General features: G+C 42.5%; 1 protein-coding gene across 6 annotated transcripts; it reads right to left on the reverse strand.

The window, feature by feature from the left end:
• Nucleotides 1-1,469: 1,469 nt before the first annotated feature.
• arhgef9a (Cdc42 guanine nucleotide exchange factor (GEF) 9a) lies at nucleotides 1,470-117,918 on the reverse strand. 6 transcript variants are annotated; one of them, XM_066714689.1, is made up of 15 exons: nucleotides 117,577-117,918; nucleotides 102,408-103,998; nucleotides 98,787-99,131; nucleotides 95,241-95,382; nucleotides 94,746-94,834; nucleotides 41,575-41,754; nucleotides 40,991-41,080; nucleotides 33,412-33,612; nucleotides 29,123-29,302; nucleotides 26,183-26,415; nucleotides 23,115-23,244; nucleotides 17,153-17,284; nucleotides 11,938-12,181; nucleotides 11,061-11,129; nucleotides 1,470-8,942 (listed from the first exon to the last, which is right to left on the reverse strand). In XM_066714689.1, the coding sequence occupies exons 2-15, from the start codon at nucleotides 103,926-103,928 to the stop codon at nucleotides 8,761-8,763; spliced, it is 3,738 nt and encodes a 1,245-aa protein (XP_066570786.1). In that variant the 5' UTR covers nucleotides 103,929-103,998; nucleotides 117,577-117,918; the 3' UTR covers nucleotides 1,470-8,760. The 6 variants fall into 6 exon arrangements, with proteins under 6 accessions (XP_066570786.1, XP_066570785.1, XP_066570784.1 ...); XM_066714688.1 differs by lacking the exon at nucleotides 117,577-117,918 and adding an exon at nucleotides 116,277-116,760; XM_066714687.1 differs by lacking the exon at nucleotides 117,577-117,918 and adding an exon at nucleotides 116,193-116,760.
• Nucleotides 117,919-144,179: the final 26,261 nt, after the last annotated feature.

Below are 144,179 nucleotides of genomic sequence, written 5' to 3' on the forward strand. Positions count from 1 at the left end.
ATTACACGTGTATAAAATAATTTTACAGATATAACCCCCTCCTCCTCATCTTACGGTTTTGTATTTTATTTATTTGGCAGTTTATTGAGAATCCTAAAAGGAGGTGAATACCTTTATATCTCAGACTTTGGATTTTATTCCGATCATTTAACAGTCTTGTTTAAGAAAAAGAAAATGCTAAAAACAATTACGCTCGTATCTTACAAATAATTTGGCACCTATTTTCTGTCAGTCACAAACTAAGCGAATGGGGGCAAAATAGTAAGATGGCCACACAAAGAGACCATCATTTCAGAAAGTAATGACCAAGAAACATAATATGATTTAAAACCATAGAAACCACTGATATCTTCCGAGTGTTACACTAGAATTGCACTGTGTGTGTGAACATTGTTATAGAACATCACATCACCAAAGGCAACTTATTTTAAAATCAAAATTACACAAAGTAACATCTGTATAGGTTGACACAATAAACCATTTTCTTCTGTAATCCTTTGCGTCTTTTAATGTCATTCTGTAACATCTCACAAGGTGTAATGTTTATATTACTTCAGTGCAATCACATTTACATGTTCATTTCCGTGTGACTCGTCTTCACAGAAAATGCTATGAACGAATAAACTTTTTAAAACTATTAAACTATTTTCAATGGAATATAAAAGTAAAACTAAACTATATGCATCAGATACAACTCAGGATGTGGTTATTAAACCAACAGAAGACTTTGCAATGACAGTCAGTCAACATGGAGAATTAATTTTCAGTGTGGACTCAGTTCAAAGATTAAGGTAGAATCAGATAAATGCTGTGAGTCTCTTAATAATACTTAATCAGCTTCATAATTGTGTACTGAGCTGAGATGTTAAGCAGTAGATTGCGTGGGGGCAAAAAGTAAAGTCTACACTATTGGATATGAAAGGACGGGCCACAAGATCGCACGGCCCATCAAACTTCTTTGGAGGTTTTTAAACTAAGTTCCAAAAGACAATCCCATGAATTGAGCATTTAAGAAAATAAAAAGTGGCTTCAAAGATTCATCACTCTCGACTTCCACAGCAAAAAGACATTACCTGACAGCTGGACATATCTGTTCTCGAGTTATATCTGCAGGGGGTGTAGCGAGGGTTTAAGTTTACTATTGAGCTGAGAAACATCCTTGACATTACCCACATATACCTTTGATGTTTTTAGTTTTTTACTTTCAATTAGCATACACACTTTCAAACGGGTTCGTTAGTTTTAAGTGCTGACACTACAGTAAATACATAGACATGCTGATAACGTTATCTATAAAAACAGCCCAATTATAAAAACCTGAAGAACAGACGCATCCCATTAGCATCATTAAAGGCTCAGATTGTTTCCTTATCTTTTCTTTTTACAAATGCTGCTTCAAAATGCACGTCTGTCTTGACCGTGTGTAGTTACTCAATACGACAAAAAAAAAAAGAACCTGGATAACCAAATCAATTATGCATAATTTATTTAGTCAGCTCGGTGTTTGGCTTAAATATTGAGACTTTTTTTGTATACAACACTGATAACAGTTCACCAAGTTACAAAATATCTATATCTAAAATTCAAAAACGAAAAATAGAGAACATTTTTTTTTCTGTAACATTACAGCACCAAGCAGACATATAGTTTCTTATGTGACTATGTACAATGTACGAAACACATTAGTTTTTATTTTTTCAGTATTAGTTTGAGGCATATTAATGTCCCTTGAAAATATCGACATGGTTTCTGCAACTGCAGTGCAACTGTGAGAAGTCAAACGCTGTTGTTGGGTTTCACAGAGAAATCATCTTTAATAAGCGGAAATGCTCTTGAAAGTATTTGGCACAGACACAACAAAAAACTTAAACAAGGTACATCCATGAATACGCTTTCATTGTGGGAAAATTCTCAGTGACATCTCTCTGACTTACACTTCCAACTGGTGGGGTTCAGGTTTCTAATGACGATTAAGATCAGCAGATTGCTTCACTGTGTCTGACTCTGGATAGACAGCACGGACTCGATGGAGGTACCTACTCCCTCCATCGGCCTGGGAGAGGAGACGTCGAGTGGAAAGCAAGAATTGTTACAAATGCGGAAAAGAAAGAATCAAATGTGATTAAATGTGACGGGAATGGCAGTGACCATAACAGAAGATCGTTCTTCTTTGCTCATGCAGACTTTGGTTCATATGGCATGCCAACGTGTGTCCTTGTGTGGATCTATACACACTGGCCAAACAATGTGAAACCCCTTCGCCCACTGGGTCTGGATGTTGTTTTATCGTATTACTTGTTCCTCAAAAAGGAATATGTTCACCTGGCAATCCACACAGATCAACAGCAGTTTCCGTGATGTGGGTGAGAGTATTTGTGTTAAACTTCCAGAAAGTCCTCATTTTTGGGACCACATCCACAATGATTTAGCCAGCGATGGTCGTCAAGACAATCTGCGGTGTAGCAGCCATGGGGGGTGAACAGGAAAAACCACATCCAAGAGTTGTTGCTCCATGTTGCACAGCAAGGATTGTGACCGGAAAACAGATGTGTCGAGTTGACCGGTGCCCTCAGTGACGGATAGAGGAGGACTTTCCATCCAAACGTTGTGCAGGGAGCTAATCAATTACACGGCTTAACAATCAAGAGACCTCCTTGAAAACCACTTGTCTGTTCCAGGAATAGCCTCCTATGCCTACGACCCCAAGATTGGGTGGTGGAGCGGTGAAAAGACACCAGATGTGTCAACGCACTCCAGTTTAAACCATTTTGGCACTGAAGACAAGATGAAAGATCCCTGGGTTGATGTGGATGGTATCATGTGGTACGCATCGAAATCCATGACATCCAAGTGCACCCGACAATGCTTCATTCAGACCCCAGCAGGAAGGGTTAATCCCTGGACTTACACCGCTAACGATCTCACATAATAGATGTTATAACAGATGTCTCTGGTCTGAAGAACATGACACAGGTTAGACTAAGTGTCTTCGGTGACTGCCACAGCACTGAAATCTGTGTGGTCAGGGAATCCCAACCATCCCATGCTGGACTTCAGGTGCAGTGCGATAAAACACTCGTCTGCCCTCTAAACATGTTGTCGATATCCAGGAGGGGTTGTTTCTAGTTTGGCCAGTGAGTGTAGCAAATACAATGCAACAAAACCAAAGAACACAAAGAACAGGGACAGGGGGTGGTGGTGAGATCTCAGTTTCATTTCACCCTACAGGGTCTAATCATTTCTGATACTTGCAGTTTGTTTCTGTTTTTAATACATGTTGTCATGCTACACAGTCGCTTTTGTTTGAACGCGTTATGGAATGACCCACACCACAATCGCAGCAGCTCTCCGTCTCGGTTGTTTTTGTACAACCGCCACATGATTGTGCTTTTTTGGTAGAGTGTGTTCACAGACAAAGAGGCTGAATTGTGTTGACTTGTGTTGTTGGACGCATGATATGTCTAGACAGCGATAGCCAATGCAACGATGTCAATGCAAACGATATGGTGTGATTTTAAAGTAGTTCACTAAGATTATTAGAAGACAGCTTGCTTTGTAATTATATCACAGAAAACATCATTAAGTCAAGATAAACAATTACATATTTCCCAATTGCCTACCTCTTAGTCAGTGTTTTTTTTTCCAAGATTTGTTTGACACACATCATATGGGGAGCAAATTAACAAAAATAAGACCAAAAAACGAACTTACTCATGATAACTTTTTGGAGGCTAAACTAATATATATATATGTGTGTGTGTGTAGTTGTGTATGTGTGTGTGTGTGTGTATAAACAAAAACACATTAGAAACAACTGCAGGTAAACTGTTGAAAACGTCCGGTGAAGTTGCATACCCAGCAGCATATGGTCATTAGAAGTGAAGATGAACCGCATCACATCTGTGTTGTATAATCACATTACAATTGCCGTTAAAATTCACACCAAGATTGTAACATACAGTTTTAGTGCATAAGCAGTAACAGTGCTGTTAAAGTTGGTCTATAACAATCCAACATATACTCTCTGTAGCAAACGTCTGATGCACCTTCGGCCCAAACCCTCTCTCCTCTCCTCTCCACCAAACCCATCTGCAACGGAGATCAAGATACATTTCTGCGCAAGTCTGCTTGATCAGTGGAACAATTCTACTGTGGCTTTAAACATCAGAGTCAAACCTACAGGTGTCAAATCAAGACATTTCACATTTGAGCACAATAAACCCGGCTCTTAACAGAGTAATCATTTAAAAGTGCATTTTATATAATTTCCTAAAGGGGTGAAGAGTCTTTAGACTGCTTGAGAGTTGTTTCAGCTCTCTCCTCTTGTAAAACATCTTCGTAACTCTCCATAAACGACCATAAAGGAAATAAATGTGTGAAAATCACTAGCTGACCATTAATATGTAGGGAAAACAGGGGCAATGGGATGCCTTGCCTACCACACACATCCAGTGATATGGATTCCCTTCATTTGAAACAATGTAATGCATTTGGTCTCATATTGTTCATAAAACTATACTTATGCATCAATTATAGCTTATTGATGGGAATCTAAAGTTCAATTAACTGAAATCAGCACACTTTTAAAATATACAATTGATATACAAGCATGACTTTGTTTGCAAAACATACATTTCTTATAATAAATCACTCATGGATGGTTTCAAATGCAGGGTGTGAAAACCTTCGACTACAACGATGAACGCTAGTATTGAGTACTTCCTGAGCCAACAGACATCTATACCATGAGATCAGAAGTGTTTGTGCAACTTTAGAAGACACAGAATGGAGAGGCAGCAGTTTGATCCATCGTTAGAACACCTGGTTATTCTTTCCACACAACAAAGTGCTGCTGAAATGTTTGATCAGTATTTAACCATCATATTTCTACAATACAGTGCAAAATATAGGGATACTTTCAATGAGCCTGCAACCTCGGTAAACGTGTTCAGTGTGGCTTCTTACACTCCTGGTACCCAGAGAAGAGTGAACGCTCGATGTGAAAGAACACTCGGCTGTAACTACGTTGCTAATTCTCAGAAAGACAGCACACACTACACGGTACTGATAAAGACAGGGATGAAAATAAGACACCCAGCAGTCCGATCCATCCCAGCTTGTATAAGTTTCAGACTCCCCCCAGCAGCTATTGGATAATTATTTCGTTCTGACTGACATGTATAATATAGTTTCTCCAGTAACATTTTACCCAGGGGCTTATAGCTGCATCAAACTGCTACAGACGATGTCTCCTTTCCATCCGTGACAAAGCATCTGCATCTCAAAGTGAATCCAGTTTCGTTAAGAGATCTTCCCGTCGGGTCTTTTGGCTTACAATACGTTTCTCCCCTCGTCATGTTTCGCTTTATGATTGCAACTTCACACTAAACCCTTCCTCCACAAATAATAAACACTCTGTTGTCACTGCCTGGCTAAGGTCATGAACATGGCAAGAAGAAACGGAACAGAAACCAGGGCGGAGTTTGCGTGTGTCATGCAGCATCGGCAATGCCATTAACATGCGTCCACTGGAGAACTAAACATAGCATATAACTTAAGGTATATATGTTTCATACATAAAATACAAATATTTAAATATACGATCTGTCCTATTTACAGTATGTACATGGTTTAGCTGCTTGTTGTAAGGTAATTAGTAATGTTTCTGGTTAACGGGCCTATTCGATTGTGTGATTAGTTAACGAGGAGAGGAGCGAGGGGGTCAGTGTGTGTGATTTGGGCTGACTATAACCTTTACACTACAGATAGACGCAGTCGGCACAGAGGTCTCCTTCTGATCAGAAATCATGCCTCGTTTCCACTTGTCTGGCCTGGCCCACCTTTCTGAACTATCGCAAAGGATTGTGGGATAGTATTTTGTTTCGCTCTCTAAAGCACAGACAGAACTGAAGTGATATAAGTGAGCTGTTCTTTCTTTGTGATCTGTATTAAATTATTGTTCCTATAATGCAAAGTTAAGAACTAGACATGAATGGGCAATATTTTATTTGTTAAAGTTCTAGTGACAAGAAAGACAAGATATTTCTTCTCTTATCTCTATTATTATAATTATGTGCCAGAAACTCTGCGGACCACCAGTGGAAATGTGACAAGAATCTCAGAGTTTTTTTTTAGTGGTTCTACATTTCTAACCAAAAGTTTATGTTGAACATTAAAACAAAGACAAATCATACAGTGACTTAAAATGTCCAAAATGGGTTTGGTTTCTTCACAGGTGTGGAAAAACCTCAGGTGAGGAAATTTAGGTCAAACTCAAGAAAAAACTGCTGTAGAAGAGTATCTTACAGTGCATCAATGTATGAAAATATGAAATAAAAGTAAAAAATAAAAAAAGTGACCATAATAACTTCTTAAAATCATGTCAGTAAACCAACCACTTATACTTAAATATCGTCTTGTCAAGAACGCAGGTCTTGGTTTTCGGTGCATAGTGATGCTGTGCAATAAAGGTATAAAGATATGCAGAACGAACTTGGTTGATTGTGCTATCAGTCTACACACAACCACGCGATCACTGATTTGACTCAGCTGTTTACGGAGACTCGGGAGAAGGGATATTTGATCTAATAATGTGTTTGTTTTGTCTGGATGATTCAATTACCAGTGCAAAGGCTAGAAAGCACTGTTACACAGCAGCGACGCCATTTTGTAACTTTTGAATCTGCAGTGCTGAACACAGACCTGAGGTCCTCGTGAAATATCAGCGAAATTAATGAGACCCAACGTGCCTTTTCTCTGCTGCCTTTTTGGTCGTTGTTAAGAGCGACATAAAAGAGCGAAATGAAATGAAAACATTTTTCTTGGGCTTTGTCAAACAATAACTCAAGGTACCTAGTGATGACCACGTGAACGCTACTTTTCCGCAGATAAGCGATTCAGATCGTGTTGTATGCGGAGTCCTTTGCACCTCAACGACTTTTTAAAATTCCTAATTCTTTGACGGATACCGTGAAAGGGTGATGGACTGGGCTCTCGGAGAAGTAAACACACTGGAGAAAAAGATGCATCGAAAACAAGACTGAAGATGTGTGTGCAAAAGCATAGCTTATTTTCTCTCTCGCTAAACTAGATCAGGACTGCTGTCACTTCATGGATCTATCTGACCATATACTCTACCCTATATCAGAAACTATAAAACACTACCCTACACTTAATCATTTAAAAATAATCCCTCTAAAAATGCTTGGTCCTGAAGTGGTTATTTAGTATTTGCACCACGTCTTATTCCTCCCAGATGGACTGGCATATATATTGTATTTATCATAGACAGACAGGCGGAGGGCAACTGGGAACAAGGCGTAACACTTCTCAACTTGGTTTTCCGTTTCCATTCACTCGAAATGACATGCTCTGGTTTCGTGTCCCGATCCTTCAGTCTTGACAGGTGGAGACGATACAAGGAGACATGATTGTGGCGCTTTAATAAAGAACAGACACAGCCGACTGCGTGTGTGATGGACAACCCCTACCTACGCTGAGCCACTGGGTGTTTCTCCCCTACTTTCTCTTCCCAGTTTAATTCAATCTCCATTTCCAACCAATCCCCCCACAAAACAAGAAACAAAAATACTACAAAACATTTTTTTTTCCTTCTCGTTCCATATCTGGATGCCCTTGTGCACACTCACTAATTCAATCATTTGTGGATCATTTTGACGTCGGGCGTCCACAGAAATCAATAGTAAGTATCCCACAACGAGGCGAAACAGTTGGTAAGCACCATAAAAGTAACCTCAGGCCACCTTATAATGATTGTTTTATGACCGTAGATTCCCAGAGGGTCAGAGGATGAGATAAAATAGGAAAGCATTTTGGCCAACAGTAGTAGCTGTACACAATGCCTTTCAAACCCTGTAATTTAGAAGCCAGATGGGCTTTGTAGGATGGAAGTGGCTAAAATATAGGAGAAATAAAAGAGTATATCGGTTTCTTTTCCATGATAAACAAAACAACACAAATCTGGTCCACCATAAATAAATACCCTGTCGACAACATTAGATCAATCTGCATTAAATCATAATCACTGGTGTTCTTGACCCGTAAGAAAATAATTGCACATGTAATACCTGCGAGTGACCTCTTCATGCAGCAGTCAGGTACAAGTGAATGTTCTTGTAAAAAATATGCAATAAAACCAGACTAAACCTTGCTTTTACTCAGCCATGAACAGCCTGCTTTCACACGGTAATACTGACACCCCCAAAACAGCGAGAAAAAAACGAGGAAAGCAAACAGAAATGCCCATCGACACCACAGTGCACTACAGAGCACACCGAGAATGGCACAAATACCGAAATGATTAGTGTCTTTGTTGTTGAAGTCATCGTTCCATTTAAGATCCTAAATTTCGACCCAGTCCTGCTAAAGAAGGAGAAGAACAACAAGAAGGAAAATGCTGATGTCGCATTTGTGTTTCCTGAAGGGCGGACCCCCCGAGAAAGGAAAAGGGTTTCCAAAGAGCACGACGATGCAGGTGTTTATCGGCAAAGTTTTTTTTTTTTTGCAGGAACCAAGGATCTGTTGTAGTAGTAGTCATAGTAGTAGTAGTAATAGTAGTAGTAGTTGTACAAGTAGAAGTAGTAGTAGCAGTACAGTAGTCAGTCAGTCCGATGTTTACAAATCAGTAGCTTTCCGAAGCGCGTCGGTCCGTTTCTCTTCCCCGATAGTCTCTATGAAGTTATTTGCAGTATAGTGCTTCTCAAAAAATAAGGAGGTCCTTCTAAAAATGTCTAGTTTCTTCTATTTTTTAAATGGCGTTAACCTGCTGAAATTTTGCCAGAAGGGAGACTGGCTCCGTTTGGGTTCGTTAAACTCGAATACCTGGGAATGGGCCATGCCATCAGCTACCATGTACTGTCCTTGATTCATGGGGTCCTGGGGCGGGGGGTAGGTGGGAGGCATGGACCGGTTTTGGCTCACACCTGGATGAGAGAGAGAGGGAGAGAAGAGAGAGGGGGAGAGAGGGAGAGAAGAGAAGGGAGGGTATATACAAACAAACGGACAATTAAATTAGCTGAAACAAACACACAAACCAGCAAATATACAACATTGACTAAAAAGCTTTCTGGTACTGAAACTATAACCATCTGTCAAATCAGTGAAGTGAATATATACACAAACAGACACACACCGAGAGAGATGCTGATGTTTGTAGGCAGAGGATGAAAAGGCTAAAAATACACGTCTAAAATAAGCATGCGTCATGAGGAAGCGTAAAACAAACACTCTGGTGTGAGAAATGATTTTCGGGGCTGCGCGGCACTTTTTCAAGTTACATTTAGGATTTAAAAGGCCCCCACTATCTTTCACGCGCTATTGGCCGATAGGTGACGACACCTTCTCACTTCTCAGACAGGCAGGGCTTTGTCAAAGGATAAAGCATTTTACCAAACAATGAATGTAAATGCATTGTTGCTCATTTCTTTTGTTCTAAGAAAGGTATAGTTGCATGATTTAGATCACACGGCTGGTTGTCCTTGGTATACGATTGCAAATAAATCTCCCCGCATAGAGGAAATTGTTTAGCCAATCTGTCAAAATGGCAAACAAAGTGATAACTGATTGGTAAAGTTGTCGGGGGTAAACAGACACGCATGTCAAGAATTTCCTATTCTTATAAGCGTCTGGGAATATATATACAGAGACTGAAATAAAAGATCCAAGGAAAGACAATTATGAAATGAATGAGAAGAAATACTTCTATGTGGACAGATATGGGGATAAAATATGGGGACAGATATTTAGGAAATCAAATGGATTTTCACATGTCCAAAAGGTTAGTAAGTAAGAAATGAGAAGTGGTCTTGTCATGGATACAGTAACATGCCCCCCCCCAGGTACTCTTGAAATGCACTTCTTGTGGGGATGTTAACATGTTATTAACATGGAAACTAAAATCTCCTTGTGGTTCACAGATATTATTTGTATTAAACAAAGCAGGATTCAATACTGGCAAGACATCAGTTATGTGATGTGCAGCGCCAAATCTGTTTCCTGTCAGAAGCTCTGCCAAAAAATATGAATTAATATAACCAGGAAACGCAGTGAAAAATACATGTTATTATGAAAATAAATTAAAGTATGTAACTAGATTACACTCACAGTCTATCAATCAGGATCTTCACATTCCTAGAACTAGTTAAATAGTGAAATAATATGAAGGAAGCACTGTGTGTGGGTGGGGGTAGTAATAAAGTACACAGTGTCATTTAGCTTTGTGAAAGTTTGAGTTAAAACAATAATTAATTTTATAAACATGATCGAATGTTATTTCATATGAACCAGGGTACGTGCATTAGATAACTCCTTGTTTTAAATAGGGATCTTTATTTAACGGCACATATTTACAGTATTACTACAACTGAACCAGTCAGGCAGAAAACATATGGGGAACTTGCAGGTTTTCCAGTTCTGCCTTCTTTTCATATATAGATTAATAAAATGAATAAATGATTAATGATGGCAAACAAAAGGCGAATCAATGTTCAGATGTACCGTAAACATATCCAGGTTCCTGTTTCTATATTGTCAAGTCTTATCAAAGCATGCTGCCAGTAAGGTATGTCTCTTCTTATTCACATTCAAACAAACATTTGTAGACCTCTTCCAGCAAAGTCTCTTCATTACTGTTGCATAAGTGACACAAATATCGTTCCACCTTAAACGTAATAAAGCAGCCGCAAGGAATTGGAGTTACTTTGTCAAATCGGCATCACTCGCCAATCACTGGTTTGATTTGGGAAGGACTCGGCTGCAGGAAATTCAATTGTGTGAAGATTTAGAAAGGATTAAAGGCTGCAGGTGTTCGGGAAAAAGCTAAAAGCGTCTCATAGGCTAAACTGGTGGAGTTTCAGATCTCAGACTTCAGATCTTTGTTTCTCTGTTTTTGATGAACGGAGGAGAACAGGGCACAGCAATCATCAAGAGGACCGCAATCCTGAAGACAGCAATGAAGAGGCTGCCGGAATCGTCTCTACACACGTTTAAAGATAGAATAAGAAAATGTCAGAGGATCACCTGGTGTCTCTTTGTTGCCTCACCTTTCTGTTTAGTCACTTTTCGCACAGTCATGGCAGCTTGTCGCTTCTGGTACTCGGAGATTTCGAACCCTGGGGACGCAAGCGGAAACAAGAGCATCGCGCTGTTATTCAGACACACATCCCCACCTCCGCGAGCCACGCCAGAGCGGGACTATTAATAGCGCCGCAGATGACAGGACAATTCCTCGGCGTTACGAGATCTGGGCCTGGTCCGATAGCTCGTCTCAGATGATTTTAATTTCTTATAGCAAGTGACACTTTCTGAAGTCATTAAAGTTTTGAAAGCATTCACCGCCCCCACAATGCGTTTCTGGAACCTAAAAACTGATCATATTTTATTTATTGTACTAATCAGGTGACTTGTATAACCAGGAACAAATATGAGACGTTTGCTTTTAACATTTCAAAGGCTGTGTAGACTAGGATTTATCCAGAACACATTATTTCCTCCTGCTTCACAGCAAATGCATCATATTTTTATGCAAAACATCAAAGCTCACCTTATTTGTAAAAGATGCATTCAACAGTTTATGATAAATATCACTGTATATTCAGCAGCGTCTCTACAGCAGCTGAAAACCTTTCCCCTTCATCTAAAAGCAGGTTTAAATCCTCTGCAATGGGATACTTTGAAACGAAGGGATTTTCTCCAGAATAAAAAGGTTTGATTTATATTCCGAACCATAAAGCCTTGATAAATAACAGGCAGGTGAACACCAGTCAAAGGTTTTTAAGTAGCAGTTTAAAACTTCGGCATACTTGGTGAGGCCAGTTTGTGCGCACAGGAGGGACAGGCCATGCCATTGGTCCCCTAAGTTCACCCTCAGACAACACCCTTGTATTTTCTCAACACCGCCACACATCACAGACTGCTCACCTATCTTCTCGTCCTCCTGGACCATCTTCCTCTCCTCGTGGAAGGCTCTGAGCCACCGCAGCTTCTCCTCCAGCTTCTTGGCGAGGAACAGGTGGATCTCCTCTGTGTCCTTGTTGTGCAGCTTGAAGGCGTTCTTGACGCTGACGTTGAAGTCGTCGTCCCGCCCGTCGTCCGTGTCGATCACCTCGTACCGGTCCATGTCGATGCGGCCCTTGTAGTACAGGATGTCACGGCGTATCAAGTCCTGCAGGAGAAAAAGCTCGGGTTCGTTACACGGCCGAGGCGACAGTGCGGGCGGAGAGCTGTCAGGGCACAGCGGCTGAGGTGCTCCTGTGGGACTGAACTGCTCCGTTTCTTAATACAGCAGTGGACTCTGAAGCGGCCTTTCTGGGAAACTTTAAAAAAGAGGAATCAACAGTTTACATAAATATGCCACCATGGAATAACGAAGAACAAGCCCTTAGACTACATATGCAAGATCCGGGCCCCTCTCCAGATTTGGGCATTTAAAACTATTGAGGCTGTTATAGTTTTAACACTGAGTCCATGCTATTCAGAATGGAAACTAAACAGGTATTATTTGAAGGGCTCACTGTTGCCTCTCTGTCCCGATGGGCAAGTCAGTACTGATTAAATGGTGAGACCAAGTGTCCTCTAGTGTTTAATGTTATATTGTCATGTTACTAAATTGCAATAGTGGAAAAGAATCAGGGGTTCAATCCAAGTTCATATTTATTTCAGTCGACAGCAGATGCCCTTACAGGGTGACTTACCATCATCATGAAACATTTCACAAAAGGACAAAATGCACATTATATAAGTCCTAAGCGAAGTCACTGCAGCTGAGCTCAGGTATTAAAACTAATGAGGTGAGCTCGTTTTGCCTTTATTATTGGTATTTTTTCCTGAATGAAAAAGCGTTGCTCCTATAACATTCTTGAAGAAACTGATATAGTTCAAATCGGCATGGTAAAGGATATTATTGTTAATAAGGTATAGAGGCACAATAGACTGCATTGTGGTTTATTTTCAGGAGAATTGGGTCTCCACCAGAATACAGAATTAGGTTCCCCAGGCGGTTTTCGACTACCTTCTCCTCCGACAAAATAGCATTAGACTCTCTTTTCACTCGCAGTCATTGAAATGGTGCATTCACTGCTCCTAATATTAACTGCATTACCACCATCGATGGGAACCTCTTTCTACACGTTCCCTGATCTAATCTGCCTTTGTTCTCCTGCGAGGACCCGGCTGAATCAAATGCACATCTGCATACCTGCGATTACCCAGTTCTGGTAGAGGGCAAATTGGGCTACCGTGTTTCGAAAGAACTGAACATCTGCTGACCAGGTTAAGACATTCGACTAAATATAGGAGCCATAACTGGAATTGTGACCATGAAAAATACACACTGGGAATTCACAGAGGGGCGTGCTGGGGTGCCAAGTCTACTGGAGGGTATGCAGTGTGAATGTGGAACTAAAATAGGAGGATGTTAAATCTCAAAAGTGGAAGTTTGTGAATTTGGTTTGATAATCGATGAGAACCACCAAATCTAAAACTGACAAGTAAAATCCCCTGGAAGTGACGGAGAATGGCCACCTTGAGAATTTCCTGTTGTAAGTGGGAGAGGGGGACAGTAATCTACGGGCAAATACGGGAGACTGTCAGTGTCTGAAATTGTGTCTGCGCACACACAGACACATAGACGAAACCTCTCTTTCTTTTCTGGTCTGACAAACTTTGTTGTTCAGTTCCTTAAATGTGTAACTGCAGACGTGATGCTGTATGAAAAACAGAAAGCAAACCCCAAACGCTGACATGATAAAAATAAAGAGAATTGTGTTTCAATCTGCAAAGAAGTGTAAAGCAGTCGACCACAAAGGCCAAGGTTTCAGTCACCAACTGCATCAGCGCCATAAATAAAATACATTTCGGAGATCACAGCGCAGCGGGTGCCTTCTGAAATAAGTGCATAATGTTATCAAGTTTAATTTCCTTGTACTTTGTGTTCTCTGTGAATTGCCAGGCCTGAGTTATTGTTTGCAGTCTCGTTTAAGTTCTTTGACAGTTTGGTTTTAATGATAAATAATTCAGAATTTATTTGCTTCTGTTCTGTAGTGGGAAATAGAAAAATAGCTATTACTGTCTTTGAAGTCTCTTAAATATGTTGTTTTCGCAATTTAATTTTACTTTTGATAAACTAATACTTCAGTTATCTTTTATGATGGGTTAGAATTATAATTACCAAATTAAAAATAAATACATAAATAAATATATTTGTTTTCATCCCATGCTGTTTTCCATGCAGGACGCTGCTTTTGTGTTTTTTGCTTCATATCTAGCGAGGCATTATGCAATTGATTACAATCACTCCAGTTGCTCCCGTTGGCAATTTTCCAATGAAAGCAATAAAGAGCCACAAACGGAGCCACTGCTGAAATTTCCAGCTTAGTTCACGATGCCTGAATGCCCCCAAAGTCAACACATTAGTACTATATTTTAATATACTTCCCAAGATAATACAGTCTTCACGATAATGGTCAATAAAGAATATTCCTCTGTACTTGGAGGGGTACATTAAAGAATCAATTATCTACCTTCTCATCCCATCTGTTCTTGGAGTGCACCATATTAAAATAAAACAAGAGGCGTGGATGCAACAATGTGGGGAAGCAATAAAAAAGGCAAACAGGAAGTTAGGGTATATTGTCAAAAGTGTAGAATTGAGAACAAGGGCAGTGATGTTCAGACTGTACAATGCACTAGTTAGAGCTCATCTGGATACTGTGGACAGTTCTGGGCTCCACACTTCAAGAAAGATATCGCTGCTCTAGAGGCAGTTCAGAGCAGAGCAACCAGACTTATTCCAGGTCTGAAGGGACTGTCCTACTGAGAGACTGAGGACCTGAACCTTTTCACCCTGGAACAGAGGAGACTACGTGGGGACTTGATCCAAGTCTTCAAAATCATGAAAGGCATCGACCACATCAAACCAGAGGAGCTTTTCCAGATCGGCAGGGACACACGCACCCGGGACACAAATGGAAATTGGGCTTCAAGGCATTCAAGACGGAAAACAGGAGACACTTCTTCACACAGAGAGGCGTCACAATCTGAACAAACTCCCCAGCGATGTGGCTGAAGAGACAATTTGGGAACATTCAAAAACAGACCGGATAGGATCCTTGATCACTTAGTTATTAATGGACACCAAACGAGCACGATGGGGCGAATGGCCTCCTCTCGACTGGACACTTTATGTTCTTGGTTATTTGAGAAAGAAAGTACTACTCAAAGGGGGGTGGGGCATCGTGTGTTACGATGGAAACTCATGAACGCATCCTGTAACAAAGCTGACAATTTCGGAGGATTCTCTATCTGCCAGAGGAAATACATGGATACCGATATTGTGTTCGGTAATCGACCAAAACGGAAGGAAAAGCCGTTACACTCCAGTTCGAGCCGTAGCCTACTTGAACGAGCAGCACGCACTTCAGGAACAAACGTATGACTTTAAATGACTTGGATGTAAAGTTGTCACGAGTCCCAGAATGTCATTGCTAAGCCCTGTGTGTAACAGAGCGCCGGTGTCAATCTGTCTCATGTCAGATACTTGGCTAAGACAGCTGCACCAGTTTCGGTTTTATTTTCGCCTGTCTCTTGCCAGGATTCACTATTTATTTTACTGTTGTTGTTTTCTTGTAATTTTGTTTCCCCTCAAGCATTTTTTTCCGCTGCATAAGCTGGCAGTTCTACAACTTTTATGTCTTTTGTGCATTTAAATAAGACGCAGGAAAAAACAAGGGAGGAAAAAATAGAGAAAGGAAAGTAATGAGGTATATCCATAAACACCATAAAGAAAGAGAAAGAAGGAAGTGTTTTAAACAATTCAGAGTTCGATTTCAAAGCTAGTTGAACACTGCTGATACATTGAACAGAAACCAATATGCCTCCCATTGCAAGAAAGACAAATTAGGTTTGTAAAAGCAAAGAAAAGTTCATAAGAGCCAGAGATTCTTAACTGACAGTTGAGAGATTAATAGTCCCTGTCTCTGATGCATTAGCAAAAGGTGCCACAAGAAATTGTGTAGAAAGAATAATCTAGAAGCTACAATATTTATCACCTAAAACTGGCTTCAGCAAGTGCCATTGTGTGTGTTGAGGGATATACAAAGGCTATAATGAAGGCTTCCAGCTGATGGAGAAAATCTGGTCATTAAAAGAGTCGCTAAAAACGTGAAAGGCTTGGTTCTGGTATAAGACAGCCGAGATGAAAGAAACCTATATCATCTGTAACGCGTTTCTTCAGACAGTGGTTCCTCACGGACTCCCACTGCAGCGCACATCCTCTCAGCCTACTGACAGGGAGCGGCTCACACAGACGGAGGAGGGGATCAGCTCGCCCGATATTTAGGATTTCACTGGAAGTATCGTGCGTATTACCGAGGGACATCAAGCCAACGCATCTGTCAGCCCTCGTGCTTCCACAGGGAAAGGCGTTCACAGACACAGCCCTTTCCTCGAGGTCGTGTGACATGCATGCGTGTGTTCACAACAAGGCCTTATTTCACAACACCCCGGAATTTGCTTTCTACCCATGAATACCCGTCACATTGAACAAGTTGAACCCAACTTTGGATTTATCGATGGGTTTGCCCAACTGAGAACTAATAATATTGTTGCCAATGAATTTTAGGCCACTTTCAATTAAAATAAAGAATCAAAACATTATTATTATTATTATTATTATTATTATTATTTTTATTTCTTGGCAGACGCCCTTATCCAGGGCGACTTACAACATTCTACCTACCATAGACTACCTCTATCACTCTGTTTAAATAAAGCAGACCGTGCTGTTCAGGAGGGCAGAAGACACCCTGTAGATGTAATCTGTTAACAAAATTAGATTTCGAGTCGACACAATGATGTCTGCTGATTACTGGAGTGTAATATGTACTCTGTGACAGAAAACGACACGCTGACAGCACACATATGGCGGCTACAGCAAACACAGGTCACCTTCATTGCAGCTGTTATGGTTTTTAGTGGTTGTTGTTTCCTGCTGTCATCTTAATATTGTGGACATCAAGTTGGCTTCATGAATACTCACTACACATTGGTACAACAACAAAAATACTAAACACGGTCTTGAGAGCGGCCTAAATCCATCTCCACTAAAGAACAACAACAGTACTAGAGGACATACTACCTTTTTGCAGAGGACCATTTGGTGATCGAAGAGGAAGAAAACCCTTTGCTGATTCCTCCCATAGGGCTGGTAAATCCACGACATCTCCCCGGTGTAGATCAGCTCTGAGCTTCGGTCCAAGATGTCATCGCCCTGCACACAAACAAACGAGACGAAAGTCCACACACTTCATTTCCGTCCTCGGTTCACCTGGGATATTAAAATACAGTCAACACCACTGAAACTCAAGAGCAGGGTCGGCACAATTTTAGACACATTTTGGGAATGTTTGTGCCCACTTCATGAACGCATTCACAGCACTGTTCCCGAGCAGCTGAAGGACATTATTACACAGTGACATTAAAAGCAGACGCGTTATGAGGAACCCGTTCATGTTGTGAACCGCTTGTGCCAGTGGGAGTTTCAGATCGGCTGTTGATCCCGTGTGGTGATGCTTGATTCTCCGACAGACCGAGCACATTACACACACGGTCCTGATATGCTGGACATGGACAGATCTCTACAAATAAAGATACACAAAAACAAACGCTGTCATCACGAAAGAGACGAATTCATCAACTAGACTGTGATGGAGGATTCTCTCTTCTGGGAAGCTAATGAAATCAGCCCTGATAGGTGTGACAAGCTCTTTAGACAAACAGTCACATTGTTAGTTCCAGCCAAATGGGATGAGAGGTGGATTTGTTTGCAGCGCAGTTCTACCGATGCACTTTCTTGCCTGCTATAAATGGTTCGGCTAAAAATGGCTTATTATGCGTTTGAATCCCAGCGAGGGTTTCAACTCTGCATTAACCAGACGTATCGATGTGCTTCTTGTTTCCTACGTCATAACAATCACTCTACTTTCTGAGTAACTATGTGGCATTTCTGGATCAACAGCACCAATTAAGATGATTTAAAGGCTCAATAACATTCTGGGCAAAAATATTGTCAGGAAATATCTTTTATCAAACTTATAAAAATCTACAGAAGCCTTTAACAGACTGAATAATAATGACTTGATTATTTTTACCTGCATGTAAGCTGTACTGTATACCGAGCCCTTTCAACTACTACACACAGACACAGGCTTTCAAACGCTATTGAAGTACACCTTGCAGGTAGTTTATTAGACATCCACATTTTATTTCAGCAGGGAAATGAAAAAATATGATCCAATTCCCTGTCCGGGCCCGTGGCTACGATTTTGCTGACAGGTGTTGTTTTTTCCCTGCTGTCTGCAAAACAAAATCCTTTAACCACCTTTCTGCACATAATATAAAGCATCTAATTAGACCTCAATGGTGAGAAATCTTGTTTTTAATGGTTACAAAAAACCCGTTCAATCTAACTGTGCCTCAGGGAGGAAGAAATGTGCTTAGATTGAAGCCCCACAGGTAACCAGAGCACTCTGAATTGTTTCATTACGCTGGACTGCAGAGGTCGTTTCCATGCGTTATTTACACGTGAAGCAGCGCTCGTACCTGTGTCGGGGGAGTGGAGCACAAGAGAGTTGTATTTATACCAGTCTCGGGAAACGAAGGCCAAACCACCTCTCTTCCCAGTTCAAACAGCCAGGGACCCAACACAGAGAAGACTATTCATCCATGTCCCTTTTCAACCCTGCTTAATCCTGGGCTGGACAGTTTCATTATATACTCCCAAACCAGTCATTTGTATTTATTACTAGACAATTGTAAATCAGAAGAACTATTATTAACTGCTGACGACTGCGGTTCATAACCTGTTTCTACTGCTGTTTCCATTAAACATGTCACCTCAGCAGCACGATTTCTGCGGCAAGACTTTCTAAACACGGAAACCACATTGATTGTTTTATTCTGCAAAACTTCTGCTGGTTGTTTTATCTTCTAATAAGCAGTGCTGTGGATCTCATCTAAGGTATACTCTTGCATTTAGCTTGAAAAGCGTCATCTGGTTTATTGAAAGCCTTCTACCACATTAATGTTGGACACAGAGGATTAGAGAGATGACTGCAGGACGTGCGTCTGACGAGCTGACAAACTTGCATACCACGGTAGGAGCTGATTGAATAACGATTGCGGTTTCTGCTGAAAGGTTTAGGAGTTCTGTCCTCCTGTCAAAATAACCACTTCCTAGGGACCCTGGAGATTAACTGGATTTGAGCCGATTTGTATTGCCAGGATTAGCTTTTTCTTCATTTGTTTACCGGCATTCGAACCCCTTTGTTCCGTCATCGGGGGATGCTGGAGATTTATCCATGAAATAGGAGGTCTAAGGTAATTGTATTATTTGTGCTTCATTGTAATTCTCTTTGTTCTTATTCATCTAAGTGTCATATGGACTGATTTTGAGGAAGGGACAGTCAAATTGTTGCTGCTGTGACGTGCTGTAGGGACCCCTTTCACTGCAACTTTTAAACCAGATGTTTCTCGTTTTTATAAATGCTGGAACGAGGCAGTCGAATCAACACGAGTGTAAATGTTTGTCACCCCCAAATCAGACATCAGAACTAAACAGAACATCATCTTCAAACAGAATCAAACCCTAAAGAGATCTGCACTTATTTAGAGCAGGACAATTCCCTAAAACAACCCTACATAAACTAAATGTCAATCAAAACATGAGACTCCTCTCACCCTTTCAAAACTCTGCTGTGACTTGAATATGTTTAATCATGAGATTTCTCTTCTTTTTCCTGCCTGGTAATTTAGATATCCATTCATCCTTTCTTGGGACGAGATTCCTCATTAGCAACAGAGAGACGTTCCGCGCCGCTCGGGGTGAGAGACATTGATCAGACGATCAGTCGCGAGCGTGGCGTCAAGAGACACTCGGGCCTCCCCGCTCATCTGGAAGGTCACCTTCAGCGTCACGGCTCGCAGCTGCCTGCACGGTGACGTTACATCGATTCACTTGTAATCCCTTCATCTGGGCGCCTGCAACCCCGGCATGTCTCGGAGCAGCGAGTCATGCCACGAACGGATTTATCAGCGGCTAATGAAACACCTTGTACCCATAATTGACCCGGGCCATGGTGCATCAAACGAAGGGTGCAGGTGCGGAGCCGACGCGTGCTTTAGCACAGTGGGGCCCTGCAGAGCAATCTCCCTTCGGGCCTGGATGTCTCACTGTCCCACCCATGAGCGCCACAACCGCCAATCTGTGCACGCCCACTGCAGGGACTTATTACAGTGCGTTCAGTAGCCAATTTGGATTCTGTTGGTGCCTCCGCATTTTTGTGCCCGTCTGTATCCCATGAGGGCTGCACCACACGCAAACCGCTCGGCATCTCTCCGCACCCACATCCCAGGGTGCTGTGTGTTGAAGCCAAATAAGCATCAGTCGCAGCTCATTATGTGCGTATGACAGTTTCCATCACAATCAAAGGGTCCCAAAATGTTGCACAATGAGCCACAGGCTAATCCCGATTCTTTCAAGAAGTGCATATTGTTAATCCACCACTGTGACCTGTATATTTTAGACAGCTATCATCAAATGTAAAAAAACCAACATGGCCTGAAATAGCTTTGAGATTCTTTCTAAAGGGCAAACATGAAGTTGCAAAACTAATGTTACTATCACTATAATATACTATAAAATGATGGTATACTAATAGTATTGAATGTACCATTCTTCAAAGATGTATTTTTGTATAATATATATACATTTAAGTGACAGACAGTGCCTTCGCTAAGGGTGTAATTACCTGGCATGTTGGTTTCGTACGGTATGATTTATAGCTCACGAATACGACTGAATAGCCTGTGCAGCATGTAACTACTTCTGACATTGATTCATACTTCTGTTGATTTGTACCACTGTGTTACAGATCATACAGAGTTTATGTGAAAACAAAAGCTTTGGTGCTTCTCAAAATTCCTTTCTCCAGACCTCACAGAATGGTCAAGACGCGGTGGTCTTAACGCTCCACTGAATGTGTGTCACTGAATGGGGAGAGCACATCAAAACCCAAGAGCAGATTCTGTGCATCTTTCAGTCCATATCAGACATATTTGCCTTCTCAAGCCCTGGCCTGTCATTTCCCCCGAGAGCTGAGGAGCGCAGAGCTCTATCTGAGGGTCCTGGCTTAATTACGCATGTGTCTGCTGATGTCGTGTGTTATGCAACACGGATGACGCATTAACAACTGCGAGATGAACATGCGGGTCGGGGCGGGTGACCTCTGGCGTCAGCAGCATCTGTTATACAGCAATTCCACTACCATCTCTTTGTAGTTTGCAGAAGAAAAAAAAAGCTAGTACTTTAAATTAATAAGCAGCCCGAGGCAACAGAATAATGATGCATCATGTTTAATCTCGGCAGCGTATGCAGGTGCTTTTCTGATTTTCTGAGAAAATACAAAAGCACAAAATTCTTCCCCATGTCAGACTCTGAATGAACACGTCCAATTATACCAATAAAAGCATACTACACTGATTACCTTATTATTTCACTGCAACCAAAAGCATCTCAGAGCCTACATTTCATGTTCTACTGCTTTTAAAACTCTTATAGTCCACTCTGTCTATTCCCACTCAAGGGTTTTGTTTGTTCAAGAATCTGTAGTAAAAGTTACACAAAGTTACTTTACTGTGATGATCAAGATCATAAAACTATAAATAAAGATACTGGAGGAGTAGGCATCATTTCAAAGGTCATTTATAACTTAACAGTAACACTTTATAGCACAGTGTCTTTAATAAATGATTGGAAAATAGTTTATAGAACAGTTAGACGCCATTAATAATTCCACTTATAAATGATTTATCATTTATAATAGATTTGAAATAAAATAGTTTTGGTAGCTCCCAAAATGATATAAATGATAGATCATATATTATATAGGTTTACTGATAAATTATAAATGGAATCAATGGCTCCTAATGGTTTTATAAACTAATTTACCAATTACTCATTAATGACACTGTGATATAAAGTGTTTAACAGCCCACAAGTCTGGGATACAGATATTAGCAAGTGAACTGGCAAAGGCATTATTTGCGAATTCTCCCCCAAATGTTGATAACTGAGAATGCAATACAGTAGGATCTCTGACAGTTACATAAGAGAAGGCAGCCGTCACTTGAAGAAATTCATTTTCATATTAGGCAGTTTATTTGTATTGGACTTAAAATACAAATTTCCTACAATGCATCGACAAAAAAATATTCGTATGTCGCAACTTCATTTTAGCGCCCGATCACTCCCTTTCTCTCTCTCCATTTGTAATATTCCTCCTTTGATCTCTGCATAAAGACTTCTGAGCCACAACAGAACAATTCCAGAGCCCTTTATATTTATGCAGACGGGTGGTTTCCACACGAAATCGGATGCTATTTTTAGCAAAAGGTCAATTACAAGTGCGAGCCAAAAACTGCTACAGCATAAGACTCTAAATATTACGGTTACAACAAACAAATACACATGCTCTCGTTCGTGCAAGTTTAAAAATGGTGCATGCCAGTTTAGAGCAACAACAACAATGGATACACAAAGAACGTGAAATGTGTCCCTCTTTACTTTTACACTGCAGTGACACGTTACGTCTGAGCCGAAATCAGTCATTCAGTCCAGTGTGTTAGAGAGATGCCAGCGAGGAACAGCGGACCTGCATCGATGACTAATAAACAATGAAAGCTGCTGCCGGCTAAATTAGTAATCAAAACGCCACTACTGAACAGCGGCTCTCAAACACCAAGCATTTCTACTGGGCTGCTCTCACTGGTCTTCTGCCCACCACTGACCTGTAACGCATGCCTGTACAGATGCATTGACTTACACCTGGTTTCTATTTTTATATCGGTTATTCAGGTTTGAGGGGTTGGACGAATATATTCTATAAAGTGCAGATTTATCAATTCAAATCAAATCATATTAAAAAAAAGACAGCCTCTTTGGAGGGCATCACTGTTGTTTAGGGGTTAACAACTGCTGGGGAAACAAAAAAACGACAAGCATTGAACTCAGTGGGGAAATGTGTGAGGGGAGAGATCCATACCTCCCAGTCCAGGACGGACGCTTGCCACTGTGCGATCTTGTCGATATTCTCCAGTCTTCTCTTGCGCTCGTTTATTTGCTGAGTGACATTTCTCATGACGGCCAAAGCTGCAGCCACATACCTATAATCACTGAACAACAGAAGAGAGAGAGAGAGAGAGAGGGACTCAGAAAACAAGTGCATTCCATATTAAGAAAATATCTAAACAAGCACAGTTAAATAATGTTAAGAAGATTAACCTAAATAATCACCTATATCATTCTGGTGACAACAATAAAAGGCCATAAATTCAATAAATAAATTATTTCATATAAACAGAAATAATTTAAATGTAATATCTGGGCCTCTAATGTTATAGCCTGAAATTCAAAACCCTTAATCAATCTACTTTCGATTCCTTGTTCAGCAAATATGAATTTTATATATTCATGCTTGTGGAATTAAAAAGCAGAAGCTTGGGTCATACAATCATTAAGAGCATAAATATTTAAAAAATTACATTTAAACCCATGTTTTTCTGCAGGGTGACCACAGCAGCTTCTTTTGGGCGAAGTAATTACTCGTCTAGTGACCATGACAGCCACCTACTACATCACTACAAACACAAAGGCGGCTAGCTTCTCTGGCATGGGCGAATCTCAAATGTGATGATTAGGATGTTCGAAGACGGTTACTCTGATTATTTGTGAGATAAATCCCAGTATTTATGCCAAGCCACATATAAACAGAAGGAGTGTGAGGAAAAGATTGAGTCACTGTGATCCCAGTAATGCAAGAAACCCAACTTCTGAGCAGGTGACAGTGAAGCTTATTTCAGTTGCCGGAATATGATTTTATTCCAGATTTGTTCCCCAACATTTTTACCATTAAACAAGCCACAAAAGCGCTTGGCACTTAATCAGATGTGACATGCGGAAATCGATTCTGACAGCGTTTAATTGCGTGGCATTCTTTCTGCCGCGCACACTGGAGGTCGCAGTTTGCGTTTCATGGAGGTGAGGTGAAAACAGACTAAAGCTTTTGACGTGTCAGTAATGAAATCAAAAGGACTGTAATTCAGGGTACCTCATGTGGCAGCTACATTAGGAAGAACACAAAACATACATCCACTACTGAGCTCAGTCTGTCCTTTGGTGCTCTAGCATTCGTACATCAAGGAGAATAATAGCAAACAAGTATGAAATTATGAAATACAAAATTAAATAACCAAAGAAGATGTCTACCTTTTTAAAAATTGATTTATATGAAGCCAGTCTCTCCTACTTTAGTCTCTTAGGCACCCATAGAGCAGTTCTTCATAGAAAATCTAAATTGCAGCGTTATCTGAATTTCAATGAAGCACTCGGCTCTAGAAAGTCTTAAAGCAGGGGTCTCAAACTCAATTCCTGGAGGGCCGTGTGTATGCTGGTGTTTGTGCGAACTGAGTCCTCAATTACTTAATTTGTCTAATTAATTATTCAATTTGATATATTTAAACAATATATTGCAAGGTATTTTACAGTTGATGGTCTAAAAGTGCATCTGATTCAAGGTACAGTATGTTATAAAATATCCTGGGCCTGGATAGGCGTTTAAATGTATCTACCCAATTAAACATTTAGATCAATTAAGTCATTGAGGACTCGGTTGGCATGAAAACCTGCATACACTTGGCCCTCCAGGAACTGAGTTTGAGACGCCTGTCTTAAAGAAACAGTGAATCAATTTCCTGTCAGCGTTTAAAAACAAAATTTATATATATATAACAAGAACACCAACAACACAATAACACTTGTTGTGAGAGTGTAAAAGAATGCACGGCTGGCCAACTGTGCAGGGCTACATTGCCTGCCAATCTCCAACCAGCATGAATCATCCTTACAACCCGGCACTAAAGCTTTCACATTTTTTAAGGTACTACCTAAACATTACACAAGGTGTTTATACACATCCCTGAGAGAATACCTTCATTATAGCAACCCTCAGCCCTGGTGCTGAGCTGTAAACGCACAGCAGAGAACATGATTTTGCCGTCACGTAAAATTGTAAGTATATCTCTCCATCCTCCTGTGTAAATGTACAAATCAGAAGCACATTCATTTCCAGCCTAAACTCAGTTCTAATCGTACAGCATCTCTGGGTATCTTCTTCAGCCCATCTCATCAGTGGATTAGAAGGGAGGGCTGCACAACCTCACAAAGAAGGGAACCATATCATCACACTGCCATTAAGTCTAAAGTTCATGTGTTAATCTCTTAAAATCCCAGGCTTCTATTCTTCGGGTGTTGATTGGCACGTCTTTAGATCACACTTTATCTGTTCAATCGAAAGATGTTAAAACAAACAAAGGCATATAATCAGGGCTCTTGCAAACGGCAGCTCAATCCTCCCGGGGTTTCAGAGCGAGGCCACGGATAATCTGCACCTTTCCACATACACACAGCCACGCTCCTCCACCTAATATGTGAGCTAGATGGGCCACTTAATTAACATTCTTATCTAATTGCTTTTCGGTTATTCCGCTTCTGCCCTGGTCAAGACACGAATCAAAGTCACGAGCTCCATAATTTTCATGTACAATTTTCAAATCACATTCAACATCAACATGGCAACAGTCTGACAGAAGCACAACACACAGCTGAGGATAATATCAATCTACGAACATAACTCGAGGATTGATTCTGAGGAAAAGCAATTGTGTGTCGTCTCAGGCGAGGGCGGACCAAATCATTTATACCTGTCCAAACTTCGTCCTCCCAGACGCGCACAATATCAGTGTGTAAGATGTGTGTTGCAACTTATAAATAGACACACCCTTACTAAAGGTCACAGTAAAGACCATAAGAGCACAGAAAAGTGTAGTCCAGCAGAGTGAAACCACAATAAAGAGAAACACGGCAAAGGACAAAGTACACGCCTGATACAGTAATACGAAAACAAGGGCCAAAAGAGCTAAAGCCACTTCTATCATTTGCTTTACCAAAATAAAACATGTCCGTTTTATGTGTATACAATGTCTCTCATTTGCATTTCATTTCGACACGTGACAGCCCGTCCTCCTGCTCCCCCCACGCCCGCCTCCAGCTCACCTGTGGTCCTGCGCCGTGTACTTGAGCAGCTCGGCTAGCTGCAGCGGGTACTTGCAGATCTTCTGCACCGGCGTGAGGAGGAAGCCGTCGATGGCAATGTCGATCATCTGCTGCAGGAGACGGCACGCCTCGAAGAAGTGCTGGTAGCGGCCGTCCTTCATCAGCTTGGACAGCTCCATGCAGGCGTCCAGGTGGTTGTTGCAGTACTCCGAGTAGATCCAGAAGCCGTCTTGCTGTGGGTGGCAAAGACAGACGCGTGTCACCAGGGCGAGCGGAGAGAAGCCACCGCCACACACATTACAGCTCTGTGTATTTTACACAAACAGGGACAATATTCAGATTACAAAAGATTTTTTTTTTAATCACCTTTAATGGCTGATACACAACACCATTCCATTCAATGGAGATCTTGAACCTGATTAGGTTTGCTGGGATCCTGGCTCCACAGAAGACACAATCAAACAAGACCGCTGTGACTGTTCTGGAGGTTTGACTTGCTAATCAATTCTGACATAAAGGCCTAAATAAAGAGCCTCTAAAAGACCATAACATTGCTTTCTTTTCTTTTCTTTCTTTGGGGGCAGGCTCACAGGCTCACATCTTTTCAATGCATAAATTAAAGCTGAGGATTGTGAATCAAAACCTAAGCTTTCTAGGCCGTGTGTGTGTGTGTGTGTGTGTGTGTGTGTGTTTTTTTCAACTAATTACAAGCCACGTTTGGGTATACACGGAGCAGCCACGTGAAACGAGCAGTGCATATATTAATTGAAAATCGCTTCATTTTTAAATTGAATAAATATGGTATGTCGTTTGCTTCAACTGAAATGACATCGATTTCTATTCTGTGCCGTTCACCGGAGCATCACTGCAGTGAAGCAATAAGCAGGGTATCATCTTTATTGCTCGCAGATCTGCTTCATTTCCCCCAACAAGGAGCATCATTAATATCGCTGCAGGAGCGTGCTGACGAGGCTGCATCCCTCTGTGTCAAGTTGACAATCTTTCCTCTTCAGATCCGAACCCGGAAAAGATTCAGTCTTGCATATATCGGGTGGCAGATAACACAATCGGGGACATTAGAAGGAATTATGCACCGCCGTCCCTCGTAAGCATGCGCTCACTCACGGGGCTCATTTTAGATTTACAAGTCTAATGATTTTTCTCGAGACCTTTATAATTTCTCATCGGGATCAAGCCTCCGTTTGCTCAATCAATATTTACACCTTCGATTCTGGTGACTGAACGGTCCAAACATTGGCCAAAGGGTATTCGTCTCCACACCCCGGGAGGAAGCGCGTCTTCCGGAAACAACGCTGAATACAGGCCGGACAATTTCACAACGCTTTTAAAATGGTTCTGGTCTACATTGTGTATTCATTGTGTATTCATGCTGGTGACATCATCCTCAGCTTCAGGAACTGTCCATCATGGAAGAGCGTTCCAACATGACAACAGGATTTGAGAGTTTTTTATCCCAACTATACACAATTACACATTAACTACAACATCAGTCCTCTAAAGGGCTACAATCCCATTTTAATAGATAAACCTCAAGCAGGGCATACATGAAACCAGTGAAAAATAAGAAAATAAGAAATAGAAGAGAGGGGATGCCAACGTCACAGTTTAGAGTCTCTGCTCTAAACGCTCAACTAGAGTGCTTTGCCTTATTGCTGCGCTTTAGCACAGAGCTGGTTCTCTCTATTTTAAACTGCTTCGGAGCTGCGACAGACGTCTCCCTCCCCTATGTAACACAGCAACGGCTATTATTAGCAAATGGAGCTGACGTTTTAACAGAACAGTTTAAATAAGATGATCGGTCTTGTTCTGCTCGCGGCAGCTGTTTGTTAAACTGTCAAAATGGCGACGGGATTCCCTTCTGTGAAGCCGATAAAAATAAACGAAAGGTTCGAACAGAGGCAGCTAGTGGAGGGTTTAATTAGAATCAGGCAATTGTGACAACTGCCTTTGTTAATACCTGAATTGAATGCCCTTTATGGAGAATAATGGTCACTAACAAGAAAAATTATTCAGGCTAGGGAGAACATTTTACAGGTCTCTCTTACCGTTTAACTGGTTAAAGATCCATTAAAAGCAGGAAGGTCACCAAATAAAAAAACAAAACAAAATGTAGTCCTTAAGTTTGTACCAGTATTTGTGTTTCAAGCTTGAAAGCAAAGTCTAAATGTAGAGAACACAAAACTGTGCTCAGTTCAGTGCATAATCCAATTATTCAGGGCAGCCACTAAAACGTTTTAATTTTCAAAATGTACAACATGAACAATTGAACCACAGACACCTCCAGCTGCTGAGGCCATTTATTTCTGGAACGACTCCTGACAGATAATATTGTAGTGTTTTTGGCTCTTTGCTACCTGGTTTCACACTCTCTCTCTCACTACACTAGTCTGAAACAAATCTGAATCTGTCCATGGGGGCCGATCACCCTTATTTATCCCCTGGCCCCATGATCCCCTCTGCTCAATCACCGCTCCCCTGTGTGGGTTAACCTTTGACCCTGGAACACACCATTTCCCACTCAATAGCCCCACCCCCCCAACACACCCAGATTGCTACAATCGGATTTTATTCTTGGCGATTTATATTTGTACCCGAGGAACCACAACATGGGATTGATAATATGTCAGCTTTTGAAACAGGACAACTTTATCGATATTACAAGCTGGTATTTTGCAAAACAGTGGTTTTCATTGATGTGGGATTGTGTTCAGCGGAAATATTTCTCCCATATAGTGTGGATTGTTGAAATAGTGACAATTGTATTGTATTGTATTGTACACACCTTGCTGATGGAGTTAAAGGACTTTGATTTTCACTTGAGAATTAACATAATGAAGACTAGCCCTTGACAGGCATACGACCCACAGTTATCAGCCTGACAAACGTGAGGCCCTGAGCCGGGTTCGGGTCTGTACTTACATGTTCCAGGAAGCAGGGTCCGATCTCGCTGAGATGGGGCTCCTCGGTGTTGTACTGCTTCTCCAGGTCTCGTACGAATCCCATCTGAAACCTGTAAATGTCCTCGATGTTCCCGAAGATCACTTTAAGCTGATCGTCGCTGAACATGTCTCTCCTCTTCCGGCACTGCCTCAAGTAGCCCTGTGGGGGGGGGAGGTAGATAGTTTGAGGAAGAAAAAGAAACAAGCATAATTATACTGTACATACTGCTGGGGAGGATTTCCACAAAATGTCAGACACGTCATTGCATTCACAGAAGCCACGGAGAAGGAAAAACAATCTGAATGTATTTTTACGTGATTGCTCACTTGGGAAAATGTCATATTACCAAACAAATAGACCAAAACCATTTTAGCTTAAAAAACAGGGGAAAAAACGCAATCTCCTTATGAGGGCGTTTAAGTGGTGTTGAGAAGATGAGTCGCGAGTCTGCACTGCCCTCATTACAGCCTCCAATGAGGGTCAGACCACCGGTGCAGACGAGCGCTCGCCTCTCCCAGCTCCACTCGGCGTCTGTCATCCCGGAGGATTAATGAATATTTGATCGCTATCTACGGGAGGGGGCTATGTGAGGCACTTGGTCTCAGTTGATGAAGGAAGCTGTTCTTAAAAGGGACGGTCTGCCCATTCTGAGCAACAAAGACATTCAAGTTCCCCGTCCGTTCCCGTGTGATGCTCTCGTGAGACCTGGCGCTGAGCTGCTGGATACGAGAAACCAGTAGACACTGTTGCACCGGTCACAAATCAGCGATCAAGACAAATGTGTTTGTCACATGATGACTCCTCAACCAGCCTGCACTACTTGCCTTAACGTATGGATATAACCAACCGGAACTGTAAATTCACAAACGATAAAGGTTTGGTTTAAAAAGCAACCGGGTTCACGCGCCAGCGGAAACAAATACGAGGAAAATAACAGGCTGTCTGAGAGCATGTAAAGTGCTTTTCCGTGTACTCCACCAGGAACACGGCACGACACACTGGCAGTCCCTGTTACTACACTAATAAAGTGCCGTGTCCTGCTGAGGGCCTCTGGGACAGAATCAAGGCACCACCCTTGAGCATGAGGTCGACCCTCTGAGTCATCATCTCTCCTACAGCTAATTCCTCTGCGTGTAACAACTAGACAAAGTCACCTTGTCTGTCTGGTTAAATCTAAACCAGCGGTCTGAGATGCAGGAGCTCAGAAGACACGTCTGTCACCACCGGCCTGTTAAACTGAGCTCCATCTTCCAAAACCACACACAACGACACCAGGTACTCCTTAATTCAGGCACCTTATTCAACTAAGCTGCTGCATACATTTAATCACGTTATTTCAATAATGTTGTTATTCATGACATTGTTGCACATTGTATTTGCGATGCTCTGTATTGCTTTCCGGTTTCCTTTCTCGCTTCGTGGTTTATTCTGGTTTACAGACTGAAGAACACTTCTGATCCGGAGTGAATAAACAGTAAAAAGACTTTCAGCCATCGGACCTGGGGACACAAATGGAAATTGGGCTTCAAGGCATTCAAGACAGAAAACAGGAGACACTTCTTCACACAGAGAGGTGTCACAATGTGAACAAACTCCCCAGCGATGTGGCTGAAGAGACAATTTGGGATCATTCAAAAACAGACTGGATAGGATCCTTGATCACTTAGTTATTAATGGACACCAAACGAGCACGATGGGACGAATGGCCTCCTCTCGACTGGACACTTGTGTTCTTATGTTCTAAGGCTCCTTCTGTCTTCTGCAGCAGAACAAACACTTCCTGAAACACACAGCAGGTGGCAGCACTAAGAACAAGTCCAATAAGAATTGGAAAACCAAAAAACCAAACGCACACCTACAACAATAACCATTAAACATGGACAACACACATCCCCCCCACACAAACCTATGTACAATTGGCCGGCACACCCATGGAAAGCATTACGTACAAAGGTTATCGCAATAAAGGTTGTATATTTGGCAAGGAGGCTGTTTTCAGGGGTCTCCTAGTTTTTGAACACCAGTATCAAAAGGTAAATATCCATACGCTCAAATTGATGGCTAGCTTACGAATTAATTAATATGATTATTGAAAAACTTGAATCTTTCACTTGCACAACAATACGATACTGTAACATTTCATGGAATTGAGAATAGATTTACTCCCACATTCTTTTCTTTCATGAACAGGCTGGCAGAACGTTTTTGCATCCAGACTTCAATGTCAGCGATCGCTGTTGTTTGTAGGGATGGTCATTATAGCCTGAGAACAGTTTTGAATGATTCTTCTAATCTTTGACAATGAAAATTTGGACTGTCAACGTTTGAATATCATTGAAATGTAAAGTGCTTTAATATCCACTATTCATCTTCGTTTTCCTTTATGATGACTAAATACCATTTCTGGCTGAGCTGCTGTTTAAGCACACTGTCCGTTAAGAGCTGCACATTTTTGGACGCAGGCCATCCTTTTCCCTTAGAATAAGTGTTAAACAAAGCTCCGACGCAGATATCTGGCAACTGATGACTGCTTGTATGCGGTAAAGGCAGAAAACAAATGAGATGTCATGATCGCACACGAACAGCGGAGCGGAGTGATAATGCTCGTCACCCCTTATTATCTGTCGAGTTTTAAATACAGAAGCAGTGGGTGTTTATTCTCGCTTGTTTCATAGCTGCCAAAACTTTGCGGAGATTTAAATTCGCACCATTGAATCCAAATGACACAAAATAATGAGTAACCTCCAACGTGTCAGCTGAGCACTGCAGCACTAATGTACTCTCGGTCTCAATGTGCCCCAGCGCTGTCAGCTTGATGATTTCTGACGATCTGATCCTGGATTAATGGATTCTGACTTATTTATTCTTCATATGGGCTGAGAGGCAATTTCACGTCTTAGCAATGTTTACAATGGATTTACACCGCAACTCGCATGACTTTCAATAAGCATTCGATTCTGACAAAATCCACTGTGGTCCCTCTCGGAGAAACCGGTACCCTATGTCTAAGGAATGTGAAAGCTCTTACTAACTTGAACACATTTACAAACATGTCTTGCACTCTGTTAGACGAGTAACGCTCTACTCTAGACCACAATGGCTCCTTGGTAGAGCAGTTATTTGAGTCTATTGCACATTGTAACACGAGGTGAACAATCCCATTTTTGCTGCATAGTACACATAAAAAGTCTCCTATTCTGTAGTCGCAGGTTGTTACTCCAAAGTAACGCGCCTAAAATTAATGTTAAGATCTTCAAAACCATAAAAGCACAAACGTTTATTTCAGTGGCACGAATGGGGACAAACGTAGCACAAACAAATTATATATCTCTATCTATTCCCAGATCTATAGCAGTTAATGATTGGTGTTGCATAAAAATAAAACTGCAAGACTGTCTCCAGTTCTGGCACTAGTGCCTTATGGGTAAATGGACTAATAAAAACACACGGCAGTCTTATGCATTACGGTATCGTAATGACACTCATATGGGGAACCCTGAGAGGAGCTGGAAAGATCTGGGCACCATATTCCTTCCCAGTGAAGATGCCTTGAAAAGCCTCTCTCACTCATCGTCAGCTCTCATGACAGCGTCTCCGCCAGGATACCCCTCGTTTGTTGCATTACATCAGTGAGGCATGGGGGTGGATGTGGCTCAATCCGCTTCCTCTCGCCTGCCAAAGCCACAATACTCTGGAGTACCAGCGTGATGAATTACCATGACAAACGATCATCTCCGTCCAAGAAATCTCACAGCAGAGTTGATAATTAGATACATTCATACACAAAGACCTGCGGTGATTAAAAAAAAATACAACGCCATGCTTTATAGCCAGAACCACACCGTGGGTTCTTTGGCACCGGCTCTCACCAATGGCTGCGGAGACCCAGGTATGGGCAACACTTGGTTCTGACCCAACTGGCGTTCAGCGTAGTTAAACTTTGAATCCGTCACAATCGAGCAACAAAGCCGAGAGTCGAGCAGAAAGTGAGAGATACTGGAAAGATCCTCAGATAAAAAAAAGATTGCCTCAGTTCAACGTAGCACTACAGTAAACACAACAAACAAGGACAACAAGAACAAAAACACAAACCATAGAAAACCATGACACGGCACAGTCGTCACCGGGAAAAACTGTGGTAAACTTTCATGGGCAGGTCCTGGAAATCCAAAGGCCTACAGGGTTTGTAGGCAACTTCACATCTGAAAAGCCCAAAGTGTTCATTCAGACCCATTTCTACAACAGCCGGTTGGTGGAGTACAGCTTACCTCGCAGATGTCCTTCAGGTGCTTGATGTAGTGTCTCTCTGTGCTCATGATCTCATTGATCACGTTGGCCCTCATCTGATCCCTGTTCTGGAGAGGCCTGCCCAGACACAGGCAGTCGCTGCTGGGGTCCAGGTGGCCATTTTGTACCTCGTTGCTTCCCTCGGCCGCTTCCACGCCTCCGTCTTCTTGGTTGACCCATAGCTGAAGACATTGAGACGTGAGACAGGTGAACAGGGGGATCCGGTCACACGGACGAACAGCATTCACAGCATTACTCACCCTTCCAAACACAAAGAGATTAAAACCACATAAGACACAGTGGCGTCCGCTGAGGAAGCGCTGTGTGTGCGGATCTCGAAGGACCTTTCACTCCTGGGGCAGTTTGTGACGTAGTTCGTTGGGTGAAACCAATTAAAAAGAGACACTGAATTAATCTCCTAATGCACCCGTTTAATTCCCATGACGATGTTCTGATAACAAAATGCCCTTTGCTTTCAGGTAAATGGGTAGAACAATGAGAAAAATGAAACTCACCATAATTGAAGTCTGAAAGGAGTTGAACATGAATAGAGACTATAAAACAACCGTGCTATAAGTCAAGTACATCTGCGAGCATTTGAAATACTGCTGACATAATAGTGTCTTTAAATCTCTGAGCTGTATAAAGCTCAATAATTGTCCACATTGTCCATTTCTCTCCAGAATATGGAACATTTTTCTTTGAATTCTGAAATCGTTCTGAACACAGAGATAAGGAAACAAAAGCCAAAACAAATGAACAAAAATAACAGACCCACAGAATGATGATGGAATTGTTTTTAAGCTGTTTCATAAAAAACTTTTAAGGACAAAAGAGGTGACAGAAAACGTATTTTTATGCGTCTCATATTTAACCAAATCCTCTGTTTATGATGGGGATCACACTACTGAAGCAGCCGGGGTCAGAGGTCATTGGTTTGAAAACCTTTGCTCCATATCAGAAGAAACACACAGGTGCTATTGATTGGGCAGCTGTGGAGTTGTTTCAGGGCACATCTATTGCTCCAGTAATGCACAGTACAGCAACGAAGGCGTCCAACACAAACCATCCCAAACACCTCGGATGGAGTCTGCTGGATGCCATTACATCACTGTTGTCACGTTTACTTACAGGGTTAAGTACGGAGTACATCTTATCTTCAACCAGATAAAATCCATCCATCCATCCCAAGAACTGTCTCTGTCTTTCTGACCTTGTTCAGTATTTTAGACCATTCTCTCAGTGAACTACAAGTGGGGTTCACATAATCGTGGCTTTATACATCAACCACATGGATTTTCAACTTTTTAAGTAACATTTCTTTACATCACTCCATTCCTGTTGAGTTTTAAAGTGATGGCTAATGCAATTACTTTCTAGATCTCAACTTGTCTCTCGGACGTCACTTTGCTAAAGAACAGGTTGTTCAGAATGTGGCCATTTCATTTGCTATTTCATTTAGATTTAGTCAACACCACACAACAACGTAACATATGTGCATTTCTGATGAATGCAGACTTCAACACATTAACAATCTTTCTGCTGCGCTAACAGATTTCAAATTCACCACCAGCTCTCTGGGATGTGAAAAATGTTCAAAGTACAAATAAAACTGCATAAATGGCCAATATTGCAAAAGCTGATGAGACAAGTTAGGTTCGTTATGCATCCACTGGTGTGGAAATTAACATATCTGATCACAGCCTTCAGAAGCAGAGTGCGCCATGAAACAAACTTCATTAGACATTCCTGGCAAACATCAAGATCAAACAGCATTGATTCATCGAGCCGTACCAATGGATCTCGAGTATATCCTACAGATTAAGGACTAGCCTTGTGACTTAGCCCCGAGCCCAGAGTAGCCTTCTCAGTAAAACGATCATGACACTCCGAACACTTTCTCCTTGAAGAAAGCGGCACAGATTTAATTTGATTGTTGACTAGTTTTTGTATTATACCATCTGGAAAGACCAATTAAGACATGTGACGACACTAAAGACGGAAGAGATTGCAAAACATTCACATAGTCTAAGCAGCACCTCCTTCTGGTACTTCTCTGCACAATCCTAGGTGTCCACAAATTTAATTTTACTAACGTGGGTTCGAGTTTTGTAGTATGAAAGCTAAGTCGCATTATGTGGAATTACAGCACTTGTATATATGAAGCAGCTGTTTTGTAATTTCCACAGTTTTACTATGCATCACGACAGAAGTCACTTACAGAGATCGAGAGAGAGAGGGAGGATTAAGCAGACAGCTTGATCTGAAAATGGCAAATAAAAAGCGTTAGAAAAGTAAACGGATGATGCAGGAAGAGAAATCTAAACTGAGCCCAATCTAAAATGAGACTCCCAAACTGAGAGATCAGGTCTTTCCAGGTAAAACAAACAACCTTTTAGGATATCTCTGTTTTGATTCCAGAGCCTAATACCTTCCCCAAGTTGAGAGTAATGCGAGAGACTGAGATATATTTGTGCAATGAACTGTAAATGCAACACGGAAAATAAAGCTGTCACTTTGTGTATTCTTCAAACGCAATATCATTTTGGTGTTTATTGCTAGGGGACTTTGTCCTCGCTCACAAGAGGAGAAGATAGCCGCCTTGAATGCTATAAATAAAATGAAGATAAGCATGCCACTTTGAACAAATTGTACTGTGGCTATTGAAGAAAATTTGAATTTCACTTTAATACTCCGCCGCGTTATGCAATATTAAGGCTCTTATTTACTCTAAGAGGTACACAATCAGCCTCCACAAATGGCCCGCTGACTGGCAACGACCAAACACTGCGACTGGCCCAATCCTTGAATGCTTATTTTATTATGATTTATAAAAATCCACAGGTAACAAAAGCAAACCAATAGGGCAGATGGGGCCAGGCCTTATAAACAAGGACCTGGGTTACTTCAAAATCCCCCATTTAAAATCCCCAGTTTTCCATTGCTTGGAAGGAAAGGCTTCTGTCCATTCACGGGACGAGGTGGGTAACGGAGCAATCCTGTGAGAGCATTCGTTCCATCTTGGCTGCTCTACGTGAACATTTCCAGCAGAGCGAACCGTCAAAACAGAGTTTCAAGAATGGAGACGAACACTAAAACAATTAACACCCCAGACGCCTCAGTTCTGGGCCTTGAGATGGTGTGATCACAAACTTTGCCAAATCCACGGGGGGCTTGGGAATAAATGGCATCAGATGGACTGTGTCATCCAGCATTGCCATCCTCTTCGCAAATAGTTTGTCCGCAGCACTGATACTAGTAAACCGGAAACATTATTTCACCAGTACTGAGAGGCATAAATTTGTCAGCACAGGCCAACTGACAATCCATGTCAAGGGCAGCCGTAGCTTCTTTAAGACATAGGAATCGTGTTCAATTCAAATAGTCAGGCCCTAGGTTTGACCTCTGGTCCTGGGGGAGCTAGTTTCCATTGACATGTAACTTGTGACAAAGGTCACCAAAGCTGGGGGTTGACTGACCGCAGAAGGTACCCGTGTGAGGGAAGTAGATTATTTTATTGCATTTTGAAAAGCAATGCAGTCTTTAAAATGTCACTCAGCATGTCTCACTGAAGCGAGCCGAAGGATAACCTGCCCATGAATTCAGAAAGATGCGTTTGAAGATGTCCTGGTTTGAGCAGGAGTGGGATGAGCTTTTTGACGTATTTTGGGTTTTCCACAGGCATCAAGCCTCTCCCACCCTCGCCATTATCTATCGCACACTTTCCGACCCAAAGCTCAGAGACGCACAGGGAAGAGTTGGAGAAACACAAATCCAAAAGCACTTAGAGCTGCAGCATGTATGTTACTTAAAATAACTTTCCTGCTGCTTGCAAACTCCAATACATAAAAGCGCCATTAAATGCCTTTTCTTTCTCCAAACTCGTCCTAATGCATTATGTGAAAACTCCCCGTCTGATTTGTTATGTTCATCTTTCCGTCACCTTCTCACTCTGCATCACTCAATCATTATGCAGCAGTCCTACCAACAGGAGCGGCTTCATAATTGAAACAGGGAAGTCAGAACCTGCTTTCCAGTCACAAGAAAAAGAGCAGGATTCTCTCTCGCTGACCCTGAAAGATAGCCTTCTACGTAAGTCAGTGCCTTCATTCCACTCAGCACTGCCACAAAGGAGGCACTCAGTCTAACAAAGGCTGAGGAATTCAAACAGACTGATGTGTGGTCTAAAACAGCCCAGCCTACACTGGAAACCCTGCCAGAAATCGTACTGGGTCCACAACGCTGCCTGCAGTAAGCATGCGACCGACGTTGGGATGAGTTATTCAGTGCTGTCAGACGATTCACATTCAATTTCAGATCGAGATTGAGATGACCTTTACAATGGCAGAGCTGCAGACACTGGATTGTGGCAGAGATTTTCTCCAGTAAGAATTGGGCCGTAAAAACATGATACAGTGAAGCTTACAGGACATGGATGTGTCTTACAGACAGTGTCTAAACACTAGAGACCAAAGCCCACAATACACAACGTGCATTGGATGCCACCTGAGCACCCATTCTTTGCCAGCTATGAATCCTTCAGGTCATACACAAATGGTTCTTAAATGTAACAGAGTTTCATCACAATTAACTCCAAACACTTCACAAAGCCAATGTTGTGATGGGCTCTTTTTATTGCATCTCTGACTATAACACAATTGAATATGAACTGAATACATTTTTCTATATAATGTTTTTTGTTTTGAGTGCATTGCATGTTAATCTGGTTATTTAACAATTTTACTCAGCAAAGCCAGCACAGCCGAGCCATTTGCTAATAATGTCACAGTACCACTGGTGCTCAACGCAGAACACTGCACCTGGCATAAGACAATTTTCTGCATCTAATATTCTTGGAAGGACTTATTTACATAATTACATAACGCAGCACCAACTGCACAACGCAGCAGCGGCAGTAAATTTCCACCAGAGAACGTGTGGATCTCTACAGTGAGCGTTCAGATCTCTCTGAGCCACTGTATGTTGCTGTGCTGGCTTTAGTGCTTCTCCACCAGAGTCATGTAATTGTTAACGGCCCCTCACAGAAACCTCTTCAGTTGGGGGGAATTTAATTAACATTTGAATCACCATTCTTTAAGGTGTTATCACCACCAAATAAAGTAAATGTTCTACTTGGTTGATGAATGTGAATTGCCTTCGAAAAAGGTAATTCACATTCAACAACAAATTAAAAACAATCAGCAGAGGTTATAGCACACAATATAGAATTCAGAGTTAAGGAAATACAAAAACGCAAGTTATTGCACAATTTCAAATGCACAGCCACAATGTGCTTGAATCACAGGCATGCAGATCTACAAACTGAGCACAGCAGTCTCTAGTGTGGAAATATCACTCATGAATTATGACATTCCTTGTTTTCATATCCTGTGTTGCTTGTGCACCATTTCATGTTCAGCAGCTTGTTTTGAAATTTTACAGCTCATACAAATATTTCTCAGCAGGTGCTTTTTTGTGGCACAAAGTTCTGGCAATTCATCTCTTCTAAATCAGCCCTCTGACCACGCAGCTCCTGATTGGTACTTGTGGCAACAGACTCGTCCACCTACGGATCAATCAAAAACTAAGACACAAGATGTGAAGACGTACACAATCAACACAGGAGATGAAGTCCAATGGTCACACTTATTTTGGTAGCTGTAAAGCATTCATGCCTGGTTTCCAGTCCTCACTTGTGTAGGACGACTCCACCTAAAACATTGGGTCGTCCCATGACTAGTGCTCAATTGTGTCAGTGGAACCAGACCTTAGAGATACACATGATCTATTTGCAATTGTTTTTCACAAACACACACTGCACTTCGTGCAGACCCATTTAAACTTCAATAGTATATTCTTTAGAAGGAAGGACATTTAAATTGTAGTTCACATATTTTAATAGTCACTCTTAAGGAGAATGTCTATTAATTCATTTAAACTGGAAGCTTATCAAAACTTTGTTTTCAGATATATTTGAATTCACATTTTCAAAGGCTTCGATACGGCCCATCTTGTCTGATCTCCTGAGCTGAGCAGGGCCGGGCGTATGTATTTATGAATCAGTCATTAGAAGAAAACAGTTTTGAAGAAATCAATTAGATAATTGCTTCTTAAATGGAGCTCTTTTGATTTCCATGCCTTTAACAGACTGATCCGTAGAATACGGGTGGTGCACCGTTCCTAATAAACAATATAATAATTGATGGAAGAATTATGTATTATAAACTTCTGCTCTTCTAGGCCATGACATCAAGCATCACCTCTTCCACCTCAGTATCTCTGCATCTTTCATCAATGCACATTACTGGAGACATTACTGCAAATTAGACAGCAAACAAAGGGGACGCTATGCAATGTCAAAGGTTGTAAACTGTATTATATTTGTGAGAGCACAATCACATCGGCCTAGGCCACACATTTATTACACGAGGCAATTACAGCAGAGCAATACACTGCTTTCTGGGCCAACCAACCAAGCCCTATTTGCTGGCTGAGTGAAGCTTAATATTTATGATGGTTCAGAAAAACAATTTCAATTACAAGTCGATGGCTCTAGCTGATGATACTGTATGTGCATCCTATTATCACTATACTATATTAGATTGGATTTGGGAAATATAATAAATATATCCTGTTTAATCGATTCTTTAAGAACATAATTCCCTTTGAAGTCAAGACTACAGAAACGGACTGAGGAGTCAAAGCTCTGTGGGTCTGACCCGGGAACAAACCCAAACACAGCGTCCACATTTCCAACATTGTCACTGTTTTGGGAGGCTGTATTCCAGGTATGTTGCCATTTGTGAAGACAGCAGCTCAGATTGAAAGCAAAGCATTCCAACATTAAACAGGTTTAAAGTTCAGATCACTCTACTACACAAAATAGGCACACACACAGAGCCACAGGGAATATCTGCACGTTAAATGGGGTTCACTTCGAAACAGGAAGTGTGTGAAGGATGGGATGGTATGAGAAATAAAGCTAAAGTTCCTGTTACAGATAACATTTTGTCTTGCCTTTGCTCTAAGCAGGAGATCTCTCTCTGCCACTGGACTGATTTTAGACCATATTTCTGTCAATACCTGACACATTTGTCTTTCAAGTGATCTCAGAAGTAACTGAAGGAGGGAGATGCACAGCACGCATTAGGATCCTGCGTCAGGAAACGGACAAGAAGGCTTCTCCGCTTTTTGCTCGGCTATTCTTGTCAGAAGTGCAGCAAAGGGCTGAGGATCAGAACATACTGTTCATTAGTGTTCAATTCGCTGGCCAGGTCTCTCAAAACACTGATCTTGAGCTGAGTGGCTCAAACAACAAAGCTGGTCTTCTTGAAGAGACATGACCCAGCTTTTAATGAGATATAATGGAGTATAAGCTAATTAAAAATGTCTAACGCTACACTCTGGGTATTGATTTTCCTCAGAAATATATTTCTGTGTTTGTTGATCTGTGCACAGGATGACGCTTATGGGAAAATAGGATGTGCTGGGATGCGTGTGAGGACAGTCGTTTGGACGGACTTAGGAGGGACTTAATGACTTAATGGCTCAATAACGCACCTTGGAAGTTGTGTTTTGGAACCGCGGAGCTGCTATAGGGTTGATATAGAAAACCTGTTTTGTTTGGGGATGTGGAGGGTGGGGTTCAACCTTGAAAAGAACAACAAAAACACACTTTGGTTCAACGCTCGGCCGTGAACGATGGGTTGTGTTTCTCAATGGAGATGGAGTGGTGATCAGCCTTACACGGCATTGGAGAAAAACAAACCAATAACGAGAACAAGTCATGTTAATACGGCCAAGATTAATTCCCATAATAGATTTTCCTTCTTTATTTTTTAAAACCGTAAGTAATGGCACCTGAAATCCACTGGGTTCACAGCCCTCCCCCATAGCATACCCAAACGAGCATAACAGGAAATAAAGGTGAAAACCCTCCCCTTGTCTTTAAAAACCTGACACACACACCCTTCCCACCCCAACAAGCACACAACCTAAAAAACAACTGAAAGCAGTCAAAGGCATTCCCATGCTATGGCGATGCAGTGTGGAGGTGATCGATGGCATTGGGAACCAGTGGGCGCAGTCTGAATAAGCGGAGGAAGGGATGGGTGAGGATGGAGAGGTGGCTGGGCCACACTTACCCTCACAAAGCTTGCGGGGAACCAGCCTTCCTCGTCGTCAATCTGTCCCCACCACCAATCCTTATTGGAAGCATCCAGGACTTTGATGACATCACCAGCCTTAAATGCCAGCTCCCGGTCGGCCATGGTGACGTGATCCCATACTGCCTCAGCACTGACGATTGAACCACCGCTGATCAACTGCACAGGGGAGGAGAGGAGAGAAGGGACCCGTGAGATTCCCCAAAGACAACCCGGCCGCATCCTCTCTGGCCCGTCCTTCGGTCTCTCCCAGACACTCCGCCGTGACGCAAGGTTAAAACGGAAATGCGGGAAGTACAGTGGCAGGGACACAGCTCCGGGGTTTCACACACCTGGACAGACACCGGCGTCACAATACCATACGGGAGACAGAAGGCTATTGCTTAAAGAAAAAAGGACAGACGACGGGACCGCACCCAGTGCTTGACCTGCGCGACTAAGTGATGGGTTTTTTTATGAACAGGTCAAGGCGGCTGCGATAGAGGAGGAGGAGGAGGAGAGGAAATCACGCGTGTCCACAGTGCGGTTTGTATGTGCATCACACAACACACGTGCTCAACTCCACAGACACTGCTGGTCATTTCTGGGATATTTTGAACTGGATGTCAAATTTCCATTATTTTACTTCAGTTTTATTGATTTATATATTAGCAGGATGTGTTGGAAAAAAAACTCAGGAATTAAGACAATCGTGCACCTTTTATTGTTTCTATAATTTTGCTGTTTTGGAATCCAGATTGGTCAAGAATTGATTCCCAAAATAGAACCTTCCAGAACACCATCCAAAAAAAACAACACAAAGAAAAGTGTGTATATATACTTTTTTTTGATGGTATTCTATTAACACACAAAAAAGGTTAACAAATCCTCAGTGCAATAGAAAATGCTTCATATTATAATGGAGGATGACCTTTATGGCAACATACAGTGCAAACATACATCTACAAGGTGAACATCCACATCTTCTTGTGTAATTCATAGACGACAACAGTAAATGCATTCAAATTCAGTTACTTCAGTGTTAAGGTACAAAGTTTAAGGCATGATTTAGAATTAAAATGTTATATTGTATATTTTTGACATTTCCACAGTCCTCAAGGCAAACAATTAAACAATGATCAATTTGCACATAACTAAAGAGAGAGGGGATGCTGAAATCCCCTGCTAAATATAAATCAAAAGAACTCAAGATAAGGGTAAAAAGAAATGGACAATTTGCAAGCGAACATATTCCACCAATGTTGGTAAATCAATTACAGAGCGGTAAAATTTACTGAGCAATATCATCAGCTGAGGGATACTAGTCATATTATATTTGCTAATCGAAGGTAACAAATAATTAAGGCACAATATTTAAGACCCCAACAAATCTGCTTTCCAGAATAATCCTCTCTGTTCCAGAATGGACTACAAAAATGGATCCCTCAAAACAAGCAAAGGGGAATATGCTTTAAGTAATACAATTCTTTCTTCACAATAAGTTGCTTCAGTGCACAAACCTAAGGGTCCCCACTCTTTACAGCATGTACACAGGGGTAATTAAAGCAAAATAAAATCTTTTAAACCTCAATTCAATATTTTTAGTGTCTTTATTTGCAAATAAGTGGAATCGCTGAAGCGCTGCTACGATGCCTGTTGCACAACAGAAGGTGAATTTTATATCTACCCCAGAGAGGATGGCCTAAAGTAGACATCCTTCTTGTATATTGTTTTTTCAGTATAAAGTTGAGACCGCCCGCCGAGCAGAGGTTTCTTTTGTCTCGAACTCGAAGAAACAACCGGGTCATTGCAATGGCAACTGATGTTTGCTTTTTATTTTCCTCCCCTTCATATGTTCTTGAAATTAGCCCAGCTCCTCGAATCGTCCACCTCCTTCACCCTCAACGCACAATTCTCTGCAGATTTCACTTCATGACTTGCATCCATCACGAGAGAGAGAGAGAGAGAGAGAGAGAGAGAGAGAGAGAGAGAGAGAGAGAATGGATGGTTGACAGCGGATTACAGCCGCTGTCCAATTCCCGGATTAGCTCGGGGATCCCGGTCAGTGGATTATGGTCAAGTATTGAGCTCAGGAAGACGCAGATCAGATGGGGTCGATCTCGGTGGGACCAGGAGGCGTCTCAGTAAACGGGGGCAGCTTGTCTGTTAAGGCATTCATTGTGTTAGTTTCTGTTAAAGGGCTTATAACAACACAAATTGCAAAAAATGAACACAAATGGACCCACAAGGAACCGGTCATGCAGCCGTGATCCGAGACCTTCCATTCATTAAAGCCATCATGGCCGCCAACCGTCAATCCCCACAGTCCACTTTGTACCAGTGTTATGGGGTTTTTGTGAGTTATTTCAATTTGCCAATCAGGTACCATATCTGGTTTGTTTCTGAAAACAAAAAACCCATTTAAAACTGCATTATCCCACGAGCGCACAACTATTCCATGCAAGAAACCTGTCTCTCCCGCCACGTGACTCGGGCTGCTCCACGCGGTGAGAGAAAGCCACACTCCTTGCTGTCAAACTAGAACGGTTAATCATTCGCGCTCCTGCAGCCTCCCGCGATAATTGCACTGCAGATAAAGTTCATAGCCGTACTTATTTTAATTGGCAAGGATGAGTGAATGATAATTATTTTAGCTCGCAGATGTAAATCTCAATATGTTAAACATTCGGGATATCAAACCAATGTTCTGTTAAATGCAATGAGTTTCTCTTTTTGTTGCCTGCTTAGAAATGCATGAGAGAACGGATCTCTGGCAGCGTGGCGAAATTAAGACTGCCTCGGAGAGAGAAGTGATTTACAACCCAATCATCCCCGAGCTGCATTCAAACGCAACAAAGACAACACCCCCCGCTGACTTGTTGATTACTGTAAACTATATCCATGCAAGGTTAGTCAGTCGCATTCTGTACGGGGTCACCTAAAATCAAAGCACCAAAATAGGAAGGGAATTGCTGTCGTACAATAATGCCGTCTACATTTCGGCTCGTATTCCTCAGCAATGCTGGAAGTAAATGGGTTCAAAGTGCAAAGAGGATCCCGGTCTATCATCACTGCGTGCATGAAACAGTCCCATAATTCCCTCTCCGTGATTGTTAACGATACGCGAACACCGCAGCGTTGGTGTTTATCGAGTGAAGAGGTGAACGGACTCACAGTGGGAAAAAGATTGCAGTCTGTGTCATCATGTGTGGCTACAGCTCGTTGTACCAGGCCTCTCACGTGTGTTTTCATTTTTCACCGCCTGAGAAGCAAATTGGTACGTTAAGGTTTCTCTCCCACCCTACACCCTTAAGGTGTTCCTCTGTATTCAGTGCCAAAGAACGTCTTTAAGTCTACTGTCTGTCATTACAAGAAGCAGCCAAAACCTGCGTCTCCAGCCCAAGGCTTTATAGGACACCCTTAAACCATCAATTCACAAAGACAGAGAAATGTACCTCTGATCAATTAGTCAGGTATATGAGTGGATTCAGTCATTTAGAGATTTTGTAGAGCAAAGATCTGATAATCCTTCTGAGTGGCCTCCCTAAAATCTGAATGGTAAATCCAAGCTGGTCCAAACACCAACACCATGGGGAGCAGGGGACTGGGTCCTGTTTGTCCAGGTCTTCATCCTCTGCATCTCCAATCCAATACGATCTGTCTGACTCATCAGGCTGTCCGTTCAGATGGAATTATTTTGAGATCATGGCTGAGACAAATCTCCCTCATATCGACACGCATCTGTTTAACTTTGTAGCCAGCACACATTTGAAGCTAATCAGATAATTGTATAAGCTAATTTACCGAAAAACTCAGTAGGCTGTGCGTAGCTTTTTCTTTTCTGTAGTACTGAAATGCAATTCTGAATCAGTTAACATGCTAAGCCCCCTGGTATTCTGAATAAAAAGCAGATGCGTAGGTAGGTAGTTTTCCTCTCTCTCTCTCTTTCAGCCTCTCTCTCTCTCTCACAACCCCCCCCCTCTCTCTCTCTCTCTCTCTCTAATCAGCTCCCTCTACTGATAATTTTCATCAAGACCCTGTAATACTTCTAGAAACACCCACACAGAATGACGCCATTTCTATTTAAGGTGTTTTTCTTGTTTAGTTGAATCTCAGATGTTCGGTCAGTTTTCCTTTGCTGACAGCAGATAAAAATAGACAGTCCTGCATATTATCAATATCACTGGTTAAAAACAAATAAAACTGGACACACTTCACTTACAAATGTTGGCACCATTTACACATTCAAATCCGGTGGCAGTATTGATATACAAGATTGCAGATAAACCGGTTATGTGGCTCATTAGGAGTTAATGAGTTGACAGACGCTGGAATAAATTCAGTTCATGCTGCGCACTAATTCCCCAAAGGAAAGAGGCTAATTTAAAAATTAAAAAACTGTTTTACCTTGCAAAGCTTTAATTGCAAGCATGGAAATGCAATCAGTCATTTTCCTGTTCCTGTAAGCAAATGATCTCCAGCAACAGCCGTACACTGTAATTGATAGATTGGGAGATAGGACAGGTAGATGGATGGCTAGTTAGCAACCCTTTGTCTCGATAGTCCAGTTATCATGCTTAGTGGAGCAAGCTGAACTAAATACAGGGTTTAAAGGTAAAATCTTTTTCTAAACAAGGAGACAGCAGACCTCAGACCTGTCCGTTGCCATTGACCTAGAAGGGTGTGTGCACCGAGGAACTAATCCATATTTTTACTTTCTCCTTCTGTGTAATTCTTCCGTTACAGAAATTAAAATTGAAGGCAACAACAACGTTAAATGCTTTCTGGGTAGTGACTGAAATATAGAAGTATTTTGTAGAGTACAATTAAAAATGCCAATCACTTGAGGAGGAAACAGATGCTCCTTTACATGGAATCAAATTGGATTTTATAGAAATCACTTGAAAAGATATGGCTGAGAAGCTTCCTGATGATATTCGCCCCTTATAGCTTTAACCAAAGCCAGAAACATCTTAAAATCCAAATATAAAATTACATTTATAGCTGGACTTTCATATTTAATTGGTATCTGAATCAAACTAAACAAAACTCAGCTATAAATCATTCAGGATCAATATTAAGTTAATCCAGAGATTAAACCTCCATTGTGACCCAGGCTCCAACTAATACATACAAGATATAACACACGTGTGTTTAAAAACAAACACTGCTTGTGGATTACAGTTACTTCAAAAGTAAGGTTGTATTTTTAGTTTCTGTTTTTATTGTAGCGGTTGCCATAACACTCTGCAGTCACCGTTGTATGATCTTTATCTTGTTTCTTGACAAGGCAGTTTTTGGCACCGTGCCGTGGGATGCACAACGGCAAGGAAAGGAAGGCGAGTTGCCACTGGAGTTGGCAGAAGCAGCCCAGAATAACATAAAGAAGTTCCCAAAAGGACACCCCGCTCCAGAAATAGAAACCCACGGGGCACCTGCTTTTCACAGGGTATCTTTATTCATAAGCAACACAAATTAAACCCGTTTCGCAGGCGTCTCCACATGTGCAGCTCCACAAACATGACTGGGGCGAGGCTTCGTATCGTCTGGGAACGGGGTTACTGCGCCATTTAATAATAGTAATTAAACAAAAAACATTTTAATAAAAAAAATACTGCATGGTCATCGTACATTTAATTAAATGTGCCCCCAATTTGTTGGTGCAAGATTATTCATCGTCTTGTTCTGCAGAATAGAATTCAAACTCAACCTTATCAAAACTCCCTTATCTGTGGTAAATCATAAAAGGAAATTGGAAAATAAAAGGGTACCAGTCACAGCACTAATATTCTGGCCACAGCCCTGCTTTCTGAATTCCTACATCACGTACTAATACTTCAGATTTGGGCTTATCAATCATTCATATCATACTTTTAATAGCTCAATTGAAGGATTAACATTGGGTAGTTAAATATAAATTAGGATAAACCTAAAGCAACATTCATTGCTGTTTTTCCCCCTTGACATGTGCCCTGCATACATCAAAAGGGTAAAGAAGGCTGAGATTTTGGACGACTGCCACACAGATGCATCATAACGAGGGGGGCACCATGTGACACCAGTATTAATTAGGACTTCCTCCGAGACTACAGTCTTCAGAACTGCGCCTGCCCCATTTCTGCTTTCCAAACCAAAGACACACAGAATTAGTGAGTGAAATCTTTAATAGTGGCCCAGATATGTCCGAGGTCTGCTGCTGCATTACGCCGGGCCTCATGTGGATTCGTGCGCCTGCTGAATATATAAAGTAACCTACAAATACATAAAAGTGTTCCTGCAGAGGCAATGGGGAAAGTCTACCGTTCTGATTTGAGGCGTAAAACTGAGAGGACAACTGGCTGCTACAGTTTGGTCAAAATAAAAATACAATAACTGGACGAGTATAAAAGACACTCAGTTGGGCTTCGGATGAGCTGGTAGTCTGGAAACTACAAAAATTGAAAAGGAAGGAGAGCCACACACACGGACAGTGGAAATCTACTTCTCCAGCTGGCACAAACATCAGCATCGGAGAGTCACGAGACGGCACAGTGCAGCACGCCGGCCTCTGCACAGAAATAGCCGGGATCTGAAGTGGTTTGATTAACGTGGCTGCGGACGGCTCGCCCCAGGGGCTGGCATCCCGATCGTCAGGGACTCTGTGCGGCTGCACGCCACCGCTGCACCGCAGAGCGAATCCACGACTCCAGCCACAGCACGCAGTGTGTGCAGCCCGACGCACTCCTCACAGACACAGCACTGACATGTCCCATCTCGTCACTAAACACAACAAACACCCCTCACTTCATGCACGGGTACCTAAGGTATGCTCAGCTGTGCTGTGAGTGGAACAATACCTTCCCCCTTCCCTTCATAATGACTCTTGCGTGCATCTCCCCAAAGTCGCGCACACATCTCATCAAAACATTCTCCAGTTCTGCTCTTGTGTAATGCACATTTTATTTTGTACACCTTTCTAGTGTTTTGGCACAAAAAGACACATCGCCTGACCCTTGCATTGTCAGAACCAAGACCTACGTGTAAGATGCATGTCTACGCATGTCTAATCCTTCAATACTGCAACTCAGAGAGTGGTGGGTTTGCTGCAGAATGGTAAGATTGTTCCAGAATGGCTAGTGACGCTATATTACCAACAGTGCGGCGACAAGCCCTCCACTCAGCCGCACTCAGAGGCAATGAGATGTGCAGAGCTCCGTTTCTATCAAGGGTACCTACATTACAATGCAACATTAACTGCAACAGCCAGTAAGGAATAGAAACATTATTCCTCCAGCTACCTATGAAAAGGACCATGGTGTGCTTCAGGCCCACAGCCTATTAAATACACCGCACTGCCCCCACACTTTGGGGAAATATTGTGTACATGTGCATTTCAAATCAATTAATTCTTGTTTTTCTAATAAGGAACAACTAAATATTGTTCCATGGGCTTTTTCTCCTGGACTATTTGCTCTACCCAGGGGCGATTGCCCAGCCGAGGTTGTGTAATTACATGGTTACATGGTCGCGTCCTGTAATTTAAAGTGCAAATTGTACCTGAGAACTGGACCCAAGCAGTTGTTCGAGACTCTAATTTCACAATTAGTTAACGGTTTTGTCCTTTTTCACCCTTTAGAGGCTGTTACAGGATTTTCTATACAGAGGGAGGGACGGATACATTGATCTCGCACGGCTGAGGGTTGGCAATGCCACTACAGGTAACATTTCAATACTGTACGGAATTGAAAAAGAATCAAGCTAATAAAATAGATCCTCACTCGATATATATATAGGTTTGATATGACAGGTGTCATTTACAGTACAATGACAGCTTACATTAAATGTTACTGTAGATTATGTAAAACCGCAGGGAAGAGCTTGATATTTACAGCAGTTATATAACCATGAAAGCACGCTGTAAAGTTATGGCTTACTTGGACCATCTCTATCTGTTGCTCCTGCAGAATAAATATGAATCATTTGGTATTCAAGTAATAATTTGAGAAAATGGACCAGAGTTCTGTGTCTGTGCGGACATGAGAGATTCAGGCCTCTTTAGGGAATAAACACACAATAAAAACAGAATGTGTGTACCGACACAGCAATATTCTGATTCACAGATGTCAACAAAGTGAATACACAAGAGGGGAAATGAACAAGTGTGCACATATTAAACGATCGACGTTCTATTGCAACAGTATGCCTTTAATATGCTTATATGTGAATAACACTGTTTTTGCATTTCTCCACAGCTAGAACATCTTTGCACAGTCACAGATATTTTCAACAGACAAGTATTTCTCTTGTCTTGAGTAAGAAGTATATCCACATTATAAATCTCCTTATAGTTGCCAATTAACATTTGATTTGAATTGAACTATTACTGACCTTTATTACTTAATGATAACCCATGCGAAGTCATCAACGCTGTGGTCTCTGTGCTCTCAGTAAATGAAAGGAGACTGGAAAGCCTTTGTAAATGACTTCCTATACATTCTCGATCAAACTAATATGAAGCGGTGTTGACGTTGGTTTCAACACTCAACATTTCATCTAATCAGCTCCGTATGAATGTGGATTGAGGTGTTTTGTGCTAAAGGTACTTCAGTGGGAAATATAAGAGACTTGCTGTTGCACCATTTCCCAAAATGTGTCCTTTGCATTTGCTGCTTTAGGTAACACAAACACTCATGGTACAGACGTTGTAAAATACTGGGAAAACCTCCTTTAATGCAACATTTGTAGCCAATTGTTCCCTCTTACTAAAAGGGGTATTCTGCTCTATTACACAACCCAACACTGGAGAACGACAATCACAAGAAAGGTTTGTATTTAACATCAGTCTTAAAAAATAATGTAATGGATTTAATAACCAACTGATGCCAACACCATGCACTCTGTTCTCCTTATAACAAATCAAAACACAATTTACAGTCTGTCAGCCTAGCCTTGGACCAAATGTCGGTTGACCTTCGTAATTCAATCTGTACTCAGTTCCTATACATCACACCCCTGGATCTAAAGTGTATACATAGCGTTGTAGTTTTCACACCCTTGCTCTGAAACTGTTATTCTTGGGATTCATTTGGCTCAGTGGTGTGCAACCTGTGCCGCTTATCCACCCAGGAAACGTTGCATCATTTGTTTCCCAGAATCGGAGTCTAATGAGCAAAGACAACAGTGACTTCAATCACGCCACCAAGGAAGACAGCATCGAGACAGGGATGTGTGCGTTTTGTTGACTGCACCTTCTTATCCATCATTGGGGTTGGCAGGCCACATTTCCACGCCTGCTGCCTTTAAGTTCAATAAATCGGGATCTTTACAGATCTCTTCTGCAGAACAGACTCTGAACATAGATCACCAATGAATAAGTACAGTTTAATAACCATAATTAACTAAATCAATCAATGAATAACGGTTTCAAGCGATGGGTGTGAATACTTTCGACTGCGATGGTATGCTACAGTCAGCAAAACTGTGGAAGGAGTGAACTGAACTGTGTGATTGTTAAAATACTAATTAGTGTCCACACTGACTGAAGCACACTAACACTGTGGGAAAACTGAGAACAAAACCCAAGCATGATATCAACAGTAGAATACATACGTAGTTATATAATAAGTGTCACTTCTGTTGTAAAACTAGACCTGGAAAATCAAATGATATTGATATTTACTGATTTGGGACTCAACTGGAATGTGCAGGTCAGTGTGTGCATTCAGCAGACGCTCTGTTCTCTCAGTTTTATTTTATTTTTTACTTGGAAATCTATCCCTGAGATCAAGGCTGCTGCACTGCTCGTAGCATGGCTCTCTAATGAGCGTGACATTTCCGTAATATTCTGCTGCGCGCACGGCCACCATGCCTCCTAATCCACATTCTCACATCATTCACATTTCTTTCTCGCAAGTCGCTTCACAGCTCAGTCAGTGAATAGGTCAAAGAGATTAAGGAAAGTTGCATAATCGCGGTCGTTTTGACACTGTATGTGCGCCTTTCTGTGAGAATTACTGTACCATACAGTTCTGTCCCAGGAAATGCCAGTATATAAGCCGCATAAGCACGGTTCTCTTGTTCTTTTCAAAACTCCTTACCGAAAAACAATATAATTGTAAAAGAGTGTCATATATTTATTCTTCAATACAATAGTTTTAAAATGTAAATCCAATCATTACAACCACACAACGACCAATTTAAACTAGTCTTGGTTTACTTTAAAAATGGATTAACCATTCCAGAATAAAAAATGTTCTGTGTGAGAACTTAGAAATGTGATAAAAAAGCTCAGTTAAATGTCAAATCTGCATTTTTTTTTTTTTGTGCAGCATAATCTAATTTGAGGTTCAGTGATTCATCTGCAAATTTACCAATATAAAAGTAAGCATAACTTTGCACTCTGTAAATTGCAATCAAATAAAAACACATATTGTAGGAATGTTCAAGGATTAAATATCTTTTGAAAACAAGTAGCTATTGAATTTACGCCTGCACGTGAGGGGAATTATGTTGTACGCATATATAGCACACGCCTACTCTGGAATAAATATGCAGCATACTAAATGCCGCAAGCACATTGCTTTGAAAACAGAGAAATTAATTCAGATCTAAACTGAGAGAAGTAACACCAAAATTCATGAAACTACACAAGTTTATATTTTGCTAAATTATTCAACATTTGTTATAAGAAAAGGCTCTCGTACACTTTGGGATGCTGCGCCACAAGAATCTCTCATTTTTGGAAGCCTAAAAAAATCTCCATCCTAACAGCTTTATTCCCAACAAGATGTGCAACAACTCACAGCCAAACAAAGGATTTGTGTACATAAAAATGAAACGCCAGCAAGAACCGTAAATGAGACACTTGCGTATCAGGTCATTTCAAACACACATCTTAAAGAGTGTCTTTTGATTCACACTAAACAGTGGATATGTTCGTATGATTCACCTGCATGAAAGACAACTCCTGGGAAAAAAAAGCCTTTAAAATAAAATGGAAGATCTGCAGGATATTTTACAGTTCGTAAGTACAATACAAAAAAAAAAAAAAAAAAAGAAACTACTTTGTAGTTAGTAAACCCCAAAGCACCTTTCCAGCACTATGTAGTTTGCAAATGCATGAGTACAAATAAGAAAAATAAGATTAAATAATAATAAAGGAAATTTATATATTTACATTTTGGTCATACAAGATACTTGTTGCAGATATATTTTACTGGATCAATACTAATCACCAAATATGATCTGACACTAACAATCAGAAATCCAATCTGTCCCTGAATCCAAACAGTGGATTATATTATACAGGCAATGTCTCGTTTATGAATTAGCTAAATTATTCTGGAGGGAAAAAAATAGGCAATTTTTCAGCATTGCGGTGTTGCCTTTGTCTGGCAAAGGATATTATGTAATATGCTTATGTCCTGAGTCTGAAGGCCAATCAAAGTTGCTCAGCTTCAAAACAGGAGCCGATGCATGTGCCCTTTCACATTTTCTGAACCTCGGCTCTCTACAGACCTCTCTGACACAAGGAACTGATCAAATTATTATTTTGGTTCATTTTCTTTTAATTGTTCAAAATGTGGCAAACATGTAAAGGGAGTATATCCCCCAGACTGGGATTTACTTCCTCTAGCAAATGTACAGAAAATACTCTTATTAAAATCATAAATGCTTCTCCCCATCTTCAATTCATGATTTTACTCAACCCTGTTGTAGATGTTAATAGTCCAGGCACTGCATGACACTGTTGCATCAAACAGCAAAAACAGCAATACATGTGGAAGCATGTGACACGTGTTCAGTTATAGCTTTGATCACTACATTCAGAACACAGCTCGGCACGTTAAGATGCTACAGCTCACTCAGACTAGAACAAGATACAAGAACACACTAAAACCGAGAAAACAACATGGACAATCCCCCCCACACACACGCATGCAGACCAACACACGAGCACTCACACACTCCTTCACACGTATGATGCTAAAAATGAATCCACCTTTGCCTCCTGTTCCAGAAAAGATCATATTTTTAGCTCCACATGCTGCTGCATGTGACAGCACTGCTTCTGGTCATTAAATATTCATGCCTGTGTTTCACTGAGCCAACCTGCGTCTCGCTCTTCCACAGAGACTCGAGCCACGACCAGCCTTGGACCCAGGAGGGCTGGGAATCACTAATAAAAAGCTTGTTTTGTTTCTTAAACACAAACACAGCAGCTGCTGTGGGGGAGATGTCAAGCGCCGGAGGTCGGGGCCGGAGCCCTGTGAGGCTCCTCTTGGGTTTCTGGGAGTGTCAGTGCCGTCCCTCCTACAGAAGCTCTCAGCCTCATTCCAGGAGTGATGGTCCCTCGTTCACGCAAGCCACAGGGATTGGAATGGGGTTATGTAATCTCCCAGGCTTCTCAACACACAGAAGTAAGAAGTGGCGCAACCCATGACCCCAGGGTTCGACTCAAGCCAAGGGGGAAATGCAGAGTGACACGAAGAGCAGCACCTTTGACAGCGGACTTCAGCCAGCACAAGCGAGTGGGGGACACCTGGGATCGAATATGTCCTATACGCATGACGGAGCGTCCACACCTGACTCATCTGCTCACTAGTCACCTCTACCAGAAACGCTGTCTGTACGGATTTCAGGATAAGGTTCTAAAAGTAAAGTGATAAATTGTTACAGAGTCAACCTACAATCATGCCAGATCAATGTACAGTTTATATACATGACTATTTTTGTTTAAAAGAACACTGAAGAGTATTTCCATTATGCATTTCAATGTTTCTCAATATCATCCAGCCTTAGCTTCAACAAATAATTGTGTAACTTATGATCAAGTCCAAGTCCACTGGATCACAGTGAAAGCACATTCTCCTGAAGTTCTCCTCTTTAAACCTGACCGCTGACTGATGAAGTGAAGATTTAGCCCGGCTCTGCTGAGAGGCTGAAGTGTGACGACTGTAGGCAAAAACCACTGAAGTTACATCATTAGCAGTTTAAAACAAAAAGTTTTACAAAATGTGAGGACACCCATATATTTAAATGACGTCCATTTTAAATGAAGAAATTGGGACTATTTTCAGAGGCACTTGCTAAGGAATGTGAACTTGTTACTTTGTATCAGATGATGAAAGATTTAAAAACCAAAGCATTAAAATATTTTTGGAATGTGTAATAGATATATTTATGTAACAAACGTCAAGATCTCCTCCTAGATCTTAAAAATGACACAGACCATGCAATCCTCCCTTTTTAACCAGCTAATGAGGCGATATTACATCACTCTTTCAAGTGCATCTCGTAGCTACTTGATAATTACGTAAAGAAAACCAGCAGACATGTTTAGCACAAAGCCAGCTCATGAGTTTGCCATTACACACTGAACACGCATTTTGCCAACCAGTGGAGCCGCTCAAACCCAACCGCGTCTGGAAGCACAACCCCTCCTCCCGACAGATGACCGACAACAGCAGCTGGACCATCCCGCCGCGGCCTCCGCGCAGTTAAATGGCTCGAACCCGGGCCTGCGCTCCGGGCTGGGCATCAGCGTGCGGCTCGGTGGCGCATCATTACGCGCCCGCATTTCAATCAAAGCCCGGGCTGAGCCTGCACTGTGCGTCTCTCCTCTCACCCCCGCAGTCCCGTGTCCATCTTCCCATCCCTGCACATCCACGCATCCTCAGCCACCATCATGCCGTGCAACGCAAGAAATACCTGCTTCCCACAGACAGCGCGCTGCCTCCTCCATTGCGCACTAGTGTCTGTCCACACAACATGGGGTGAGGAGGAGGAGGAGGAAGAGGAGGAGGAGACAACAACAAGGTATGTGTGTGTGTGCGCTTAAAAGAAAGGACCACAATCTCAGAGAGAGAGAGAGAGAGAGAGAGAGAGAGAGAGAGAGAGAGCGAGCTACACAACAACGACCACCAGCACCTACGCGTTACAGACAAGCGCCAAGAGACAAGACAGCCACAGAGGAGGCGGGGAGGCGGGGAGGGAGGCGATGCTGTACCGGCGTCATTCACAGCCCCTGTGCGGCCACGTCGCGCCGGTGTCCCCCCTCGCACCGGAGCCATTAACGCGAGCCCAGGAAGAGCATGAGCATGACGTTGACCAGCACCAGCACCACGACCACGGCCAGCACCAGCACCGTTTGCACGTCCAAGGTCATGGTGCAGTGCAGGAGGCTGTAATACTCGAGCGGCGGCGCGGGCACCGGGAGGCTGCTGCGGCGGGCGGGTGTCAAGCTAGGCTCGGCGCCACTGTCCATATGATACATCCACCATTATAAGCATCAACCCCCGAAAAGGAAAAAAACAACCATAAGCACAACAGCCTTGCTTTCTGTCTTTTTTTCTTTTTTTTTACAAGCTTTTCTTCTTACTCTTTCTTAGTGAAGCTCATGATTAAAGCTCGCCAACAGAAGCATCATCATCCTCACCATCATCATCCTCATCATCATCAGATTCAGTACCGTTAATGTCTCTTCTAGTCTAAAACCCCGCCGTCCGCCGGTGCTGGAGACGGTGTGGCGTGTGTCGCCGGGGCAGAGACGCACGGAACGGGAACTGATCGCCGGAGCCTCGGTGCGCTACTGACGGCAGCGCGACTGGCTGCGGCTGCCTCTCTCTCTCTCTCTCTCTCTCGGCTAGGGGCGGCCCTTCCTGTATGCTAATGAGATGCCGAGCTGTCAATCAGAGCTGAGGGGGGGTTCTGCTGCCAGTATTGAGTCATCCGGACCAAATTGCAAACCTATTAAGCCATCCAGTGCGCATCTCTAAAGCAGCCTCGGAGCCCAGTGCTTCAGTGATGCATTGGAACTACCTCTCCCTCTCCCTCACACAGACACAGTGATACACACACGCATGCACACACATGGATACACGCTCTCTCACACACCCTGATACACACTCTCCCTATCACAGACACACACAGAGACACATTGATACACACACTCTTACACACACACACACTGATACACACACAGACACACTGATACACACACGCATGCACACACATGGATACACGCTCTCTCACACACCCTGATACACACACACACTGATACACACTCTCCCTATCACAGACACACACAGAGACACATTGATACACAGTCTTACACACACACACACACACTGATACACACACAGACACACTGATACACACACACAGAGACACACTGATACACACACGCATATACACACATGGAGACACGCTCTCTCACACACCCTGATACACACACACACTGATACACACTCTCCCTATCACAGACACACACAGAGACACATTGATACACAGTCTTACACACACACACACACACGCACTAACAGAGGCACACACACATTGATACACACTCTCACACAGAGACACACGTACGCACACACTTACACGCAGAGTAAATAGATAAATGATAAAGAATGATTAAAAACACACGTCCTTGACTCAATATAAAACAATGACTCTTCCTAATACCGTTCCCGCTGGGCAGAGCTATTGAAGCTGTTTTTTCTGTAATAATAATGATAATATTATTATTATTATTATTATTATTATTATTATTATTATTATTATTATTATTATTATTAAGAGCAGTATTAATAGTATACATTTCAGGCCTCATCATCACCAGACAGGCCATGGCAGCAGCCGATGCTTCTGATTTAATTCGCCGGATGTTTCCCACGAGAGGCGTTTGCCGTCTCCCAATGTTTTCATTTCTAATTACACCGTTTTTGCTTTCTATTTATATGATTATTGTTAGTGTGTCGATTAATAATATAATTATTACTATCATTGGTGTCTCTGCTGCCAAGAGAAAATAATCAACAAAATCTATTCTTCCCTTAAAAACATCTTTGCTCAAATTGAAATGAACAATATCCTGACTTTGAACTTCCTCTTGTCTTGCATGGTGCAAATAATGCAGATATTACTTCTCAGTTTGCTTGAACTCATATTTATATACATGCTTGCTATTTATGCATATTGTATTGAAATGATATACCTCTTTAATGTAGTGGATCTTTTGCTTACCATATTATTATTATTATTATTATTACAATGACTCATAATAGGACAGGCACGGCTGTGAGAAATAAATTAAGTGATAAAAAAAAAAAAATTGGTCCTCCTCCGCACTACATAAATCAAACATTCAGTTTACCAAATGTATCATACTTCCCTCACTTAATCCTTCCATCTTTCTCAGTTCCTATAAACTAAACAGGGCCCTATATGTGCCAGTGAAGATACAATATTACAAAGTGAGCCCCATTATCTGGGCTGTGAGACCCTGAAGTGGAAAAGCACAGGAGGAATAAACAGAAGGTGAAACGAATAATGGCTGCTCATCCTTGTATCAGGACGGTGCATGTTCTCCCAGTTATCTTTGTGTTACTTTAACCTTTTTGGGGGATTCATAACTTATCTTCCTCACGCTCCTGTCCAAACTGCATTTTTTTGCAGCTGAGGTTTACAGTGTTGTGTAACATGGCAGGCTTTGCAACAGGGATGTCAACACGGGGATACAGACTGCGGTCCTCAAGATAAGATCTGTCTATTTAACCGAGACCCTCCGGACAGGGCTGGGACAGTGTGTGTTGGTGGACGATCACGGACAACATAAAGCGGTGTTGTTTCAGGCGTGTATACAGAAATGAACTAAAACTGAACCTCCTTTGTGTTTCAGTGTCGCAGTTCGTTTGCGTCGTCTCGGATGTTTTTTCCAACCTGTCCGCATCAACCTATTTTTAGCCTCCGACGCCTGGTGTTCACGAAGCCATCCCTGCTCTCAGAGCCCGGCGCACCGCAGCCCACATGACTGTCACTCCGGCTCCACGGCCGACGTGCCTCCCTGAGCCCTGAGTCCTCCTGACACCGGCGCCGCGCTCTCAGCAGAACAGCCCCGGGTCAGGCCGAGCGAGAGGCTGAGAAACACAGAGAGCGGATCACCTTGTTTGCACACAGACCGATGCGCGTGTAAACTTGTATATCTGCGTATACATTGCGTGTGATGCACACATACTGCAGTGCAGGTATCAAGATCTGTGGGATACTTTTACACAAAATACTATTAACACACCACTACAATCTGGCCTCTTTTTTTAACAACGACTCTTTCAGTTTAATCATATTATTATTATTGCATACCTTCAGAAAAAATATGAAATATTATTTGTGTCTGACAGCACACTCCACTAGCACCGTGTTTTTTCCTTTTTGTGCGTTTGGGATGTGAGCCCGCTGCTGCAGAGACACTCAGCCCTGCTCTCCAGTGTGAGTTGAATTCTGATTGGAAAGTTTCAGTTGAAAGGAGAACCAGCGTTTCCTACTCTACAAAGACGAGCTGCTAAACTGTCCATTTTAAAGAAGAACTGACAGAAGACACAGGGTTCAGAGAGAATGCAGTTTGAGAGAAAGTCACAGTTTGAAATCGAGAGATATACAGCTGTAGTTGAGGACAAGATGTGTAAAATATGCACTACCCCTTCCATGTCTGTGTACACAGTAGTTCAGTAGTTTATTAAACTAAACAACTGGCCAAAAAACATGGTTTCAAATAAAGGGGGAACCCGAACAGAAACAGCTGGAAATGTAAAATGAATGTACGGTTAAAGACTAGGCTGGGAGTGTGGCAATGCAAATAGTCTCTCAGTGTACAGAGATACAGTGAAGAAGGTGTCCATCTTTATTGTGCTGATAAGTCATCAGAGGAAATAATGGACAGATGCTCTTTGTTAGAAGTACAAACATGGTTTTCAAATGCAAAAAATGCTAAAAGCTAAACCTGACGGACGTAGTAAAGCTGGGCAATCTGTGTCCACCTTGTTGCAAACCATCAACACTGGCAGATGCGTCTCCAGGAGCATTTTGCGATGGGAAAAATAACTCGGTTTAATACAGAAAGGAGCCATAAAAAAGAAATTAAAATGTAATTCCCAAAGAGCAAATGACTTGGTGGTAAGTGACGGATTCAAAATAACTTTAGGTTTAACGTGTTCTGGATGTGTCCCAAAACCTCATACAGAAGCTCCTCGTTCAGCAGATCCATCACCCCCTGACAGTAAGAACAGACCGTGTGATGTGCAGGTCCACCGGTGACCTTTCCACCGGGTTCTGCGTGTGGTCGTGCCGCTGGCGATGGCCGCAGTAACGGAGGCACGAGCAGCGAGGCGGCCTGCCACATGCATCCCCAGTAAAACAGGACTGCTGCCAGACTCTCTGGACTCATAACCGATTCAGTATCTGTTCATATGCAGTCGTTCCTACTCTGATAACTGTTTTTTAAGGTGACGTGTTTATTTGTGTGTGATATTGAGATGCTTTATTGAGCCTCTACCCGACGCTCCATTTGATTTCAAATTGGAGTAAAATTAATGAACACGAACTCGGCGTCTCGTCTGAAGATCTGTTTGTAGCTAAATAGACAACCTGATCTCACACTGTGGGTCTCCAGCGAACAGAGAGTAATGGTTAACACATAAGCGTCTTACCGGAGACGTACTGGGAGCCGTGCTAAAATTATGGCATAAATGAAGGGGAGGTTTATTTAATTAGAAAAAAAGGATTCAATTAAATGTCAATTACTATATTTACAAATTCAATAACTCTCATTCAATGATTAAGGGAAACCCCGAGTTGTCTTCCCATGAGCGAAATCAGGGAAACAAAACCGACTTTTTATTTTTCTTGTCTTTAATGAGCATTGTGATTAAACTGTTGTTTATCAATTTTCAGAAGACAAGGGGGGTGGTTATGCTGCCTATTTACATCTGGGGGTGTAATTAGTATTATTATTATTTGGAGAATTCAAGTATTAACAATTGTTCCTAGAGCCTTCTTTCTCCAGACTGTTGTGTTGAATGAAAGGGGGAGTAGTAAGGTGAAAAGACATGAAACATCCAAGAATAAGAAGATGAACCCAGAAAAATGAAGTGGGACATCATGGGACATATTCTCCTGGAGTAACTGGGATGTGCTTTCAAGAACATGAAGAGTGGACGGCACTTTTAAATCATAAAAGCAGGACATGATGAAATCTTGCAGGTATTTAAAGGATGTAGTAAAAAAACAACAACAGATTGTGGAAATGCTGTAATACCTTTGTACATATAAAAATATATAGAATGCATTAAGAATTACAGACACATTCAGTTATCTACTTTTTCCACCAGGTTCTCTCAAACAGATGACAAGTGCGAATGGATCCCATGCTGTCAAATGGACAAGCTGGACTCAGGAGTGAATTCAACACCCTGGACCAGCAGCCATAATTTGCTAGATGTCATTACATGAAGGTTTAATCAATGAGAATAAAGTTTCAGGCCTATGTATGTGTTTGGGACGCCTTCAAGTATCACGACTTTGAACACACCTACAGTACACCAACCTCATCAGCATCAAACAACCACGTCAATAAGACTACAGCATGGAATTAAAGATTAAGAAAGGTGTTCACCCACAGGAAACAACACGCCCAAGTCTACCGTCACATAAGAGGAGGTTTTCAAGACACTAGACTAGGGAGGGGGAGAAGTTCCTGAAGATTAATAGAACCTACTTAAATCACACTCAGTTCACCGACAGCATCATTATAGTGCAATACATCTGATTTCCACCGAACCCAGAAGAATTAAGAGTTCGAGAGCAACGTGAATGATCGAAGCAGGTCGGAAAAGGATCTTAAAAGGAAAGGTTACATGTAATTAATACGGAATATGTAAATTGAATCAAAGCTGGAAGAGGTCAAGTGCTTTTGGAAGGTAAAGCGTGATTCTAACGGGGAAACTGCTTTCACGCCCCTTAAAGCAAAGTCTTTGACAAATGTGTGCTGTCTGAAGAACCTGGCCTCCGAACGCACAAATCACCCTGAATCTACACACAACGCACAGGAGATATGCGCTCCGATTAATCCGAGGAGACAGAGGAAAAAATTAGTGGAGTGCAGAGCCGAGAACGAGACGCCACAATGAAGAAGCTAAGATGGCAGCAGGAACGATGGATCACGGTTGGATATGAGGAACAACGAAACTGTATCCGAAGAGCCAAACGCCGTGACGGAGACGAAGGAGACACGAAATCAGTTGGCAGGGAGAGGTCTGAAGCTGCGCTGTAGTCTACCAGGCTGCCACTGCAAACACCTCCCCCCGGTGCTAAACTCAATTCAATTAGCGCACCTGCTTCACTTTCAGCATCGTTTTCCATCCCATAATCATGCCCTCGAATGTGGTTCACCGCCGAGCTGCAGTTAAAGAACAGGGCCGTCCCTCCAGACCGCGCGATGTAATTAATTAGGGTGTTAAACTCACAGTACCATCTGCCCCTTTCCCAAACTCAATTAAAATGTATACATATATATTATTACAGATAAGCCGTTAATTACCTCGATTTTAATAAATCATCTCACATCGGGGTGTTTTTCCAGCTTTGTCGTGATTTCTACCAGCACCTGTCTGTGTTCGGTGTTTGTCTGCAGATTAAAATGCTTAAACACCTTAAACACATGCCTTGCTGCTCACAGGATAATGTGGGTTTTCCACTGCGTTGCCTCAAAGTCAAGGTCTTTAAAATATGCGTCCGCCAGGGGGGGGTTGGATTTTATTCAAGTAATTGGAAAAAGTGATCTGAAGCACATGTGTTTATATGGAACCGTCAAGTCATCCCTAGGATCAATACTACACGCTTAGTGGTGGCCAATAATATTGATTTTATTGACATGTGATCTGATAATCGTCCTTGTTGTTTTACAAATGCGATGACTGTTTCAGCGCCATTAAATCGTTCGGTTTAAGGCAGGGGAATAAAGCAACGCTGAGAAAAACAGTAGTGTAACCAGAGACCCGGATAAGCAAGACTACTGGGACATGCCAAGAAATACTTAAAAAGAGCGATGCATCCGTCTCTGCCAGTTCTTTGTTTTCCCCGAGTCGTGCCTGTTCTGTGGAGCTCAGGGCACGATCTGCAATGACTGTAACTGTAACAGCGGTAATTAACACCAAAACTTCTCTACCCACATAGAAAACGGTGTGCCCTCTACCTTCAAACTCCCATTGCATACATGATTATTTCCAATTAACTGAACTTTAAAAGAGTTGTCTGATGTAATCAGGGCTGGTAATATAATACTGGATCTCTTCTAGGCTCATAAAAAAAATAAAGGACATCTTTACGAATATACAACACAACCTAGCCTTGCTTTTCACAAAATAAAAGTATTACTCCTCTGAGAAATGCTTGGCTTCTCCACCACAAAATAACCACTATGAAAACGACCAGTATTTTCCGAGAACATCCAGGAAGAATAAAAAGTGACATAATTGAAAGAGTGAAAATGTTAAAATGGAGAGAGAGAGAGAGAGAGAGAAACTATTCCTAAGAGTGAGAGTATCACATGCTATTATCTCTCTGATCTGTTCTTCGTCCTCTGCGCACGGTGAATGGACGGTGGCGCTTTATTTGATTTCATTTTATGTTCTCTCCCTTTGATATTAGACGCGGTCTTCCAGGAATAAGGTGGGCGATTACTTCAAAAAGCATCAAGTGTCAAAGCGCTCCGACCCCTCGGAAGCCCTGGCACGAGAACAGAAGAGCTCTCGAATGTGCTGACGAAGCATCGACCCGATCCTTTCTGCCAGGCAGGGTGTAGGGCTGGTTTCTGGAGGAGCGTCTCCGCCACAATGTTCATCGCAAACTGGAAACTGTTCAGGTCGAATAGTTAGTGTGAGCGATATTTGGATCCCAGCCAGGGAAACAAGCTTCAGGTCTGCCTTGAGGCCCGATACCGACCGACGAGAAGCAGTGGTTGTGTTTGTTTGATTGATGGTGGCCTGGCGCACAACTGTCACCATTCCCAGGACTTTATTAGAAAACAGAGACCTCAAAAGCCTGGAAGCATGTGAACACGCAAGACTGGATTTTGGATAACAATCTACCATTCTCCCCTGCAGCAAAAACAAAAAAACACAACCAAAAACAGTTCCTATTCTCTGATGACCTTGGCATGTTATGAATTATTATTTATACACCATTCGGAATATGAGACGCACACCTACATCGCCGAATCCTGACCTCAGCAGTCACTGTCACACAGTCAGTAGACGGAAGAGCTTCTGCCAGTTCTGTTGTTAAGGTGTGTGCTTGCTAGTGAGGCAGACCCTTCGATACGCTGTGATACGCATTTGCCAGACGCTTCCCTCCGAGGCCGTCACGGCTGTCTTACTATTTAAGTTTTTGCTGTTCAATTAGAGCTGTAACATACAGTGACGGCGGACCAGTCCAGCTCTCTGGACATAACCGCCCTACCTACACTCGAGGTGCTGCAGAAAGAGCCGGCACACAACCGGCACATCCAAGCAAAGCCCAATATCCAAAAGGTTAATCTAGCATGAAAAATGTACTACAAAACTTGTGGAGGAGGGACTGGAAATACAGAACACAACAACCCACGGCTCATTAGGTTCCTGATAGAATGATCCAGAAGTGCACTAGCTAAACGGAATCACTGTGGCAGGCCCTGGCAGAGCACGCGGCGTGCCGTGTTTATAATCAGACGGCATGTCGACGGCTGTCCGAAGTGACAGCACACAACAGTGCAGCAGCAGCGATGTCTGACGCAGAAATCCTCCGCTGCTACTCCCGGGCAGCCGAGTGGAGGAGCGGTGAGGAAGTGCCAAGCGTTCCTCCATTGCACGTGGTTCAGTCTGATGGCGACGGGAACGTGCCAGGCTGTGATCCGCGCTCAGCTCTCTCAGGGATGCAGTTGTGGCTCGCAGCTGCCATGTGGAAGAGCGGGCTGCCCCCTCACCGGGCAGCAGGGGAATCTCGCGGCTCGAGGCGCACGGATCAATGCGGTAGAACCCTATTGGGGGGGGGTTCCCAGAGCAGGGAGCCGAAACGGCTGCTACGCGTCCTCACCGCAGCCGGTGCAGGTGCCGGCATTCAGAGTGGAACACACAACAGACCCACGCACACAAAGGAGAGGCGGTCGAGCGTGTGATTGAATCGTTTCGCTTTTAGGCTACTGTTTGATGACGAATGAACAGCATTGAAATCAAAATAAATCAGTATAAAAATAATGTGAAATCTGACACTAAATCAAATGAAATGATTGTAATGCTGTCGTGAAATAAATCAAAGCACTGAGGATGTAAAGGACTGGGTATCTGAGAACGACAGGGCTGTCAGTGTAGTAGTTATTTTTAGACCCTGAAAAATGCTCCTGGATATCCAGGTTTTTTTTTCCTCTCCACATAAACAGGCATTTCAATTCAAGTTTAGCTGCATCGATTTATCATTTTTTTAAAGAGATTCCTAGTTTGATTTCAGTAATGATGAGGCATTTCAAAGCAGATCTATAATAATCCGTTTGAAAGAAAAATAGAGAATCTCACGCCACGATTTAAACCCCCTTTGATCATATTCCGGCTGTTGACATCACGGTGTTTCGAGCCCAAGAGAGGGGGGGTTCCCATTCAAGAGACGCCATCTGCCTTGTTAGTGGAGGTTTGTGAGACAAGCCATCAAGAAGATGCTTCACAATCGAAAATGCTCCTCAGCAAACATCCCCCAAACCCTCAGATACTGATTCAAGGTATTCAATTTAATTTTAATAGAGTTTGCAAGACCATAAGACCAGCCAGTAAACTACAGTTGCAGATGAATGTGTATCTGATGTACAGAAAGTACAGCCGCTGTCTCACTTTGCTACCAGACACAATTGGTCATTTTATTTTTGTCTTGAACCAGAAATTATATAAGGCTTAACTGGTGCACAACATGCCTTTTCTCCCTTGCACTTCTGCTGCATCTCTTGTGTGACATTTATACACCAAAGGTCACATCTACAAGTCTAAATTAAGAAGCAGAAGAAGAAAAAAAAACACCACCACCAATGCATTCATGAATATAAACAACTGGGGTGAAAAATGGAATTGTAAAAATGGTGTCACATCTTTTAGAATTCATTTTATCATCTATTACGAGTAATTGGAGGCTGTGAGAAGCCAGGCGTTTGCTGTGACATGTTAGCTGGTGATGCTAAACAATGAGTGTAGTTTATAATGTCCCTTCATTGTGTTTTGGTCTTGCCTCCCAGAAGTCAGTTTTTTAGATACTAAATCAAAGCGCATATGAACACAAACATAATAAGACGATATACAATGATTAATTACAAAAATATGACTGGACTTGCCAGCAGTTATACTGTATTGCTGAAAGTGCTGTGAAAAACTGCTGGTTACAGATATTCATGAGCACCAGTACGTGTTTGGGGGTTTCAGACTTCAGCCCCCGGCCAACAATGAGGGCATTGATGCCAACAAGGCAACGTCACGAAGCTGGGATATCAAGATGCATCAAGATGGGTCCGCAGACACCACAGTCTTCCTCCTGTGCCAGAGACCAATCAATAAGATTGGCACAGTTCTCCTGCAGCCATTTCCAACAACTGACTTTAATATTTGATATCCAAATTGTTTTGCCATTTGCTATCTGCTGGAGAAAGGACTCCAGATATCCAGGATCCCAGCATGGGAGGCCTTCCTCCAACCCAAACCAGGTCCTGGAGAGGCCCGATTCAGTCAGGTGCATAGCTCAGTGTAATCCACGTGTTTCTAGAGACCTCAGTTAGTTATTGATGAAGTTACTGGATCATTTAAGGAAACGCTGGTCCTGAAAGGCTTAAGGGTACTCAGTTTGTTTTCTAAATGAACAAAACGCCTGCCTGTCTGACTGATCATATCAATGCTTACACTGTTTATAACCGGAATTTTTAAAGCAGACACATCAAACATACTGGAAAGGTGAGCTCTGGAACCAGGGGCTGGGGATCAGGCAGACGGCAAAAAACCCACCCCTGTGTGAAGGAAGGCAAGTGTACAGGCTGTGAGGACCATGTTGTTTTATGAGTTTTAAAAACAGAAAGTGAAAATGTGCAGCTGTGACAGTCAGAGAGCTGCCGAGACCCAGCGCTGTATTATCAAAGACTCAGACTCTCTGTATAGACTGCTCTCTAATGATCGGAGCCCGTGTTCAGGCCTCTGCTTTCCCTAAAACGCTGGATTGATGCGCACAGTACGGCTTTGTGCTCTGGATCCGGCCCCTGACACACACCTGTCAGTTTGCATCAGACGCAGCATTTCTCATCAGGGAATGAATTTAATCAAACCCACCGCTTGGGATTCTACCTGCAGCAGGTTACAAGCGCTATTGTGTTGATGCAGGGCGTGATAGATTTGAAATAATTAGGCACATTCAAGGGAAATGGAAGAAAATTCGGTGGTAAGACACCTCTGCAAGAAAAAGTTTTTGCTGAAAGGAAAAACTAAATCTGAAACACGCTGGTGAGATTTCTTTCCATGTTGTAGTTACTTTAAAAAAAAGTTTAGCAGACATGATATACCTGACAACGGCAACACAATTTTTATTTGATGCAGCTGAAATTAGATTGTTTGAGCAGCTGGAAAATGTTAACAATTGTGTATGAGCTGCAGGCATTTATAGATCAGATAATTACAGTAGTGTGTGTGTATATGAGTCTTCAGCAGCTTCAATATGTTCAGACTCCGTTAGCACAATGCGGGTTGATTTGCTTATTTTACATGGTTCTGAAATGTAGTGACACATTCATTCTTAACATTAATTTCCTTCAGAGTGATAGGAAATGTCTTCCTCTTACTATCACAGATTCGCTGGCTGTCCTGAGCGGAGATGAAAAGGTCACAAAGATCACGCTGATTAGCAAATCCTCTCTCGACAGGGGAATGAGACCGAAGCAGCACTTTCTTTTCCAAATGACATCAATCTTCGCAAAGAACACAGAGCAGGGGAAAAGATACGAAAATGCACATAATTCAACATTATGTATTAGAATTCATACTGGAGCTTCTAAAAGATAAAATTAGCAACAACAACACAACAAAAACAAAACCTCACTCAATCCAGAGGCAGCTTTACTCTCACCTGTACACACTAATTACGCACAATATCCTCCCACAGTGACTTCACTCCTCCAGACTTTGAAGACTGTTCAACCCCCTTCCCCCCCAGGGCCACCCTTATGAAAACTGATCACAATACAAGTTGGCAGACCCTCCCACAGATTTACCACGGTTTTCCACAGCTCCTTTCAGGGTTTACTCTACTTCTCCACACTTCACCGTATATACTTTTCAACAACATGGACAGAGATGAGCTCTTGGCTCCACTCGGACTCTGACCTTTTGCGGTAACAGAGATTTTTGTATTTTTTGTGTGTTCGATCCAGTTCATATCTATTCTGCCAAAGTTTCACCTCCCCTCTCTCCCATTTGCTCTACTGTGACAACATCTCTAACCAGTATTTGAATGCTGGAAGGTACGGCGATGTTTAACATGCCCTGGTTCAACATGACTCTTCACAACCTGCCTTGGGATGGTCAGCACCAGGATATCTCCAACAGTGTTGAGCAACAAATCACGGAGGAGAGACGGTTATAATTACTGCACTTGGCCTCAGATCCTGCTCCGGCTGATCGATATTATAGATATCTGGTGTTGAAATCCAGAAAAGCTACGCCATGAATGGGAGCCTGCACCCAGTCAGCAGAAACACACAGCGAGATCTTGAAAGATGGATGAAACAAAGGCCAGATCTGAGAGGTCAAGCAGGGAAGTGCTAACGATACTTCACATGGTGACTAATGCACAATGTCGGGTTTGCAAAGAGAGCAGAAGCCCCTGGAAATACAAAATTCTCCTGGGCTGTTTCATAATTCAATGTGTTTTTCATCTCTCCTTGATGGTGTTAGCCAGTGTTAGAAATCACGCACAAACACAAAAACAAATACACACACGCATACCTAAACCACTCCACTCTCCCTACAGCTTGATTTGAGATATTTAGGGGGGGATGCCAAAAATATAGTATAGTATCGGTACAACACTGAAGTCTGTACAAGAAAACAAAACACACACATACACAAAAACAACCCTGTGGTGCTTGGGTAGAATTGCCAAAAATAAAAAGTGACAATTTCTAAAAATACCTCCGACGTCTTGCTTTCCCCAAACGCTTTATACAAAACAAACAAATAAATAAATAAATCTGCTAGCATTCCCAAAGGCAGGAGGTATCTAATTGCTAATCAGTAATCTCACCGTGTGTTTGGTGTGTCGCAACTATTTTTAAAGTGCTTCACTCACCGCGGAGCCTCAGAAAAGATACATTTAAAAAGAGACTTAACCTTTCTCAAGCACGGCACCGACTCCAAGCAGGCATTTGCATAGACTTAATCTAAGCCATCAAGCAGCTCGGTGGTGCCTTAAACAGTGTGTTCAATATTTATTGATTGTAATCTTTTGAAGAAATAATGAAGAAGCCCAACATGCATGAAGTCATTTCACAAATGTGCAAAGTAGAAAAACTACACTTTTTTCCTCTGGGAGTTTTTGTTGTAAGCACGTGCTGTGTGAAACTTTCTTTCCACAGAATATATATCACTTTTCACCCCCTATCCAATTAGACTAATTTGTATAGATGTACTGTATGTATATTATATAACAGTTTGGCTATGTATTGTATCGGACGTATGTCAAATATATTGCATTTCATTTCTCATACTGTAATATGTCTATGAAAAGTATTTCTTGTGACAACTGTAAGTCACTCTGTGTAAGAGCATCTACTAAGAAATAAACAGTAAATAAACATTTAAGCAGGAAAGTATGCATTTTGGATTCACCTCTCCATTCTCCCTTTAACAAGTTAATACAGAGTCATGTGCATTATGTTTAAGTCTACCATCATAACATGTGTGTGCTTTGCAAGGAAGCTAAAGCATATTGTTCTCTTTGATAAGCACCCTAAATTAGAAATTGTACAAGAAATATAAACAGAAAACTCATGATAAATGTTAAAACTAGTCACACAATTTTATTAATTTGAACCTCCATTACTGTCAGCTGAATTTGTGTAACACAGAATGTAACATAATGAGTGTAAATAATGCCCGAAGGGTGAAAAAGCCCATGCCTCTCTCCAATTTCTCATTTTCTAACTGCTTTATGTTCAAGGGCTCATTTGTTTCAGATTTGCCAGATTATACCACCTTTGCCAGAAGAAATGTACAGACATATGGTAGACTCAGTTGAAGTATTTTATATGTATTATTATTATTATCCAGGAAAGTCCATATATGTGTATAACATTAATATATACAATGATCCACAGTCTATTAATAGGAATCCTTCTCATTAAACTAAACCCTTCCGTGCATATTAACGCATTACATTAATTAATTTAAACTCCAGCAGTTTGAAAATGACTGCAGCACAGCGGAGTCTGATGGACCTCACAGTTGATCTCGCCAGATCCCTCAGCTTCACATCTTCTCAGTTTCCGTTCGCAGATTCTCTACAAGGCGTGATGTCTAATAAGCACTCGGGCGTCTCGTGAGACGTGGAGCTTCTCAATTAAACATCTTCTCACAAACGGAGCTGATGAGGGATTACCATCGCACACTGATTGCTGAATTGGTTCTCAGGCTCTGGGTGTTTTTTTTATTTTACTTATTTGTCTGTTTCTCCTCCTTCTCCTTCTTTAAATGAATAAATAAAAAATGAAAAGGTCGTCACAACTTCACGTTTGGAAGCTCTGCCCCTAAAGCCTCTCAGCAGAATATGAGAGTCTCACAGAGATCCACGGCCATCTCCCTGAGATACTGTAAATGGTACAGAGTCTGAACCATGTAAGTGTCACAATTTTATTAAAGAAAAGTCCATAGCATGAGATTTTGCGATTGACACTGGTTTTCTGCACTGATGCCGTCTTGTGAAAACGTGCCCATGCGATGAAACGCTTTTTCAGCAGCTGCAGAACTGGTAACAACTGACAAATACCTTCAGCCTTTTGTGCCCAATTGGGAAATCATTTCTCAGCTTTAATCCTAAATTAATTCAAAGACTTTCCACTTTTATTTCCTAATTGAAATGACTGTGTCAGTTAAAAAGGTTAACAGAGTTTCGCATTAAACGTAATACTATTCTATTTTATGAAATCATAATATTAAACAAGTCAGTAACCAATGCAGGGTCTTAGGTTCACATTTTCGGTTATTACATTCACTGTTTGTAAGATGTAAAAATGCATATAAAACACCTAATAAATAATAGTTTTGTCTGATTTCCTATACAGCATGTTACCAGTATCAATAATACAGTAGTGCTTAAAACTCTGATTTAAAAAATGAAATCATGCAAAACGCAGGGCCTGTCCTATAGCATGCTCTGTACCTAACAAACAACAATTAAGAAATGTTCCTTTTTCTAAGTTTTTCCCAAAAGTGTCAGTTTGCTTTTTTATATATTTAACAATATATAAATGCTACTTTTAAAACAATCATGGGCACTTGCCATTTCCTATGCAGCCTTTATAGAATGATCTAATGATCTGTCATAGTTAGTTTAATTGATTAATTGCTGGATGTCGCCAAAGAGTACATAGTGACGATACAATAGGCTGAAGTTCCCTTCATTTACATTCAAAAGGGGAAAAAAGAGAAAATCTTTATAAATAATTGCATTTGAACTCGCGACTCCCACGATGCTACGTGTTCCAGCCTGACTCACAAAGGGCCTCTTCTCTGTGATGGAGCTCGTTACTGACAGCTCGAAAAGCCTGCTCAGAAACCCGCATGGCAAACAACTGCAACAGATATAATTAACAAAGCGCGTTAATAGAATTAACCTGTGCATGCTGGAGGAAACAGGAAGTAGTGGGAAAAACATCAAGGAAAAAAAATGAACTCCGTTGAGCTTAAAGGATTTGTTGGCATTCAAGTGTAACTCATTGAAACGCTGAAATAAGCACACAGGTTATAATAAACAGCTATTGTTTTAATGTATGGGTTTCTTGGCTATAATCACAGTAAAAAGGATAATGATTACATATGGAACATTCAAATAAATGTTTGTGCCTGAGGACATGCTACACAACTATTGTTATTGATAGTTTTGAAGTGTAACCATCCTTTTAAGAACAAATACACGCATGTGGGTGAACAACTCTTTTTATTCTGCTTTGAATATGTCTTGCACGTCCTTACCTTGGTTTCTCATCTATTACTCAGGCATGAGTGTTGTACCAGGATTTACGTGGGCATATATGTATATATTATACCGTTAGCCTGCCTTATTGATGAGTGGAAGCGCTGCACATGTGTCTGCCCTGCTTCACCTCAGCAGGTCTGGGTGATTTCCAGACACTGAATCTCTCTGTATTGATAAAGAACTAGCAATCAGTGGTTTCCAAACGTGCTATCAGACTTCAGTAGTTATGACTGAGATGAGAGGGTGAGTCAGTAATTGATCTACAAGTACCGCAGATTAATATCATTTGCTGCAGGAAAAACATAGGAGCCACAGTAACCCGTAGCCATGGAGATTCCCCATTTCGGAAAACATTAAAAACAAACAAAAGACAACTTGTCATGTTTTGTTTGATGCAAACCCTGGCAAAGTGTAGGATTTGAATCAAGAGGTCAGAGCTCATCAGGTGAAATTACAACTATGTGTAGGAAGGACTGAAAAGAAGAGGCCAGACCTTTACACAAAGGGTCGCAGGGGTGTGGAACAAACTACCGAGCCATGTCTTCTACCAAGAAAAGGGCCTGACCTTCTGTGATCGCCCAAACCAGGCTAGCACCACCTGGCTCCACCTTAGCAAGGCCCTAGAGACTGTAACTAGTTTTATGTGAACATCTGCAGAATTGAACCAACATGCTCAGGTTTTGAAATATCTGTATAAAGCAAGATAGCTCTGAAACCCAACCTCTGTGGCTGGGTACCCCTACCACACACCCTGACAAGCACACCCTCTCTAGGTACAACAACGCCAGTGCTGCTGCACAGAACGATTCGGTTTAACGGGGGATCTGCAGCTGGAGCCCTGAATCTCTATTCTTAGTGCTTTCGCATCAGGTGTGGAAATCGAGTGCCATTATTCCGCACGATGAGAGGCCGGGTGGCAGCGTTGTGCGGTGAAGGTGAGAGAAGTGGCTAATTTGTTCAGCTAAACAGCCGTTTGCGTCAGGTTTAAATCAGAGGGGGGGGACGCTCCTTCAGGCAGAGCTGGCGCTGTCAATAAAGGTGCGGATGAAACCTGCAACTCAGTTGAGCAGAAGGTGGCTTCTCCAGCTACCTGGCACAACGGGCACAACGAGCGCTCCCTGCCACCGCAAGGTGAGAACACACACCTGCCACCGCCGCTGGGCCTTGACAGAGCGATCCTTCTCCTGTCCTCGTCTCAGTGATGGGAGCTTCTGAGCGCTAATTATGCATGTAGTGCGTCTCCGATCAGCCCATGAAATGTAATGCTGAACCGTCTCCACTAAACGAGGAGTAATTACCACTGACAGATCGCACCTACATACCACAATCGTGTGTCACCTAATTAGATATATATTTATATCTATAGGCAGGTATAATAACAATAATCATCAGCATAATAATACATCATTCCTCTGGCTACGAGGCGAGAGGCCAGTTCGGGTTCCTCCCGTTTTGGTTCAATCGCCACAGAGAAGACCCCCAAACCCACATTAATTTATATAACTTAATCCCAAGTTGATATGAATCACTTGACTTCTCAGCACTGTTTCTTGTGACACCCACATTTGTTTTTTATTTCCAGCCAGAGATAATGACATCAGTCCTGTTGCTAGGTTCCCTGCCTACCCTCACAAAGTGCAGTTTAATCAGACGAGATGACAAAAAAAAAAGAAAGTTAGTCTCAGCTCTGTGATGGATTGTGGATCATGCATCTGTAAGCTCGAGAGAGATGCATCTAAAGAGGAGGTCACATGCCCTCCACAATGACTGTTTCACATGATATACGAACACCAAATTACTATTACTATTTTATTTTGCCTGTACTTGGAACAGTTGGCAGCAAAAATACTATTTGGTATAGAGATGAAAGACTGTTTTCTAGGTTTATTGCTACCTTCAATGAGGATTTGACCCAGCTCCAAAAGAAAACTAAATTATGATCGTGAGTGATTTAATTAACTTTTCTTAACACCCTCAGAGTGACACACTGAGGAACGAGTCCTCTGCCCTGTCGCAGCTCCTGTGCAATTTAAAAAGTGTCCTTTATTATGCAACTGTATAATTAATCCTCCATATTGTTGTTTTCTTTGGCTTGTACAGACACTGCCGTTATGTGCTTTATTCAGCATGCATCTCTATACAGGATGTCTCTATTTCATTGAGCAGGTGCTATGTAAGGTAAAGCAATTCATTTTCCTTCACAAACGTATTTGTGTTACAGATATAGTGCAACAATGCTAATTACACCTATCAGGGCAGGAAGGGAAGACAGAAATAAACATTGAAAATGGGTCAGCCTAAATATACCCTGCAAGTCCTAGATTCTACCTAAAAAAACGACAAGAAAGATCATTAGGAAATCTCCGGCACTATTTGCAACACAAGATGTTCGCCGGTTGTTAATTGTCATGCACGCTTTGCCTGATCTGCTAGCTGTTCCCACTGCGCTTATGGAGCTGTCAATCTGGTTGGCTGCGAGAAAGAGAAATCAGGCAAGTTTTCGAACCTGCACCAAGAGGTATACAGATCATATCCTGAGGCAAGATTTTCACTCAGCTTTCATTTTTATATATAAATATATAACATTTTCAGTGACAGCGCTTGACGTTTTATTTCTTTATTTTCAGGAGCCAGTAAGGCCAACCCACAAAAGATAAATAACTTAGAAGCCAACCCAGAAAGACTGCCTCGGCCTCGACAATGCCATCCAAAAGCTGTGGTTAGGCTGTTCGAGTATTTCTACCGAAGGTGTACATTTCAGAAGCAGGCCCCTCGGATATTTTTTCAGACATCCCTTATACAATACACACATTCAGCTCTGAGACAATGAAGCACTTCACTGGGAAAGATCAGACTGCTATAGTGCACAACTCACAGAGCAACACCAGGGCTCAGGAGAGGGATAAAGTTATGCTTTGCAACCTGCTGTTTCCATTTTAAGGTCAAAAACGTCCCTTTTGTTAATCACTATTTTCCCCTTTCCTGAGCTGGTGACTCAACAATAATGGCTCTCAACATCACAGGGAAGAGAAAAGCCAGAGGTTTTGTATTTTCCTTAACAGTGATAGAGGGAAAGTGGCAAAGGACAGGGCGGAAGTGCCCACCATTAACCAAAAACCCAACTCAATGCCACAGGTATTGAACACAGAGGCAGCAACACCCTGTCCAATCAGCGTGTATCATCACTTTAATAATGGGAAATCAATGACATGTCATCTACGCAGCATCAGCGTCACGCCGGGGAGTATCATACTTTCTATTTGGTAACTCCGCTGCTTGCTATTCGACAGAGGAGGCGATACTGATTCAGGTCCCATCTGAATTCCCATCTCCGTGTGAACCCAGGGAAGCAGCTCGACTGGAACGGCCATCATCGCGCTCCATTGGCGCAATTCGTCAGAGAGAGACGCCGGAACGCTCCGCGCAGCTCCGAGAGACCGAACAAATGCCCCTTCTCTCCCAGGCTGATTATTTCACGTGGTAAGAAATGTTTATTCAGCCACATGATACAGAAATCACACACTGCCCCGGGGTAGCGAGTGGGGACTCTTCTGTTAGTGGTAGTTTGCCATGGCGCAGTTCTTTAATGCAAAAACAAATATGGCGCCACATTCACCGACTTCAAACAGGTGTTTCAGAAAGGGTGACGGAGGGAAAGCGGGACGACATGTAGGGGATTTCTCCAGCGAGGGAAAGTGGGAATACTAATGAATGCAGCATTGATGTGGGAAATGGACTTGAGGCGGCTGCTGTGGAAAAACAGACAAAGCTGGGCCGAGTCTCCAAATGAGGTTGTAGGTGGAGAAGAAGGGACATAATACAGGAATTGTTTCCCGACACAAAGACCCGCATTATGAAGTTTGTCCATTGCTGTTCATGTCAGCATTTCTTTCCCATTGAAGCACTGAAACGTATTTCCATCAGCCCAGTCGCTGTGCTGTTATTTTCCTTTTCTTGAGCCCCTCCCCCTCTCTCACAGACTGTCAAAGCCCAAGCCCTCCATTTTGTTCCTCCCCATCGATTAGGGCCGCTGTCTAATTATCTGTCAAGGTTTTTTTGTGAGACGAGATTACAAAGGCCTATGCCCCACAACCTAGTATTACTCTATTTGTAAAGCATGATTTGGTGAAAGAATGGGAGGGCTGTCCCATCCGTTTCCTCCTCACACTCCCTCCTTCTCCTTTTGTTCCACTTTTGGCTTCTCCTTTCTCTCTACGGCAGCTTCCTGCCTCCAAACCAGAGCTGCTCCCCAATATCTAAAAAAAGCCTGAAAGAAAACAGTATCTATTCTGGAATGCGATACTATCAATCCTACTCTTTGAATTTGTACTATTTTTTGTTATCCCACACAAAACCTTTGCACTATTTCTTGCCTTTTTGATTCCAGTTGTACGAATCACAGAAGGAAAAAAAAATGAAGAAAACAATTTCCAGATGATTTGGGGGAAGTTTTGAATTCCAGAGAACAGTTTCCATTAATTACGTATGCAATTAAAGACTAATCACGCTTTCATAGATTTATATTCACACACAACGAAGCACTGCTTTTCATAAACTACGGATGTCATCATGGACTTCCCAGTGCCAGGTAGCAGGGGGCTGCGTCTGGGGGAGAGCTAATTGAAATGGGAGTATTTTTACCCAGAGGTAGCAGATATTAGAGCATCTGATAAATATGTTGTGAGTCGTGCAGAAGCTGGGGGGGGGCGGACGAGCATCATGATCCACTCGGGGATCATCCTTGTGGTTCTCACTGTCAGCCCGAGACGGACTTTGATGTGAGAAATAATTAGCGAGATTGGTTATCGAGTAATAGCAGAAAAAGATTAGGAATACATCAGTGTTCAGCCCAGTAGACGGTTGTCTGTTTCAGCAATCTGTGTCTCTCCATCAAGAAAAACGAGATGTTATCGGCCCAGGATATTTCTCTGCCTTTCCGAGCTCTCGGACACAAACACACGGGAGTAAATCTGTGTATCTCAGAGAAGCTGAGTTGTTGTTTTCATTCCACGTCGTTCTCCTCTGCAGAAGAGATGAACGCCACCACTCTCATCACTACAGCAGACACATCTGATGCCTAATAATTTTGGATTGAGTTCAATTGAGGAGCAGGTGAACATTTCCCTGAGGGTCTTTTTGTCGTGTTTTTAAACTACAGGAAAGCTGGCTTTGGTCTTAATCCTTTGGCTTGCCCGTTTTCTGAGATGGGTTTATAAGGTCGCTGGCAAACCTTAAAGGGGAGCTATGACAGTCCCTAAACTCAAAGTTCCCCTTTAACTTCAATCAAGGTGGCTGCAGGTAAGAGCTGGAACAGAAACCCCTGATGGCTGGCTGGTTAGACACTTGTATTGATGTAACAATCCTAACTGAGAGTCAAGGTAAATGGATCCATAATCCAACCTTCCACATTATAGGAGCCTTCAGTATTTTTAATTAGCAGATGATTTCTCTTTCCTAATTAAAGCAAGACATCCACACCAGAATGCCGCAGTGGTGGAAATCCTCCACAGGGAGAGTCTGATACATTATCATCCACAGAGGGCTTATTGGTATGGAAAGAATGAAACCGGATCAATAAACCGCAAGCAAAGGGCCTAATGAGATGGACTCAACACCCCCCGTCCTTTGTCACTCTTGTCACTGGTTCTATCCATTGTTCACCGGCTCTACGACTTGTGAAAGTGTAGCGTTCATACCTAGAGAAAAGATGGGTGGATCCGAAAAAAAATATACATCAGTTTTTTTGTGTTAATGATCGATGTACAGCTATGGCTTGTGAATAACAAAGAGAAGGAAGACTCTTCACAGTCTGTAGACCGTATACAACTGGAGCGCAGTTTGAGGGAGACAAACAAATGCTATTGATGACCAGTTTGCTCTTACCAGACACGTTTAATTAGACGCAATGCAAAGCTGTACCTTTTCATTCGGGAGGAGAGCGGGAGCATTGTCACCGTCTCCGCTGTTTTGTTTTTGCGGGACATGTTGCTAAGTTACAGAGACACGAGACCCACTGACTGTTCAACAAGCTAGAGAAGCATTCTTGGCTCCAGATCTTTTTTGGCTGAACTGTTGTTTATTGCGAAATGTGCTTGAGCATATTGCAGCGAGAGGACAAGTAATATGGCATCACTAACAGGATTTTTTTTTCTCTGTCTAATCTATCTGTATCTGTGATGTTTCTTTCAGCTCCATCGAGAAATAACCCAACTCTTCAAAAAGTTCGAGTCACGCGGGAGATGAAAGGCACGATGTGTCAATGGGAGGAAGAGCCGAGGCAGGTATCGTTGCTCGGAGGAAGGATGCCGCTGAGAGCTGTGGTACTAATTGGTCTAATTTGCTTTTGTGGGGCTCTAGATACAAACGGGAGACGTCTGCTCGACACCCGGCGAACAACACCGGTGTCAGCGCCTCGTCTGCGGCAGGAAGTGACAGCGGCGGAGGGGAGGAAGATCTGAGGAGGCTGGCGGGAGGACGGATGGTTGCAAAACGAACCGTGTAATGATGATTTGCCTTTGAGGGCCGATTTTGTTAATTTCATGCCTCTTTATTATACGATATTAAACTTTATTAATAGACACAGAGCTAAAGGGAGTTAGCGGTGTAAAACAAAGGGAATCGATGGCGTGCGAAGCCTCTGCACGGCGCTCCTTCATCTACACACGTGTCACTGCCAGGCTGTCTGGCGGCAAACGGCAGACGAACCTAATTGAGTCAAGTTATTTATTACCCTTGGAAGACATAATGAATCAGGTTTAACATCGAACTGTAACAGCCTGCCCTCCCCTCCCTTTCAAAACCTGAAGTCTTCTCCTCATTTAAGACAGAAGGAGACCCTTAAGGCACAATCATGAGACCGAGACAGAGACCCCTGGATGGAGGAGAGGAGCGAATTACAGAGGTGGGGTCTGCAGCTTGGACTCGGGGAGTTATAAAGCATCGGGAAATATTATGGGCACTATGATCCCAGAGCTGGAGAATTATAAACTGCAGCTTACATCCCTGGGCATAAGTAGCAAAGGGCATTTTATTCCCTTTGCTACTTATAATTATAATTTGCATTTTCGCCAGGACATCTACACAAAGGGGGTGGATGGCCATGGATATATAATTATTAAAACTAATCAGTAACTTAACTCTTTCCTCTATGAGCCAATGAGGGCCACTTGTGTCACCTGTTTATCAGCTTAGCTATTGGTCGCTGAGATCTCGTTAACCAATTAAATGACAGCTTGATGTCACTGGTCACTGGCATATTTCCCACATTCCTCTATATGACTGAAGACAAACAGCTTTAGGAAAAACCAGCAGCAAATTCAATTTAAGCTCTTTCTATACGATATCTAGGCCAACTTTCATGTTATAGCAGAAATGACTGTAATTGTTTTTTTATTATCACAAATGTGTGTGTTAGTCACTGATCTCTACCCTTTCTGATTGGTGTGAATGTCTGCTTTGCAAGAAGACTGTAAATGAAAGACCTGAATGCATACGAATGAATCTTGTTTAAACCCATTTTAGCTTCAGAAATTAGCTCAAGGCCACAACTGTATTAATTGCGGTTGGTAGTTTATTTATGATCAAATATTCCATGAACAAACTGTCCAGATTATTTTTAGAAACAAGGCTTTTGATAATGAACTACATAAATGCTTTTCCCATCTGGTCTATTTCAAAAGAGAGAGAGACAGAGAGAGAGACAAAGAGAACGCAGAATCCTATCCTGGAAACTCTACATTGTATTGGTAGAAGAAATATGAGGCAATATTTACCAGACAGAACCACTGCTTTCCAAGGGCCTGATCTTCCAAAGTAAGTAAGGGTATGTTTCAGAGTAAGGCCAGTACATACGTGTGTATTTTAGTTGCTGTAACATACTTACAGCTCATATAGTCACACACAATTAGCCCTTATAAGTGGTCTTCATTTAAAGTACATCTGAAAACTTGGCCCTGAAAATTGTTAACGAAAGCATCTATATTTAAATAGTCCTTCTCTTTCCCGACTGTAAGAATGAGGCGTCCACCTTCAATCGGACCAATCCCACTCTCCCGTCGCTCATACTTATCCTATGAGAGTCCTATTCATGCATGCATGCTCAGCAAACAGAGCAGAGGGAAAAATCACACTTACAATGGGATTAATAATGCATTCCACACAGGCCAGTGTCTGAAATGATCGTTTTTTAAAGGTTAATGATGTGAAGAGCTGTGAGTGGTTTTATATACACTCACCTAAAGGATTATTAGGAACACCTGTTCAATTTCTCATTAATGCAATTATCTAACCAACCAATCACATGGCAGTTGCTTCAATGCATTTAGGGGTGTGGTCCTGGTCAAGACAATCTCCTGAACTCCAAACTGAATGTCTGAATGGGAAAGAAAGGTGATTTAAGCAATTTTGAGCGTGGCATGGTTGTTGGTGCCAGACGGGCCGGTCTGAGTATTTCACAATCTGCTCAGTTACTGGGATTTTCACGCACAACCATTTCTAGGGTTTACAAAGAATGGTGTGAAAAGGGAAAAACATCCAGTATGCGGCAGTCCTGTGGGCGAAAATGCCTTGTTGATGCTAGAGGTCAGAGGAGAATGGGCCGACTGATTCAAGCTGATAGAAGAGCAACTTTGACTGAAATAACCACTCGTTACAACCGAGGTATGCAGCAAAGCATTTGTGAAGCCACAACACGTACAACCTTGAGGCGGATGGGCTACAACAGCAGAAGACCCCACCGGGTACCACTCATCTCCACTACAAATAGGAAAAAGAGGCTACAATTTGCACAAGCTCACCAAAATTGGACAGTTGAAGACTGGAAAAATGTTGCCTGGTCTGATGAGTCTCGATTTCTGTTGAGACATTCAGATGGTAGAGTCAGAATTTGGCGTAAACAGAATGAGAACATGGATCCATCATGCCTTGTTACCACTGTGCAGGCTGGTGGTGGTGGTGTAATGGTGTGGGGGATGTTTTCTTGGCACACTTTAGGCCCCTTAGTGCCAATTGGGCATCGTTTAAATGCCACTGCCTACCTGAGCATTGTTTCTGACCATGTCCATCCCTTTATGACCACCATGTACCCATCCTCTGATGGCTACTTCCAGCAGGATAATGCACCATGTCACAAAGGTCGAATCATTTCAAATTGGTTTCTTGAACATGACAATGAGTTCACTGTACTAAACTGGCCCCCACAGTCAGCAGATCTCAACCCAATAGAGCATCTTTGGGATGTGGTGGAACGGGAGCTTCGTGCCCTGGATGTGCATCCCACAAATCTCCATCAACTGCAAGATGCTATCCTATCAATATGGGCCAACATTTCTAAAGAATGCTTTCAGCACCTTGTTGAATCAATGCCACGTAGAATTAAGGCAGTTCTGAAGGCGAAAGGGGGTCAAACACAGTATTAGTATGGTGTTCCTAATAATCCTTTAGGTGAGTGTATATAGGCTGTTAAAAATAGAAACAGGTAAATGTTATTCTAAATGTGGCCTGAAGTAACGCACAGGTTACCATAACACGGGACGTTTAACGCTTCGTGGATTCACGGGTCATGAATAGTTTATCACCTCGTTCTCCTCTTGTACTGAAGACTGGTCTTATTTATTTGACTTGTAGTGAGGATTTAAAAAGGGACTGACGGTCCACAGATGAAGTTTCGCCTCGTTTCAGTTACACGTAGCGTGAAGCTGTTATATAACTTTATTTATTCACATGAAGCTGCCTGCGTGTGCGATCGTATGTTGAGTGATTTGCAATCCATGGGGGTCTTTCACTCTACTGGGTAAAGCCCTGGTCTAACTCTCATCAAACCCAAGCTGTAGCAACAAAACAGGGCTAAATGTTTCCTCTCACAGCCCATGTGGCACACGGTTACTGTCTCTCTTCAATATTTCAAACAAGAGTAAAAGTTTCAGGTACGAGGCCTACAGAAACGAGAGCCCCCTCCTTCGAAACCTTCAATAATTCAGTCGACATGTCTCCGGGGGACGGGCTCTCACAATAAAAGTGGCGAAAGCGCGGCGACTCCTGACTGCAGGTGGGATTAAACCTACTTCCGCTGTACAACAAGAAACGCTTATTAGCATTCCTGGGTTTCCATTAGGGACGCTTGATAGGCGAGGCAGATCTCCTTTCATGACTAACAAACGGAACACAGGCATCAGTGTAACCTAATTAATTGCAGGCCTCTTTATTTTGGGGGGAGCTGTTGACATGCTTAAACCGTTTTGTGCATCAACACGCAAGGACTGAAATTCAAATTGGTAAAATGTTGGTATTACTTCATTCAGATTATCGTTATTGTTGATGTTGTTATTATTGTGATAATGAGCAGGGAAAAGGCAGGGATACTTAGTTATGCAAATGTGGTAATTCCTTGTGCAGCTCTGCAGAAACACAAAATTCCCCGAAGCGCGCTGCAGTTGGGGACTGCAGATTCGCAGTCCACGCAAAGGAGTATTTTTAGATTTTCTTCGCTTCTGAAGATGAGCGGAGCCAGCTGCCAGCATCAGCTCTGAACAGGATATCGCCTCCATTATATAAAAGGGGGAAAAAATCAGTTCCACGTCTCTGAAGATCTTCTGTTCTCCGGAGTATTAAAAATGTATTTCCCTGTGACTGGAGAGCGGTGCACGCAATGTAAAAAGCCCGCCTCTACACCACAGACACTGCAGTCCTGACTGTGTGATAATCTGCCTCCCTCCGTCACAGAGACATCAGCCAGCGTCCGTCAGATGTGTTCGCTGTAACGTGTAATTCACTGCTTGCCCCGCTCTGCCGTGACTGAAACGTATCTCCATCCGTGATGCCGGTGAACAGCGATTTCCGTGGCGCTGCAGACGGCGGAGTCATGGGAAAAGGGCAGCCTGCTAGTTTGCCACTGTGACACAGCGCAGCACAGGCACTGCAGAGGCACTTGTATGAATTTGCGAATCTGAGAAAAGGGTGAGGGGGGAAGAGAGGCAGCTTCTTCTGACCACAACTGAAATGTGCGAAGGGAAATAATGAGCAGAGCTGTGGGACTGTGTGCAGCAGATACACACTGAAGCAAATCTGAGGATCTCGCTGTATCCTGTGCACTTTGGTTTCTTTCTCGGTCTATTTCTGTCACAGCTTCATTTTAGCTGTAGCAGAATGGTGGCCCTATGGGCAAATGATATAGAAATAGAAGTGTGTGTGCGTGAGCGTGTGCGTGTGCGTGTATGTGTGCGTGTGTGTGCGTGTGCATGTGTGCGTGTGTGTGCGTGTGCGTGCGTGTGCGTGTGTGTGCGTGTGTGCGTGTGCGTGTGTGAATGGATGTATAGATACACAACTTCACCATAGTTAGCTTTTAGATTTAAGAGAACAAGTTTTTCTTGACCTTTGCAACCTCTTTCCCCTGCATAATTCATTGACTGGGCTCGAGAGCAGGAGGATGTGAATTCAATCTTCCAACTCTGAAAGCACCAGAGGCACTGAAGTTTTCTTAGAAACACACTTAATTGTAAAACACTATTCCTGCACCTACAGTAATGATACAACTTGCAGCAGGTAAAAAAAGAGACCCTCTACCTGGTTCTGATCTCGACACACTGGCTCTGCAACACAGTCATTATCTGACACTGCGTTTAAGGGAATCTCGCTTCTATCCTTCCCTACACTGTCAGCCCTCACAGCAACACTCACGTCTATTTAAAAGTGTCTGAAGACTAAATTCCAAGAGACTAAAAATATCTTTAATCCGACTGCCTGTCTAACGTATGTGTTTTGTTTTTTTGGTTGGTTTGTTTGTTCTTTCTGAAATCTGCGGCGGCTGAAGAGATGCTGTATGAGTCACACACAGTGTCGATGCAGGGCCAGACTGCCGCTAAACCCACGATTCATGTATGATACATGTGTCTCTCCTGCAGGATAACCTGCATTTACTAGCAGATAAAAAAATATGAGAATGGTTTTCATCTAACATCAGCACAAACACACAAAACACAGTAGTGGAAAAGGTGAGTGCTGATTAAGTGAATTATGGAAACTGGTCATCAATCTTGGGTTATTTAACGTGTTATGAGCAAAAGAAAACCCTCTCAGTTACAGTCAAATCTCAGTGATGGAACGAGCAAACACAGCCAAAGGCAAAAATAATCTCCTTAGTCTTTTATATTCACTTTGCAATTGAGACTGACTTTCCCCTGAAATCCGTGTGAACCGAGGACTGACACGGAGACAGTTGTCCACCGCAGCCCTGCAGGTGAAGCAGCAGCCGGGACTGGGCCGCTACCGATCCGAGCCGAGCGGCTGTGTGGGGCTCGGTTGTGCCGGGAGACCCAGGACTCCCCGGTGACTCTTGCATAACAGCGGTGAGCATCTGGCATGCAAATGTGTTCGAATGCACAGAGACGGCTGCCTCAGGGGTCAGGTCCTGGCAACCGCGGTGTCCTGTGTCAGTCCCTCTCCTGTGCACCCACTCAGTGTGCGTCTGTATATTCTGTTCTGATGTTGTAATGTGTGATGAAACATGGATAAAGGCATCCATTAAATTATATACATGATAGTTTAAGAGCCTTGTTTGTGTACATGTCCACAGTGCAAGGAACCACAGGGAGAACTCAATTTGCATGGCCACTCACATGACACTAGTATTTGGAAAACTGAATATTCAGGATATTTTCTCCGCCGTGGAAATGTCAAGGGTGGCATTTTTCTGTAGTATTGGGAATACCAAAGGAGTTCGGAGCCACAGAAACAGCACGTCCTGAACAAGAGGCACCCACAAAAACGCATGCGTTGATAGGGTTGGGTGAGATGTAAAACACGAGAAGAAACAGCATACTGAGCTTTTTAAGTGTGACAAAACAAATCCGGTTTGCATCAACGCATCACACTGAATTAAGACCCACACATACCAACACAATCGCAAAATATTGCATTTCATTCAGGTAATACACAAAAAAGGGGGAAAAGGTTACGTCGTCTTATATTCCACAGATTTAAAATTCTGCACACGTCTGAATGTACGGTCTGTTGCTTTTCCTGGTCAAAATGTTTTTTATTTTGTCAAATGTGTCGACTCCCAAATGTATCAGTACAACATTGCGTACAACTTTCTGAGAATGAAAGTATAATGTTGCTTCCATATGACCACAACATTTCTGCAACCATCCCCTGGTGTTAGTACGTGACAATGTTGTGGAATGACATTGGGATAACAAATCTACAACACCTAATTATGTAAAAAAAAAAAAAAAAGTATTAACTATTACAGAACGTATTCATTATGTTTCCATTGAGCATTTGGTGTAAATGATGTTCAATACTAACATTCACACAACATGTATAAAACATCCTCTGCTAGTAATTTTAAAACATGAAACAACAAATGTCACATTTGTTTCATTGTGTCGGACAGAATTAAATCATCCTTGATGTATAAATGTTGCAACAATGTTATCCTCAGAGCGCTATCCTGACAGCATTGTGCGTCAGCTGGGCCCGCAGCCGAACAGATGCACCGCAAGCCACGGGAACCAGCTGTCTGTGGTGGGAAGAGGATCTGAGCTCAGCCCAGCAGCACTGAAAACGGTCCTCTTCCCTTTAGGATAATCACAGTCACATAGCATCCCACCCAGTGACGTCTGGAGCCCAGTGTGCAAATCGAGAAGCAGTTTTTACCAGATCCCCACCAATGTTCAAGTGTCTGGTGGGACATGAACCCTGGCCTTTCTAACCTCACAGTCTTCAACCCTGTTCCTGGAGATGCTAATACCGTTCTGTCACCCTAAATGTCTAAATGTCAGAAACATCCCTGCTCTCACCCTCACAAGCTCTCGGCTGACTTCGCCCTGCCACTTTAGACTCTTGGACACTTTTGGATCCACGCCAGTGAGCTCCAGACCGCAGGGCTCTTGCCTGGTGTAGCTCTTCGCAGACTGGCCACAGTTTAGATTTTGAATTCCCCTTAGTTTGCAGTGAGTTACTTAAAATGTACTGCATTTGACTCCAGTGTGCCGTTATGTTTTCTGAAAGCATAGCATCCACTAACTCCGGTCATACAGCTTAAAAGCTCAAGGTCGCTTATAGGTGGTGCCCCACTGTGAGAGTGAGCAATGATTTGTAAGATAAAATCCTAGAAAGCAGCACAGCGCATATGCTTAGTACATACACAGTCTAATGCAGAGAAAACAAACTTGTTTCTTCCACAGCAACAGACGTCTATCAAAGTAGAGTGAGAGGTTTGATGAGCCATACAGGCTAGCTGACAGCCGCCTCAAAATTAAAGCAATTTCTCCTGACATCTTTTCTCACGATGAAGTGTTCCAACAAATAACTTTCATAGAATATGTAAAACGGGAATCAGAGACAGAACAATATCGTCAAATTAAGTATTCCATGCACATCCAGCGACGAATAAAAGTGCACTGTGACAAATCCAGATTTCTATGCAAATTAAGCGTTACATTATAAAATTGAGTTTTAAGGCTGAGGGAAAAAAATTAAATAATGAAAAGGAGGTTGAGAAAACATCAGACACTTTTAAATGCCTGTTCCCTGGTTTAACGGGGGCAACAACCCCAAACGAGAGGGGAGGACGCAAAAAAAAAATGTATACCTGTTATGAATTTATTGTACAAAAAAGAGTGCAAAAAAGCAGTAGCAGGTTCCTATGTTTATTGAAAATCCAGTGGCTCAGCGATCCAGATTATACCAACATGCTACACAAACTATCAATGCACTAAAATCCTTCCACTGACAGAATGTAATTAGTACAAATTTCATGCTCATTAGAGACATGGCAGTGGATAAGAAAATTCCCGCGCTATCATCACAACTTCACATTTGATTTGAGCTCAGAGGTCTGTTTTTTTCTTCCTTCCTCTCATTCTTAAAGGTTGGCTTTTGAAGGTAGAAACACATTGCATCAGCACCCAGCTGTACACCGGCGGTGGCAGCACCAGCAGTCAGTCAGTCAGTCACCAGAGAGATCATTAATACCGAGAAGTAGCCTGCAGTACAGCAAGTAATACCCAGGGAGCTGCTACAGAGAGGAGTGTGCACACAGCCAGTTGCCCACAAGGTGTTCATACAGACTCCGGCTCTCAAAAACCATCGAAACACGGCTCAAGCCGGAGAACAGCACGTCGAACAGGTGACCTTAGCCTTGAAGCGCATTCCCCTAAATCTGCACCATCCCTCGTAGAGCTAGAAAGAAAAACGAGAGAGACTCCTGCTGGAACGTCTCCAGTTTCCTTCTGTTTACAGATTCGTCCTTTTTTCTCGCCCGAATACAACGTCCTCTGCAGATGCCTGACCGGAAGGTAACAGACGAGTGATGAGCATATTCCCCGTCCGATTCATTTAATAAGGCCGCATACCATGTTCAGTGTTAATATCTGATCTGTGTTTCTTGCACAGCCTCGTAGAGTATTCTTAAGGATTTGAGGGGAGGATTAAATTCTCAGCTTTCTTAAGGCACAGAAAGACACTGAAAACATGCTATATAATTTAAAATCCAACTATCAATTATAATCAATATCTACAGGTAACGCAGAAGTAATACTTTTCCAGGCTTTAACAATTCAGGTCTATGATTGTTATAGTGGCAACGTGTTTTAAATAATCTAGTATCTCGTTAAATCTCAAACAATTGGGTGCCCAATTCAAAACAAGGCAAAGAATGACTGTTTACAGTGACAAGTAAACAGTGACATCTTCTCAGCTTTTAAAAAATCTGGGCATTGATTTCCAGACAGGCACCGCTGACAGCTTTTGGGCAGCGAAAGCTAAAGCAGTTGTCAAGCGTTTGAAAACTGCATTAGCCACCGAGAGTTAGTCCAGACAAAGGAGGGCACATTCTGGTCAAGTCTCCCGAAGTGCTGACCTCTTTAAAATCAACGCTCATATTTTGAGAAACAAACTCGAGATGAACCGAGTGCCAGGCAGGGGAAGGGAAGGAATGGTTTGCTTTTCTCAGAGAGTAGGCATAGCGCTTTCAAATTAATTCAAGTTGGCTTGAGTCATATTGAGTAAATGGAATTATTAATCTAAAGTATTGCAGTAGAGCTTCCAAGACACACTGCCAAGAATAGCATCTACTTGAACTAATTAAGGCTGGGATCACAGAGATGGAGAAATACAATATGTTGACCGACTCGTTAGTTGAATCATGTTATCACAACTCCAAGAGCACTGCCCACCGAGTAAGGAGTGTCTAGCTTTAACAAACTAGATTTTAGTCCAATGGATACTAAACGCATTGCAGTTTTCTTTATTCAGCCTTGTCAAACATAACACCTCAACTGTTTCTCTCCTGAGCGAACTCACAGGTAACAACACATCAGGGTAATAAGCCAAACCCGTCTTTGTTTGCATTTGAGAAAGAGGCTCCTTTGGGATCGTACGTTTCTCATAAAACCAGGACGCAGGATTATTTGTACTCTGATTGGACTAGCAATTAGGCTACATTTCCCAAAGGACTGTGTGCGCATTGAAAAATGAAACATACATTGTTTAAAACTGGTCTCTGCGAAAAAGACCATTCAACCAACGATGGAACTAAAGAATAATTGATCTCAAAATGTTGGTAGAACCAGAAATAAAGTAAATTTAATTTAAGAAATGAATACGTTATGTAAACTTCCATCAAAGATTTACTGAGTGAAAAAATAAACCTCACATGATAAACAGTATCCACAAACTATTTCCAGAACTGAAGCAATTAGATTTCCTTATTTATCACAGGAGGCTTAAAGACGATTTCATATGCAGAACATTTCTCTCACCAGTCGTGTTTAAACTAACATCTGTCCTGTTGTGAATCCGTATTCCTGTAACTGCTTTCACATCATGTCTGCTGAAAAACCCCAGCATGCGTTTACTGTGTGTGATTTTGATGTTGAATTGTACAGCTGAAACTCAGCAGCTCTGGCACTAGCGAGGGGAATTAAGGAGAGCACAAAGGTGACATTATTAGGGCCACACTGTCACCGGTACTGAACACAGGACGAAAACGGACAAAGACACCGTGTTTTGGCCCAATCAAGCCCTGTGACGGGGCTGGAAAATGAAGGCCAGGCCCATGTATACAGAGGTCTCATTGTGCAGGGTACTGTCAATCCAACTGACGTGCATCGGTGAAACAAAGTAGGAGGAAACAGGACAACACAACGGTCCTCGTCAGAGCCAGGCCAAAGATCCAGGACGGGATTCCTGGTAATTATGGGCTTCACTCTGGAATATTCTTTAAATGTTAATATTCATTATTTTAATGCACAAGCTTGCTTCTACACCCTTGCTTTCCCATGCAGACACATCGGGGTCGATACACACCCTTCTGTACCTTGGGATTACAGGACAACCAACACCAGTAGCATAGAGCTGCAGTGATGGAATTCATGCCAACTGAGTAATAGGTGATTGTAGCCATTTTGTCTTTGTGTTGAGTTCCACATTTAGTAAAGAAAGGATAATTGTGTTACAAGAGTTAAGCATCCTAATGTGGCTGCCAGTAAACATTACTGTCCAATGAATGAGAAAACTCCCCTTGTGCCACCAACACACCATGGCATGGATTCCACAAGATGCCGGAGGTAACAAGCCCACCTTACGACAGTCCTCCAGCTCTCTAAACTAAACTTCTTTGAGGTTTGGAAGCACTGAGCTATGCTCTGGCATCACATCCTCCAAGACGTCCAACAAATCGTCAGGATTGAGATCTGTTGACTGTGGTGGACAGGACAGACAGTTCTTAGGTAGTCGATTTCACATGGCTCAATCATGACAGAAGGTACCATCATCATCCTGGGTGTAGCTAATTGGGGTAACAATGAAATCCCTAGTGGGTGCATTTGGTCCTATAGCAGCTTCAGGTGTTTCCAGGATGTTTGTTACTTGTCCCTCTAGCAGGATCAGGGGGTCCACTTCATGCCTTCACTCAACACCAGCAGCCTATATACAATGCATGAACGACCCACACATTCATCTCGATTTCTCCGAGCCCCGGGACCATTTCCCACTGGGGGACCATGCGGTTTGAAGACCTCAGACTTAATCCGAGACATCAGGGCGTTCCCCGTTCGGCCGCCTGCTATAACCTGGGCAGCCTGCAGTGGTTAACCATTCCTGAGAAGCCCCAAATCCTGTCACGTGACCAGATGCTTTTCATACACACGCTTCGGATGAGGTTTGATGAGGTTTCATCTTTTCAGCCGGTGGGGGTATCTGGAATTACCATATTTATAAGATGTTAACTCCAGCCCGGAAGCATAATCGTTTCTGGCTTATCCAACATCAAATATTCAATATCAAACCCGAGATCAAGCTACAGAGAAGTCAATTTTATAACTGTAATGGAAGCCTCAAAATAAGATTGTATAATGTGTGGTAATGCTGGCTGGCCTCTTCATTAGTATGTAACAGAGGGAGGCCGGACTGCCTATATTTCTATGCATTAGACGTATAGTTAATTCTGTATGTGAGTTTCCTATACTGGAACCAATTAGTATTCCATCACATTGCTCCCCAATCCTGCAGGTCGCCAGAGATGATTGTGGTTTAGACAGGCTGTGCTCATCCTGCACACTAACACCCCAAAGATCTTCCAGCTCTTCAACATGCATAGGCTCAATAAAAGACTGGCATTTCTACCGAATATATCCCTCCTGGTTCAAAGTATTCAGAGAGCAGGGCTCAATCTGATCTGGAAGCGAGTATAAAACCTCAGCCAATGAGAAGTAAGGTTGAACCACCAATAGGAGGCATGTGGATAACCCACCGTGTCCTCTGGCTCCTGTAAGACCAAGCCTGCAACCCTCGTCCATGCTTTCCTGCAGTAGCCCCATCGACTACAAAGCTGTGAAATCAGACGAGCTGCAGAGCACATTTTCATAAGCAAGCTCTCTGTGGACCCAGTCTGCTGAGCTTGCACTTTCCACACTGATCTGTGAAAGTGTTTTATCCCAGCCACCTGAACCCATTGGAAACAGCAACTCACGGTTTGCTGTGGAACTTTCGTCTGATCTCGGGGAACTGAGTGCCAACAAAGACGCTTTTGACTGAAAGCCTCCTACAGGAGCTCGGTCTGTACGTAGTTTTGCACGTTCAAGAAGAGGGAAATTGCACCGTGGAAAATCACACGCTCTTGGCTGGGGGAATTACCGCAGTCTGCCACAACTGTTTGGCGTACAGCACAGCATGGCTGCTCAGTTGCCTTGGCTGTAAATGCCTCCTGAGGAGTGGACTATAAAAAAAAACATTTATTTATGATTTTTTTTATTCTTTTTCCTGTAACTAATGAGCTTCCTAATAAATAACTCCTGGGGCACGAAAAGATTACGAGCAAAGACGTGTCTTATGTAATTAACCAACATCAACAGAGATGTTTGCTGTTTGGCATGAAATCAGCGTACTTCACACACTGTTCTTCTAGGTGAAAATTTAGTTTTTGTCCCTAAGGTTAAAGAACTTCAAAGACTAATTGCAATGACATTAACGTAAAGTACTTCCCCACATTTTATGCTGTTCCTTGAATATTTCTGCCTACGTGCAAGTACTAGTTAATAAAACAATAGTGCAACACTCATTAAGACCCTCGTAACACAAACTGGATTATGTATCTCACAAGCACTGCTCTACTTTCCCAGGAATGTCTTCACTTATGTCAGGGTTTGCTTTTTCGCAGAAAATGAATGACATTTAACGTGAACGCTGCCAATTTTACCAAATGTACGTTCATCAGGGTTAACATTTCAATATCAATAAGTCTGACTGATATGCGTTTCTAGTCTGCCATTGTGAGGAAATCGTAAATAAACAACTACACTAAGTCCCGTTGTATTCTGTGGAATCAGCTGAACTGGTTTAGTGACTGTTTTTTTAATAAGCTGGTGTGGACATGTTATGCAAGCATCATGAAATTACTCAAATCCATCCAGAATTCGCAGTCGGCATAATATCATCAGCATAATAATATAGAACGTTATATTAGCACATACCTAGGACTTGTATTTTGTACTTTAAAATATTTCTTGTCGCCCTTGATAAGGGTGTCTGCAAATAAATAAATAATGATGATATAAAACATATTGAAACTCTATTCTAACATCTTTCTCAGTTATTTTCCAGCTCGTATGGATTGTGGGCTTTGTCTATTGATTGTACGACAAGTGTCATATTTCTACATATCAAACAATTGCTCGTCACAGTACGGGACTAAGCCAGAAGATCCCTGTTGAGTTGTTTTTTTAAAGACGAAGAAGAGGCAGAGTGTATTCAGAGACCTGAAACTCCACATTTCCTCCGCATCTTCAACGCACATTCCTGAGCCTAATTGAGCCTCCCTTTAAAACTCTTTACACAAGTCTTCTTACACATAGCAAGGATGGGATTAAACCACATGAATACCAAATAATTGTATCCCCAAGCTCCAGAAATGACTACTCTATAATGCACAAGGATCCAACACAAGTTTCTGTAGCAGCTGAAGCAGCTGCTCAGATAAAAAAAAAAAAGAGGAAGCTGATTAAAAGCAAGACAGCAGATCCTGGGGAAACAGCCCTTATGCTGCCTTTAATTAGCAATAAAGCCCTTATAAGACCGCATAGAAGTTCAAAGAACACAATAATTGATGTAATTCTAGAATATATGATAAGTAATAGAAAGTTCTACATGAGGTTATTGCAGACATTTGAAACTATATGCAATATAAAGGTGAGAATAAAAGCTTTTCTCTTTTCAATTTTGCTACTTTTCTGTAAAATATCCAAAGCTTGAAATTCAGCACACATTTTCAGGTTCCAGAACACAATTTGGAAATTGTATTCGCACCCTGACAGAAACAACATCCACTGCACAACCACACACAGGGAAAGGCAGCAGGCATCTTCAGTCAGTTTAGTATAAAGACAACAAACAACCCTTTCAACACGGACAGGGGGTTAAACTTCAAAACACCTCAGACACGGAGCGCCACAGACGAACCCACGAGCTCCGCAGCCCCTCGCGGCCGAGACAGAGACACGACAACACAGGCAGACACAACTGGACGCAGGAGACGGAGAGAAACACAAAGCATTGCCTTACCGACGGCCTCTTTGAGACACAATACAGAAGCATGCTGAAACAAAGGCTGTTTAGAAAACTGTGAGCTCAACAAAACTGCAAAGGAAAAAAAGGGCTCTACAGACTCGCTTTCCCCTCCAATAATCCCACAGTTTTGGATCTGTCGCCAGAGTCCTCAGTGCCTACTCCCCACACGCACAACAGTCTAAAACTGTGAGCCAATAAGGATGTTTACATGTGAGGTGAGCGTTGCCTTCACATCTGTACAGAGGGTTATTAAATTCTCACGCTTGAACGAGTTGTTTTTCCTTGTTTTAACTGCCCCCCCCCCATTCTCTGTATCTTGCTGATTCATCTGTTAATCAGTACAGTTGCATAATGAGATCCACACAGTAAATTAATTATAATCTCGTCCTCAAATGCCTCCCCTCCCCATTTTCTCATTATCAACCCTAAAGAGGAATCGAAACAGCCTCTTTCCCACAACGCTATTATCGAGATATTTGTGGTGTGGGTGGGGGGATCTGCCATCGAGAGCAGTTACTGCAGCTCTCACACACACAGACACTTTATTTCATGAATTAAATAATCAAGCCAATTAAGTTGTTCACATTTTGCCCCGGCGCCTCACTCTCATACTGATGTTCGGAGCTGGGGGGGGGCGGCACACTCTTGGCACAGTGAAATCAAAGAGAGGGAGACTGCAGCAGTAGTTCGGTGCTAATCCACTGCAGTGCAAAATCTACATCCTCTCACAGCCTCTTACTTCATGCCATCTGCTGCAGTGACCTTTCCGAGGAGAGTGAAGACGACACCGGTGTCTTTCTACCCATCAAATCCTCCCGTTTTTAATTTACGATGCCGGTTGACATGTGCCCCCCCCCTACTGCCACCAAAAAAAAGCTAAAACGTTCATCCTTTCCACACAGAGATTCAAAGAGAGCGTTGCGTCATGGCCAGGTGATCAACCAGTTCAAAAGCTGAGTTCAACCCCACGTCAGGTGCCTGTGGACGTGCCCGAGACACAGAGAGAGGAAAACAGCTGACGGCTTTTGAAGCGCGGTGCTTACAGATACGAGATTAAAGGAATAACCCCAAGATAGTGAGCAGAGTAGACAGTTCTGAAGAGGCACAGGCTTTTTTCTTTCCCAGTTTCTCTCGGCTCCTTCCTCACTCAAAGTACGAAATCACTCGAATAACGCTCCAGTGCAACGTGACTGAAGATCGATCCGATGCTGCCGAGTCGCGTTCGATGACCCTGGGATTCTCAAACATCTCCGATGGTCGCGACGCTTGTGGCACCGGGGACAGCAAGCCGGGTGATGAAACGCCAGCTCTAATTGCTAAACTAATATATTGTCCTTAGTTATCGTTTATTAGCCACGTGCGCCATATAATTTGTATAATTATCACGACACTGCTGCGCTCTACGCTCGGTGTCAGCCAAGGTCGGCACAAACCCTGACAGGCTGCTGATGCGCGTGATCGGCCTCCTCTGTGACAGACTTCGTCTCCACTTCCAGACCCTGTCGCTTACAGGAGCTTCAGCTACTGTCGGCTACAGTAACGAGGGACGAAAAGTATACGGAGGTCAAGAAATGAAAACTGAGAGGAACTCTGTGTTTCTACCTCTGCAAGAAAAGCCCAGTTTCACAGTTAGCTGAAGTGGCAAATTGTATTGCGCCAACTAAAAAAAACGTAGGTAAGATAAAACTACCTCCAAACATATCTGCACTCTCTTGCTTTTATATTCTAGATGTTTGCCTATTGTTCACATTATCTCGGACCCAACATGAATTGCTTTTTAAATTAAATGCTTTGGTAAGGGGGGGGGGCGTTCCTTTTTCTAAAGGGACCAATATAATGAAGGAAGTTTCTAATTTCTACATAGTTCTCCTCTGCAAATTGTATTCCATTTATAATTCTTCTGCTCATCTGATACTGGACTGGACTTCCATTGTCACCCACAGTGGGACAGCAAGGTAAACCGGGTCTGAACAGGACACCCCGTGAAAATGAGAACAGCACCAGGAAGCATGTAACCCAAGAAGTGAGCTTGCATTCTCCTCTCCGTTACTCACGTTACTCCCTGGCTGCGGCTCAGACCCTGGCCTCGGTGCTCTCCTCGTGTCTCCGGCTCCATCGCCGTCACGTGACCTCGCTGCCTCAGCTGTAGGAGAGATGGACATAGACATTAAGGCCAGGATTCACACAGCCCGACACCTGCAGCCCCAGCTCTGATTCGGAGCATCTCATCACCATAAATTACCTCGTTAGCTCGAGAGCGGAAGAGTCACGGGCTTGTCTTTTTCAACAGTTTTCTCTTTTTTGGGGGATGGAGGCTTAAATTTACATAGGAATTACCAACCAGTTGCCAAGTAACCTGAGGAGAGCTGTTCAGATACAGATAAAACAATCCTGCTTCCCATTTTCGGAGACACAAAGAAAAAGCCTACTTCCTAGAAACTGGGATCCAGCTGGATCGCCCTCAGAACCACTGGGAGCCAAACTACCACACAAAAAAAAAAAAACTTTTTCATTGCACCGAAGAAAACAGGTCATAGTTTGGACTGTACCTGCTGGTTGCAGGCGGCTCCTCCAGCCCGTGTCATCGAGGCCGCTGGGCGTGCTCTGAGACAGCGGCAGGGACCGGCATCGCTGGAGCGCCGAGCTGCACGGGGGGTCATGGGGCGAATAGCCAGGAGGGCGAGAAAGCGGCTGAAAAACAGTCACACTGTTTAAAAAGAGTTTGACTGGACTGAATTGTTGTCTGCATGTGGATTCTGTCGTTTCTTTTCTGTACTTCATTGTTTGGGTTGAAACACCGATGTGTGTAGAGAGACAAAGGCAGCTGCTCTATGAATAAAATCATATCCTCTCAGTCTGACCTCGTCAGCTCAAGAGCTGAATAAGCTGCAACACTTTGTTGAATACTGTACTTGTGTTGCATTATTGGGGTTTGTTTGTTTGTTGCGCTCCTTGTTAATAAGGAATTTGTTCAGACCACCCAAAACATTGCCTACCATTTTCTTCAACTGAAGGTGTAAGTAAGAGTAAGACTAACTGAAATCATAAGCTGACATAGATATGGAATAAAGAAAAAACATTACAACACGCATTTACATTTCTTATAGACTTTGAAAGGTTGTTTAGTTATGAGTAAAGAATTAGGGTTGATGAATTAAAGGCTTGGAAGAGTTAAATCCATGTGTAAATACTCAAGTGCAGGGCTGTGTACGTCTCTCTGGAAGAAATCAATCCTCAACATTCACAAATTATACTAATGAAGCAGAGGGGGAGAGAAGTACCTTGGGATTGTATTGAATAATATATAATATGAAAGAAAATTGTGTGAAATGTTTCTCAATAACACACTAAAGTAAAATAGTAAAGATGCCCTTGAGTATTTACAGAGAAGAGGGATTGAAAGTGCAGTGAGGCAAAGCAAAGTTTGTGTTGTTTAACCATTTTAATTCTGAGGTAGAATCACAGCGAATGGAGCAGCAGCGGGCGGTCTGTGTCAGGAAGTAGAAAAGTAAAAACAACCACAAACGCATTCACATATACTTCAAAACGACCTAATCCATAGGGGTGGCCTAACAAGTAAATTGCAGATAGTTGCTTCATTCCCACAGATACCACGGCCTGCATGTATGTTGTTGATTCATTACCGTGCGTGGATATATATAGTACCGAGTGGGCGGACGGCCGTGGGTGTGCTTCTCTAGTCTGCTTGTCTCAGCGCGATCAGACCGTCTTGCCACAAAGTATCTTTGTACAAGTTACAAACGGCAGGAAGGATTTCTCAAAGCCTAGAGGATCCCATATCATCATACAGGGCACAGAGAGGTGTGCGGCTCCTTGCTAGAGACGGGCAAAGTGGGCACCTCATGAACAAACAGCACAACAGCCATTCCCATTTTCACACTGTGCTATTATTGTAGAGCTGGATTTTCACAGGTTTTAAATCTATTTGTTTGATCCTCTTAAGACACGGCAGCTAGACTTTTTAAGATGCACCACTGGAGACATGTTTTTTTTTTTTAATGAATTCTCAAATTGCAAAAGTCTTACACTGCCACAGAGATAAAGATCTGACACAACAAAACTAGTTCCCATACAGTGAATCAATCAATCAATCAATATCATACTACAGCCTTTGTTTTAAATTTTTGGGAAACTAAACAAGAAAACAGACAACCCTGTCCTTCCAGCGGAGAATATGCAACACACCAAGGACACAAGTATTTTTCACGTAGGATTATCACTCCTTGACTGTCACATCCTCACTGGATTATAAGAAGTGCTGAGTTTGGATGTCCTGGAATAAATACTGAACAAAAAGCAGCTTTTCGATGGAGCTGCACTGACTGATTAGACGGGATTGCCTTCAAGTGTTGGGATTAGAGCGGATGCCGGGATACCTATGTGCGCTTATTTTAAAATCGGCACAACGAGGCCGTGAAACATCTCAATTCAAGTTTTGGCCATATTTAGGAAACCAGTTGAATCTGCATTTTAAATCAGTGTAGCCAAAACACTTTATTTTATTTTTTAATGGCACCTTCTCTACGGCCCTGTATTAAAACATATAATCGCACGGTTTCAGAAAACCAGGGGCGTCTTGTTCGCTTAGTCGATTGAAATATACGAGTTAAGTGCAATTCTGAAACAGCTGCAGCTGCTCTTAAAAGGGCTTTCAAGTCAAATTTATTTTCCCACTGGGGAGATGTATTCATGAATGTTCACCAACTGCGCTTGTTAATTTAATGCGATGACAGTTATTCAATGCAGGCTCGTATGATCACTATAAGGGACTGCAATAAACACCACTGTCCCATCTGGCTCGCGGATTGGCTACGACACTAAAGATGATTGGTTTCATGACCATATGAATTTTATATTAACAGCACAGAGTTTGAGAATGATCCAAAACATTAAACTGTGATAATGGAGGAGGTTCTTGACTACTCTGCCCCCATTAGTGTCCATTTAATAAATGTAAAAAAGTCCGCTGAGGTTTCAAACGAAGATCTTGTGAGCAACAATTACAAAAGTTTGTTGGTTTCTAGTAGAGGATCGATCCCTGAATATCTGCTGTACATTTTCTTGAAGGAACCAAGACTGAGAGTCAGCTAAAACTGCTTACACTCATATATATCTACACACACACTAAATTGTAAAATGTTCTAATCAATTTAAAATACAGTCAGCGTAACATCAGTCTGCACTCCTGAGCTGAGGGTGGTGGGTTCGATCCCAGCTGAATAAATGGGTAATTAAATGTTAAAATAATAATGTGATATAATGTAACAACTGTATGTTGCCCTGAGTAAGGACATCTAATAAGAAATATAATAAAAATAATATATTGGGAAATAAAAATTAGGATAACTGTTGGAAGGGAAGACAGTAAGTACATCCATGTCCAATTCCTTTAAAAAAATTTTACTAAAGTGCTTTGACTTCTGCTGCTCTATTAACCTGCTGAAGTCCTGTCTGGAGAGCAGAGTGAATTATAATTTTAAGCAGAGCAGGCAGATATGAAGCTTAAATATTAATACAGTTTTGTCAGACTGCATTGCTGCTCTGCATTCAGCTCAGCGGCCTGTCCTTCATTTGCTTGCTGGCCTGGTACCTTCCTGCCTCTTCCCCTCAGGAAAGCATCCTCCTTAACAGCGATTCATATTCCTAATATTTGCCTTTCATTCTGGGAAGCTGCCCTTTCAGAAAACATCAACGATACACGTGTAGCAAGAGGAGAACGAGCCTGAATGTATTCCTGTCCTTAATACCTCACAATGCCACACTTTGTAACCAAATGATGACTTCACCGCATCGTTAATCATAACCAACACCTTCAAACTATAGTTTTAACGATTAGAAATGTGGTTATAGGTCATAGACGGTTTATCTTCTACCTCCTGTATACGACACGCTTTGGCCTCCTCAGGAATCAGTCTGAAAGCAAAGGCGTCATGTTCTGGCGCTGGTTAGTCGAAGCCACGCAGAAAGCCAGAGACAGAGACAGCGCATGCAGCTGCAGGCACCCCCGCCCCCCACCGCCGCCACGGCCCACTCATCAGGACAGAGGTGGACAGACGGGGTTCAGCGGCTCTTACTCGCAGAGGGAGCAGAGTCTCGCCCACGGTCACGCTCGCCCCGTCGATGACAGAGTGGGGTCTCTGCCGGACGATCGCCCTCTTCGGCGGGGGCCCAGGCTGCGAGGCGAGCCGGCTCTGCCTCTTCAGAGACGTGCACTCCTCGTCACCCCGCTCCGCCCGGGCCTCCGCGGCCGAGCCCTCCTCCGGGATCGGGCTCTGCAGGCTCAGCATCATGGTGTAGACCGAGGCGGGCCGGTGCTTCCTCCATTTGGGGTGGACGACCGAAGACGGGCCGCTGCCAGGGTCTGGGGGGCTCGAGAGTGGCTGGGTTTCCTTCTCCAAATGACAGCCATCTGTTGAATCCTTGTTCCACGTGAACAATTAAGGAAGAGACACTATTACCTCGTTCAAGCAAGACTGTTACACACAGCAGGCATTTCTCTGGAAAGCAGTCGACACCATTTAAAGTGTCCTAGATGTGTGAAACTCTCAGCACAGAGAAGCATTTATTTCGTCTCTATTCAGACTCAGCAGCCGTCGTGCCGTGGCTGTGCTTCAAATGTTTTAGTCAAACAAGACCAGGCGTAATGGAAACATACTCTCTGTAGACAGGGAGCCTCCGATAATTAAGACAAGAGGAATCTTCGACAATGTTTTAATTATCTATCTGTCCCAGCAACAATCACACTGAATTGGTCTTCTATGTTTCTTGCCTTTTGAATGTCTTACTTGTGCTACCACAGAATTCAGGGTAAATGTCTTGTATACGAGCTACATCCATGTCAAAAATACGGCCACCCCTCAATACTGTAGATACGGAATCAACACTGATTATAGGAGATCAGTTATATTGCTTTCACTATCAATCACAGTGTATAAATATTGATGATGCAGGACCAGCTAGTTTAAAATAAATGAGATGATAATTTGCAACATTGAAATAATGTCATACATTACTGTAAATAAAACAAAAGAACATCAGCTGGGACACGTTACAATGTCCATGCATTGAAAAATAAATCTGCATCATCATGATTCCCCCTGACAGCGAGTGATGCCACAAGGAGTCAGAATCAATGACATCATTCCTTTTTTTTTTTTTACAAAGCAGTGTGGTTGTCTTCAGCTGAAACCTGACAGGCGACACACTGCTGTACTGAGCTTCAGCTGTGCGAACGCTGTCAGCCATTTTGACAGTCAAACATCTGGGTGATTCAGTCCCTGAACAGGTGGTATTTAAATTAAAACAAAGTGAGTGAAATGTGTGGAAACGGAGATCAAAAGAGAAACAGCAAGATCCCATTGTTTACAAAACCGAACCAAGGCAACAGCTGCGAGACAAAATGCACATGACCGGGCCATCGAGGAGTCTTCTGGAGAAAGAAATACTAGGCTTCACTTGTTTCTACTGATAATATACATCAGTCAGTGGTACTGGACCACAGTTACTGCAAATGAACAATCACCCCCCATGATCGAACAGGGGATTCCTCACAGCTGCAAAGGAAGAGACAATCGTTTAGTTACAACTGCTCATTTGTTAGCTGTGTGTCCGTAACGTCTCCAGGTGAGTTTTGACCACCACTCAGAATATGTATCAGTAGTGTAACAGTTTTCTGAAACACACTGATGGGGACACAGGCACAAGCTTCCTAAAACAGGAACACACATGTCTAACTGTCGCACTCTGTGAAAACGTATCCGGGCATCTCAAAAGAAACTGCTGCAGGGCAAATATTTCACAGGCCTTGTGCTTAAACCTCCTCTCATCTCAATACGCCTCATTAGCAAGCGCTGCCGCACGTTCCCGGGGCCGCCTGACTCTCGCAGCGAGCAGCGCACTCCTGTGGGTGCGTTTTAGATTCCAGTGCGTAGTGTAAAACGGGGAGAGAGAAAGGAGCTCGTCCACTTCAAAACTTGCTGTTCTTTCTTCAGAGTTACTTAAGGTTCTGGCTGCCTGTGTGTTGAGGGACGTTATTAGGCACGAGGCACGTAGTTTGCGGTAAAATGGAGGCAAAACATGTAATTCATCAATAATGTATAATGATTCTGTCTTCGCTGCATCTCAAGTGTCGCTATATCTATTTGTGTCCTTGTTTTCTTTTAAATTTCAGACTGGTTTTGTGTGTCCTTAGTTGTGCAAAATGCAACATTGTCCCAATGAGAGAGAGAGAAAAAAAATCTAGGTCATCAATTCGGAAAAATGGGGTTCAGATGTATATACATTTTTTGGGGATGTTTATTCCCAGTGCTGTCCAGTAGATGGAGCAAAAGGATTTTAGTACATATTTTGTAAGAGTCAAACACAGATCCAAATGGTACAGAATGAAATATCTCCCAAAAGAAGGAATTAAGAGAAAATATTCGATCGAGATTTGTTCAGATTCCTTTAATGAACTGCCTTCGATTGTTATGGTATGATTGTATTGATATATATATATTCAAGTCCAGGTCTTTGATAGTAAGTGAAACCATTAGAGTGTGATTTGATGTCAGTCGTTTGGCTGATGATATTTTGTGATGGTTAGACTTGTTAGAAGGAGAGGAAAATATGATGTGCTGCATCTGAATTAGTTCTAATTAGTTTTTGCAGAGAAAAGCTTTTTTTTTATTTAACAATTAGCTATAGAGAATAAACCCATTAAACACAAAGCAGGGACTCTGTAAGATGGCAACCCGAAAAGGCACTCTACAAATTGCTTGTCAAAGTTCACATGAAGTGCACAATGTCTGTGATATAGCATGGCCAACAGTCTGAACATATTCCTCCTCCGTGCGCGAGTGGCTTCCGGGATGTAAAGCTTTCATTTTGAATTGACGACCTTTTACCCACAATAAATATGGATGACATCAAGAAAACAAAATAGCTCTTAGTCGGTATTAAATGTAATTTCTCTCGTTTGCATATTCTGAAATGAAACCTGTTTGTAAGTCGTTAAGAGAGAAATATTCCTCAGTGTTAATGACATAACAAGAGTAAACAGCTCGTAAAAACACAAGTTTTGTTGCGAAAATTGTAAGTGGGAAGGCAATTCAATTAGGATGTTTAATGACAGCACTGACTCACTAAAACTGTTCTGTAAACTACTGTTCAGCTTCTTGTCAACGAGAAAGATGCATTGCTTGTTAATTGAACAGCACAATTAGTAAACAGGTCTTGACATCTTTACAAGGTTCTTTAGGCACCAGAGAATTGCCGGTATTTCAGCTTTGTAATTTATCTAGTAAAGCAAGTTAATAAGCAAACCTCTATTAACACAGCACAGTCTCTGGAGACGTTTATAGCTGTTGGTTTTTTAAAGCCATTTGGAATTGCTCATTATTAAGGATTTTTTGTATTGCTATGGCAAGTAAACATCTTAAAAGAAAACCTGCTGTTTTTATCTCAGTCAACAGCAGAGAGGGGATATCACCGGCCCACCATAACACATGGATGCGGTGTTAATTTAAGGGCATGAAAGCAAAATCCACATCCTTCGTCCAGATCTGTCTGAGGAGTTTTGCTTTCAATCTAGCAGGTTTAACGTAGCACTGAAAGTTTTAGTAAGACTAGCTTTACTTTTCCCCGATTACAATCTTCCTACTACATCCAAGGAGCACATGTGTGAATTATGCCCTGTGAGGAATTCGGTTTCTTACCTTATGTTTATTCCCTGAGTGGTCTGGTACAGTTTTGCTGTCGGGGTCATTCTCAGAATTCCTCTGGCCCAGCCCAGCCTGCCCGAGCTCGAGAGAAAACGAGCTATTCGTGGAATCTGTACAATTTCCTGTATGGTTCACACCCTGCTGAGGATGGCTATCTGACTGGGCTCCTTGTTCGAGATGCAGGCTTGGCGAAGTAGAGCCACTGCCCCTGTGATTCTCGATGGAGGCCACAGATTTCTGAGGCTGGTCAGTAGAGGAATTGGCGACTACCAACACATTGGACAAGTAGCCATTAGGGCTCGGTGAATCGGGACAGGCTTTCCATGATTTTAAAGTCACCTGAGGCGAGTCGACACCGGTCAGGCTAACAGGCGAGACGGCATCGCACAACCCTGAGTCTGAGGACAGCACAGACCTGGGAGTCGAGTACAAGGTCTTCTCTTCATTCCTTAAGTCCAGAGACACGCTCTGTACGCACACCCCTGACCTCTGAGTGTTCGGGCTCCCCAGCGGAGAGCGCTGCCCTTCGGGAGGCGAGAATGACCGCGAGGAGTGCCTCCACTTCCTCGCTGTCTCTGCCACGCTGTTAAACCACTTGAACAGCCCTCCGAAGTGACCGCCCTTGCCATCGGAGCCCGCCTGCTTGGGTGGGGGGTCGATCTCCCGGATGCAGTCGAAATCGGAGGAGGCGCAGTCCGAGTCGATTGTCTTATCGAAAGTGTGGAACTCTGAGTTGAAACTCTTGTCCGCCTGGTTGGAGGTCCCTTTTCCAATGAAAGAAATTTTCCTCAGGTAAGTCCACATGTCAGATTTGGACTTCCTCCCCCCCTGAGGCGTCTTTGGGCCGTCCTGTAGGTAACCGTCTTCATGCACAGTGGAATTGTTGCAGTTGGAGAAATTGGGATGGCCCTCCGTGGACTTGGAGCCGTTCTGATGATTGGAGAAGTCCCTGAGCCAGTGGCTTTCATTGGTTGCTAGGTCCACGTCTTCGAAGGAGTAGTCCAAGTCTCTGATGCGGCCGGCGTAGGAGTGCCGTTTGACTTGGTTCCCGAACAAGTTCCTCTGTGCGTGGGGGGAGTGGTCCCTGTAGTGCGGCTCCTCTTCCCATCCGTCCTTGAAAATACTGCCGAACTTCGAGCTGGACTCCCTGCTTCCCTTACCTCTAAACACGGACGTGGGCTTCAGCTTCTTGAAAGACCTCATCTTGTCCACAAACGACAGCTTGGGCACGGACGTCTCGCCGGGAAGGATCATGGAATGGGGCCTGCGTTCATATCCGGCCGTGGTCTTTCTCCGGCTGATGATTCTCCAGATCCCGGTGTTTTTGGGCTTCCTGGCAAAGTCCATCTTCTCCTGACCGTGGCTCGGACACACGACCGGTGTGTCGCAGAGGTCGGGCTCCTGTATGATCATCGTGGCCCTTTTGTTCTCCAGGTCTAGGGAAATGTTAAAGACTCGGTTAACGAATCCATTGGGATCTGGCTGTTTTGAGTTCGAGCTTCTATTATCATCCATTACACCATCTTGGAGGATCAATCATTGACCATTTGTATCTGCCACGGTCATATCCAGTATATTGGCCCACCTGCAATGGAAAGAAAAGACAGACTTGAGCCATACTTCATGATTTTGCTCTAAAAGGACACATACAGTGTAAGTATTAGTAGGGGCTGGTGATGATTAAGTAAACCGAAGACTGAACTCTTCATTCATCACTGCTTTGAGAGACAACACAGCAAAAACAATAAATACAGAGTTACCCTGAGCAAACACAAAATCCAGATGGCACACAAAAAGCATCACCAGTAAAGTAACAGGTTAAGGTATGAGACACACAAGGCCACATGCTAAAGGGTTAAAGCAGGTCCATCAGTAAGTATTTTTTTAAAATTATTCTTTCTATCCAAGTGTTAGGTGCAAAATATTTTTTTTTCCTCGGGGCATAATAACCAAAAAAGGACTTCTCTTTAGCAACAGCCAAAGAATTTAAAACGTCCAACAACACATACCACTAGTGAGAAATAAAAAGCATCAGTCAAGGCAATGTAAACATTTGTGAATTTACCAGCAAAAAAGGCCCAGATGCAACTCAACCAGCAGTAAACACTGTTAATGACATCGGCTCCAACTTAAGACTTTCGTTTCAGGAAAACTCACTGCAAGAATTAACTGGTGTTAATGGGAATTGCGCAAAACATTTGTCTTCTTTATCCTGATCAAATCTTCCAAACAGATGACAGCATGAGTGACCAACATCCCGACTCTCCAAAATCCCAACCTCTCTCTTTCAAGTTTTCCTACAGATGTATTCAGGAGATGCATGGGTTTAAAACCACAAGTGTTTGTACTGAGAGTTCAGTGTTGTCCAGACAGTCTAAGGACACAGATGTAACACGTTTAACAAGCAGAATAAACACTGTGGCGCTCTGTGCAGTTTACCTCACTGTAAACACTCAGAAAACGCTGAAAGGATAAGTGCCTGGGCTGCGCTTGGAGCTCATGGGCTGTTATTACCGCACCTTGAAGTAAAGTCTCACAACATCCAGTTAGAACCAGAATCCTGCTCTTATGTGTACTGGAGGGTGTGGTAAACTGTTTCAGGGATTTGAAAGGGTGGGCCCTTAGACTATGCCTTCAAATTAAATGTTGTAGCATTTAATTACCGGTGACTATACATTAAGAAAGAAAAGTTAATCAAAATGAAACTTCCTCACCTGTACTCCCCTGGCGTATGAATCAGCCCCTTCATTGACCTGGTTATCTTTAACACTTAGGCACGCGCTTGTTTATAGAGCTGTTACAGGAGAACCAGGCAATGAACTTTTGAACGCTTCCTCGCGTCTTCATGACGGACATGCGTTGTGTTTACAGCGGGACAGAGGAGCTCCGAAGACCATACTTACTTCCTTCAAGCCTCCACGAGCCTTTGAATAATTCACACAAACGCAATTAACACCCCTCGCTCGGCTTTAATTAGACGCCGCTTTTAGCAAAAGGTTTCACCACAGAGTCGTGTGTCAGGAACTGATTTCCACAGATTAAGAGTTGTGCTTCGCTGCACAGACTTCAACGATTCCCTTCTAAACACTGGGGTGAAAAAATCTGGTCACCTGCAGAGCTTCAGGGTACAATATGCTGCACTTACAGACCTTTGCCAACCCAGGGTTATATCAGTTAAATCTAGAATGTGTGCCAATTAAGACCCAAGAAACTACAGTGACAAACTGCACAAACAAAAGTGATTATAATAATAATTTATTGAGTGACCTCCTGTGTAATTAGTTAAAACTATGCCAAGCTTGTGTGTTAAAGGATTAAAAGCAATAGGTTTTTTATATACAGTATAAATGTAATGTCCAAATAAGTCAATTCCATGGAAAACTAATTTAGACACATTTCTCTTCTATTTGAGACACACGGACACTTCTTAAAGGCACCAGCACATTGCTAACAGTCACGAAACAGCAGCAGCGACAGGCCACATTTATCAGCCTGGGCTCGGCTCCGGCACACAGACGGCTCTTGGCTGGAACTGGACTCTCAAGCGTTACACAGAACAGCCGACGCATTGTTTGCATTATCAGACGAAATAAAACAAATCTCAGACGAGTAAGCGATGAATTCAGCCGCGCTGTACGAGGCAGCTTGTTGCACGTGTGAGTCAGTCTTTCAGTTCATCACCTCTGGTCTAGTGGAGGAGTTGCCCAAGAATTATATCTAAACCTCAGGATATTATTAGCTAGGCCTATTTGTTTAATAGCAGACGCCCTCACCCAGGGCAACTTACAGTCTTCACAAGAAACATTTTCACTTTTTCAAAAAGTGAAGTAAATACAACCAGTACAAAACACAATGCACAATAAGGACACATCCCAGTACAAATGAGCAACAAGTGCAGACAGAATACAGTTCCGTCCCAGGCATGTGCTCAAGGGAGGGGCAGGAATAGACGTTACAAAAAAGACGTAATCAGGAGTGTGAGGGAGTATCGTTTAATAAGAATTTGCATAAAACCAAGTGTGCCAAGTCACCCAGGGGATCAGTATTACAGGTACACTGTAAACAGATGTGGCTTGAGCGCGTGTCAAGAGTGCAGATGTGCTGGGAGTGGGACAGAGCGGGGTCAAGGGTCACTGCAGGATCCTTAGCAGACGAAGAGGGGGAGGGTGCGTAGATTCCACTGGCATTGAGATGGAGAGATGAGATGAAGGCTAGGAGGAGGGAAAGAAGAGACGAGACGTTTCAGAAAGGTGACGCTCGAGATGATACGAGTGCATCGAGGAGGAGACGGCAGAGAGACTGAAGTCAGAAGTGTGGTAAAGACAACTGTTTGCCAAGACAGAACACAGACGGTACTGCATGAACCTGCAGCCCCACAGTGCCCGGAAACAAGACATCCGGAGTGTCTGTTGCTTCTTAGAGTATCTTGTTAAATATATGAATAACGTTTCTGTCTATCATCTATCTATAGAATACAGTGTCATTATTCTGCTTCCAAAGTGGGCTACACAACCAGGCTATCCCTCAGTATTACACAGGTCCCGCTACTTGCATTTGAAGGTAAGCACAGTAAATGTGTGTGGTAAAATGGTAATTTCCCCATTGTTTCCCAGTGTACCTTGCTTTTTCACAATTTTCTGAGATTGTGTCACGGTTTAAAATACCTCTCCATGCTTTATTTTGATCTCTTGTGATTTCACCATTGTACGCTAGAGTAAATCTACTCTTTAATCTATTTATCGCTATCATTCTCCAAGAGGGAGTCTGCCCAACACTTCCCTCATGGCATCCACTGGACTGACACACAACGCCAGCAGGCAGACATGAGCTTCTGCCCACAGTAACCTTGGCCGGTGTAACGTATGGGGGCCATGTAACAGGTAGCAGAGTATCCTGGGAGTACCATGATCATGTCACCCCCACAGTCATGCACTTCCCACAACATGACACATCATTAACGAGAAAATAAAGAACCAATTAAATGAAACCTTTACACTCTGACTCCCATAGCTCCAGAATTGTTTTGCACGCCGGCGTTTATGTTTGGAAATGCCGGTGCAGGAACATTGTAAGGACTTTTCTTGTTTGATTGAAGAGGCTTTGTGATTACTTCTTTCATTATAAAATCTTAGATTATCAACCGGGATTGATTCTTATCCATAAACGAGGCTCTGCATTAGGCATTTAAAGCACTTCCTTACTCTGAGCCTTGGTTTCAGATGATCACAAAGGCTCTCGGGAACACTCCCAAAAAATCCTTTCAAATAAGGACAAATATCCCCTAAAAATAATATGTGCTGGTAAAACTCGGAAATGAAAGGATTGAAAGTCAGCTGAGGATGTTTTCTACACACGTGATGTTGGGGGTTAAATGAGAAAGGGCTCCAACAAATGGAAAAGCACTTGAGGTAAAACCCAATTCTCCAGCTGATTCTGAGTGTTTGCAAAAAAAAGAAAAGAAAAAAAAAGATGAGTCATCACTTCAAATGCATGAATTTTTTTAATGCACATTTTAACAAAAACCCAGTAATTGAGATCCTCCTTACGGTATTTTTTCAACAATGTCTTCATTCCTTTTTCTCAGTAGAATTAATTTCTAATGCCATTAGGGAAAGTATTGGTCTTGGATGACTATTAATTCTAATCACAGAGGAACTAAAGAACACACAATTATCTGCACATTCGATGGCCCCGCTGTGCAAATGTAATTACGCACAATCAGGATTCAAGAAACCTTTCTTTTGCTACAATTAGCCTGTCACTGACGTCTACATTACACTGAACGAAGAGCACTTTGAACCATCTTTTCAACAACAACAAACCAGGTCCACACTGCCAAGAGAAATGGGCTTTGATGAGCACAATGTCAGTGTAACATCACACACCCATGAAGACAGGGCTTTGCACTTGATGCTCTTGAAATGGGAGGTTCATTATAGTCCTTCACATTCTCAAAAGTGAACACTCTGCTTTGAGGCACCCGAAACTGATTAACTGTGAATCTCACCCCGAGCCCTCTCCTTTATCTGCTGCTCTTCTCCATTTTTAACTGAAGCAGAAGAGTCAAGTATCCCAGCTGGGCACAGCGTCTAAAAATACTGCACCTCAGTTGAGTGTAAAAGTAGATTTTGACAAAGCTGCAGGCAGAAGGCATTTACTGAGATTTAAAGCAGCTCAAAGCACAGCGAGGGAACTGACACGCCTGGTTGGTACTGGTGGAGAAGGAACCTGTTTACGGATCAGGACCGACCAGGGAGAAACGCTCACTCTCTGGGTCAAGACTTGCACCCTTTACTGAGCTTTGCTGCAGCTATTCCTGTCACTTTTCCACAACAGACATCTCCAGTCCCAAATCTCACTGCTCTTTCTACTGCAGGACAACCCCGGGCGGCTTTGTTTCCCCATTGACGAGCCGAGAGCTCACTTCCAGGTCGTGCTCAGGGACCCGAGGCGCTGGGCGTGTGTAGAGTCAGATTCCCTGACCTTGTGCACATGCTCTGAGACGGACATGAAATTCCACTGTGACAGCTATGAAACAGCTGCATATCACTTCATTTTGAGTTGGCCTCCATTCATTTGAAGTCCCAGAGCAACATTGTGGCTGCAATAAAACTTAAAAAAGGCCATGTTTTCTGTCAAATTAGCATAGAACCTGTCTAATCTTTTGCAGAGAAAACATTCAGTTGTATATATACAGTTATATAGTTCTTGACATAATTTTAAAACAGGAAAGATCACTAAGCATTTCTTCAACACATCTGTACATGCTGTTGCATAAGCAAAATGCAAAGTCATCTTTGCCATGCACAGTTGTATAAAGCGAGAAATGAAACCTGTGCACACTAGCAGTGAAATGTGGAAAGCAATCAAACCCAATGAGACGCAATAATAACATTACTGTCAATCCTCAGCCCCATTGGCCAATGCAGTAGCTAATGCCTTTCACTCAAGCCAAAACACACAGAATAGCTTTCAAAGCTTTTGCCACCAGTGAGCAACAAGCTGCGCTTTTGGCTGCCATGCAAGTAAAACAAGACTCTCTCAAACCCGGGAAAACTCAGCCCTGAAAATATACAACCCGTAATAATAACTGCTTCTCCCGTCTCCAGTCAATGGATTCTGAGCTGAAGTCGAAATCTTTACAAGTCACATTCATAATGGATTTGTTGTTTTATTATTTTGGAAACAACCTTGGAAACCCAAGACCCACCCCATCTTCAAACTGAGTAAATAATAATTTCTCAACTGAATCAGAGATATCTGATGAGGATGAGATGATATTTCTAGCTGTTACTAAAGCTAAAGATAACCATTGATAAGACTTGGCAAGGAAGCAAAATTGCATTTGAGTACAAATAAAGCAGTGCAAAAGATCAAACTAAACAGCTAATACCATACAAAGTAGAACAAAAAGTTCACTCACAGCAATTTTGACATTAACTGCTTATTGACTGACAACCAGAAGCAGACATGTTTTTCATTGTAGTTGATGAGATCTTATTTTATCTGAAAAACTAAGAACTCAGTCCTGCCATTTTACAGTCTTAAAGGCATTATATTCAAGAGAGGCCATCAGGCAAAAGGCTGGCGTATTTCACCACATGAACTATAGTACTCAAGCACTAGGCCTTCGACAATGAATTTAATTTACTGCTCTAATAACATCATATAATTGGTGTGGTATTTGATTCAGAACCTAAATGCCATGATGTGGCTCTTTCAGATGACATAAAAAACTGCGAGATCTTCGGTCCTGCTTCAGGTCTCCAGGTGACAGTTAGCAAAGCTCCCGGCCATTAAACTGACTGAAGTATAGGCTACTATCCGGACAGAAATAACCGCGGTGCAGCCAAGCCACTCAGAGCCGCTGGTGGAGATGGATTCCCAAACACTGGCCTGAATGGGACGCCAGAATCCAGTGCACAGTCGATAACTTCTCTGTGAAAGGGCTGTCACTTTCAATCTCTCGCCCGGCGCAGATCTGACACAGCGTGTTGCTCTCTGGTGAAAGAGTGAGACACATTCAGGGCTTTGCAGTGCGGACGCCATGTCAAACACAATCACCACCAAGATCATCTGCCATTAGACATTACCGACTGCAAAGGCAAACAGCAGATCTGTTTCGGTAGCAGTTAGGCATGAACATTGACCGACATCAAACTGGAGAGCCAGTGGAGACCAGGACGATTTCAATACCATGCTCAAGTTGATTAAAAAACGGTTTTCGATGGATATCCCCAACAAATTGAAATTGGATCACTTACAAATTATAATTTTGGCTTCTAAAATCCGGAAACTTAATTGTTAACAATCACAATCAAAAATGTATTTAAAAAATATATATTTTAAAGACCCTTCAAAATTGTAATTAATAATAATAACAACATTAATTAAATGTACTTTGTGGGTCGTTTCAATACCAGGTTTCATGCATTATGATCTGTATGCCAGACCCAGGGGAACTGAATAACAATGCAAACAAAACTGCATACAATACATTTTGCAACTCCCATAGGAATGCATGTAGCTAAATACATTAGCATTCCCTTTCGGGTATACCATTAAAATCCATGATTTAAAAGAGTGCATAAAGCATCTGGAACAAAATCTAAAATCAATTAACAAATATCAAATATCAAAGGTGTGTGTGTGTGTGTGTGTGTGTGTGTGTGTGTGTGTGTGTTTAAAAGGAACGTACTGTAAACCATAAAAAAACAAACAAGAGGGAGGAAAGACACCAAGGTTTGAGTGTCCCTTTCATGCTGAAGGGCATTTACTGCAAAACTGTCCCACCAAACAAAACATCTGGTCTGTAGTAAGACAAACTGCCTTGTTAATCTTTGGCTTTACAATTCCCTATACCTTAGATGTATGTATTTCATCAAACTCAATTCCCTTTGAAGACGGACGCCTCCCTTCCTCCCAGTCACAGGAACTCGTCACAGTGACTGAAGTCATATGGACACACAGGCCTTTTAAAGGGGATTCAACACAATCACTGCAGATGGGATTCTATAACCATCCAACCATATTGTTGTTGTTTTTCTGTTCTTGACACCAATTCAAGCAGACCACTTTTTAAATTGTATTGTTAGTGGAGATCATAAGTGCAAAATCATCACAATATACCGTACAATATATCAGTACTTTCAACTGGCATGAGGGGAGAAGATGATTTTAAATGGAGAAGCCAGATGAGAAGTCAAAGGACTGTGGACCAAGCAGATAACACTGCAGCTGCGCACTAAAGCCACATCTTGTTCAGTTATATATTTAATACACATTATAAAACTTAAAGTGATGTCATAATGGTGCTTAATCACACCTAAAACCTTCTATGTCTGGCTCTTTCAAGCCTTTCTTGATTCACAGTAAATACAACTAATGCAAAGAGACCACTGTTGTATTTAGAGCAAGTACTTTAAGACTTTTTTACCTTTAAACTTTGTGAAAACTTTGCAGTGAGGGAACCATGGAGGGAACAGCAAAATACCCAGGAGCATAAGAATTGTGATACATCACGTCAGTGTCGTCTGTTCCAGGACAGGAGACTGTGCCACATTTTTCATGATAACAGTAATTGCTGTGAAATAAATGTGACAACTTGCTCCTTTTCAGTGCCCTGGGCCATTCGTTCTTTTTAAATAATCCTTCTATTTAAACAAAAAGCTGGGATCATTACAGCAAGTCTCTACACAACCCCACAGCACAACAATAATCACTGGGTCCTTTAACTTCTACCTGAGTTTTGAAACAAGCTCAGGGTCTCTTCCTCTGGGAGGATTTCGGAGCTTTTCGCCCCCTTTGTTTTTGTAACAATTTTCAGGCGACGTCTGCACAACTGCAGCGCCGCCGTGTTCAGACAACAAAACTATTCCAAAAATGTCCTCTCCGCTGGTGAGGGTGTGTGAGCCGAGCGCATCTAATGAATCTGCTTTAGCCTGTATTACACATTGTGGTGATTTACAGGCCTCGTGACTTCTGTAACGGCTGGAATTTGCAGAAAGGCAGACAGGCTTGAACATGTCAGAATTACAGTGCAGATCTCGGCTCCCAAACAGCAATACATTAAACATGCAGGGATCACTCAACAGCTGTATCACTAGGTGTTTGTCGCTGGGGCCTGGGGGTTCTCCCCTTGTGTTTTTTTGTTGTTTTTATTGTTGTAATTTAGTCCTCCTGTCAAGAGATGTCACTCTAGTTGTCACAGCAAGCAAAGCCATTAGCAATCATTGCATTGGTTAATTGCAGTGCAGTGAACTGATCAAACTATTCTACTCAATAGTAGATTCATCCATAGAAATAGAAATATCAGAAAGATGATATAGCGCTTACATTCAAATGGGGAATAGGTTTAATTATTATACTTAAAGAGAACTCACAAGTATAAAGTTTCAATTTATCATGAAACATTACACAAATACTTTCAGACTATTATGTTTGTTTGTATCTCATCGGGCAGACATACAATAGTCTGCAAACATATTGTGAGATGCATGTATAGCCTCCAGACACGGTGGAATCAATTCTAAGAAAGGTATAGATACCATCTATCCACTGCGATCTCTCACAGGGGGTATAATGATTAAGAAGTGAAAAGGCGTCTCTTTCCTGACTACATCTAGACTAGAAATCAAGAGAAGAAGGAGCTGCAGTCCAGACAGGGACATTTGCAGACCTGCATCCCTTAAAACTGAACTCCAGAAGGCAAAAAAAGGGCACAGATTAATAAACTGGTAAAAATATTAAAATATGCACTTGAGTATACGTAACATTTCTAAGTCCCGTAAAACAAGACCAAAAAGTATCAAAATCAAAAGTCATTGTTTTCTGGGCTTCTTAGTTTCTTGTCTGAAATATAGCCCTGAATTTTACTGCCATGAGCAGTTGATTATCTTTCCCAAGAGTCATTGCAACTTGTGCAAAATAATTATTCCCATCAGAAGGTAAAACTCCAAATGATTATGGATGTTTGCATTATATCAAATTACATATTTTTCTTTACTATTTGACCTAAAACAGCAAGTGTCAACAAGATTTAACATTCAGTTCTTTGGTTAGTTATCCCCTAATTACCAAGGGGTAATTGATAAGTCAGTGGTTAATGTGTCAATTGGCTCACGATTCATTAGCGCAGAGTAAATACAGTGGTGTAACGCACATCTGGAGGTTTACTGAACTGCAGTTTAGTTCGGTCATTGTAATTCACCCGTGAAATGCACAGGCCCCTACAGATTATGCTGTAAAGATATTCATTTGAATCACGCACTGTAGTTTGTTTTACAATGGTTGAAAGACTTGTTTATAGAGACTCTGCCAGAAAGGGTGGGGAGGAGGATAATAAAAACAGCGATGCCTCAGAGATACTCCGATATTCAGCAGAAGAAGAGACAAACAATAATATCGTATTCACTTGGAAAATAAAACCACAGACTAGAGTCATAATAACCCAGCACTAACACCCAAGTCTTCGGTATTAAGATCCACCTTTTCATAACTGACTTCATAAAACATGTTTTTCCCGTGTGAAGTAATGCATAAATCTTGTTTGCGAGTCTGGACACTTGAATCTGAAAGTCATCGTTTTTTCTTCAAAATAACAGGGCCTTTATGTAGGTCTGTGTTAATTTAATTTGAACTGGCTTCATGGCATTGGAAGTCATCAACCAGTTGCTTCACATTTCAATATATTACTTTGTAACTATGGCGGGGGGGACATTCAATCCAAATTCAAATACTGCTCTAAATACTCTTAACCTGAGAATGTCGAATCTGGTCCAGTAATCATTATTAAAAATGCTAAGTATGAAGAGAGAACAAGTTACAGTGCGATGCTTACGTTGTCTGTGTATTAAAAAAGTGAAGGCAGTCTTTGTGACTTTGCTTCCTTGGCACACTTTCTCAGCCCCTACCACAGTCAATATTTAATTTTGTTATTCGCCTCGGCAGGGAGGGACCGGCCTGGATGGGAATTAAACGGGAGAGTAAACACACAAGGGCTCTTTATCAAAGACAGGTGGCACCGTTCACTACAGGTGACTCATGACTTGGAAAGGGTGACATAGAACACACAGTACTTCTAAAGACCTGTGAACGTTCAAAAAGCAGAGTAAGGAAGGAGAACGGAAAGGAAAACCCCAATAAACATTATAAATAGAAGAATACACGTCAACAGAACTGTAGTCCTCTTTATGTGGGTGAAGTTTATTATTATTAATAATAAAAGACTGCTATATATTACCAGCAATGTACACCTCAATAGATGTTTGTACTTAGCAGGCCTTAAGTGAATACCAGCATTTAAACGATGGATTCCCAACAGTAGACACACACAGGAACAAATATTTTCCTGTGTGAAGAGATGCCATTATCTCTGCAAGAACTCTCTCGTTCAGCTCAGCGTACTTCACACGGTGAAGAGAGCGTTTACTGTCACAACTTGTCCCGGATCCAGGAGTGTTATTGGCCCATGCAGAAGACTCATTTTTGAAGGTGGAAACATACGACCCAATGAACGCTCAAGGTGTCTCACTGCAGCCCATTGTGAGCCGAAATCATTAACTTCCAGTGCCGAGATGTGTGCAAAGTCAACCGCGGGCTGCTGAGCTGAGTGGCCCCAACCTCTGCTGACACCAACTCAGCGTATTTGTAATCTAGATAGATGACAGCCATGCTTCTGCATTAATTAACCTGAGAAAAAAGATTAAAGTTGGACAATATATTTCATTTCATACACACTACTGGCCATATAACAGTCAAGACTATATATTTATTATTTTTTAAAAGACATCATTTTATTTTTAAATGGTCTGAGCAGTTTGAACATCTCGCAAAGAAAGCAATCTCATATGTCTCAGTTGCACCAAGGTGCGTCTTTCTGGACTAACTGCACTTATCCAAATGGACATGGAACCCAAATTAAACTTCGTCCCAAACTCTGGGCGGAGGGGATGAAGATGCTGACACTACAAACACAGTCTGTGTTTAGTTTACATGAACGTGTGAAGAGGAATGAGTCAACCATCTTGTCATACACGTTTGAGTTTCATAAATACAGTTTTGGTCAGCTTTTCTATGTTCAACCTCAGGCTGAATTACAGTCTGTATTACCGTGTCAACCTAAACCACATGGCTCCTACAGAAACACTGTTACACAGATCTATTGTTTCAACTGTGTCCCAGCTGTGCAAAACAAATAAAATTAAAACCAATAAAAACAGGAAATGCTTAAAATATGCCTCAACACGTTGAGTGAAATTATACTAATTACTATGGGTTGTGGTTAACTGGTCATTGTAGCTTGCTGAAAGACGCATATAAATAGTTTTAAAACACCTTTCCTATTATTCTAGTTTTTGAAAACACGTGGTTGAAAATTGACCGGACCTGAACCAATTAATCTCACATAGATAACAATCACGGCTGTGGAAAATATGCATTTTGTGTCATGAATCATGATTTAGTGCAATTCATGTCACATGAATGTTATTATGTTTAATTACATTTCACTACCAGTATATATTCAATATGGGCACAAATAATATTTGATATGTTAACTTCCCAGAATAGCCGCTGCTCAAGTCATCTGGAGCCACGACTGTGCATCTGAACGACGTGATTCAAACTATTGGGCAGTTCGTCCGCAGTTTTAAACGCACAGCTGCACAGCTGCACAGATGCACAATGCGGCTGCGCGATGATCAACGCAGGTCTGCACGCTGGCAGCTCGCTGTGGCTGACCGTCAGGAGCTGCGCAAGTCAAGCGCAAGTGCCACTCACCTGACTTTGCATGCAGTTTTGGACTTAAGAGTTTCTCCAGAAAGAAAGCGCAGCGCTTCGCTGAGGGAAGGATAAAGTTATAACCTCTTTATTCCCAGTGGCTTGCCGCTGTGATTCAATGCCCCGCAAGTCGCAGATCCTCGCTTCCTCCTTGGTTTTAAGATCACACCGGAGTTAAAAGGTGCTTCTGACAGCCAGCCTGCACAGGAAAAGGCTCCCTCGTCTCTGCAGCCTCCGAGACTCGTCCGGTTGATGCCAGGAAAGATCCGCACAAAGTTTACGCGCAGTTTACGCAGCGCAGAGCAGCTCTGTGTGACCGAGACCCGCAGACGCGCAGCTGGGAGAGAGAGCCGGCTTCCCCGCAGCTCCCAGACACAGCAGCGCAGGGAGGTGTGTGTGAGAGAAAGAGAGAGCGAGAGAGAGAGAGAGAGAGAGAGAGAGAGAGAGAGAGAGAGAGAGACAGTGTGTGTGTGAGAGAGAGAGAGAGTGAGTGTGTGTGTGTGTGAGAGAGAGTGTGTGAGTGTGTGTGTGTGAGAGAGAGTGTGTGTGTGTGAGAGAGAGTGTGTGTGAGAGAGAGTGTGTGTGAGAGAGAGAGAGAGAGAGAGAGAGAGAGAGAGACAGTGTGTGTGTGAGAGAGAGAGAGAGTGAGTGTGTGTGTGTGTGAGAGAGAGTGTGTGAGTGTGTGTGTGTGAGAGAGAGAGTGTGTGTGAGAGAGAGAGAGAGAGAGAGAGAGAGAGAGAGAGAGTGAGTGTGTGTGTGAGAGAGAGAGAGAGAGTGTGGTGTGTGTGTGTGTCCACAATGAGACTGAATCCACAACATCACAAGCTCAGAAACAGCCCTGAACTTCTCAAGAAATGCTCCAAACAGGGCTGGTAACTTAACTTATAATTATTACTATTATGTTGATTGATTTAAATTGATTCTAAAGTGGCGCTGTAAATATGAATTTTTTTTAAGGTTTTTGACATAAGAAATCAAACATCTTTGCGCAGTTAAGAAGAGATAGATTAAATGCAATGCAATAATACACAACACCACAATACATCGATATGACACAATATGACTTCTCTAAACTCTAAACCACATTGGGAACTTGCATTAGAGATCGTTTGATTTAGTTTGTATTATGTTCTTGTTATGTAGGGTCATAAATCATGGATTCGATTCCCAATAGACATGTCTGTTTTAATAACCCTGGAGCTGTTCCTTCTCCACACCAAATACCTGTTCAGTATTTTATTTGTATGCATTTATAAGCCTAGGGTCTATGTCCCATTCTGTTTTACCAGTCTCTTTAAACATACCTGCAGTGACCTGTAGGGCCCTTTCATTGCTCTCATGAAGATCACATGCATTTGAAGAGAAAGAAATAAATACATCTTACCTGTAGTCAAAGAGTGGCTAATCTCCCCCTGTGAAGCCTGTGCATTTTAAACAGCAATGCACCATTCATTGAAGCAAAATCCTGAATTTCCTTTTTAACATTTATCACAATGCTGTTTCAATGGCAGAGATTTGCAGGACTTCAGGCTGTATCCAGTGAGTTCCTTTCCGTGTTTAAAGAGTCACTAATTGTAAGTATTCTGGGACTTCCCCTGCCCGAGACAAAGCAAAATTAGGACTCTAATTGCATCATGGGAAGTAGATCCTTTTTGCATTATCTGAAATCCACTGTATTTGAAGTCACAGCCCTTCAACTCTGAAGACAAAATAGGAAAACACCAGGGGAACTGGAGGAATTCAGCAACCTAAACAGGGCGGAGCTTTGAAAGACGAGATGTAGGGATTTCTAAATTTAAACATTTCCTTTCTGTCCTGTTTCAGGCTATTGTGAACCCCTTGTGCGAAGCAGCGTGTCTGTTTGCACAGGAAAGAGTGGATCTCGCATTGATGGGTTAAACAAAAGATACCCAGCCGCTGACAAAACCAGGAAGCCTGCGTTACACTGTGTAAATATCACCCGGCCTACACTTCTTTACATCCTTCCAAATACGGTCAGAAATGACGACTGCGTTCCCCTGCCTCTCGCCTATGACAATAAGTTAGAGATTCTTTGAAGCGGTGAGATCTATATACAGGCAAACGCTGGCTGACTTCTCTGCCAGGAGCTTGCACAGTCTTGGGAGTGATCTTTAATTGCAGTCCAGGGCATTTGCTTCATGTGAAAGTTGGGCTTCAAACCCATTTGGTCCGAGTCTATAGATTCTTGCTGGCCGGATCAGAAAGGCCCCCCAAACACCATCAGAATCACTTGAGACTGGGTGGAGACTGGAGGCAGGATATATGGCGATCCCCTCTTTAATAAGGCTTAGACGCTCGGTCCTGCTTTGGTGAAGGAGAAGGCCTTTCCACCAGGACGATAACGGTTTAATCAGCAGGTCAGTCACCACCTCACTGTGCGAGAGCCAGAGCAGAGAAACATAACTGTCCTGAGCTGCCCTTCTGATAAGATGTGAAACCACAGCTCTGTTGAGTGTGCCTTTGAAGTTAACGATGCTAAGTTCACTCCCTGGTCTTCATAAATTGTTGTGGATGAAAAACCTCAGCTGAGTTGAATAACTGACAGATAGTCCTTTATTCGTGGGAATAATATTCCCTAGCACACATTTATTATGAACATCCAGTGAATAAAAAAAAAAAAAAAGGTTAGTTGGTGGGAAATTATTGTGACTGAGGTTCTAGCCAAGCATTTTATTATCAGTTTTGTTTCTTCTGTTTATTTGTCTTGCTGGTGTATCACGACACTCTCCGGACCCGGTTCTGAACCAGTATCACAGACACCCCTCAAACCCAACCCAAACTAGGGATAAATATACCAAACACACATTCCCCAAACAAAGGGCATCCGAGCCTCTGAGGGAACTTGGAGGAATGATGTCACCAGAGGAAACTCATATACACAATGAGGCCGGTTATATTCGTACACTGTACAAAATGATTTGACAATGTTGACTCTTGTTAACCCTTGCTAACCCGGCCGCACACTTTATAAACCAGGTGCTACAGCTCGTGAGTCACGGCCCTGTGGAAAGTCAGCCAATATCGTCAGACTTATGTCTCTGTGAAAGTCAACACAATCTGCCTTCATGACACACATTCTGTCGTTTCTGCTCCCGAGCAAAACAGGATATACATTACCATTGTTTAATCCCGCTCACTTCCCTGTAACACGAGTGAGTGTTTGTTTCATTTGTCCTTTTTCCTGCCGTCACTTTTTGCCACATTACAATCATAATGCCGTTCACAGGATCTGTAGCAAGGGGTCTGGCGATTGTTCCCTCAACGTTTGGAGGTGGTTTTGTTCCGTTCGTTTCCTCCTCCAGGATATCGGGCAATAAGTTTAACAATTTTTCATCCATCAAGAACTATTAAACACTCACTTTAGGTTTAAGATGTACAGATATTATTTCCCTTCAAATCAGAAAAAGCCAGCGTTTCCTTTGCCCTCCAAATATATACGCAACACGTTTGGCATCTTTAACACGTGTAACCAAAAAAGCCGTTATCCACATCTTTACATTCACCTTTCATTCAGAAGTCATACAAACCTCATTGTAAACAGATTTCCTCACATCCACAGATGCTTTATGAACTTATCCCTCTATACTCAAACAAACATATATTATAAATATGCTCGTTGTCTATACGGGCCGGACACGTGGACACACTTGTTAGTGGTAGTGATGCTGTTCAAGCATTCAGCTCTCAAGAGCTTGACCACAAGAGCCAAGGCATTCACAAAGATATCTCTCCAACCGGATTACAAATCCCTTCCCCCTTCTGATTTCATCACAATTGTCCATTGATTAAATCAATGCTGCTGGTCTCTGGCACAAACCCTGGACTGGCTGGCTTTTCCCAGACTTGACTGCTTCTGTCAGTGAGCTAAACAACTCTATTTTCTCCATGTGGCCCCTTCCTTTTTTAAATAACTCACTTGTAATTATTCATTTAAATGGAAAATGAAACTTGGCAAGACATGCAAAACAGTGTTTGGACTAAAAATGAAAAAGTAATAACTATGTCTCTGTGGGAGAGAGGTGATATATTGCCATTACCAAGTTAAATGAATCCAAATTAGTCGTTTTAGATCCTGATTTACTGCTGTGACAACAAATAGATTGAAAGACCAACAAACTGTAGGTGCTTTCAATACCTGGTTTAATTATTTTCGGGATAACAATTAGACTTTTTTAAAGAATCAAATACATCATTAAAATTTGTTAATTGCAGCATTGTGGGAAGTGCTTTCACACTGGATAAATTTAATGTCGTAAATAAGGCAGAATATCATGTTTGTCTTTTACAGGAAAATGCTGTTTAAACCTTTAAACCTGGCGCAAGAAGTAGGGGGGCGAAATTTTGACTCACTTGCAAGAAAATAGTTTCTACAACTGCGGTTATGTAACAGGCCGGATTAACTTTGGTATCAACCCTTAGAATACACTGTGCACTGGTTATATATTCATTACTATAAATCAAACGCCACCGCGGCGCTTGCCCACACGGCACGGTCTTGCTGGCTGTAAACCCTTGTGTGCAGTTTGGGGAAAAACACTCGGGATGATCTGGATCTCAGGAATGACTGAGACACGTGTCTGTAAAGTCTGAGGTAAATACAACCTCCAGGTGACCCAACCCTCCACCGAAACCACAAACACCACACACTGTTTTCACCAACAACTAAATCCAAACGAGATCAATATCACCACTAAATATGAGGGCATAACATGAGTCACAAACTACCACTGCATGTCCAATATGTTTCTACCCTTATCAATTATGAGCTGACCTGTAGATAAGGGGTCCGATGATATTCAACTCCTGACCAGAAGCCTCGGACATTCTTTACATTCCCTCTGCCAGGACCTGCATTCCTCTCATTCTGAACCAGGGCAACGCTCCTCGGCACCGGCGCCGCAGCCCATTGATTTACCGTTGTTATTTGTAGTGTATAATTGGAAGGCATTAGGTGAAAACCTCTTTGTTTAAGACGTATTGCCGTTAATGTGGCAGTCGAAGTGTGCTAATGGGCTCTCGAGTCGAGTGGGCTTTTTTCATGATTAGTCACCATTAATTCTCTATGGCTTGCAGCAATATACTGGTGCTGCTTCTGGAGGCAGTAATTCAGAGCATGTTTTCTGCATCTTGCCTTTTGAACACTGCAGTCATCTGTTCTGCACTAAAATAAACATGGATATATACAGATGTACGGTGTGTGTATGCATGGGTGCAAAAATAAATACGTAGACACTGTAAATACAGTACATATACTCTCTCAACATCCCGTGGCCATTGCCTTTTTACCAAGGCCCTGACCTTTGCAGCTCAGCATCCGAGTGTGTTGGCGTTTTATTTGCTCTTGCTCTGGGTCATGCGGTCTTTGTGTTGGGAATTACTCTAGGCTCGTCTGCTTCGATGAGCAATGTCCAGTATGCTGGTGCTGTCTCTATTATTTATGTCCACTGGGGCAAGCAGAAATAATGGCATAAATCAAATGGAAAGAGCTTCCGTGCCCGGGTTAAATATTTGATTTTGAAGCGGTTGGAGTGCCATCTGAGGTGTTGTCAGACCTGCTGGGAGGATCTGCACTTTGGGCACATCATCGAGGAGGTGTCTTCAGATGCTCACAGCTGACGGGGAAGATCCTGCATTTGGAAACACAGGAGAAGAACCAGAGTCTAATGAGAAGAGTCACGAGCCACCAATCCCAAAAGCTGGAACTGTGAAAAATGTCTTGCACTTCCTGGCTAATTATCTTTTTGTATTGTTGTTATTTTAAGGCAACACTGACCGGACAACCGAAAAGCCAACATCTACAAGAGCACGGGATTGGTCCTCCCCACAGCAGCTCAGGTTATAATTATGTTCAGTGTTAGTGTGACTGTATGGCTCCCTGTTCACTGGGACGCTTTGAGGTGGGAAGACTAACATTTGAATCATGAACAGTGTAGTTATGTCCCCAGTGCGTGCCCTGAGTAGATCAGGCATTATCATCAATATTACATCAACCTTTTATAGTTATGATTTATTCAAAATGAACTGGAGATAAGCAGCAACTTAGCGTATTAATAATTGCAAACAAATCAAGAAGAAAATATGATCGCGTTTATCCAATGTATTTATTCCAGAGCAACGGGACTCCATTAGATAACGAGGTAAAGAACACCTAATTTAACAGTTAATGTCTTTCCGTTTACAGGCTACTTTATAATTCCGTATCAACTCAAAGTGTCCTGGTGAACAGGGAGGCAGACGGTCCATTGACTACCAACCACTGAACATAGTTATTACCCGAGCTGAGGCGGAGAGGACCAGTCCCGTGCTCATGTACGTGTCTTTTCTGCTATCCGGTGAGTGAAACGTCACATCCTGAAACACTGAAGAGCTCTCCTCCCTCGGGATGTTTACAGTGGCCATCATTCGGAGGAAGGTGACAACTACTAAAATGATACAATGAAACAGAAAAATCCCAGACACTTTACTTACACTCCTACTAAAACCCACACACATATGCAGTCAAGGGACTGGGATGGTTCCCTTTAAGCATCTCAACGAATGTTTCCACTCGGTGTCAGGTTAATGATAAAGGGGAGGAGAGGTCCTGCAGCAATTTAGCTCTTTTAATGGTTTTACTCAACAGATTTATATACTGCTGTTACAAAGTCTTCAGGGGCTGAAAAGACATTTAGAATAAAATATTGTCAAGGCAGACAAGTATTAACAGCTTAGAGCAGAAGTCAAGAGGGAAAATGTCACACAGAGGCAATCGCAGCGATCAACAATTAAGCAGAGAGTGAGCCGTCGCGTCAGAGAGAGCACGTTCAAATCTCACCATGAGATGCTTTGTTGCCCATTTCTGTAGGTGATGCCCTGTCTGGCATTGGTTTATCTCAATACTGTGGCAGAAGATCATTTTATCCACTGTTGCTATTTCAACACTTTTCCTGGTCCTCAGTGATATTTACCGGCAGGAGGCAGTACCAAAACAGTGTGTACAAAAATAAAAATCGTCAGAGAGTCATTTTAAAAAACAAAACTTGCATCGTTAATGATAGCTGGGTTACTGTTAAGCTCTCTCTGGTTGTAGAGCAGTTGTGCATTAAAAGGATTAAACAAACACTCCTGTTTCGCAAACAACTGAGGAATTGATTAGTTACTCTTTACGCACCTCTGTGTCAGGGACCACCCTGATGCCAGTGGAGCAGCACTCTGTCCAGAACACCAGCGGGGTCCTGCCGCGCTCTCACATCTGATAAGAAGGTCTAAGTGATGCCAGGACATTTCAGATCCCTTGAGGATGCTCCCGCGTGGCTCAGCTGGTTAGAGCCTCCACTTAGAGACCAGGCGTGTAGTTCACACAGCGCTGGGTCAAATGTAGACGTATCTGACTGTGGCCAAGAAACCCCACAAGGTGGCGCACAATGGGCCAAATGCCCCCAAGATGAAACTCGGACTTGCAGTGTTAGCTGCTTACCTGCTTCACTGTTTGTTAGTGTGTTCAATTATTGAGACAAGATGATCGGTCCAGTTGGGCAGGTGATCCACAAGAAAAAATAAAGAAAAAATACATCGCAATTCCATGGATAAAATCATAAAACCTCTCAGACCAGTTATTATTATTGTTGGGAACTAACTCACCAAAGGATGTGATCATGGGGAAGACTGAGGATAGAAAATAATTCTTGTTGAGACAGTGAAAAAGGCAGCTCAGTGGAGAACAGAGGGCAATAAACCCTATCAGGGAAGCATCTGAAAACAGGAAAATCAGTTACAATAAACAGGATCAAAGCAAGACAGTCATGGTTAGATTCGAGACGGTTTCCGGTTTTGGAGCTCAAGAGGAAATGGCAGATTGTTGAGGAATTCTTCTTATGAAACTCGAACTTCTCCGCACACAGGGACAATACACTCGAGGTAAAAAGAATTACATAAAAGAACTGGGTTTCCCCTGGTGCGCGACTGGTGCAGTGCTGAAAGTCGTCACATAGGTTTGATCTGTTTGTATAGCTGTTAAAGAGTCCTGGTTTAAAGAGCTTTCCCACACGATCACACACACACACAGAGTAAGACTGAGATCACAGGCTTTTGACCACAATGCCCTTCAGACAACACTGTGGCCATTTTCTCATCATTGTTTCACTAATTTGGGTTTTGCTGTCAGTTCATCCACATATTACTGAAGTGATATTTATGGAGTTTTGTTTGAAGTGCCACGGCATCCATAAAACACCCAGTACTCTTATCTCTCCGTTTAGGGAAATGTTATTGATGTTTATCCTGTGTTTCTATTGGTCTACTGGGCTCCTTCTTTATCTCGGTTTCTCAGCATCTGGCACTGTGCCTTAGGCGGGGTTTTTAGGTCAACGCAAGGGATGAACGGGACTGTTGTCTACAGGCATCAAGTCAATTGTATTTCCTGTACTTATGGAATGTCCATAACTTCAAACACGCCATCGCGGAGGCAGCCAATCGCAGCGCTCGCACGGAAACACGCATTGGAAGCGTTGACATCCGAGAGACATTGACAATGCTTATTCCGAGTCCTTTTGACTGGGCAGCTGGAGCACACAGATGCGGCAAGGACCTTAGGATGGTCTAAATCGCTTCGGCGTGAGTAACCAACATCAACATCCCAACCATCAAACATTTTTTCTTTTAATCCTAATTTGCATAGAAATGGGCAATTTGTAAAATAGCAGACTGTATATTAAAGTATACGAGGCTTGGGCCATGAACTGAGTCCCAAAAGCAACAAATTGGTCCTTTTATCCTCACAGCAGGCATCTGCTCTCCCACGGCACCTATAAATTAAACCTCCAGCCCCATGCGACAGCCTGGCAGGGCACCGGGGGGCTCCCCAGACGCCTCCGCAGACCCGGGAGAGGGAGGGACTCCGTTCGGCAGGCAAGGGTTAGGTCGATCCTCGGAGGGGGATCCTGGGAAAGTTGGCTATCAAGCCCCTCGACCAATCGGCTGCTCCCTGGGCAGGAAAGTGTGTAAACGGAGCTCCCACGATGGAGACCGCAGCTCCCTGCAGTTGGTTTTTCTAACCCAGTTGGAGGGGAGTTATATAAGGCTGTGAATCATCGCCGTGCCGCTGCGGTTCTGCGCTTCAGATCAAAGCAGACGGAATGAGAGTGGATTTTTTATTTTTTTATTTTGCAGGTTTGGCCTGGAATGCGATTCTCTTTAAAATAAATCTGATTAATTGCACTAAGCACTCCTAAGGTTAAGAGAGTTGAACCAAAATCTGATTAAAGTCTATGCCTTAAATAATAAAAGGCCCAGTCTCCATTTTAAAGATGGACAGAGACGTCTCCTTTTTGAGATATAATTTCCTTTAAGGTTGCATTAAAAAGTCATCACAGAGTGTGTGTGTGTGTGTGTGTGGGGGAGGGGGGGTTAACTGCACTGCGGAGATCTCGCGGCTCCAGAGAGACACGCCAAGTTTTGGGGCAAATGCAGTCTTAACACTTTCAACTGCAAGACACCTCAGACGACAGACCCAACCGCAACGCATCCGCACTGAAATAAGCAAGCCGACAACAAATGTTTTTGACTCCTAAATCAGTGCTAGCGCTCGACACAGAAACTGCAACTTTTATAACCACGTTGTGTGTGTTTGTTTGGTTGTTATTTTATCTCACTCCGGTCTTTGAAACTCTAAATATTGAGTGAATGTAGGTCTTGGTTTTTTTAACAGTTAAGAGAGAAATCCTGCCTTTCAGTCTTTCCAGAAAACGCCAGTTCTGAAGAAAAACAATCAGATGATAGTTTCCAGAAAGCTCTGTCTTGGCATGTGACAAACGAGACAAATGTGCTCAGAGTTTGTGTCTTTGTGTTATTTATTTAGTGATGAAGGCTTCAGCCGAGAGTGATAAAATAATAATTCTGCATCCACGGCGAGATTAGCTGTGTGTGTGTTTTTGGTGATGTATAAAATAGTAAAAAAACATAGAACAAATTAATTAGATCTGTGTGCCAGTTTTTGTTTCCCACTCAATATGTCCAGTTACAGTTGAGAAAGTTGACATTTTCAGTTGAAAATTACCCAACAAAAAATATATATTTCTAAAAACAGGTATAAGTTGCAGTTACAAGCATTTCTAATGCAGAAGTAAAATCATAATTAACAGTATATATAGATTGAGTATAATTTAAATTGTTTGTAGATGGTGAAAGATTAAAAATGTTTTTTTAAGTAACTTAATATTAGTAGATATTATTTGTACTACTTGTCTTCTGAGAAACAGATATTTTACTGATGCAGTTTCTTTTCATGTGGATTTTTAATGTGCTATAAAAGCAAGAACTGTATTAAATAGTGTCAGTCTTCCTAATTTATTTCGGGTGGTTGTTGTGATTGAGGTGACAAGCCTTGTGCTCTTTCCATCTGGGGTTCAGGATATACACAAGACATAATACAACTCTGAGCTACTGCCAGCAAAATACAACTCACTTTCATCTGCACTGGAGTTTTAAATCACCTCCAGGGATTATGACGCACCACGTTTTGAAGTATCTGTTGGTTAACGTAGACTTGATAGAAATGTTAGAAAGTAATCGTCTGTGAATATCCACGGATTAGGCATCACTATTGCCTCATCTTAATAATGAAAATGATAACAATAATAATATTCATTGCATTTATACAGTGTTTTCCATCTAAAAATAATCCACACACTGGACCACAAGCGACAGGACCTTGGTTTGGCTCGTCTTCGTATAGCTTGGGTTTCGGAGATTTATCCCCAGCTGCCTTCCAGGTTTGTAAAGTTCGCTGTGACCCGTCTCACTGTGGTCAGTATTATTGATTGACCTCTGTGAACCGGCCTGATCTCGTCATCGACAACAACTCAGCCGTTACTTTCTGTCATCGGCTCTTTGATCAATATCACTGATCGCCTGATGAGATTTCTCGATCCATTTCTTTTATCTGTACAATGTCCTGTTTCGTCCGTTGTTGTAAAGTCTTGTTTGTCTGTCACACGAGTCTTATTTGACTCTTGTTTAGCCTTTGTTCCCCAAACTATTGTCTTAGTGAATCCGACTCCCCATTAAGCGATGGTTTATTAACTTCCCCAGCCCTTTCGAGCAGAAATAAATGATGAGGATGAGGATATGTTCTCAGTCTCTGTAAAAGCACAAGTCAAATACCTTAGTGTTTCAAAGACCTTGATGAAGGTGAAGCCCAGCTTATCACCGGGAAGTCCCAGTGATACTTCTCGCATCATTTCCTACTTCTTTTGATAGAGATAACGGACAGTGAGGCTCCTCCGTCCCAAGGGAAAGGTCTTGAGGAAGAACGCCTCGATATTTCTAACAGTGTTAAGGTGATGTAACAATCGTTTTCTTTGTGTTTTATGATTTACAGACGAGTCTATATATTTACCGACTGTCCGTCTGGGCTAAAGGAGCGTGGGTTGGAGGGATTATCCACACTGGTTGGGTTGCTTTTCATTCCCTTTCGTTCAGGAAGGCCCGAAAGTCAAAAGGCTTCAATGCTCACTCTTTGCATCTGTCGGCAGGTTTGGGCTGCCATGGCTGTGTAACATAATACTGGCACTGAAGCCAATGAGGAAGACAAATAGACCCTGGGAATAAAAGTCTGCACCCCGATCTGATGGCTGAAGCCTCAGACAGAACAGATCACATGATCAGCTCAAACCTAGATAAACAAACCCTGGCCTCATCTACGGATTTGAGAATCATACATACCAAACCATTTCCTTTAATAAATACATTAAAACACACATTCTCAATGGGGCCATCACAAAAAAAACGTTTCTCCACTGCAATTGCACGTAAATGTGGTAAAAATGGTCCACCTTCCCCTTTTAAATTCAGAGCTGTGAAGCAGCATAATGTTGCATTAAATGGGGGGCAGGTCTCCTTTGGCCGGTGACTTTCACTATCGATGTTGTGTTTTGTATAATGTTCTCTCACTTGATGGAGCCCTTTTTTATTTTCTGAAGACCAACACAAAAAAATTAAATAAAATAAAAAGCTGCGGCAGCTCATGCATTATGCATCGCTCTCTCTTTTTTAGCATCAAAACGTTGCGGTGCCATCAAACCGCGTCGCAGGGGAGAGCGCTGGTAATGGGTCTGTTTCTGTGGCAGCTGTGGATTCTTTTTAAATAGGTAAAGAAGCTTGAAAGAGACTTCAGTCTATACTTATGACTGCTTTCATGGTGAGTTTTAAATACCCCAAGGGTTTGCTCGGCTTTCTTTATCTGCGAAGAGCAGCAGGGCTGTGAATTATTAAAACAAATTATTTGTCACGAAAAAAAAACCTTAGCTGCTGCCTCTCTCTTGACACTGGGAAATTGGCACTGGGATCAATATGACAGGCCTTGTCCTCAGGTCTGTAATCCCTGTACACAGAGAGTAAATAGTGCAGACAGAGGAGCCTTTTCTGAGACCCCTAGCAGATATTACACTGCAAACACACTCAGTGAGCCACAGGGGTCACTGTCGCGCAGCTGAAGAAACCCCGTCCCAGACGAAGGGCATCCAAACCTTGGAGAATGCTGGGCAAAATCAAACCAGTTAACTGTGGCCTATGGGTCCCCAATTGAAACAATTTGGGACGCCTCACCCAGCTGACACACGTGGTCAACATTTCTGCACATTGCTGTAAAGCTGGAGGTGTGGTTGTGACAGATAATATTGTTGCATCCTTTATACAGCATTGGTGAGAAACCTTAGTTTCCTAATTCCTATATTGTGAATGCAAGTAGTTTACATAATTTAGACCGACTCATTTTTGTTTGTTTGTTTTTGTATCCAGTAGAAACACATCTGTAACACATACCTGTCCTCACATCATCAGGAGCCTCAGCGCAGTGTGGAGTGGGCACAGACTCGTCAGAGGTAAACACATCTGGCCTTGGCCCTCAACGCGCTGCCAGGAGCGAAACCTTTACTCACATTATGATACATTTTGAAAACCAGGTCCCCACCCCTGTAAAATGAGCTACCAAGCCTTGCTTTGTTCATGTCTGCTGGGTTGTAAAATCAGATTCACATAATGCAGCAGCCTTTCGTGAGAAGAGATGTTTTGATTGTTCATTTAAACACAAACATACATTTAAGCACTCGAGCGATTGAGCACTCAATTATAAGCTTTTTTCTCCCGCAGGCCTCCAATTTATTAGCCATTGTTACTAAGCCTATTTCATCCAATATTGAACACTAATCCAATGACTCATTACAAGGTTCAGAAATGCAAATCTCCCACGTACCTCGACTAATTATTTTGTGTAGAAGTAAACCCAGTTTTGCATTGGTTTGTGCCCGTGGTGATTACTCGACTGTCAGGATGTTTCAGTTCTCTCTCGATTTCCAGATTAGTTACCTGACAAGCACTTCAAATGCAATCTCAGCACCCCCACGTTGGACCACTTTAGTGCGGCCCGGGAGGATTCCACCTTCATTTGGATGCCAGCACATCTCTCCTCTCGGACTGTGCCGGATACACAAGCTTGGCAATCCCAGGCCTTGACAAAATATTTGTGCCTCAAAAATAAGAGAAAAGGCATATGATCCGATAAATGTCAGTTAGTCATACTGTACTGTAATTGCCATTTAGTTCTTCATATTTACGTTCACGAAAGTCTTAGTGATGAAAGCCACCCGTTATGAGATGAGAAAAGCTGGCTAATCAATATTAAAGTTTTTGAACAGTTGTATCTTTCACTGAAAAATGTAAACATGAATACATGTGAAATGTTATGCTCAGATTTTTGGATTTGATTTCACTTTCCTTAAGTGCTCGTTAGGTCATTCGAATGAATGGACGTATTCAGAGCGACTGACTTATTGTTGATACCCTGTTTACTATTTATTATCATGTACTGGTTTCGGCTGATGCTTTTATCCAAGGCAACTTAAAAGGTTTACGAGAATCCAATCCAATCCAATTGCAAAACTATATTTAAACAAACGCAGGTGTATGGGACACAGATACACTATGGAGAAGGGTTACACTGTTTGAGGTCTTATTGTTGACCACAATATTGTTGTGTCCTCTGGCTTTGGTTTCTTAAAATCTTCCATCCCAGGCAATATATCATTACATAGAATCCTCCAACTAAACATCCTATATTCGGTAGTAAGAACACACATACCAGGGATAAGAACTGTAACCCAGTAAATAAATAAATCAATACTTTTGGAATAGGGCAACACCACCGATTAATGTTAACGAATCCAGGCAGGTTGCAGGCCTCCTATCATTTATATCAATTACCAGGCGAGCTGTTTTCTTAACTCCCAATTCCAGCTGTGATTCTCAGGACAGGAGAGGTGTGTTGCCCCCGCGTCAGAGAGAGGAGACGCACATAACAAAACATCACAACTACTGCCACCGAAGTGTGTTTCTGATGGATACCAGCATTTTATTTGATGCATAATGTCACTGTCTCTGCCTTTTGCTCTCTACCTCACTGCTGTACATATTCTTGTATTTGTGCCACAGAGTTTGTGAGCTCATTCAATTATTATTATATATTTTGGCTGATGCTTTTATACAGACATGGTTTACAGTAAAGCATTTTATTAGATCTACAACATTATTTTGTTCACAACATTACAAAAGTTAATTTGTGTGCATACAAGGTGTACAAAAGTGTAGTTTGTAATACTGTATAATAATGTAGTTTGGAACCGCTTCGTACAAAACATGAGTTTAAATGCCTGGATTTGGGGAAACAGGCTTCAGGGACGCGATGCCCCCGTCTGACCTGGTTTTTAGGCGAATCAATACATTATTTACGACTGTCTGGTGCCGGAGACCCCAGCAATATGGGCTGTTAAAGGTGTCTGTCGCATGCATCACCAGCCATGTGAAATAAAGCCATTTTAAGGGCTTTGTTTTATACTGTCCTTATCCCAAGAGGTCACCTTGGCCTACTGGACAGTATTGATCTTGGAAGCAGGTTTTTACATCTGTCCAAAAAGAAAAAAACATCACATTTTCACAATAAACTTTTAAAAACACTATTTACTTGAATATTTTCACCCCTTCATTTAAAACTGGATGTTTTTTGGTGAGGCTTTTTTTATATGAATATTGTTAATCAAATGACACACTTGTTTCCCAGTTACATGGTTTCAGAGTTTCTTCCACCCAGGGCGAACAGAGACGATCCCATAGGATTTAGCTGAGCTGAGAGCGGCAGTGTGTCGACGACAATGCAGAGACAGTCCGAAGTGACACAGTGTGCGTGTCAACATAGTTCAATCACCTGGAATCGTCTGTCCCACTGTCATCATACTTGAACATGAAGGAACCAGATGAACCCGTTGAGGGGGATTTGGTTTGAACGAAGGGTAAAGTTAACTTGATATAAAATACACACACATACACAGACAGGTACATTATATTTCAAAGAGAAAATTTAGTCAGTGAATGCTGAGGAGATACAAAAGATACAACTTTCGCATCCCAAATTATTACTGATCTATAACAGTACCTACTCATGTGCTCTCTATGATGCAGCTACGATTGGGATGGGATGGTACAGAACAGGGAGCCCTAATCGATCTCAGTTAGTGCTGGGTGATATAACTTTAAAATAATGTTGATAGTTTTAGAAGTTTGGGCGATACACAATATATAGCTCGATATTTCAGTTTTTTCTCCAATCAAGCTATAATATAAGACCAAAGACATTCAAACAAAGTCTTTCTTTAATCATTAAATATGCAAAACTAACAAATACCACACGCAGGCTATCATGGTAAATATGATTTTTGTTTTACTTGACTTACATTAAATACCTGAGTAGGTCTATATTAAAAAAAATAGCAATACAAAAATGCCTATTATGCCTGTATAAACAATGCGCAAAAGAACAAATACTGGCTGTAAAACCATTTTGATGAAAAATCACGAAATACACATAAGCCTGCAGAAAAGACTTCATAAACCGCATTACAGCACATGCGTGATTACTATTACTCGTGTTGTTCTTCTTATGGGATATATATATATAAATATACACCAATCAGCCTTACCATTCTGACCACTGACAGGTGAAGTGAATAACACTGATAATCTCGTTATCATGGCACCTGTCAGTGGGTGGGATATATTAGGCAGCAAGTGAACATTTTGTCCTCAAAATTGATGTGTTAGAAGCAGCAAAAATGGGCAGCGTAAGGATCTGAGCGACTTTGACAAGGGCCAGATTGTGATGACTAGACGACTGGGTCAGAGCATCTCCAAGTCAGGGATTTTGTAGGCATATAGTCAGGTGTCTGATTAAACAATTATACCAAACAGGTGCTAATGATCATCAATTCAATATGTAGGTTGAAACACAATCATTAACTGAAACAGAAACAGCTGTGTAGGAGGAATAAAACTGGGTGAGGAACAGCCAAACTCCGCTAACAAGGTGAGGTTGCTGAAGACAGTTTACTGTCAAAAGTCAGACACCATGGCAAGACTGAGCACAGCAACAAGACACAAGGTAGTTATACTGCATTAGCAAGGTCTCTCCCAGGCAGACATTTCACGGCAGACAGGGGTTTCCAGATGTGCTGTCCAAGCTCTTTTGAAGAAGCACAAAATAATGGGCAACGTTGAGGACAGTAGACACAGTGGTCGGCCAAGGAAACTCACTGCAGCAGAAGAATGACGCATCATGCTTACTTCCCTCTGCAATCGGAAGATTTCCAGCAGTGCCATCAGCTCAGAATTGGCAGAAAACAGTGGGACCCTGGTACACTCATCTACTGTCCGGAGAAGTCTGGTCAGAAGTGACCTTCGTGGAAGACTTGCAGCCAAAAAGCCATACCTCCGATGTGGAAAGGAGGCCAAGCAACTCAACTATGCATGAAAACACAGGAACTGGGGTGCAGAAAAATGGCAGCAGGTGCTCTGGACTGATGAGTCCAAATGTGAAATATTTGGCTGTAGCAGAAGGCAGTTTGTTCACTGAAGGGCTGGAGAGCGGTACACGAACGAGTATCTGCAGGCAACAGTGAAGCATGGTGGAGGTTCCTTGCAAGTTTGGGGCTGCATTTCTGCAAATGGAGTTGGGGATTTGGCCAGAATGAATGGTCTCCTCAATGCTGAGAAGTACAGGCAGATACTTATCCATCATGCAATACCATCAGGGAGGCATCTGATTGGCCCCCCATTTATTCTGCAGCATGACAACGACCCCAGACATACAGCGCCAGTCATTAAGAACAATCTTCAGCTTCAAGAAGAACAAGGAGTCCTGGAAGAGATGGTATGGCCCCCACAGAGCCCTGATCTCAACATCATCGAGTCTGTCTGGGATTACATGAAGAGAGAGAAGCAACTGAGGTTAGTTCTCCAAGATGTTTGGGCAAACCTACCTGCCGAGTTCCTTCAAAAACTGTGTGCAAGTGAACCTAGAAGAATTGATGCTGTTTTGAAGGCAAAGGGTGGTCACACCAAATATGGATCTGATGTAGATTGTTCTTCTGTTCACTCACTTTGCATTTAGTTCATTGATAAATATAATCTATTAACGTCTATGTTTGAAAGCATTCTTACTTTACAGCATTTTTTCACACCTGCCTAAAGCTTTTGCGCAGAACTGTGTATAAAAAGGGAAACCACAGCTGCCATGGCAACGGTACATTGCACAAGCGCGGCCGCGTGGGGGGGCCTTCATCTGTGGGGTTATTTTGGTAGGGCTGTTCTGAGGCCAGACTGTGGTTTAGTGAGACGGTCATTCACTCATTGGTGGCACCACTTAGGGAAGTCTGGTAGTTTCCAGAGACAGACAGAGATACTGTGCTGATGTCCTGCAGTTTACTGGTTTATTTATACATCTTCCTGTTCTGCTGCAGTAGTGGTTTACGTTAATGAATAGATGTTTATAGAAATCCATACCAATCGCACTATAAATGAATCAATACTTCCTTACTCTGTCCTTAACACTAATTTATACTTGAAGGGCATCAACAATGAACCGCATCGGGGTTGTGTAAGAGGAGACTATGTCCCCTTTAGTTCAGGGTGCAGAAGATGCCGCTGCTTGTGCCTCATTTCCCAAATCATTTCCCAAACAACAAAATAATATCAACTGCTATGCAACCACCTCCTCTAAAACACCCTCCCACATCAGGTTTTAGGTTTTCACGCACAGACTGCAGCTGCGGCTCAGGCTGGGGAGTCTTGCACGCTTGTAGGACAGTCAAGGCCTGGTCATAGGCACAGGACACTGACACAGCAGAGGATTTTGAAGTTGGCCTTAAACTAGAATAACTGAAAGAGTAGATCCAGCTTTTAAACTGTCCTACAGTGAGGGTCGAGTTATCATGAATGAGATGAAGGGACCCTCACACCTCGTCCTAACTGGCGTCCTGCCTTGAGCCCTGTCTGCTGGGTCTGCTGCTCTCTCTCTCTCTCTTTCTAAACATATTGAATACATAAGTATAGTTTAATTAATAATACTTGATACACTAAATGTAGAAGAGTAACATTATTTGATGTGTTGGGTGTGAACTCTTTCGACTGCAGCCGTTTATAATAAGCAGCTCTTGGCCAACAGTGACACCTAATGGTCGCAGAGGAACAGTGTCCCCCCAGTCACTGCGGTGCTGTTTCCCGGCTGCAGGAACTCATCCGCCCGGCAGAGGGTGACAACACACGCCACAGCAGACAACACCAGTGACCAGACAACAGGCGCTGCATCGCCAGCTACTTCAAAAAGAGACTGACAAATGAAGGAATTATGGAAATATAAATAAATATACACCCGTCTGTTACATGCCTCCTATTCTACACACCAAGACATGTTTGTACTCTTCTCTGTTAATGAAAAAAAGATAAAAACAAAACTGTAACTGCGACTTCTCCTCTGCCCCCCCCGCCTTTAGCACATACTTGACAATTACCTGTATTCTGTCTGTGCTGGTTTCCTCATTGATCTAGGATGTGTGTTAATTGTATTTTGTATTGATTACACTTCTGCACTTTTGTAATGCTTCAGTTCACTTTTTTGTTGTGTCAACCTGGATATGGGTGTCTGCTAATAAATAATAATACAATTCAAGTGAAGGCATTCTTGGAAGGAGTGTGTATTGTGTCCACCAGAGGGCAGTATGTGCCTGCAGGGGCATAAGGGCTAAGTTTTATGTCCACATGTATACTCAGTCCAAGTGAGTCAGTGAGAACATCGACGGGGCAGCTAATGTTCATTATTGACTCCCACCTCATTTAGATTATCACTGAACACAGCCAGTAAATACCTGTTGTTTTAATTGCAAGAACGCTATACAGCAGGGCCAGCTTCTGCTTCATTACTTTGCATTTTATACTAAATACTAAACTAATTTCTTTGCTCCTACTTCCATTGGAGTTCATGAGGTCAGTGTAAGATCATGTGACTCAGTAACATAAATGTGACCAAATAATTCAGACTGGATCAGGTCTTTGGTGTGTGTATCCTCCATATTCAAAGAGTGTGGCGTACATAACACAACGCCTCATACTGTTAAAATGGTATTGATTAGACAAAGGTATGGAGTATTTTGTACACTGATGTGTGTGAGCAGCAAAGGCCACAGCTCTGCCAGATCCCTCTGAGGCACCGACCACCTCGGCACACTGGGAGAAACAGGGCTTCATCCCCAAGACTCTCGAATTGGCGACACTGAGAGAAGATAAGCCCCTTCTAGTGGCAATATTCCCCTCCTGTTTCAACTTCCCCCACCACTAGCAAGGGAAGAAATCTGAAGGGAGAAACGGGAAGTCCCCCAACTGCCAGCATGTCCACTGCCAATATAAACACTGCCCACACTGTGAGCCTTCACTGGGCAGAGAGGTTGTTGGTCTAGTCTGGGGTCATAAAAGACATGATAAGAGGGCTTTGGGCTCCTCAGTGAAGGCAGAATCACCACATAAAGGCACATCATCATTTGACTTTTAGAAAAGAAAACACAATTAAAGAAATGTTCCCAGAGGAAGTGAGAAGTTCACTGTCAATGTGAAAATAGCCTCTATTATCATTAGCACTAATAATGATCACAGTGTCATTATGGCCCATCAGTGGGGCTCTGATTTCCCGGACAGCCGCAGCGGTTGTGGAGCCGAACTTCCTCTGTTACACCCTCCCGCAACCATGGAGGGCCATGGCGGCTGTGTGGAGAGCTCAGCGCTCGTCTCAGAGCGACTCCTGGGTCTGACACTCCAGCCAAGCCCGATAATGGGAGCTCAGGGGATACGGAGCGAGAGAACCGCCATGCCGAACCCGCAGTGGTGTTCCTTTTCCACAAGCCAAGCCGTCTGGGGGCGGTTTTTAAAGGGTCTGTCGAATGCAGGTAAATGAAGAAGCAGAAGGGCTAGATTATTGTATTACACAATGTGTATTTTTCGCTTTTTCACAAGGATTTCAATGTTAGAAACGCAGCCTAAAGACACACACACCTCGTTCTACCTGCCTGTGGATGGGCTGGATATTTGTGTTTATGATTGTGACGAGCGATTCAGTTTTACTTCTGCTGGACAGCATCAAAGGCCAGGCGGTTCAAAGCGTCCCATTATCTTAGCTGCCTGAATGGGGCATTGATCTTTGGATGCTAATGACGATCATTATGGCAAAACACCAGAATAGAGTCACAATGCATTTATCAGAACCCAAAATCCTGTTTAATAGCAGAACTATCTGTCAACCAGATCCGCAGGGTTTTGCAGCTGTCTTACTGTCCCCACCTGCTCACAACTCTGGACGCTCGGCTTAATGAGCTCAGTTTAGCAAATAAAGGGCACAATTAGGTACGTGAGAGAGGTGGAACAAAAGACACTTCACCCATCCAACAACAGGGTTCCCACCATTGAGAGAGAGATAGGCAGACAGACCATAGTCACACCCTTCACTTGAAAAACAATTCACTTGATTGAGAGACAGACAGACAGAGACAATTGAAGCTGTGGCAAGCAAACATTTACAAACCCCTCAGTTGGGTTCGCTTCAATCTTTACAGACTGCTGAGTTCAACAAATAAATATGTATGACATAAACATTCAAAACTAACATTGTTTCAAATGCAGGGTGTGAATATTGTAAACTATTCAAATATAGATACAGGTATATAGATGTGTTATTTGTATAGTATGCTCCTGTTTGAATATGGATATACGATGACTAGGACACTATTTAAAAATAAATTAACTTAAAACAGCCATATTTGAGAAAGAAAAAAAATCCCCTAGGACAAGTAGTATGTTATTTAATCCTAGAATTATTTCTCATAATTTAAACTCTGAAAGCATCCTAATCTTTAAAAAGTGTCAAACTTAAAGGCTTAATATAGTTCATGAAAGCGATGTGTGTCCTTTTATCTGCGTTGCTTAAGGGGACTTATTTTAAAGCCCGTCTTACAGAAACAGATCAGACAGGAAGAATATGGAGTTTAGTGACAAAGTGCTCCCGGCATCTCATTTCCACTGAACAGCTTTTTGTCTGGTAACCCCCGGCAGTTTGAATGCTGTTAGTGAATTCTGCCAAGTCTATTCAGCGATATTACAAAACTTTATTTTCTTTAATCACAGGATATGATAGCTGCTACGCTCTGTGCAGTATTGTCGTCTCTGGGGCCGTCACACTTGCCTATCCGCACTGAAGTGATGGCACACTAAACATTATTACATATATAGCTGTAAACATTTGTAAGTCACACTCCAAACAATACACATTGAAAAATCAACGCACAACTTAACACTGAGTAAAGTGTCATATGTTCTCAGAAATACATCTACCATTTGTGATTTGCTTTCGAAATCAAACGAATCTTAGCAAAATAAAGTGTGAAAAAACGTAATATTACTCAGTTTTACCTCTTTTTACTTTCCACTAAGTTTGTTACAACAAACTACAGGTCAAATACTAACAAAACTTGTCATACCAATTTGGTTGAAGACTGAAATCTTACAGCAAAAATGAACCTTAATTAGTCATATAAAAACATGATTGCATCACTACTGAACAACACTCCTACACAAATAAATCCGCTGTAAGACCATTTTAACAGCCTGAGGTTTGTAAGGGCTTCCCCTCATGCTTCAAACCCGAGCCAGTGTTGGAGGATTAAAAGCATTACAATATAATACTTTGCTTAATTCGCCTAAAGTGAATTGGAGTATCTCTGCCCATCTGTTATACACACAATAACACAACAAGCCGGCTCCTGTGAGAGTCTGTACATTTGCACTGTGGTGAATGGGCGAGACCAATTAACACAAAATCGATCACCTTATCCTTGAAAAGCCAGGCCGGTGGATTACCATAATTATCAATTTTTAATTTCCTTGTGTCCCCTGAACCCAGCTGATCAACAGCCCCGGCAGCCAGGCGGGAGCATGGGCAATCTGGCCCGTGTGGGACCCCTGCGCCGGTGCGGGACACGTGGCTGGAGAGCGATCTGGCCTCACAACAGACGGCCAAGGCAGAGAGACTACGTGCCGGTGATATTGCACAGTGCTGCGGGCGCACAGTCATGGATCAAATAGTTACACAATAAGCCAGCGGTGCCTCGATAAGCAGTTCAATGGGACTTTGAACTATTGACAACTAGGCAACCGTCCAAGCAGAACAAAAACAGGGGTGGGGGCTTAAAGTTATATAAAAGGACCCTATAAACCAAATTGATAATAAAGGTGTCCCTCTTTGGAAAACCACATTCCCTGCCTGTCTAGACACGGGGAGTTCAGGAGGGAAGACGGTGTTCGACTCAGACAAGAGCTTCCCTGCTTTCGCGGTTCCCATAGGGGATTCACGCCTCTTCAATTTGACTGAACACCGTGATCAGAAACGCACCGCAGGGAGATCCTAACACTTTTATTGCTGCCCTTCGTCAGGTTGTGGGTACTTTGTGGTTGTGGCTCTGTAGAGGAGTGTGTGTGTGTGGGGGCACAGTTAGGGAATCATGAGACAACCAGCTGATGCCCTGACAAGCAGTGTCTTGGGATCCTCCTTAATTGGATAATTGGATCATGAGTACCAGGATGTCCAATAACCTGAAAGTGTTGTTTTTTGTTTTTTTAACAAATCAGTCCATCACCAACTAAGTAGAGAGAGTGGATGACTGCACGTAAACAAGAACAAAAGCCGCAGATAAGCATTATGAAAAAAACATCAAATGAAGCTGAATGATCTAGTACAAAAATAAATATGCGGTGAACAGCAATAAATATGAGGGCAAATTAATCTTGCCAACACACTGAATTCATCTCAAGACACGGTCTGCTGAAACCTCCACTGCTTGCAATTGGCCCGGTGTCTGAGCTCTGTGTTTCGCTGTCAGATGTGGAGTTTATGGTTTTGTGACAACAGTGATGCTCGTGTCCCTTTGTACTGTTAAAACCGCTTAACGGATTGATGGCGCATCTTCAGAAGGAAACTAACAGAGGCGGTATCCAAATCCCGGCCGTTTGAGCTCGGTGCCAGTTGGGATTTCATACAATTGTTCCTCGAATATCGTTTTTGAAAATGTAAAGCCTTATCATGCTGAAACCATATTTTTAAAATACAGAGATTTGTGGAATCGGGCTTCCGATCAGCACGACGTGATTCAGTGCCAAGTGCTGGGTTTCTAGATGGCTGTGGGTTTGCAGTCACAAATGCAATATGAATGTAGTCAGGGGGTTTAGTCTTACAGGTGAGCGATACTCCATGTATTAGATTATTATTATAACAGCGTTCATCTTTCAGAGCCACGGGCCAGTCAAGCTACCAGTCACATAACTGAGCAATTACTGAAATTGAAAGTCACCACGTCTTGAGGGTCTTCAGGCTCTGCAGGTAGACAGTTGCCTTTAACACATGCGTGGCTGTTGGAAAACTGTGGCCTTCGTGAAGTTTATGTCTATCCCTGGCACTGAAGGCAAGCTCGCTCTGAGTGCGGTGGGTTTTGATTGCAGGCCCTCACAGGCTCTTGGTGCTCAGTAGGACTGTGCTGTGCGTTAGTGCACCTGCTCTTCAACACTATGACCTGTGATGCTGTCAGATCCTCTTACAGAAAAAGAAAAAATACAAAAAAGCACGTAGCCACTACCGCACTATGTTAATGTAATGTGCAGGAATAAGCCTACTATTTACAGTTGATGTTGAGTGCTCAACCAGTTTGCTGTCATTCAATACCCCCCCACACCCCCTCGTCCCCTCTGAGCATTTTTGTATCTGACAGCTCGGCAGGTCACTAACTACGATCAGGCCTGCTTAAAATAATTACTTATGTAACGGCACGCTGCTGGATTCACTCCAGTTATAGACCAGCTGAACAATTCAGGGATAAACACCTCTTCAGATTGCAGATGCTCCAGCGCGGTCGAAGAGAGAGCACACCTCACTCTGCACGGCAGCGTCTGGTTTTATCTCCAGCCACCAACACCTACACACAGCGTAACAGTGTCTCTCTTAAACAGAGAGCAGGGCTGTTCAGATCAGTCATTATCAATCACACGTGTTCTTGTCAATGCTATACGTGTTGAATACCTTAATCAACAATAATCTGATTGAAGGCAAATTTGATGATTTGAAGATACAAGGTAAGTACCTTCCTGCACATTTTTGTTCTACATGTTCTCTGTGTATTACTCATCTCGTGATTATTAGTGTTTAGTGTTTGTAGATAGGGCCGAGAGGAAGTAAATTGGCTCAAAGCTCAAAGTGGTTTCCATCAGCCCCTCGCTGAAAATAACCAAGCACCATCTTCTGCATCAGATCTGTAGGCGAGTGTTTCCCTAGACCTCGCCTATTCATTGAGCCCAGTACCACCAGTCTCCGAGTCCCCTTCCTTCAGAGATTTCAGCCTTTTCTCCGATGTAGACAGAGAGAGATTTGTAACACAAAACAGAACCACTGCACCTTTTGTAAACCAGAACCAAGTCTAGTCTAAGTCTGGTGCACAAGACAAACCAGTTTGTGCATTAAAAACGTCTAATCATGCAGCAGACTCTTATGTCAACCGAAGATCAAGCTCTCTCCAGTCACTCCCAATTTTTTAATTAATGGATGACTTTCAATAAATTGATGCAATTTGTTTTGCATACCAAACAATAAAAGTCACATCAGGACACTTGGAGGACTCTGGTGTTTGGGTAATCGGTCAACCAACTCTCAAAACTGCCTACGAAAGCAGGGGGGGGGCTCCAGAAAGAGCAGTTAGTGGTTTGAAAAAGGAACAGAAAAGTCAGCCAGCAGCTTTGTCTACAGTCCTTGACAGAAGTTAAACGCACTCATCTGAGCATGCAACAGGGAGCGGATTGCAGAGAAAATCAATCCTTTGTGCCCGAGCCACTGTCTCAACACATATGACATTACAGATATCAACGCTAAATAACAGACTCGCCGTTTCATTTTCACCGCAATGGCAAGCAGATTTGTGACTCTCGGTGGGGCTGGGGGCTGAGGCAATGCATACATTTATAAAGTCTTCCAGCAATCATATGTTCACCAGTGACAGCTCCACACCATTAAAGGAGATCAAATGAGAAGGTAGGCCAGTCGTAGGAATGGGATTGAAGGCAGGATGGGATGTTAATTCGCTCAGCAATGATTCAAGAATAAGTACAGAAGATAAATTACAGGCAAATGATGATGGTTTAAAATGATTCCTTTCATTATTTTCAAGAAAGTGATTCATCCAGGTCACCCACGAAAGTTACACGGCAGAACAAAAGAAAAACGTACCAATGATATAATCCCAGCACAACTGTAGCTCAATCACTGCTTTTGGGAGGTTTGAATATTTCTTATTGTGATGGATGAGTCCCTGTTGTTGCTGCCAAATGCTCATATACTTTTATTATTCTTTCCTTTTTTGAGGGTGGGGTTTAAACATTGTTGCAAGATGTACCAGCTGGTGTCTGGAGACATGCTGCTGAAAACTGAAAAAGCTGAACCCCACCCCCGCACCAAAAAACAGGAAAGCCTCAATTTATTCCTCTTGGCTTCTTTTTGTTCTCTTTCCTGAGAGTCTCGGTCACCGCAGAGACCTTTTTCACTCCAGCACCCTGGCTGGGGCCGCGCTTCGAGATTTATTTGACGTATGCACCATCCATCAAGTCTGACCAGGCCCGGGGACCAGTCGTACCTCATTAATCCCTTTGTATTTATCTGTCACTAATTGAATTACTTTTAATCAAATCATATCAGCGCAATAAAAACGGTCTTGTTCATCAGCAGAGTCTGGTTCGTCCAGTGGTCCCCAGAGCTGGCTAATTTGACGTGTTCCTGCCTCTTCAACAGTGATGGAGCACTTTCTTTGTCCCCAGTCTCAGGTGGGGTACGAGTTTTTCATTATCTCTGCGTCTGCGGCTTGCGATTACTTCACCGGAATAATTTGATTACATCGACGAAGGCTTGGCCATCATTACATCGGTCACTTTTCAGTCACGAGGGACGCCCACGTATCGTCAATAAAGCCAGTGTCATCTGGGACGCTGGCTGGCTCCCTGATCCCACATAAAACACTTCTAATCCTAAAGCCTGATATGAAACAGGGTTTGAGATTATCTCGGATGCAGGGTGAAGCAGCCTGGTCTGTCAAATTTTCATGTCGGGGCGGTTGTATTTGGAGGAAAAGTACAATATTGACTTTTGACTATCCTATAAAGACATGCTCTTTGTATTAATTTAAAATGGTTTTGTGGCAATATTGGCCGTTGATTGTAATCCCCCTTTCACCCCACTGACATCAGCGGTTATCTGCGACAGCCTGGTCTGGGCCGAGCCAGAGCGGAGATGGCACGGCGCTGGCTCTGTAACTCGCCGTGAAGGCCATTACGCCCTGGGTGCCGTTTGCAGCACATGGCTGCTTGTTCTTGGCTGCCAGGAGACGTACAGTGGCAGACGCTGTCCTTTGTTTCATGTTCCTGTCTGAATCGATTGTATGATGCAATATTTAGTTGGCCCGGTTCCAGCGGACCCTGTATAGTGCCTCTCAGAACAAGACCCAGACGTAGGAGCTCATAAAGATATCAGCCAAAATAAGTGAGCTGTTATCACACTATATTCAACTGCAGATAAGATTTACATAGTTGTAGTATTATTATTATTAATATTCTTATCTTTTAACAATGTGAAGAATTATTAAGTACTACAGCGTGTTGTGGAGGGCCCAATTTATTTCAACAAGGATGTCGGCTGGAACCTGGCTCATCTGGTTGCGAGAGTGCACCTCCTAGCCCTGAAAGTAAAGCCAGATTAATATAAATTACTGGAAATAGTGTTATTTTCCTCTTTGACTTCTTACTACAGACGTGTCTCAGAAGAAATCGTTGCTCAGTCTAGGGTCCACAACTGTAGGAGTCTAAACTGCTACTTCAAATATAGTGGCACTGCTTTTCCATATCAAAACACCCAGGACCCGAGGGAACTGATATTTATTAAATAATGTAATCATGCTTGCCCATTAGACTACTCCTCTGGTTGAAACACTACAGTGACAGTTACCAACAACGCAGTTTCCATCTGCTTAAACAAAGCCACAGTTTAATATACCTCTCCCCGAGCCGGTAACAAAGCGATTAGCTTCTCCTTTCCAAAGTGGTTCCCCACAACGCACAAACAGCCAGCAGCCAGTTTCTATCTAATAAAAGAAGAACATTGACACACCCTTTCCGCCTGAGATAGAGACCATCAAAGATAAGACATTTTCATATTTTCAGCTCCTCCTCAGAGACGTGATTCCTTGCATTTAGAAGCAGACTAAAAAGATAATACTGAGGTTCATCTGATACAGGAGACACAGCAGGGTGCATTTCATGCTGTGAAAATCCATTATCCATTGCTAAAACACTAAACCCCATTCTCTGAACCAAATGCTCAGTGGCCTAAACCCATTTGTCGAATCAATCACTCTTTTGGCCAAACCTTAAACAAGAAATCTCATCCACTCCTTTTGCAAAACTCTATACACATTTCGCACTGTGATGCACTTATGTTGCAAAATGGTGAACATGGGCAGGAAAAGTTAAACAACTACAGCACAG

The sequence above is a fragment of the Amia ocellicauda genome, chromosome 10, assembly GCF_036373705.1.
Source record: "Amia ocellicauda isolate fAmiCal2 chromosome 10, fAmiCal2.hap1, whole genome shotgun sequence".
Lineage (NCBI taxonomy): Eukaryota > Metazoa > Chordata > Actinopteri > Amiiformes > Amiidae > Amia > Amia ocellicauda.

Bases quoted from the DNA above. Each gene is read 5' to 3' on its own strand.
- arhgef9a (XM_066714689.1), bottom strand. From the start codon at position 103,928: ATGGATGATAATAGAAGCTCGAACTCAAAACAGCCAGATCCCAATGGA. The intron at 95,383-98,786 runs GTAAGAGCCGCT...ACTGTTTTTCAG, and splicing joins AGACTCTGCTCCCTCTGCGA to CCGCTTTCTCGCCCTCCTGG. The intron at 12,182-17,152 runs GTAGTATGTCCT...TTTCTCCTGCAG, and splicing joins AAATGGTCCTCTGCAAAAAG to GACTTGATACGCCGTGACAT.